A 139,622-nucleotide genomic window follows, 5' to 3' on the forward strand; every position below is an offset into this window, starting at 1 on the left:
GGGATGGCATGGGAGAGGACCATTGGGACTGAACAAAGAGAATGGGGCTGGCTGGGATGGCATCAGGAGGGATAAAACAGATGGGGAAGGATGGGACAGAACAAAACAGAAGGGAAGAGATGGAGTGAGATGGCATGGCATGGCATGGCATGGAATGAAACAGAGGGGATGGGATGGGATGGGATGGGATGGGATGGGATGGGATGGGATGGGATGGGATGGGATGGGATGGCATCGTAAGGGCTAAAACAAAGGGGATGGAATGCATGGCATAGCATGAAAGGAGACAGGACAAAAGAAGGGATAGAATGGAATGAGATAAAATGGGGAATCAGATTGGGATGGGACAGAGTAAAGCAGAAGGGAAGAGATGGGTTGAGATGGCATGGCATGAAACAGAGGGGATGGGATACCATGCAATAGGATAAAACAAGGGATGGGATGGGATGGGATGGGATGGGATGGGATGGGATGGGATGGGATGGGATGGGATGGGATAGACCACTCTCAGGATGTACAAGGTGAAGGAGACAAGAAGTCCTCCTGGGAGCCATCTCCCTGTGGCCCCTGGGGTGGCCCAGCAGTGCCTCCTGGCTCGGGGCAGAGCGCAGCCCAGCACGTGCTGGCGCAGTGTCCCCGGCCGTGCCCTCGGTGCCCCGCTGGGCACGGCGCCGCGGGCGGGAGCCACGTGCGAGGCCCGGCACAGGCGGCTCCGCTTTCCCGTGGTGAAGCGAATTGCTCCCTGGAGCGTGAGATCTGATTAGATTCGTGACACACCGCAGCGTGGCAACAACACCATGGCCAGGACCACGGTGCGTGCCCCGCGCCCGACCCGGGCACAGCAGGAGGGGCAGGAGCAGCTCGGGGAGGGGGCAGTCGGGCATGCTCCGGGATGTGTCCGGCCTGAGACACGGGACAGGGTCAGGACTGGCTGCCAGTGAGCCTGGGTCATGAGCTGGGCTCTGCTGCACATCCCCGAGGGCAGCCACCAGCCCTGGTGACTGCAGGAAGGATGGAGGGAGGGTCTGAGGTTCCCTCACCCTGGTGGATGTTACCCCATCCCTACCCGAGGACCGCAGGAGGGGTGAAGAGAGATTTGGAGGTTTCTTCACCCCAGTGGATGATTATCCCTTTCCTAACTCCTGATGGATGTGAAATGATGTTCTCCCAGTGAGGCAGCAGCAGAGCCAACCCACCAGGGCAGCAGCTCACCGAGCCTTGGAGAGCCCCAGGCAGATGGGGGTCAGGGGAGCTGCCCAGCCAGGAGAGGATGTATCTTCAAAGGCCTCTCAAGGCAACAAACAGTACCTGCTATGCAGTTTACCCTTCACATTTGCTGCCTTGAATGGCCTCTGAGCGATGCCTGCCTCTTCATTTGAGATCTTTCAACAGCTGTCTGATAGAGAAGACCTTTATCTCGCCTCTCCCGGGCTCCCATCCAACACCGGTCTCTGGAGGTGGGGAAGAAGGGAAAAAAAACCCAGAATTCACTCCTGACCGAGAGTCTCACCTAATCCACCGTGTGTGGAAAATTACTGCCACCGCACGGTGCCCAGCCTGGCCCCCTTCCCACCCACACAGCCAGGGACTGCTCCCAGGGCTTTTGTGCCTGGGTTTTTTTCTCTCCTCTTCCTGCTGGGAGAATGGGAACTTCAGCGTTTGGACAAACCCTTGAGAAAACAACTTCACACGTGCTTGGGGCACTGAGTCGGTTTTTTATTTAATTTTGTCTCATCCTGAGATGGATTTGCCTGGAATCACTGTGCAGGCTGTGAAAGCCCCCCCAGCCCCCCAGCACACTGCCCAGAGCAGGGGCCATTCGTGCCAGTAGCTTTGCTGGGAGCCTGTTAAGCTGTGCCAGCACTGCAGGCTGTGGCACCAAGCTTTGCCCCTCCCAGCGTGAATCCAGCCTGGCAGTGCCACCAAGTCCCAGTCAGCCCTGGCCACCTCATAGCCACACTTCCGCCCCAGAGGAGATGATGTGGAAAAGCTCTCCAGGACGATGTTGAGCTTCAGGAGAGGTCTCCTCACTCCTCTGCTCAATACAGGCACAATGAGGTGAGGAGTCACCTCTGCCACCCCAAGATATCTGCATGGGGACCTCTAGAAATGAAGGTTGCCCACTCTGGGTTGCTCCTGCACAGCCAGAGAGACAAAGACACTGCCAAGCTTCCCCTGAGATCTGCAACATATCCTTCAGATTCCCATCGTACCCTGGGATCCACTGAAAGGGGAGTCAGGCACTGGAACAGGCTGGCCTGGGAAATGGTGGAGTCACCATCCCTGCAAGTGTTCCAAAAATGCACAGATGCAGCAGCTGGGGACATGGTTTGGTGGTGGCCTTGACAGTGCTGGGTCAATGGCTGGACCTGATGATCCTAGAGGGCTTTTCCAACCTTAATGAATCCATGAGTTCAAGGCTTAGGCCCTTGCTGGCCCCAAGGAATGAAAGCACCAGGCTGTGTTTGTGCTCTCCAGAGGGGTTGTGCCATCAGCATCTCCTCTTGTCCCCAGCACGTGCAACTGCATGGTCCTATGACATACTCACCAGTCCTGGAATTGGGATTAAAGACACACAGGTGCAGAGTTTCTTCCCATCTGGGTGCTCTGGACAGAGCTTTGCCTGAAGGACGAGGTGCACAAAGCTTCACACCCTGCTAATTGGAAAGAAAGGATTGTTCTCCCTAGATCACAGTTGGGGAAGTTGAGTCACAGGGCAGTAAATCTCAGTGCTCAGAGAGAGGTGGTTTGGCTAATTTTGTCTTGCCTGTGAATAGCAGGCAAAGGAAACACAAATGCAAATTGTTTCCTATGGCCAAAAAAAAAACCAACCAAAAACCCCAAGAGCCACACATTTTACCTCCTGTGTTCTCTTTTCTCACCATCCAGTGGCCAGTTCAGACCAAGGCATTGCAACCCCTGTGCCATGTGCGACCCCAAACTCCTCCTCATCACTCTGGGATTGGTTGGATAAATCACAGGGAATTTGCTTTCTTCATTCCTCAGATTATTTTGGAGCTACAAAGCACTTCCAGCACAGCTGCCAAGCTCAACCTGTGTGATCTTGCCCAGGGCCAGGGAGATCTGAGCCCTGGAGGCGCTCAGTGATCTATTGGAAGCCTGGACACTCTGGTCACTCCCCTCTGGCAGAGCTGATCTCACCTCACCTGGGAGCTGGGGAGAGGGAAATGGAGAGACAAGGGTGCAAACCCATTCCCCAGCTGGCAAAGGCCATACCTGCCCCTGCACATGCTGACTGTACAAATAAAACTGCAGCACCACTGCAGTGCTGCTGGTGCCAGGAATTTATGGTCCAAGTGCACCTAAAGTCCCTGCCCAGACCCAGGAGAGGGGAGGCAGCTGCAGCCTGGCTGCCTGCGTGGAGAGGAGGGAATAAAACCCCTCCTGCTTTGGGCAAATAAAGCAGCGGGAGGCGGGGTTCACGCTCGGGTGGGTCAGCGTGGTGCTCCCCAGCAGCGTGCTTTGGGAAAACCAACCCCTTCCACAGAGTCCTGCCACCACCGCTGGCAGCCCCGGCGGGGGAACATGGCACAGGACCAGCCCACACATCACCAGGGGTCAGCTGCCATCTCTGGCTGGATGCTCAGAGGTCCGTGGAATAATCTTCTGCTAAGATGGGATGCTGGATAGCGTTGTCTGAAGTGTCTTCAGGATTTAAGGGCTCGGCTCCGCGAAGGAATGGAAATTGCAGGAATGAGGTACCTAAATAAGAGCAAGGCACTTAAAAGCCACTCTGGATCAGGCTTTTAATTTACCATTTAACCATACAGTAAGAAAGCCTCTTGAAAGATAAGGGCTGTGCTGTAGAGATGCAGGAGGCATCCATCTAATCTGGTCCCCCTTCTCCTTCGGTGCCAGGTGCCTGGGGAAGTGATTACAAATGTGGTTGGCATGTGTAACATTTGCTTGCTCCCCTGATCTCCAGACATTCATGAAGCAGAGTTTTCTGAGCTAGAGAGGTGCTGCCTTTCTCCTTAAGAGCTCTCCATGGGCTTTTTCCTTGTGTCTTTGAACTCTCACACCTCCCATACGAAGTGGGAGCACCCGCTCCCCCTGCAGCGTGGAGCTCTCCTTAAGGATGCTCCATGCAACAGACATCTCCTCGGGTTTCCTTTGAACCTGGCCCCTACCAACTGTGTTTCACCTAGATCCCAGCTGATATATGAGAAAAGGAGTGAACAACCACCCATTCTCTCCCTGCTGCTCAGAAGTCTCTGCTTCCAGGAGCCAGATCTTCCACCACCAGCAAGGATGGTCCCAATGACATGGAACAACATGGACTTCACGCTCCTTGTCGTGGATGGCTTTGGACATTGTTTTCTTTTCCATCCCTGACCAAAACAAAGAAATGCAGGAAGAAAATTCTGTTCTGCCCCATTTGCTGGCTCACGGCAGTTCACAAGTGACCTTGGAGCTCCCCACTGTGCTGAGAGTGTCTCTGAACCTCAGCGCTGCTTCCAGAAGTGGGGAAACTGAGCCACAGGGCAATTGCTTAGACTTCTTCTGGTCACCTGGTAACAAGACAGTTAAAAAAGACTCCCAAAAACCAGTCTGGCCAGCACCACTGGGGCATTTAAATTCTGCTTTTCCTTGGGTGGATTTATCCTCACCAGCACTGCTAATTCTCATTACGAGCTTTTAAAATCCAAAACAGTGAGAGCAGGTAAACTGAGGCACTGGAAGGGCTCCTGCAGCCTAAACAAAACCTCACAGAAAGGTGGTAACACAGGTGTAGATACCCCCACACTTGAACCCCTTGTCTCCTGACCTGGCAGCACACCTGGGGACACGGGCTGGCAGTGGCTGGGCAGTGGGGACAGGGCTTGAGGGTGGCTGGGCAGTGGGGACAGGCGTTGACAGTGGCTCACAGAGAGGCTGTTCCATAACCCAGGAGCCCGGCAGCCAAGGCAGGGATGCAGAAGCAGGGAATCAGAGGCAGGGATGCAGAGGCAGGGGCACCACCAGCACGGGCTCCCCAGCCCCAGCCAGGCAGCTGATTAAAATGCAGTCCGGCCACCCCGGGCCTGTCCCCACCGTCTCCCGGCTTTAAATAATAGCTTAATTATCTCATTTACATTTGGCTCCTTTCAGGGAGGCACTGCAGTTGATTAACATTTTCCCTCCCGGTGTCTTGCTCTGCGTCCCTGCTCCATCCCACCCTTCCCACGCTGCCGGTGCCCCTGCCCCAGGCGCGGCTCCCTGCTCCCACCACGGTCACCCAGCCCCGCTGCCCCCAGCCCCGCTCCTCCCGCACTGTCAGGGCTCTCCGGGGCTCTGGAAATGCTGAGACCCAGCTTGCAGATGGCCACAACAGATGCGGATGCTGGAGGATGGGAATCAGTGCCCTGGCTGGGCAGCTGTGGGATGAAGGCTCTCCTCATCTTCTCTCGGTGTCCTGCCATTGCTTTGCTGCCGGCGCTGCCCCTGATCTCTCCCCACGTTCCTGCTTCCACCCCTCACTGGGTAGCTTTTAACTTTCTTTTTTATCTTCTCTTTTTAAATCTCCTTTGAACGCTCCAGCCAAACACTGAATTCCTTTGAAGAAGAAGAAAATGTCTCTGTGGGTTGCCCTTTCTCACCGGCTGGAGCTGTGAGAGATCCCAGTGCCCAGCCTGAGAGCCCTGTGGCTCCCCCAGCCCCAGGCAAGTCCCCAAGGGTGTTCCTGGAGGAGACCAGGACTGGAGGCATCGCCAGCCCTCACCTCCCAGATCCTCCAAGCCCTGTCAGGTTGCCCGGAAAAGCTCCTTCATCACATGGGGTCTCTGGGACACGAATTATTGTCCCCTGCCTCGCTGAAGGGGAGATTTTGCAACAAAATTTATGTGTAATTATGTTCCCAGGCCCCAAGGCCATGAAGCAGAGGAGGAGCCAGAAGGATGTGTGTGGACTCTCTGCTCTCCCTACTGGTCACACCGCACCCCAAACTGGGACAAGACCTCACAGACAGGGGCAGGGAGGTGATGCCACCAGAGCCCCATCCCGCTGCTGCCGGGGGAGATGGATGTCCTCAAGGCTCTTCATTAAAGCTGCTCCCTGCTGCCTGAGCCCCTGGCCCGGCAGCCCCTTTCCCCCCTCCTCTCACCCCCCTTCCTTGGCTCCCTGCATCCCTCCCCAGGCTTGGCACAGCCAGCCGAGCCGCAGCACAGCACTGCAGACCCCGCTGCCGAATCCCAACCTCCTGCGTGACTGCCAGGCATTTCCAGCTAGTCCTATTGATCCCGAGGAGCCTCCAGTCGCCCATCCCTGCTGCTAATTTAGCTGGGACGGCCGCGCCGTCCCCTCTCCCTTTGATCCGCTCCCTCCCGCTCCCTTCCAGCAGCCCCCGCTGCCGGGAGAGTTTGTGCTCGGTGCAGAGGTGCTCTTTTTGGAACATATATTTTTAATGGGGATTTCAGACGTGACGCAGGCACGAGGGAGCAATTCTCCCGTGCCCCGGTATTTACATATTTTCCAGCGCAGGCAGGGAAAGGTTTCACGGAGGGAGCCCGGCAAACAGGAAGGAAAGGAGCTTTGTGCTTTGTATCGCCGGGGCCCAATTACAGCCTGAAAGGCGAGGAGCCCATGCGGGTATTGCCCTCTCCAGCCGGTCCGGGCTGCAATTACAGTCCTCGCCAGGCTCGGCAGGGGCTGGGGAAAAAATAGATCTCGAGAGCTTCACAAATGATCACTAGCTCGCTCTTCGGGGCGCGGGGATTTTAGGGCACCATCTGCTCGCTGTGTTCTGCCAACACAGATCCTAAAAACTACTGGGTTTCACCTGGCTCCTGGAAGAGAAGGAGAGCAAGGGAGAGCCCCAAGGCTCCCCGCTGTGCTGCGAGGGAGGGAGGGGAGGCTGGGACTGGGGAGGTGATGCTGCAGGGCTGTAGCTGGTGCTACTGCCAGCAGGGCTTAGGGTGGGATGTGAGAGGAGATCCCACAGAGAAAAGGGGGTGAGACGTGCAGAGGGAGGCTGGGATGAGGTTTTCCCCTCGCACTGGGACTGACCTTCCCACAGAAGGACGTGAGTCCCAGCCCGGGGCGTGCCGAGGCATCGCTCTGCTGCTGGTGCAAGCCGGGGCTGGCAGGAGCCCTGTGAGGGTGCCTGTGTTACCAGAGGGACAGCACCCAGCCCAGCACCCCCTGGGCAGCTCACACCACGATTCAGGGCGTTTCTGAAGCCCGCACAAGCCATTCAGGCCACCAAATGGCACCCCCAAGCTGCTGGCAGGCTCGGTTACCCTCAAGGGGGTGCCCACCACGGGGACAAGAGTGTGTGACAGCAAAGGGTGGTGGCATTGCTGCCTGAGGACCTGTGCTGGAACCAGGGAGGGCAGAGCGCTGGCTCTCCAGGGAATTTGTCACTGTGACTGGGGGCACTCCATTAAGCTCCAGGCCACGTGCCATTGACCATGGTAAAATCTGATGGCAACAGCATTTTCCACTGTTCCAGGGCAGTTTCTGGGCAATGATTGGGAAAGCTAAACTGCAGAGAGAGTAGGAAAAGGCAAAAAGAGCTATATGGAAAAATAGATGGAAATACATGAGAATCATGGTGTGATTCATGGGCTGTCCTGTGCAGGGCCAGGAGAGGGACTCAATAGTCCTTATGGGTCCCTCCCAGCTCAGGATATTCCAAGATTCTCTGATCCTGTGCATTGTGCAAAGACCAGCAAGCTCTGGTTTTGAGCCAAACCAGCAAACACTGAAGTGGTGCAAGTGAGTGAGCCAGGTTTGACCTTCAGGCTCTGCCAGGACTAAAGTAACGTGCAAGGGGAGGGTCTGTCCCACCAAACTGAACTCCTGGAGAACCACCACGCTGCTCTCAACACATAGGAATTGTGTTTTCTTTGAAGCACTTTCAATCTCCAAGTGCTGCCTGGCAATTATACACATTTTCAGGTCTGAATTTGCTGGCCTGTCTCTAGACATATGCTAGATGATATGATATGGAGCAGTTGGGCATGGATTTCCACGCAGCAGCGCCGTCTGCTTCCGAGCGCTCCCGCTGTGGCTCTCTCTGCTCCTACAGCTCTCTGAAACCTACAGATTAATATTTGTATGTCCAGGAGGCTGGCTCTGCATTTCAGCATGGGCTGGGAAGGGGTAAACCTGAATCTAGCAGAGCAGGGACAGAGTTTGGGACAGGGTGAGCAGTTCTGTCACCACAGCCGGCTGCAGGTCACCCAACTCTCCCACGCTTTTCCCCAAAATGTTGACCATAAACATCCCAGCATCAGTGAGGAGGACCATGACTGTTCCTGCAGTCAGGGAATGGGATATGGCAAGCTCTGTGGGGTGCATTAAACCCGGCCTCATGCCTTGCTTTCCAGGGTTGTCCACACAATGAACCACCAGGCTCCTGTTTCCTGCTGTCCTCCCCAGCCTAGCCTAGGATTCTGGGCATGAGAATCATTCAGAGAAATAGTGGGGCAGAGCAGAAGCTGATTCTGGTTCCCATCAGTAGGTTCCAGAGTTAAAATCAAGCTGTTATCGTGGCAAAGGTTGTCCAAGGAAAGCAACTGCAGAGAAGGCTGCACCCCCAGACACGGTGGGGTGATGCCTGCAGAGTGTGAGGGCTGGCTCTGCCAGTCTCCTGCCTTTCCCTTGGCACAGGACCTGCCTCTCTGCAGGATGCCCACCATCAGGACACATTGCAGCAAGGCTTAAGGGCAGATTTCCCTCTTTGCAGTGCACACTGAGGGTCTGACCAGGGTGAGCACCCTCGGGCACACCCCAGAAGGCTGAGCGGGCAGAATCCTGCCAGTTTGACCTACAATTCATCCTGGAAGTGGCTCCTGAGGTTCCCACTCAGCAGCCAGGCACTGAGTGTGCCTCTGGGTCCTGAGCAGGGCCACAGCATGTGCTGGCTAGAGCCCTGCAGTTCCACTGGCCAGCAGACCACCCTGTCCCATGCCATGACCAGCCCTGGGAGCTTCCAGGCCTCAGGGGGCAGTGACACCTGGCCGAGTGAGGAGGAAGAGCCTCCAGGAGGAAGATTCCAGAGCTAGAGGCACAGAGATCCCATTCTACATGGGGCCCAGTCCCTGCAGCAGGGAGGTTCTGAGGGCCAGTTTGGAGGCCAGATTGGAGATGTCCCTTCCTGCACCTTGTTTCCTCTTTGGAGAGCTCTTACTGCCCCTGGGATAAGAGGAGGGGCACACAGCGCCATGGTCCAGCCTGGGGATGATCCCAGCAGCTGCCAGTGAGCAGAGGTGGCCAAGCCTGACCCCCACCGTGTTTCAGCACAAGTTTGGCATCTGGTGAGGTGTCAGTACCCAGTGACTCCATCCCAGCTCCCAGCCAGAGCCAGCTTTACCTCCCTGTGCAGGAGGGAGACCCTGCTGAGCGTGGTGTCCAGCCTGAGCTCTCCTGCACTTTGCCAGCTGCCTTCCCTGCAGCGTGTAGGGTGGGGGGCTGAGGTTTCCTGGCGCCTTGATGTGTTCTGCTCCTCGTGGTTTGGCCCTGATGGAGCCACAAGTGGTGGTGATGGTTTGTGCATCCCTTCTGGTGAGGTCTTGCAGCCCAGGAGACCCTGCAGTCCTCAGGCTGGAGGAATCACAGAATCACAGAATTCACAGAATCACTGGGTTTGAAGAGACCTTCAAGGTCATCGAGTCCAACCCGTTCCCTAACACCTCAACTCAACCCTGGCACGCAGTGCCACATCCAGGCTGTGTTAAACACACCCAGGGATGGTGACTCCACCACCTCCCTGGGCAGCCATTCCAGAACTTTGTCACCCTTTCTGTAAAAAACTTTTTCCTAATATCCAACCTGTATTTCCCTTGGCACAGCTTGAGGCTGTGTGCTCTGCTTCTGTCAGTGCTGCCTGGAGACAGAGACCGACAACCCCTGATTTTAACTACCCTTCAGAAAGTTGTAGAGTGATGAGGTCACCCCTGAGTCTCCTTTTCTCCAGGCTGAGCACCCCCAGCTCCCTCAGTGTCCTCACAGGGTTTGTGTTCCCAGCCCCTCTCCAGCCTCGTGGTCTCCTTGGGACATGCTCAGTGTCCCCAGGTCCTTCCCAAACTGAGGGGCCAGAGCTGGACACAGCACTCAGGGTGTGCCCTCACCAGTGCCCAGGGCAGGGGAAGGATGACCTCCATGCTCCTGCTGGCCACACCATTCCTGAAACCAGGGCGTGAGACGACAGCCTTGCCTGTGCCCCTCACAGGAATGCCAGCACTGTTGTTTAAGGGCTGAAGGAGATCCCGAATCTCAGTGGGAAATGTCACAAGTCTCCACATCAGGACTTATCCAAGTCCCATCTTCCAGGGAGTTCAGCTGAGTGAATCCTGCACCAGGTCTCTGTGCCACTGAAACTCCTTCCCAGCCCCAAGCACCACGAGTGGCACCATTTCTGCTGCCTCAGCCCACCAGCCTGTGCTCGGGGCCACAGGAGGATGGAGCCCCCCTGGAGCCCACCGTGCTGCCACACCCTGGCCCCCAGCTCCCCTGCATACCGCTGCCCCTAAAAAGCCAAAGCCACATGCCTTGCTCCCAGCTGCTGGAGAACAGCCAGGAACCACTTCCAGACTGCGTCACCATATTCATGGCCTCTCTTGGGCTATATTTAGTTTTGTGACTGCAGGTTTTTCTGGACGTCGAGTTGCTAAAGAACTGGCACTCCCCACTCAAAGCAGAGCACATCCCCAAGGGGAGCTGAGCTGGGAAGGGGGGCTGAGCTGGGAGGGGAGCTGAGCTGGGAGGGGGAGCTGCACGAGCAGAAGGACTGGAGCATCCCCCAGGTGAGGTTTGCCTTGCTGACAGGAACAACCAGCGCGCAGCAATTTTAGCCCTCCCTGTCTCCTCTGCAGGGAAGTGTGTGTGGAGCTGGGCAGGCTGTGCAGAGCCCGTTTTGTTTTGCCATAGCCAGCAGATCTGGAGAGGATGTGAACCTCAGCACCAAAAGCTGCCTTGCAAAGAGGTCACAGAAAACACGGAGGGAGGGAGGGAGCGCTGCACATCAGCCACTGTGCTCTGCAGGTTTTTTACCAGTCTGAGCTCAGAGGCACTGACTCAACCAGCACAGCCTCCCTCTGGTCCCCTGGGTGCTCCAGACTGGCCTGCAGCACAGCAGGGGATGGCAGGAGGGCAGCCCTGGGCATCCTGCTGGCTCCCTTTGGCTCGGGTACAGCTGGGCAGCTCCAGGCCTTGTGATTCTCCTCCTGCTTCACTCTGATACCTGGGACCATCCTGGGATGGGACCCGAGCCAGGAGGTGCCGTGGATGGGGTATGGGCTCTATCAAACCCCAGTGCAGGACAGGGGGGGCTCTGAGCAGCCTGATCTAGTGGAGGATGTCCCTGCCCATGGCAGGGGGTGGAATGAGAAGAGCTTTAAGGTCCCTTCCAACCCAAACCATCCCAGGATTTTATGTTATGGTTCTGTGAAGCCAATGCTTCTATGCTCACCTGGCTTGAAAATGCCTACATTTCTCCTAAACATTTTTCATGATTCACCAGGAGATTAATTAGCTGCTTGGAAACCCCAGACATTAATTATTGATTATGAAGCCAGTGCATGGTGATCCATGGCCTTAGACATGGCACAGCCACCTTCTTCCAGCCTTCAGGAACCCAAAAACTGCTTTGGAGTTCATTGTGTGAGGAGGTGGAGCAGTCCTGAAATGCTGACCTCAACATAAAGTGTCAGAATTTCCCAGGTCAGAGGGGACCGCAGGAGGTCTCCAGTTCAACTCTCTGCTCCAAGCAAGGTCAGCTGCAAGATCCCATTGTCCAGCAGGGCTTGAAAACCTCAGAGGATGGGGACAGTATAGCTTTCCTGGGCAAGCTGATGACTGCTGCCTTCATGGAATAAAGTGTGTCTCTATCACCAGCCTGAGCTTCTCTTAGCTTACCTCATGCCTGTTGTCTCTCTTCCTCTCACCACACGCTGCTCTGAAGAGTCTGGCTGTCTTCTCCAGCACCTCCTCACAGGTACTGCACGGCTGCTTTAGGTCCCTCTGAATCCTTCCCTTCTCAAGGGATAGGGATAAATCTCAAGGATTTGAGATCAAGGATAAATCTCCCACTGCTGTTCTCATCATCCTGGAAAGGGGAGGAACTACATTCAGAAGGAAATTAAAAAAAAAAAAACAAACAACCCCCCCAAGAAAAAAAAAAAAAAAAAAACAACAAAAAACAAGAAAGAAAAAATATAAATAAAAAGTAAGATTACAAAAAAGAAAGAGAACTACCTCAAACTCTTGTGACCCTCTTCACTCCAATCACACTAAAAGTGACAGCAAATGAGGAGCTCCCATCCCATCATACTCTGGGCTGCTCTAAGAATCAGGAACAATAAATCAACTGACTTCAGTCCAAGATGTTCCCATCTCTTTGCTGACACCAGATAACGCAGGGCTGCGAATATTCCCAGCCTGGAACACCTCGGAAGGAAAAGAAGCTGCTGCCTGCAAGGCAGGGAAGCAGAGATACTTAATAGGTAAAACAAGGGAAAAGGAGGCTCCAGAGGTCTCAGGTAAATCCCTTAATCCCATGGTGCCTTCATTTTCCATGCTGCTCCTGAGGAACCAGGACCTGAATGCACAAAGTATCTGCACAGAGAGGCAATTGCTGCCTGATCTGCCTCTTCCCCTGGCTCAAGCTTCTGCACTGTGCTGATTTCACAGACACTCAGCACAAGCCAAACCCAAAAATCAGCGCTCCTGTGGTCAAGGTGAGCTCTCCAGGAGGTGAGCTGCATCTTTTTCCAGGTTGACAGCAAGATGAAGAGGGGCTGGAGGCACAGGAGTTAGCTCCATCCATCAGGAGCAGATCTGGTATCACCACCATCAACCCTGGTCCATCCATCAGGAGCAGATCTGGTATCACCACCATCAGCCATCATCAACCATCTTCCCCCTGCCCCCAGCAGTGTCCCTGCAATGTCTCCTCAACCAGCACTGACCAAGGCCAGCCCTGGTCACAGAGACAGCAGTTCCAGACGTGGCAGCTGTGGACAGGTAGGCTGGAGACTGGAGGTGAGCAGGGATGTAGAAGGTGTGATGGAAACAGGTGGTTAAGAGCAGTGTGGAGGGCAGGGGGAGTGGGGAGGAACAGGACACAGCCAGAGGTGACCAGCCAAGAGTGACCACGAGTTTTGGGTCTGCTGGAGAGGACCAGCTCCCATGACAGAAGGCCACTGGGAGCTGGCATAAAGGTGAGAGCAATCCAGGAAGCCTTTGGAAGCCTTTAGGAGACTCAAAGAGGGTCAGGGGATTGTAGGTCTCATCTCGAGCTACTCATTAGCCACAAGGACTCTGGCCTTTCAGCCAGGCTAATTACTGATTGCTCAAAGGATAACACTTCCCACAGCTGCTAAACTTGCTGACACTGGGCCCTGGATGTCTTCTATTCTGGGAAGGGGGAGTGGAGTCTCCTAGTGTGAACTTGTGGAGCTGGGCAAAGCCACACTGGAGCAGAGATAAAGTCAAGGACAGCTGCAGCTGCTTGGCAATCGTTCAAAATGAGCCACGAGTCACTGCCTTGGCTATTCTGGGATGAGCTGAAGAGCCAGAGCTGGGGAGAACGAATTCGTGGCCTGCTTGCACAGAAATGGACTGCAGCAAGCCTGGACCTGACCAGTGCCCAGGCACATTTGTCAGGGACCTGATGGGAAGGTGCAGAGCTCTGTCCCTAGCCACCAGCAAGGAGTTGTGGCTGCAGATCTGACTTGGGACTGATCTACCAGAGCTCACAGGTCTCCAGCAGGGGAGGACCACACAGCTCCCTGAAAGTCATAGAGAGAAATCGCTGCTTTGAAGACTTTTCAACCCTTCAGGTTGCCTGAAATTGGGTCAAAGCATTTTCCCAGGACTGCCATGCCTGAGAACAACTGCTGCTGAAGCTTCTAGAGAACCTAGCAGAGGTTTCCCAAGTCAGAATGTACTGGGGAATGGGGTGGATGCAGCCTGTGATATTCCCTGAATCTGTGACCAGTGATCAGAGTAATCCTCTCAAATCTTTGCCTAAGGCAAGGAACCTGAATTGGAACCTGAATTGTTTATGTGCTGTATTTCCCAGCTTTTGGGTGGGAGCACTGGGCTGGGAGGCTCTGATGTGGCCCAGCAATGTCTGTTCCCTGCCTCCAGTACTCCCAGCATTGCTGGGACCGACCTGACCCCTCCACACAGCCCAGTGCAGGTCACCTCCAGAGCTGCAAGACCCAGATAGACAATTAAGCTCGTTGGGAGCTCACCCAAAGGACACCAGGCCTTTCGAGGTCACTCACTGCATATGCTGGAAAGCAGATATGATCTCATTAGGCAAATATTTATGATCAATATTGTCCACACTCTGGCAATGAACAGCATCACTTGGAGCTAGAAGCTCTCCAGGGATGGATGTGGGTTAACAGAAGAGCCTGGGCTGAGCGTGAACCTCTGCTCACCTGGCTTGAAAACACCTACATTTCCCCTAAACATTTTTTTCCACGATTCACCAAGAGATTAATTAGCTGCTTGGAAGCCCCAGACGTTAATTATTGATTATGCAAAAGATTTTGTTCATCACAGTTGCTGAGCTTGTCAGTGCTGAGGACATCAGGATGGAGGGGAAGTCTGGATGGGCCCTGGATTTGCCCCCAGTTTCCCATGGTGGGGCCTCTCCACAAGGCAGAGCAGCTCCAAAACAGGAGCCAAGCATGGCAGCGAGAGCCCAGCTCAAACAGAGCTGCCCTGAGGGGCAGGGAACTGAGGCACAGGACGATGCGACTCGTTCAGGAAACAGACAGGGCACCCCCTGCGCCCTGGGGCATCTGAGCCGAGCTTGGGGCTGATCCCGGGCCGTGCGGAGGGCGGGTATCCAGCATCGCCTCCCCTCGCAGGGACACGGCGGCTCCAGCGGCCCAGCCCGGTGCCAGCAGCCCCTCCTCGCCCCGGCTCCCCGGGCAGAAGGAGCCGCAGCCGCGGCGAGCGCGGGTGGCAGTGATAAACCTCCTGCAACGCCCGGCAATTAATCTTGCGGAGCGGTGAGTCAGAGTCACCCGGAGCATCCTCCCCTCACCCAGAACCAGCCACGGCCGTCTCCAGAAGCTCTCGGCTCCAGGGACCTGCAGATGCCACCTGGCTGGGGAGAGCGATTTTTTTTATTTTTTGTTCTGTGCCATCACTGAGAGGTGCTGGATTCCCCTCCGGACCTCTCCGCCGCACTCCAGGGAAACAAGACCCACCGACACCAGCATGTGCCCGCCTGTCTCTGCAGAGGAGTGGGGTGCTTTACTCCCAGCTTCTCTGGCCATCAGGAAGGCGAGAGGGAGATGCCATCCTCATGATAAAGCCCATATAAAAAAGGTGTCAAAAGCCAGAGGGGAGGAGGAGGCAGGAAGGACTTAAATAAAACCCCCGGGAAGGAACGGGTATATTTAACTCCCACCAAGAAAATGCCCCGCACATTTTTCCCCCTGTCCCCACCCCCAAAATCTGCGGTGCTCCCCAAACTTTCCCAAGCTTTCCCGGGGAAAAGCCTCTTCCCGCCTTGCCCTAGGCATGAATGCAGTTTGCAGTTTTAACAGCAGATGTCTCTCCTATTATGATTTATAAAAATGCTTAAAATAAATAATGCAAACATATTTACAGGAATGAATTCCTGCTCCTGAGCGCGTTTGTCACTCGGAGGCTCCCGAGCAGGAGCGCCTCGCCGCCTGAGTGCCTCCCGCACAGCCTCCCGCTGCCCCCCCGCCGCCCCCTCCCGCCGGCGCTGCGGCGGCTGCCAGGAGCCCAGGGCAGGGTGGCCAAATCCCAAATCCCCCCCCAGCCCCTCCCCAAACCCCGGGTCTGGGCCCACACCAGCGTTTCGATACAAATGTTGTATAATCAACGTGTTAAATATTTAAAATGGTCGCGCAGGAGAGCTGCCCGGCGGTGCCTGATTTCACACATCCTGACAATTTCACGGACCTCTGGGCTTACGTTTCTTGGCAAATAATGAAAGGCGGCGGGAGCCCCCTTCCTCGAAGGGCACGTTGGGGAGGTTTGCCCTGGCCGCAACTCCTTCAAACGCGATGCGACTCGCGCAGCGCCTCTCCCACCTCCGCGCCCAGCCATGTCCAATGCTTTTAAGCGTGACCTTCGCGCGGGGCGGATGCAGCCGTCACGCCGCCGAGGTGACTCAAAGGCAGAGCGGGGGGCCGGGGAGGGGGGCACGGCCGGGGGCAGCTGCCGCCAGAGCCGGCGCTTCCAATGGAGCAACTTTTTATCCACGGCCGTTCCCGCAGCCGCGCTCTTTCCGGCGCGGTGCACACAAAGAGCCGCGTACCTGCGGTGATGCGAGCGGCCCAATTACCGCTCCGCACCCAGCCTGGCCGTTTCCATAGCTTCACAGCGCAGCGCTTCCCTCTCCCGAGGCCATCGGAGCAGGACCCGGCATCTTATCAGCGATCATCCTGCCACGCAGCGCTCCTCCGGGCCCTACCTGCCGACGGCCAGTCTCGCTGGCAACGCAGGATAATATCTTTTCCCACCAGAGCCGGGCGATGATTTTCTTCCCGCTGTAATTTTGTCTTGCTTCCAAAGCCTCTTGCGTAACCGGTGCCGAGGAAGCAGAGCACAAAGCAGGGCAGCTGCAGCAGCTCCCCTGAGCAGGGGATGGGGTGAGAGGCCGTCCCAACCTGGAGGACACCCCGAGAGCCTCTGGTGCTTCAGTCCTGCCGAAGGAAAGGTGAGAAGAGGCATCGAAAAGGACTAATGAGTCTCCCTAGCCAAACCCCACTGGCAAGCTGTGAGGCTGAGCCAGGAGGACAGGGAGGTGGAGGGCAGAATTTTCTCCCCAGTGAGCCAGATCCTGCCTGGGTGAGAGCGCCATGGGAGCCCAGAACCACAGCCTCTCAAAGCAGGTGCAGAATTTGGGCTGGAAAGCCTGCTCCAGGAGGAGGGGGGTGTTAGTGGCCTCCTGACGGGGGGACTTGCTCCAGTTCCTTGCCCTCTTGCAGGTTGCCTCGGCAAGGAGCAGAAGCACAGGGCGTGTAGAGGCATGAGGCATCTCTGCAGCAGCCTTTGTCATGGAGGAGAGACGCATTCCAGGTAGCACAAGCAGGAAAATCATGAACTGAATATCTTGACATCCTCCAAGTGAGGGCCTTGTGTCCTTCCCTGCCCCAGCCAGAGCCACAGCCAGCGCTGCACATCCCATCCATCCCATCCTCCACTTCCCGCTCCAGAGCTGGGTCTGTGGGCAAAACCAGGAGAGAGAGCCACCAGCCTGGTCAGAGGACCATGGCCATGCCAGCACACCAGCCATCACACCCTGCACGGCCCAGCAGGACAGTAGCAGCACGCACCATAAAGGCTGCTCAGCACTCTGCATCCTCTGGGTGTTGATGTAGGAAGGGCAGATCCCAACATGGATCCATCCACAACTTCCCAAGCAGGCTGGAATTGCTAACACTAACAGCTCATCACCAAAATCTCTGATTTCAGAGGAGCTCTAATTATTTCTCTCTGGTGACGAGCAGTAGGACCTGGGGTAATGGCTGGAGCTGTGTCAGGGGACACTTAGGTTGGATATTTGGAAAAGGTTCTTGTCCCAGAGGGTGTTCAGGCACTGAACAGGTTTCTCAAGGAAGTGGTCATGGCCACAAGGCTGACAGAGTTCAAGATGTGCTTGGTCAATGCTCTCAGACAAACGTTGGGATTGTTGGGATATTCGGTGCAGGGCCAGGAGTTGGACACAATGACTGCCATGGGTTCCTTCCAGGTCAGGATATTCCATGATTCCGTGATTTGGGAATTTGGGCTCCATCTGAAAGGACAAGGAACGTCTGTTACCTTGGGAAGAGCAGTGTTTATTTTTGATTTCTCTGGTATTAGAGGAACTTTGTGACTTTTCACTTGCCATCTAGTAAAGTCATTTATATCAGTATATTTATATCAGAGCAGTGGTGGATAAAACCAAGAGCCTCCTGCTGTTCAAAGCAACACTTTTTTGTTTCAGAGAGAGCATCTAGAGCAGTTCATTTTGGGTTGACCCAAAGTTATTTCTTTCCCTTGGGTTTTTGATTTAACAGCCCAAACAATACAACCCCACTCATGCTCCCAGCCCAAGGATAGTTTTTGCCACACATCAAGTCCCTGCTTGAAATTTTCCATGCTTTGTGGCTGACTCAGACTACATTTTTCTCTCCAAAATTTAAGCAAAAACTCATTTCTGAGAAGAGAGCTTTGCCCACCAAGCAGGACCACGAAGCTTTCCCACAGCCTTGCCTGGAATCAGGAATGAGATGGCTGTGCTGGGCCTTGCTCCATTTCCCAAGGAGCTGCACATGCGTTTGGGGGAATTACCAGCCTCTGGGAATGGCTGTTTGCAGAGTAGCTTGAAGCCTGGAAATGCCACAGAATTTGCTCAGCCTTTGGAAAACTGGGATATTCCAGGGAGCAGAGGGCAGCCAGGAGGATGGAGAGGGTGGAGCATCACTGTGCCCAGCAGCTGGTGTTCAGGGAAAGGACACAACCAGGGTCTGTAGGGATGAGATGCTCTCAGCCCTGCTGATGTGACTCAAGGATTTTGCAAGATGGAGGTGGATTATTTGTGTTTTCTTTTTTTCTTTTTTTTTTTTCCCTAATCTCTCTCTGCCCGGTTTGAAAGCTGCACCTGCAGGACAGCTCAAACTCTGGTGTGAACTCACCTGCCTCACACCTCACCCATGCTGGTACAGCCTCCTGGATCCCACCTGGGGGCAAAGAGAGCTGATGATGCTACGGCTGCTGCAGACAGAACAGCTCCCTCCAGGAGCTTACACCATCAGAAGGGTTTCATTTCCCAGCAGAGCTCCAGAGGCAGCTGGAGGAGGACGCAGAGGACACCCAGTGAAAGCAAGCAATGTCTCTGGGGCCAAGGAAATCCACAGGACCCTGAAGAAGGAGCTGACAGACTCAAGAGTGCTCGTGTCCCGCCATGGCTGTGCTTTCTGTGCCATGTTCCCAAACTGCCCCACACACCTTGGGTGGCACCTGCCCAGGAGCACCTGGGCACTGGGCACTGTGCCAGCCCTGTGCCTGCCCTTCAGGAGGGCTGCAGAAGGAAAGCCCCAGGGCAGGTCCCCAGCTTCCTGCAGCTGCTGCTGGGCTGACAACTGTCTGTGCTGGGCAGCAAAGGCAGGTCCACCCTTCCTGTGCCCACAGCATTGCCTCACCCAGATGGGACAGGCTGTGACCTGATTGTGGGAGGAACAAAAAGGCTCCCAGGCAGCAAATGCAGCAGCCCAGGTTGTGCTGGGTGTCAGCTCAGCTCTGCTTGGCACAGACATGACTCAGGACAACCAGCACACTCCTCTGAGACAGCTGCAGCAGCAGAGCCATGGCAAGTGAGGTCCATTTCCCTCTTTTCCCTGCTGTCCTGGAGCTCTGACACTGCCAAGAAAAGCAAAGATGCCCAAAACCTGTGACTAGAATATGAATGTGATGTTCAGGCTGTGGCAGTGGCTGTAACCCAGCTTGAACTCCCCAGCCATCCTGAGCTGCAGGCAGCAGGGACAAGGTCAGCCCAGCTGAAAAACCCTCCCTCCAGCCCCAGCCCTCCTGTCCCAGCCTGCCCACACCCCTTTGCTTGCCTACGGAGCTCTCCTGCCTCCACAGCCCACAGTCCTTGGCATCCCCAGGGCACAGCAGGGGTTGTGGCAGTGTCTGAGCAGATGCTAAAGGAGAGGGAGTAGCCCACATGTGGTCATGCCTGGGAAAGGTCCAGGCCACTGGGTTTGGCCATGATGGAGAGCAGAGGAAGGGATGTGGATGTGAGAAATCCAGCTCTGAGCACAGGGGGCTGCACCCCCAGGCAGTGAGGGGGGTGCCAGGGCTGGACAGCCCTGCCTGAGGGCTGTGGTCAGTGGAGCCCCACCAGCCTCCAGACCTTTGGCTCTGAAAAGGGCCAGAAACCTCAGGACACACTATATCCAGTGGAGCAGGACTGCCTGGCCCTCCCTTTCCATGGGCAGAACCTTCCACACTCAGCCAGCTCCAGCCCCACAGAGCCCAGTTGAAACCCAGTCCTGTTTTTCCACCCTCAACACACCAGAGCAGAGATTTGGGATGAGGCAGGAGGGCCACGTTGGACTGACAACATCCAGAGAGCGAGACTGAGCTCCCCAGGATGCAGCACCCATGTGTGAGCCATGCCTTGCTTGTAGGGACTGTGCCTATTCCAGTCATGGTGTGGGGGCATCTTGCCCCCCTTTGGAGATGGCTTGTCCATGGCTTGAAGGATGCTCCAAGGTCCTGTGGGCAGCAAAAGCTTTGACTGTTCCTGGGCTGAGCAGGGCTTTCCTCTCCAGCCTGGGCAAGGCAGCAGCTGGGAGGGAAGGAGGGAAGAGGAGAAAGAAAGGCTGCAGCAGATCTGCTCAACCAGGGCTGTGGCAGCACCAGGATCTGTGTTAAGAACTGGCTTCCCCAAGTTTAGGAGGCTGAGAGATGCATGGAATAAATTACTTGTGACACTGACTCCCACACTTCCAGACTCAGGCGGGATTTAGGCACCAGACTCCCGGGTAAGTCAGTGCTGGTTATTAAGGTCAGAGAAGTCGGGTGGCTAAATCCTATCTGGGGCTGAGGCTGGGCCAGCCTGGGGAGGCAGCCTGGTGCTCCGGGGGGCTGTGTCCCCGGCGAGGAGAGGAGAGGAGAGGAGAGGAGAGGAGAGGAGAGGAGAGGAGAGGAGAGGAGAGGAGAGGAGAGGAGAGGAGAGGAGAGGAGAGGAGAGGAGAGGAGAGGAGAGGAGAGGAGAGGAGAGGAGAGGAGAGGAGAGGAGAGGAGAGGAGAGGAGAGGAGAGGAGAGAGATCTTGCTCTGATCCAGGAACAGCCTGGTTTGTTTTGCTGCTGGTTTCTGAGTGGTTTCACTTATCTCTTTCTTCCTCCACTACCTGGGGTTTCAAATGCTCTGGGGAGATGTCTCCATTAACCACAGTTTTCTTTGGCAGTTATATTTCATTATAGTCTCTCTTCCCACTAATCTTTCCCAGCTTTTGTGGTTGTTATTTTTATTATGATGATTTTCACAAACCCTTTGTTTCCAGCTATACTTAACCTCGCTATGTCCCTTTAAATACCACAGCCAGGGTAGAATAGGGGATCAGTCCTTTGACAGGAGCTAAAGTCCTGTTTGATCTGGATTAGATGCTGATTTTGCTTACCAGACTAAAGACCGAGGGGGACCACGCAGTGCCTGTGTTTGCACAAACCTGCCTGGTCGCATTCCTCTTCCTGCCCGTGTCCAGCCGCGGGGTGAGCGCGGGGCTGAGCACACAGCGTGAAACCCAAGCGGATAAGCGGTCACTTTGTCTGGAGACGAAGAAAATGAAGCTGTGGGGGCAGAGGTGGCAGCTCTGCACCGTGCTAGGGGAGTGCCCTGGGATGCAGAGTGTCCTCAGGGTGGGAGCAGGCCAGCACCATCACTGGGGTGCCTGTGGGCATCCTGCAGCCCTTGGCACTGCTCACTCTGGAGGCCCAGCTCTGACTCGCTGCCCATGTTGCTATTTGGGGTTTAAATGTGGGTCCCTGGTGGCCCATCTCATGGGGGGACTGGATGTGGGAGCACCTAGACGTCTACCATGCCCCCACCCAACAGATTGTGTTTTCTCCAAGGATTCCCAACTCCGCTGTGTCCCTTTCCCACCCCCATTTCCTGCCTCTTCTCCTGCCCTTTTCTTTCGTTCCTCTGCCTAAAGGAAGAGTATTCTCTCTTTCCCTGTGCACTCCCCATCCCCTCATGTCTTGCCCTGCCCTGGCCCCTTCCCCCGGATCGGCCCCAAGCTCCCAGGAGTGGCTCTGCCTCCTCAGCTGCCCTGCAACCTCGCCCTCTGCCATGATTCTGCTTCTCCTGAAAGGCACCACAGCCAAACCCTTCCCCAGCAGAGGTGACAGGGCCACCAGCCAGCTCAGGCACTCCATGGGCTGGAGCTGGGGGGCAGGGAGCCCCCATCACACACACACGCTTGCAGCAAAGCCAATTTATACCTCCCCCTGAGGCTGTCTCAATGGAGAAATGTCAGGACTCACGGCAAGGCAGCGAATCATGCTGCTGGTGGGAGCCCTCCCAAGCCTCCAGAGAGGCAGGAGCTGGGGCTCAGTGCGAGCCCAGGGCCTGCACCCCGTCCCTCACTGTGAGCCCAGGGCCTGCACCCCGACCCTCAGTGTGAGCCCAGGGCCTGCACCCCATCCCTCACTGCGAGCCCAGGGCCTGCACCCCGTCCCTCACTGTGATTCCAGGGCCTGCACCCCATCCCTCAGTGTGAGCCCAGGGCCTGCACCCCATCCCTCACTGCGAGCCCAGGGCCTGCACCCCGTCCCTCACTGCGAGCCCAGGGCCTACACCCCATCCCTCAGTGTGAGCCCAGGCCTGCACCCTGTCCCTCACTGTGAGCCCGGGGCCTGCACCCCGACCCTCACTGTGAGCCCAGGGCCTGCACCCTGTCCCTCACTGTGAGCCCGGGGCCTGCACCCCATCCCTCACTGTGATTCCAGGCCTGCACCCTGACCCTCAGTGTGAGCCAAGGGCTGCACCCCGTCCCTCACTGTGATTCCAGGGCCTGCACCCCATCCCTCAGTGTGAGCCAAGGGCTGCACCCCGTCCCTCACTGTGAGCCCAGGGCCTGCACCCCGTCCCTCAGTGTGAGCCCAGGGCCTGCACCCTGTCCCTCACTGTGATTCCAGGGCCTGCACCCCATCCCTCAGTGTGAGCCCAGGCCTGCACCCTGTCCCTCACTGTGAGCCCAGGGCCTGCACCCCGACCCTCAGTGTGAGGCCAGGGCCTGCACCCCGTCCCTCACTGTGATTCCAGGGCCTGCACCCCGTCCCTCAGTGTGAGCCCAGGGCCTGCACCCTGTCCCTCACTGTGATTCCAGGGCCTGCACCCTGTCCCTCACTGTGAGCCCAGGGCCTGCACCCCGTCCCTCACTGTGAGCCCAGGGCCTGCACCCCGTCCCTCAGTCTGAGCCCAGGGCCTGCACCCCGTCCCTCACTGCGAGCCTGGGGCCTGCACCCCGTCCCTCACTGTGATTCCAGGGCCTGCACCCCGACCCTCAGTGTGAGCCCAGGGCCTGCACCCCGTCCCTCACTGTGAGCCCAGGGCCTGCACCCTGTCCCTCACTGTGAGCCCAGGGCCTGCACCCCGACCCTCAGTGTGAGCCCAGGGCCTGCACCCCGTCCCTCACTGTGATTCCAGGGCCTGCACCCCGACCCTCAGTGTGAGCCCAGGGCCTGCACCCCGTCCCTCAGTGTAATCCCAGGGCCTGCACCCTGTCCCTCACTGTGATTCCAGGGCTTGCACCCCATCCCTCACTGCAGGCAGTAGGGAGCACACAAGCAGGATCTGCCTCAGGCCGGTTTTGCCCCACCTGCTTCAGGTGAAAAGCACCAAAAAAGTCCTGGAGCGAGAAGAAGGGTGTCTCTTGCTCAGGGAGTCAGAGCCTTGCTGGGGCAGCATCTCCGAGCTGGCTGGTGCTCAGGTCACCTGGCAGTAGGAGACCTGTGCCCATGATGGCAAGGTGGGGGGATGCCAGTGGTAGTGATGCCACCAGCACCTGAGCACCCAGAGGGGACAGGGCACAGCTGGGAGGTGCTGAGCTGTGCCAAGTACTCCTGCTCACTGCCAGGGTCCAGCTCTGCCAGATAGAGGTGCAGGACCTGCAAGATCTTCATGGGCATCAGTGTCCTGCCTGGTGCAATCCCAGAGCTGGAAAATGAACTCTGCTGGAGGTGGGCAGTCACGACTGTACCGCTGCTTGAGGCATCGCTGCCCACAGCAGGTGGAGCTTCAGAAAGCACGGGGCAGCACGTGAGGTAAAATGCAGGAATTAATGACTGTAAAGGTCAAGCAGGATGCACTGACGGAGGCCCTTGGCTCCCAGGAGTGGGCTTGGCTGACTCTGCTGCAGTCCCAGCCTGCCAGGATGGAAAGCAGGTGGGTGCTGGCATCAGCCCCTGCCCACTGTCAAGCAACCCAAGATAAGAGAGTGACACTTCAGTGGCAAGGGTGGGCGAGGAGATGAAGAAACCCAGGGTTGCCCAGGGCTCTGCCAAGGGAAGATGTTGCTCTGATCTGGCAAATGCAGGGATGAGAGGGGAAGGTTGTCCTGCTGTTTCCCAGTCCACAGGGAATCCTTGTGGCAGGAGGTGGCCTCATGGAACACCCTGGTCACCTCTCCTCCTCAACCAGAAGTAGGAGAACAGGCAAAGCCAGAAAGCAGGTAGGACCAGATGGAGCATTTTAATGATTTGGGAGGTCTCATCCATGCTTGCCCTGTTCCTGCACCCATCCTGCGTTTAGTAGAACCTGCCCTAATCACCTGTTGGCTCATGGGTTTGCCAAGAAGACACAGACCAGCAGCTCTTCCATCCCTGACAGGCCTGCCCCAGGCTTGCTTGGGCTCATGGGAAGGGCCTGCAGGAGAAGACAGCTGCAGGAGAAGCCAGCCCAGGGGGCTCAGAGGCAAGGCAGGAGAGGGCAAGGTATCCTTCCTTCCCCACAGGCATCTCATCCTCCAGCCCTCGGTCAGAGGTGCAGGGGAAGCTGCAGGACTGCTGAGGGGACAAGGACAGGGCAGCCTGGTCCCATGTCCCCACTGCCCATCTGGACACCTCCACCAGCCTTACACCCACTCCCAGCATTTTGGTGGGGGGAGACACAATTGCCCAGACCCGTGCTTCACCAGGGCTGTCAGCACCAATGGCTGGCCAAAAGCGAGGCCGGCTGCAGGCTGCAAACCCCCAGCTCGGGCTGGTGGCACCTGTCACGTCTGCTAAGCCCCTGCTCAACCGCTGCCGTCCGCCCATCGTCACCCAAGGGCTGAAGGCTCGCGCCGCATCAGCCGCTGCCTCTCTGCCCGACAACACCGCGTCTTGCGCTGAGTAGCCTCCTCCTGCTGTCACAGGCCGACCTATTTCTCACAAATCCTGACTGCTCTGGCCTTAAAACATCCTGACGCAGTGTTGAAAGCGGCCTTGGCACCGCAGCCGGTCCTGCTTAGGCGGGAGCTGCCGTGGCTTGGCGTGGGCTTTGCAGCGAGCGGGGCTGCCCGGGAGAGCAGCAGGGATCGGCAGCACCGACATGCTCCTCAGGAATAATCAGGCATTGATCGTGATCAAAAAGAGGAATATCATTGTTCAAAACCAGACCAGACTCCAGGTACTAAAAGTGATTTCAGCATTTATTATAATAAAAGGAAAGGCCTGAAGCGTGGGGGCCCGCGGGCCGAGCAGGAGCGTTCCCGTCGAGGATGCTGCAGCGCTGGTGCTGGGGCTGCTTCAGCAGCCACGTCCCGATGTTCCAGGTGGAGTGGCACAGCTTCCCTGAGTCAGATGCCCCTTTTTATCCTGTTCTTTGTCCCTTTGCATTGGTTTCTGTTTGGATCCTTCGCTTGCATGAAGGTTTAAGGCGCCTGATTGGCCACTACAGTTCTGTCCAGGCTGGCTCGTTTCACTTGGGGGGTGATACACTTTACTACTCTTTTAACCCCTTTTACAATAATCAAACTAACAGTACATGCTTAACAATTATCAACTATTTTACAACAGTTTCTAACCTATTTTTGACACCATGGTTCAACCAGGCTAAAAGGTCCTTGCTACCTGCAGCCCAGGGCTGCTGGGTGTTGAGGTTCTCTGCTGGGGCTGAAGGAGCTGGCAATAGAAGAAGTGTCCTCCTTCCCACAAGCACAGCCAGCACACCCCGAGCAGTCACCCACACTGTGGGGTGTGGAAGGTGAACCTGAGACCCCAAACCAAGACATGGTGGCAGCACCATGGAGCTGCAGGCGGGATGCCAGGCTGGGTGGTGCTCTCGTCCCCAGGGCAGGAGGACCTCAGGCAGTGTCTGTGCAGAAAGCACCCTGTGATGGCTGCAGCGACATCCCCAGCCTCCTGCAGAGCCGCAGCAGGGCAGCCAGCCAGGGCCCTTGGCCAGCTGGAGCCACAGCTTTGCCTTGCTGGGGACACAGCTCATCCCAGGGTGGGCTGGTGGGATGCAGGAATGGGTGTCAGCTTCCACCTACGGAGTCCTCCTCAAGGATGCTGCTGGGTAAACACCCCCCTGCTCCAGCTCAGGCGTGGGGAGGTCTCAGTGTGTGGTGGTTGGTCAGGAATCCTGGAATTCCCGGAGGTGAAGTGATGCAGATGTCAAGCCTTTATCATGGATAAAGGATCTCCCATGGCTTCTCTCCCCTGAGAAAAGCCCTTTTCAGTCTTGCTCTACTGCAGAGACAACACAGCATCCCACAGACCTTGTGGGACCCTCCTCCCCTGTCCCACACCCCAGCAGGCAACGTTTGTGGGGAAGAAGCCAAGACAGAGCTCACTCCCTGTGGAGAGTGTGCAAAGAGACGAGGCATCCTTAGCCTGAATTCGAATACTCCACAACCTTTTGGAAGAACTTCAGCCAAGGCTGGAAATGGGCCTGGAAAGCTGCCATGATGTGTGTGACACAGGGAAGGTCACCTGGCCAGCTGCAGGGAGCAGAAATTGGGAGGCTCATTTCAATTAATGGTCCCAACTGAGCTGTCCCAGCAGCCCCAGGCTCCAGCCTGAGCCAAGCCAGATGTCTGACAGTGAGCATCCCCCAAGCTGCCCATGCTTGGAGACCCCCAGCACACCTGCATTAGTCCCATCCAGCTGCTGTGGGGCTGCCAAAACCCCAACCAAGCTGGTGTCAGCTCAGCCCAGGACATGCTGGGAAGCACCCAGTGATGGCCCAGCCATGTTGGACATGCTGGATGGCTCTAACACCTGGCACCAGGGCTGGCTTGTCGCCACAGCGCCCTGAGCCGTGATGTGCCCCTACCAAGGACAGCTGAGCAGATCCCACCATCCCAACCTCCCACTGGAGTGTGTGAACTGGCTCCCCTCCCAGCAACAAGGATTGGGTGCTCATGGAGGTTCCCACCCCACCACCGAGGTCCTGCTGCCTCCCCTGCCCAGCTCCGTCCCCTCGGTGTCCCGTCCCCGCGGTGTCCCCGCAATGGCAACGCGAGGTCACGCCTGGCCGGCGGCGAGCCCGCCATCCGGCTCAGCTGAAGCACATTTTGTCCGGCGCTTCCTGCATCCTGCCCCATCCCCACGCCGGGGGGGCAGGTCAGCCCGGGGTCAGCCCGCTAATTGCAGCCCGGGGGACGGCGGGACGAGGCGGCCACCAGCACCAGGCTGAGACCCGGCACGGGGGACATGGAATGGGGACAACCTGCAGCCGAGCCCGGCACCCCACAAAGTGCCGAGGTGCCCCTGTGACAGGACAGGACATGTCTCTGGCACCACAGTGAGGGTTCCAGCTCCTGTTGCAGCTCACCCCGGAATCCATTCTCTCCAAGCCAGGCCATTCCACATGGAAAACATCACTGCTGGATCGGCCCCGCACCAGGGTCTGGCCTCCCCTGGCATCACTTGCTGGCACCTTCCCACGCCACCAAGGCCAAGCGGGGATGGGGACACAGCTGTGCCCTCTGTGACAGCACGCCCTAGGGCCACAAGCAGGTTTGGTTGCCCTTCTGCTAACTCTGTTTAATGAGGATGTTAATTAAGAGAGACTCGAGGCCAGCCCTTGTGGTAGCGCCCAGGGTTGTCCCTCAGTGCCGTGCCGAGCTCGTTATCATCATCCCGGGTGCCCTGTGTCACCTGGCTGCCAGCAGGTACCCTGGGGACAGCAGCCCTGGGTGCCACTTCCCCAGCAGCAGCAGTGGGGACAGCCCAGCGCAGGGCTGTGCCTGACAGAGGGTGAGCATGGAGGGGATGGGTTCACCCTCGGGGGATGCCTGAGGTCCTGCTCGTTAGGCAAGGCTCCAGGCCAGCACAGGGCCACCCTCCCACACACTCACCTGGGAGGCAGGGATGGAGCCCAGCACGGGGGTGAGCTGCAAGTGGGGTGGCAGCCAGCACCCCACATCCCATCTCCCCACCAGCCCATCCTACTCGCAGGCGGGGTTTGAATCCCACATCTGATTCTTTTCTCCCTAACCTGTTTACCTGCATGGGGAAGCCCCTGCTCCCTTTGTCCCCTGCTAATGTCCATGTCCTCCCCGGCAGTTCCACATCTCTGCTGTCACTCTCCTGCCCTGCTAACACCCATGGTCCCTGCCAGCGCCCTGCCAGCATGGCACAGCAGGGTTTGCTGTGCCATGATGGCATTTCCCCAGGCATTGCTCCGTGCCAACAGCCCAAGCACAGCCCTGTGGTGGGTGACACAGCCAGATCAGGGTGACATTCCCAGCAGTCCCCAGCCCCAGCTGTGGGTGGGATGAAGCAGCAGCCCCCTTGCAGCTCCCCAGGGGATCAGGGCCGGGGAGGGGGCTCTGTGTGCTGCTCCCCAGGACACTCTCCCAGCATGGGGCAGGGGCTGGCTCCCTCCAGGTGCCAGGACTGTGTCTTCACACAGCCCCAACCCCTAGCCACAGTCGTAAAGAAACCAGCCAGACTCCATTTTCCCAGAACACCCCCACCACATTCCTGCTAAGTGCTTTCGGCTGTGCGAGCGGCACGGCTTGGGAACCAGCTCCCAGCAGCCCCTTGCTAGTGCCACCCTGGTCGGAGCAGAGCCATGCACCAGAGCCCTGCTGGGGCACGACCAGGGTCTGTCTGTCTGTCCCTGCAGGCCTCGAGCTGTGTCACTCACCACACTGGCCCAGCTCCATCACTGTCACCATGTGCTGCAGTGGTTCCCACACCCAGCCCAGGGTTCAGCATTGCTGTGACTGGGGTGCCTGGGCTCCCAACCACCCAGGAGCTGCAGGAGCAGTGGGGGGAATGCTGCTGGAGAGGGCATTTGGGGCAGCTTTCCCCAAGGACTTTCTGCTCCATGCCAGCAGGTCGCTGCCGGGCAGGGACGGAGCCCACGCACCGCCATCACCCCCCTCCTCCGGGTGCACATCTGGCCAGCAGATGCTGGCCCAAACGCTGGCTGGAGCTGGGGACAAAGGCTCTCGCTACCTCCTCCCGGCAAGGCAGAGCCAGCACTGCCGGCTCCAGCCGGATCTTCCGCTTGTCAGGCTGGGAGGGCCCTGGAGAACCTCCAGGGGACCGGTAGGAGGTTCCCAGCCCACCTGCCAGGTATGATTCCCAACACAGCACCCAAGTACTGGCAGCACTTGTCCATGGCTAGCATCCAACATCCCCTCCACCCCAGACATCTCCTGCTGATCCGGTACCAACATGAGGCCAGGCTGGAAAGCCACCCCAGAGCCCACTCACCTTTGGGAGCTCATTTCAGACTTGTTCCAGCAACACGAGCCTCATGATGGTTCTTCATGCACTTTAATATTATTTCACCAAAACAAATGGTGCTGGCACTGTTGGGTGAAACTCCAGGCAGGTCAAGGAAATATCCCCGGGAGGAGCCAAGGCTGGCTTAGCCCAGGCACGGCCAGGATTAACTGCGGGGATTTAGCAGCCAGGGCGACTCCAGCTCAGCTCATCACACCGTCCCACCACGCTCCGCATTGTCACTGGCGAGGTCCCCACAGCCAGCAGGACCGCAGCACATGGGCCACCACTGCTGCTGGGGGGCCTGGAGGGCTAGACAGAGGGGTGGGAGAGAAATAACCAAGCTGGAAATCATGACACAAAACATGCATTCATTTTATTCACAAAAACAGCCTGGATCGCTAAAACATTACAAACAGCATTTCAATTTAATGATGGAGAGAGAGCTGGAGAGACTGGGGGGTGAACAGAAGAGAAATATCACTTTGCATAACTGCTTCAGCACAGGTCCTGCAATATTTGTTTTATTTTGATTTTAACTTCTGTAAGTTTACAAAAATTACTTCTAGGAGTAAACCATTGCAATTAGGAGGATTTTCTGTACGCAGCGTTTCTTGTTCTATATTAATAAACTAACAACGACCTTTTTTTTGCCTTTTTTTTACTCTTTTTTTTCCTTTTTTTGAATTCCGCCAGTTGTGTAGCAATTGTTTTCTTCCACCTTTTATACCGACCCTCTTGTGGGTTAAACTTCCAGAGGTGAATGGCGAGGAGAAGGGATACTACATCGCTTTAAACATATTCTCATTTATAAACATGAAGTTGAGGCATTCTAGAAACTATCCACTCTATTGTATGATGGGAAAGAATCAAATAAAAAGTATAAATGAGGGTGCAATTAAACAACTGTGCTAAATTACAGTAGTGCTTATTAGTAACTAGATTTTAAAAGGTTACTGTAAATTTACATTCCCTACACAAGTACTGCATCTTTCACACATAAACAACATCAACACCAAAACACAGAAAGAAACTGATTGTCCATACTCTGTCTATTAAGTCTTGGTACTTTACAGATCCATTGTTTTTTTCTTTTAATTATTTTTTTGTTTTTTATTTGAAAAGCAGTTAAATGTCTGACTAGGACTCGAAGATGTTAAAACGAACGAAAAAAAAGGAAAAAAAAGAAAAAATTATAAAAACAGGAATGAGATTTGCGAGAAAATATTTTTGGTTCTAAAGAGACACAGGTGCATCCATTCATTTCAGCCAAAAATCCCTTGCCTGAGACAACACAAGCAAGCAGTGACATTGCACTTGGATGACAGAGCTTTGGGATTCCCGTTCCTACTGGAACCATCTGAACGCGGCTCCTGTAGGAAGCATCACCTTCTGGAAAGGAAGAGAGACAGGGAGGGGGATAGAAGAAGGAGGGACAAGGCGTTAGGTCGGGTCCAGCACAGGTGTGCAGCACCAGGGCTGAGCAGCCACCCCTCACCCCCACCCCGGCACCCCGGTCCCCAGCCTCGGGACGGATCCAGCCCAGGCTCAGCACCCTTTGGTGCTGCTCTACATCCCAAGATTTCCAACCCACGATGCCAGCAGTAGGGAGACTGGGGTCCCCCTGCTGCCAGACCCTCCCTGGCCAGGCACCAGTACAGCAGACTGGCCATTGTTCCCACATCCCCATGTCCCCGCGTCCCCATGTCCCCGTGCTGCAGCTGGCACAATGGCACAGCCCCTGGCTTCCCCTCTGGCCAGGCCGTGGGCAGTCACCATGGCCTGGCACAACCCTGCACAGTCCCCTCACTGCCAAACCCCACAGTCCCTGCCATGGACGGACAGACAGACACCTAGAGGACAGGAGCCCGGGCACCAGATGGGTTTAGGAGCACATTTGGATGGAAACTGGGGTAGGGAGTAGGAGCTGAATGGGCCTGGGGACACCAGAGCAGGAGCTGCTCAGGACATGGGACATGCTCAGCCTCAAGGAACAACCTTGACCCCAGCAGAGCAGCCCCAGGCACTACCAGGTACCTCAGCACCTCACAGGGGAGAGGGATGAGTCCCACCAGGCTCAACCCCACGGCCGACAAAGGGCCCAACAACACACAAGATTGCTTAGAAGCCACCTCCAGGAAAGATGGTGTGGGGCCAAGCTCCAGTAGCACTGTGGTCCTCTGGAAGGAGAACCAGGGACATTTTCCATCTGGATGACGTGGAAAGCCTGTGCAACGTTCATGAGAACGTGGGTGGAGTATGCAAGGACCACAACGTCTCTCAGTGCCAACAGCCCCAAACAAGGCTGAGCTGTGCCAGCCAGAAACACAATCACCACAGGACCACCACACAAGCACCTGAGAGGACCCTTCAGGTCCCACATCTCCAAACAAGCAAGGGACACCGATGGGAAAGAGGCCACAGGCTGCAGTGACAGGTGTGGGCCAGCAGACTGGCTGCCATGGGGCAGGCAGGGGCATAATACTGAGCCCGTGTGCAGGCTGGGACACCTCATGTAGCACCCTAAGAGTCAAACCAAGCACATTTTTGTCCCTAATTCCATGCAGGAATCCGCGAGATCCACTGGCTCCTTCTCTTTGATCAAGACACCAACCAAGCCTCAATGAAACACCTGAGCAGCATCACCCCATCCCTGCAGGTGGGTGTCCCCTCCCACAGGCACAACCCAAACACAGGGCTTGGGCAAGGGCAGGGGCATGGAGGGCCAGAACGAGCAGGAGCTGGTGGTGCCCACCAGGCTGCTGACAGATCCCACCTGCTCCTGCTCCCAGCCCACGTCAGGGAGCAAATTGAGCTGGGGCAGTCACAAGCTGCAGGCATCACCCCTTCCCCAAGGTGCCTACAACACATAATCAGACATCTGGGAAGGCACAAGTGCCTGTGCCCAGCGATGCACAGGGCTGTGGCACTCCACCCTGACCACGCTGGATCCCACTCTAGGCACTGAATGCAGAACAGGCAGGGCAGAGCAGGGTGGACTCTCCAGCAAGGGCCACCTACCCAGATCCATCATCCCAGAGGAGAGAAAAGGGGGGAGAGAGAGGGGGCTCCTCATGGATCTGGAAGGACATGTCTGATAAATACCTCTGCTCCTTTATTATTAAAGGAAGATGGACAACCAGCTCTAATGTGGATGCCCAGGAGAGATTCCCCTCATGCCCACAATCACAGATTCACAGAATGGTTTAGAGGAGACCTTAAAGACCCTCTCATTCCATCCCCTGCCAGGGGCAGGGACACCTTCCACCAGACCAGATTGCTCCAGGCCCCATCCAACCTGGCCTTGGACACTTCCAGGGCCAGGGCAGCCACAGCTTCTCTGGGCAGCTGGTGCCAGAGCCTCAAACCCTCATCATAAACATTTCTACTTCATGTCCAACCTAAATCTATCCCCTTGAGTTTAAAACGCTCACCCCTTGTCCTCCATGGCCAGAGTCTGTCTGTGAGGCTGACATGAGGGTGACACTGACCCTCACTGGCTCTATCTGGACCATCAGAGCTCTTCAGCACAGCTTCTCTGAACGGAGAACAGCTCTGATGAGTCAAATCCCAACTATTCATGGCCTTCATGTGACCTACAGCTCTGCAGACAAGCCCAGGGTGACCTGTGCAGGGCTGGCCAGCAGCCCCCACAGTATCAGCCAGGGTTGCTGGGGCTGGCAGAGCCCAGAGGAGCCTGGTCAGTGCAGGGACGTGCTGCTGCCTGCTCCCAGCACCCGACCTGGCTGGTCTCAGAGCCCCAGGCAGCCCCAGCACAGTGGGACACCAGCAGTGACCGGTTCTTCGGGCTCTGGAGATGTGCAGATAAAGCTTAACAGCCACTGAGGGATTTAGCCCGGGTTTTTTATGCCACCATAAAGGTTTAATTCTATTTTTTTTTTTACTGCTTGATTTTAGATCAATGTTTAATCACAGCTGCGGTCCCTGTCTGGGCTCTCCCAGGATGTTCCTCTGGAGGCACAGGGGTGGCAGGACAGAGTCACTGTCCTTCCTCTGGGGGGCATTGGCACTGCCCCCACAGACAGGGACAATGCTTCACAAAGCCTTGTGAACAATTCATCCCCATATGAAGGGCCACTGAACGGCCCCTTCTGTCCCAGTGTCCAGTACAGCAGTGTGGTGGCACCCCACCAGCCCCAGCAGTCCATGGAACTCTGCATGCTGGCCCTCTCCACACAGGTCTCCAGCACAGCATGGGTGCTGGTGGTTGCCCTACAGTTGGCCCAAGGCTGGTTGACAGGTTAGATTCAGCAGCCCAGCTTTGACCCAGGTGACCTGGGACATCAGCCAGGGTGATGGTGTCCCTGTCCCTGCCACAATCTTGTACAACCCTACCAAGGTCAACACACGGTACAGGTGGATGTTCTGAGGGAGAGGATGGTCTGTCATGAAAAGGGGATGGTGACGCCCTGGAGTGACCCACACCTCCCCAGGCATCCATCCCTGCACGGTGGCATCACTCTAGAGCTTCAACACACCTGGTCATGCCCAGGGGGATGGGGCTCATCTCTGGTGGGGCCCAGCTCTACCAGATGCAGAACCCTATTTCAGTGGCCTCAATTTCCCAGCCAGTCATGAGATAGAGAAACCCATCACAGGAGTGACTGTTCCATGGGTTCCTGGTGCTATTTATCACCCCAGACCCAGCGCTGGGAGAAGGGAGCGACTCCTCTGGCTGCTGTGAGCTCCGAGTCTATTGACCCGCTTTAGGACTCTTTGGAAGAAATGAACTTTTTTTTTCCCTTTCTCCCTTTTTCCAGATCACTGACTCAGCAAATTAGAACAAGAATATAATTTAGCAATACAGCGGTTTTTGAAAGACACAGTCCCCCTCTCCTCATCCCCACCGCCCAAATAGATTTTTTTTCCCCTTCAGTATTCATTCAGAGCTGATGCTAATTGAAAAACGTTGAATGTGGCTAAGGGAGCGGCGGGCTTTGGTTGCATTGGGACCACCAGAGGATGGGCAAAGCCCTTGTGCCAGGATGCACGATCCAGCTGACGTCCAGGTGACTTCTCAGCCTATCTGTCTCTCCAAGGGGATGTGCTCACCAGAAGGAGGAAGCACACCAGCATGGCTGAGAGTGGGGTCAGCTCACGGAAAAATCAAACCCGGCTTCAGCACAACACCTGGGTGGGCAGGAAGGGGGAGGCTCTGCCAGAGCAGTGTGTGCATGGGGCACCCCTGCCCTGCTGGCACCCAGCCCCCAGCCACGCCAGGCCACGCCAGCAGCAGCTGCCCACGGCCCCGAATGAGTTTCAGGCCCACACAACCCAAGTCACCAGACTTCGCCTGTCGTCCCCACGTGAATGTCACACCTCCCCAGGGGATTTGGCAAGGTGGCACCTCAACCCAATGGCTCTCCTCCAAAGCCAAGGACATCCACAAGCAGGCCATGGTGGGCAGTGACAGCCTGAGCAGCTGGCCTACACCAGGACACCTGGACGTCCCCAGCAGGAGCAGGGATGTGCCTGGCTCTGCTGGGTGCTGAAACAGGAGCACTGCCAGTGGGGACTGCAGCACTGCTGCCACAGGAAATCCAGCTGCTGCCTTATGGACTCATCCTGGCCCAGGGAGACCCGGCACAGCCACTCCACCGGGGATGCTGCCCAGTGCACACTGCAGCAGTTTGCTCCCAAAACCAGGGATCGTTGTGCTCCTGCTCAGAGTGGAGTGAGCTGAGGGGCTGGGCTTTGCCTGCACTGTGGCCACAGGTTTCATCATCACCAATTACCCCACGGTCTGCCCCAAAAAGTCATCCCCCTGCTCTGGGGTTGGATGTTGCTCCCCAGCTCAGGGAGCTGCGACCCACTGAGGACAGGTGATGCCGTCACCAAAAGCCCGCTGCTGCCTGTGCTTGCAAAGTCCAGCACGCCCAGGGAGAGACCCCAGCCCTCCTCCCCACATCAATCAACCCCAGTACACAGCAGGGGGTGGGGACTGGTGGGCAGAGCATACATCTCAGGGTGAGAGCTGTTAATGGAAAAGGGAAAAATAAAAAAAAAAAAAAAGTAAGAAGTACCAGGTGTTTTATTATCTAGGGCAAGATCCAAACCCAGGAGCGCAGCCCGAGGAGGGGTTAGGGTGCCTGAGAGGGGCCGGTTACCTCCAGTGCTGCAGAAGGCTTCTTTTTGAGTTCTTCACATTTTCGGAATTTGCAAATCTGGTGGCCAGTTTTGCGATTCCTACAACTGCTGCACTGCTCGCAGTTTATCCGTCTTCGGCAGGGCGGGCACATGCCGCATCTTTTCCGTTTCTTTTTCCCCGAATTGATGGCAGATGCCAACTCATTCTGCATGGGATACTCTGCCAAGCCAGCCATATGGAGCGCGCTCTCTGCCAGAAACACGCCGGCAGGGGTCATAATGAAAAGGCCTGGGTTGATGGGAAAAGCCCCCAGGTAAGGAAAATCAGAGGGGCCGTTCATTGTCTCTGCAGCTGAGACTGCCTCCATGTCAGAGATACCAGTCCCGTGCTCGCTTGTTAGAGGAAGATGCTCCTGTACCACTCTTTTGAGCATTTCTGTCGACTGAGCAAACTGTTGGAGGGCGGTCTGTCCTTCTGAGGAGAGCTCCGACATCCGGTCTAATTTGCTCAGCATACTAGAGATGTTTTTGTGCTTTGAGGTAGAATGACTTTTATCCACAGTCGCATCGTTGCCATTAGCTAAGGGGTTGCCTTTCTCTGAATGTTCGCTTACCGAGCTGCTGCTACCAAAGGTGGAATAGTGGGAGAGTGGACGGGACTTCTTAAGACTTTTGTTCAAAGGTTCACTTATTATTCCACTTTTGTTCCTCCTCTCGGAGTTGACAGGGGGTTGAGAGTCATCTTGGTTATTTTTTTCCGTCTCTGGCTTGTTCCCAGTGTCTTGATGGGAGCCCGAATTTGACATGGTGCCCGGAGCACAAGAACCAAACCAACCCCAAAATTTAAAAAAAAAAAAAAAAAAAAAAAAAAAAGGCGAAAAATCAAAAAAAGAAACCCAACGAAAAACCCCAAAACCCACCCTAATGCCAAAGCGAAAGACCCCCAAAGCCCTTCTGGTAGCACTGGCCCGCCAGCCACCGGGGACGCTCAGACGGGGCCGCGCATCAACGGGGTGTCTCCTCCCGCGCTAGCTGCGGAGGACTCAGGGTGCTCTCAGTGCACAGACATACTCTGCGGCTCTGGGACACACCACGCGGCTCTGGAAGGAGAAAAGAAAAGAGAGTTAGCGCTGGCAAGAGCCAAGAGGCTTTTCAAAGCGGCTCTTCCTCCCCCTGCCATGAAAATCTCAGCGCCGCGAACAAAGGAACTCCAGGGAACGGACCTCGGTGGAGATCCGTTCCGCTGCTCTCTAAAAGGGTCGCCATCCAGACACAAGTGGGGGGGTCACAGGGGAAGTCCTGGCCTGGTAGCAATGGCGCTCCGATGCTTAAAGACTCTCTGTGCCCGGCTCTCCTCCCCCAGGGACAGCAGCCCCAGGGAAGTCACGGGGCTCATCTCCCGCTCCGCTCCAGCGGCGTGCAGCCCCACACCGGATGGGGCCGCAGGCGCCAGCGGGATGCTCCCGGGCCAGGAGCTGGAGCTCATGCAAGGGGTGCCTGGTTCCCACCCTGCAGCCACCCTTGTCCCCCAGGCCAAGTGCCATGGAGACAACACCCCAGCTCCCACAATCCCAGGGATGCTGCTCACCCAGCTCAGGCTGGGCTGCACCCTTTCTCCTCCTCCTCCTCCTCTTTCTCCTCCTGGACCATTGTGTCCCTGAGCCAGCACTAGGCAAGGGAAGGTAGCCACATGGAGAGCAGCAGTGTCCACCTTCAAGTGCTTCAGGGATCCACAGCACCCTCCTCCAAACCCCACCAACAGCTGCAGTGTTCACCCCAAATCCCATAGGGAGCTGCACCATTCAATTCTGAGTCACTTCCAGCATCCACTTCCAAATCCCACAGGCAGCCATGGTGTTCACCTCCAAATTCCCATAAGAGCTGCAATGTCCACTTCCAAATCCCGTGGACAGCCATGGTATCCACCTCCTAACCCCACCAAGGGCTGCAGTGTCCATCTCCAAACCAAACAAGGAGCTGCAGCATCCACTTCCAAGCCTCATCAGGAGCTGCAGTGCCCACCTTCAACCCCATAGGGAGCCACAGCAGCCACCTCCAAGCCCCAGTGCTGACCTCCTGCCATGCCCCAGCATGCCCAGCACGCATGCCCAGCTGCTCCAGCAGCGCCACGGGCTCAGCAGTGACAGCAAGAGCCTTCCTGGAGCGGATGCTATGCTGCTGTCCCTGGGGCGACTCCGGGGCAGCTGGGTCCAGTGTGGCTGCAAACACTTGTTGTTGTGAAATTCCTCCTCCTCCTCCCTCCCGAGCACGCACGCACACAGGCACCGCCAAGTAATCAGGCTTTAGAGGAGAAAAGCTGCAGGGCTTAATGGAGCAGGAACCCACGTCCCCACCCCGGCGGCAGCTGGGGGAGGGTGGCACTGGGAGGAGGGCCCTCGCCCACCCCACCCCTCCATCCTGGCTATCCCAGCACCTTCCTCTCCAGGGCCCAGACGGGGATGTGGCCGCGGGGAGAGCTCTGCTGAGACCCTCAGTCCTGTGCAGGGGTGATGCAGCAGAGCAAGAGGCATCCCTGCACTCCCACACCCCGCTCCTGCTCATCCATCACCCTTCGGATCCCCTTCTCCAGTGCAACCCCAGGAACCCCACCACAGCCCAGGAGGACCCTTTCCCACGGACAGAGCTCGGGCAGGGCCCTTAAAACGCTGATGGGGGCGAGGTCCTTGTGCCAAGTACCGTGGTACCGACTGCGGAAGCAGCCCCGGTGTCTCACTCCGGTGCCAGAGCCGGCTCGCCCACGGAGAAACCCCCCCGCCCTGGCGCTGAAAACCGCTTGCTTCAGCTGCTGCGGGATTTAAGATGCAGCGCGGATCGATGCAGGGCTTGGGCTCCAGCCGGGAGCTCGCCAGGCCACGTGGGGAGGGAGGGCTGCGGCGGCAGGACGGGCTGCCCTTCCCCAGCATCCCGCTCCGCGCCAGGCAGGGGGATGCTGGGCAGCCGTGAGGCGGGGTGCACCCCAAAGGGATGACGGGGTGTGCTGGGAACATGGCCGAGCTGCTGCCGTGCAGCTGAACCACCCGTCCCCTCTGCCAGGGAGGTGGGGGACCTGTCCCTGGAGACCTCAGGACGGGTCACACCTTAGTGCCGACAGCAACGGGCGCTGGGGCCGGAGCGGGGAGCGCGGCAGGAAAGGCACCGGACGGGAGGATGTGAGATAAAGCGCCCGGGGGTGTTATCTCACGCCTGCCCGCGGCCGCCTTTCCTGCGGCCCTGCGCCTCTTCCGCCCGCCCCGCGCCGTGCAGGGAGCCGAGCGCCCGGCCGGAGCCGCGACCTGCCACCCTGCCCTCGCCCTGGGGCATCGCAACCGCCGTGCCGCGGGGCTGCCGGGGGAGCTACGCGCGGTTCCCCAGCCACGACTGCTGGAGATGCTCCGGCAAAGAGCTGCGTCCTGCCCGCATGGGTCTCCCCACGGCCCCACAGCGGGCTCCGGGCGCCAGAGCGGAGAGGACACCAGCTGAAGCCACAGCGTGGTGACCATTTCCACCAGTTCCCGTCTTCTTCTGCAGCCAGACGCACCGTGCAGCCTCCCTGGCTGGTCCCACCTTGCCACACGGATCGGGTGCCGGCAGCTCTGAGCCCCCGCTCGCCGCCCCCTCCCACCGGGGCGACGGCTGCACAGCCTGGCACAGCCCCCGCGCACCGCGGCCGCGGGACAGGAGGTGCCACCCCAGCCCACCCGATGAGGCTCCCCGCACCCACGGAGACACCGGGCACGGCGCCGTGGCCGCACTCAGCCCCGGCGGCGCAAGGCAGTGCCCGCCGTTGGCACGGGGTGCGGCGCCGAGCCGTGCCGAGCCGTGCCAGCGGCGCCACCGCACAATCCCGCCATTGTCCCGGCCGCCGCTTTGCCTCCGCCAGCTCCCACCATCTGCAACCACCCGGCGCTGCCCTCCAGCCCCCGCGGCCACCGCGCCAGCAGGAGCCGGACACCGCGGCCGTGCCAGCTGGGACGGGTCTGTCCCCACGCTGTCCTCACCAGGCACCGCACACCGGGGTGCTGGGGGGTACGTGGCTAGTTCACATAAAAGGGGGAGTCCCCCACCCTGACACCGCGGGACCACCCGGCGCAGCAGATATCGCTGCTCTTCGCCAGCCTCTGCCCGGCCCCGTCGTTAATTGCAGCGGGGGGAGGAATTAATGATCTTAATCCCTTCTTTATGATTGACCCGAGTAAAGACGGTGAGGTCCCCCCCCGTCCCGTCCCGTCCCGTTTCTGCCCCTTTTCCGGCCCCCATCCCTTGGGAAGGCGCCGGGCAGCGTCATCTGGGTCCCTGTCAGAAGGTGCTTAGCCCCGGCCGCGGCATTAAGGGGCACGTGATGGGCTCCCTCGCCCGGGTCTGTGCACGGGGCAGCTTAACAGCCTGGAGGGACGCCAGGGTTCAAGGGGACACCACCAAGGTCGGGAGGCCCCAACCCACGACCAGGGGTTCCCGAGCCTTTGCAGGACAGTGTTCCTCCCCTGCAACCAACCCTCTGCCGTATCCAGGGTCCAAGGCCAGGGGGTCCCAGTGTGAGGGACGACACGTGTGGAACGTGTTGTCCTGAGAAACTGTGGCTGCCCCATCCCTGGAAATGTTACAGCCAGATCGGAGGGTTGCCCAGTTAGTCCAGGGTTTGGAGTAACCTGGTCTAGTGGAACATGTCCCCGCCCACGGCAGGGGGTGGAATGAGATGATATTTAAAGACACTTCAAACCCAAACCATCCAGTGATTCTGTGATTTCCATGGGTCATCCCAAAGACATCCCTCCCACCAGCCTGGAATGCCCAGATGGGGCAAGGCAGCTGTGCTCTCCCATGACCCTGGCGGGGAAAAAATGGGACACCTCTACCCGGGTCTTCCCCCAGTTCTCAGCCCCACACCACCCCTCACCTCCTTCACTCTGCTCCAGGGCTCCCTGCACCCCAGCACACAGGGGACTGCTCTGCAATAGTCCTGACAATGCCAAAATAAATAAAGGTTGCAAAAGGATCATCTCTGGTGGTCCGGAAAAACCCCTGCCAGCCAGGGAGGCTGGCTGAGAGTCCCCCCAGTTGCAGGCACCATTCACTGTCAGAGGGGAGCAGGAGAGGAGCTTCGCTTTTGCTAAAAAATGACAAGCTGCAAATTCCAGCTGGCTCCCCTGTGCTTTCGCTGCATGGCTGGAAAGCCATCAGCTCCCGCCGACCTAAAAAGTCTCGTCTTCAAGAAAGAACTTCTGCTTTCCTTTAATTTTAAATAAATCACCCTCCTCCCAGAAAAGCCGCTGGTTGGTCAGCCGTGCACAGACACGGCGTAAAGGGAGAAGAAAGCAGCAAAGCTGAAGCCGAGCTGCTCCCGGGCTCCGGAAACAAAAGGAGAAAATCAAAATTCGCCTTTTTTCTAATCCCCGGGCGCTGGGTGGGCACTGGGGGCGGTGGCTTTGTCCGCCCGCAGCAGACGGAGGACGAGGACGGAAGGGACCCCGGCGTCTTTTCAGCCTGCAGAAAGGCTGCAATTGTCCCCTCTGCCGCGGTTTTGTCCCCACTTCCTCCCCCTCACTGCGTGGCCGCCCGCCCAGCATGGCCCCCACCTCCTCCCCACCACCATCACTCCCTGCTGATGGACGGACAGACAGACGGATGGATGGACGGACTCAGCGGTGCCATGGACCGACCAAAGTAGGGTGTGCACCACCAGCATGTGCCCCTCTCAAAGGCATCCCAGGAAAGATGTCTGTCAAGGGAGACTACAACCAGAGGCACCTTTCCCTTGCAGCTCCAAAGAGGGGCTGGAGGTGCTCCCTGTGCTCCTCAGCTGCCCTGGCCACCAGGGGACAGGAACAGGACCTTGAGATGGTCAGGAGCACGGGACCATGGGTGGTGGAAGGGATGCATGGGGAGACAAGACACCCTGGAGGCATCCTGGTGTCTGAAACACATCCTGGGATGAGACACCCAGTGCGTGGAACAGCACCACGGCCCTGTAGCCCTGCCACAAGCCAGAAGGTCCAGCAGCAACCCAGGTCAAAGGCTCAGGAGAACAAGCCCCACCAGAACAAGGTTCCTGGCAGCTCTGACCCCAGCACCACAGCAGCTGATTCAACAACGAGGTGCCCATTTCCACAGCACAGTCAAACCTGCTGTTCCCTCCACCAGGTGACACAGGTCAGCTGAAACAGGCAGAGATGTCTTATCACAGCCTCACCAGCCAGATGTCCAGCCAAAGGTGAACCAAGAGAGAATTCAATCCATGATCTCCCAAGGATGATTACCCCTACAGGACACCCATCCATGGTGCCTGATAACCAGGTGCCTGAGGCAAAGACAAGCCTGTTATTTGCAAGCCACCATCTCTGTTAACCCAACAGCCCCCAAGCTCTGCTCTTTGCATTCATCCTCCCAAAAACTGGTCCAGCCAGAAGATCCACTCCTGGACATACTGTGGAAGTTACCATCACCCACCACCTTTTCTTCAGACATCAAGAGAGGACACCCAGGCCTGGGGGAGGTTGGGGCAGTGCTGTGAATGCTCAGGCTCACCCTGGGTGGGTTAAAGAGCCAAAGGTATGACAGGTTGGGGTATGACAGATTGCCAGATGGGCAACTCACACGGACATAGCTCATCTCTTGTGCTCCAGAACATCCTTCAAAGGACCAGTCATGGCAGACACTCTGCTTGTCTCTGCTGCAGAGGTGGCGCTGAGGGATGTTAAGAAGCCAACTCCTGAATTAAAAGGCTATGGAAGATTAAATCCAGCATCTGGAGTTTGCCCTGGAAGCAGATGGCGAATCACCATGGTGCACAGAGTGGCTTTCACCCGTCTCCTTCTCACAGGCAGCCACTCGGCCCTGGTGATGTCCCCCAGGAGCAACTCTGGACATATACACAGGATGGGCCAGGATGTGTCCTGTCAGGCTCATCCTCAGGGACAAGGTGGTGAGGCCATGCCACATCCCGCTGAGCAGGCAAGAGGTGATGCCTCCTCCTCAGGTGGGCTCCCTCCCCTAGGGATCCAGCAAGGGCATATTTTTTTCCCAGTAGTGCTGGGTTTTTCCATGTAGCCCCATGGCTGCTGCAGGATCCCAATCTGCTGGCACAGCCACACCCAGATGCCTGACTCAGATGACACCCCGGAGCCTATCACCAATGTGCCCTGGACTGCCAAGGAGCTTATCATCGTGGAGAGGACAAGGAGGTGCCCAGGGGTACCACTGCCTCCGTGCACATCCATGAACCTCACCCTGGGGCCCTGGCACAGCTGGAGCCACCACTGCAGGGACCGACCTGCGCCCGGGGCTGCCCCAGCTGGGAAATGTGGCTGTGTCCTGCCTCCGCGGGGTGGTGGTTACGGATTAAGGAGTCTTAAATGTCAGACGACCAGGCGCTCCCTAGAAATCCACTTATCTCCGCTGCCACTCGGAGCGGCCAGAGCCGGGCGGTTATGGAGATAACGCGATTTGAAGCGTCCACCCGAGCATTGCAGGGCTGCGGGTGCCCTGCGGACAACGCCAGGCACCTCCGCCCCTCCTCCACTCGCCCAGCTGCTGCCCAGAGAGCCGGGTGATGGCCACACTGCTCAGCCCGCGGGCTGCACCCACCTGCGTGGTCCCCCCCTCCCCAGTTCCGGGGGATGAGGGAGGCTTGGCAGCCTCGGTGCTCATCCATCCCCCCCTGTGCCAAAGCTGCACCAATTCGCTGCCCAAATCCTAAAATGACTGTAACTAAAACCTACCAGATTGAGCCTGGGGAAGAGCCCCCCCCCGTCTCTCCCCCCTCTCCAAATGGGATTGAACAGATCTGCTCTCGCACGAGCCCAGCTCGCAGCCAAGCAGCATCTGACATTCACGCGCCGTGGCACGGCTCTGCCGCTCGCCCACTCCCCCCGGCTTGGCATCGCCCCGGAGATGCGCCAGCAATCCCAGCCCAGCAGAACACCCCCTGTCCTCTGCTCATCTCCTCCAGACCTTCCTGGAGGGACTCTTTGGCCCAACTAGTTCCCCATGTTCTGTCCACTGAGCGAGGTCCCCAAGGTGATTTCAGGGCTGGGAGGTTCATGCAGAATGACCCCAGGGCACGGGGGACAGGTGGGCAGGGGCAGGCGCTGCCCGGTGGCAGATGCCAACAACAACGGGCATCCCAGCAGGACCCCCACAGAGCCGGGGGGCTGAAGGTGGCTTTGCCCTGGAGAGACCCACACGTGCCTGCCTGGGCCAAGCTAAGGAGTGTGAATCGCTCTGTTAACAGATGGGGCGATTACAGCGTCAATTACTGGGGTCTGACCAACAACCAGGTCACAGAGACACCCCTGCCATGGGGCAAGGGAGGGTAAGAGTGAAGGGAGGGTAATTAAAAACCAGGGGAAAAATTGTAGGCACAGCCACATGGGAATACTGGGTGGCAAAGACCCCCAAAGCCAACAGTGTCACCTTCAATGGTGTTCCACCATGTGCCACCTCCAAGTGCCACCTCCAAGTGCCACCTCCAATGGCGCCCAAATCTATTAATGCCACCTCCAAGTGCCACCCCAAATTTTGCCTAAATCTGATAGTGCCACCACAAGTGCCACCTCCAGCAGTGCCCAAATCCATCAGTGCCATCTTCAAGAACAGCTGCAGTCTGGAGAGGTCCCCTTGTGCTCCCAGCTCTCTCAAAACCTCATCCCTCCACATCCCACCAGGCAGCTCCATGGCGGCAGAGCACAAACCAAGAAGCTGCTCCAGATTCCAGGAGAGCTGGCACTGGGACGGGCCGGTGCACCCACACCAGCACCTGTGTCACTGTCACCACTTGAGAGCGCCGGGCCAGCTCAGTGCGTTTGAGTTTGACCATTAATGGGTGGTGGGAACCTTATGGTGCTCAGTGATGAGATCCCAAAAGCCCACCATCCCTGCTCCTGAGGGCAACCACTTTGGAAGAGCCACTTTTCCCAGCAGGAAGGCGACGGCCCCATCGGAAAGCCGCTGGCCTTGTCGGAAAGCGGGTCCGCAGACGGCAGCTATTGACAGATGTCTGAGAGGACGGCAATAATCCCGTCTTCCTCTGGGAGGATTCGGGTCGCCCTCGCCCTCACCGGGGGTTTATCCATTGTCTGGATCTGCCGGCAGTTGTTATTTTTGGTCAGCACCGCGTTTTGCTTGGCCTCGCTGGCAGGAGGGAAATAGGAGGAAGAAGAGAAAGGGGAGGAAGGTTGCTTGGCCAGGGCTTGGCGGGGGGAAGACCAGCTCAGCTTTGGGAGGGGGCAGTGAGGCACCCCACAGCCCTCAGGGAGTCCGAGTCGGTCTCTTCCCAGCCCCACAGCCCTGCTGAGCACAGCCAAAACTCACCACAGTGACGGGGCTGGCACCATCCCATCCCCAGTGGTGCCATGGGGAGTTGCTTCCAGTAAGCCCAGTGGGCCAGAGAGGCTGGAGAGGTTTTGGGGTACAGGTTTTAGGAGGCAGGCAGCAGTCAGGGTTCTCTCTGTCACCAAAACCAAGTGCAGGGGAGTTCTCTGAGGGATAAGCAAACGCTGCCCACAGACCCACACGTGTCTCAGGTCCATGCAGACAAGCCAAAAAAAGCTGGGTAGCTTCAGGAAGACAGATCTCCAACGTGCCCTGACCCCCTCGGCTGTGGACTCCTATCCCTCACGCCTCACCCTCAGCACTGCAGCATCCCAACAGCATCCCAGCCCAGCCGGCAGGTCCCGTCCTCCCTGGTAGCTTGCAGCTCACCAACATTGCAGGGTGCAGCTCAGGCAGCCCCTGAGGTCTGCACCTGGATCACTACAGAGGCACTAGTGAGACACTGGAATGGTCACCCAGGGCAGCTGTGGCTGCCCCATCCCTGGAAATGTCCGAGGCCAGGCTGGATGAAGTTTGGAGAAAAGCGGGAAGGTGTCCCTGCTCATGGCAGGGGTTTGGAATGAGATGAGCTTTAAGGTCCCTTCCAACCCAAACCATTCCATGATTCTGTGATTCTGTCCTGCTGAGACAGGTACAAGGGGAGGCAGAGCTGGGATAAGAGCATCCAAGAGGATGTTCCTAGGGAGAACACACAGAAATGCCTCAAGACTTTGCTTCTCCCCATCATCGATGCAGGGAGTATCCCCTCAAGGCAGGGCTTGCCATCCTTCTCCACGTCTTTCCACCACCTCCCAGCTTGCCTGCAGAGCAGGAAGACAGGATAAAGATGCCTCCCTGCTCCATGGGATCTCGCTCCTACAAGAGATGGAAGGCATGAGCACAAAACTGCCTCTCCCGAGCTTTCCCCACGCTCAGCACCGCTTGTCATTCAAGCGAACCCCGTGGCCTTTAAGCTGCCAAGGTACCAGAGCTGCTCTGGAATCGGAGTTCGCTCGGCTCCTGCCCTGGAGCAAGGAATCTGAAACGCTGCCACTGGAAACGAAACAGAGCATCCGTCATTTTACTTGCCAGAAATATATCCAGCCCCCAAAAAAAGAAATACTGCCTGCAAAAGAGCCAGCAACAAAGCCCTCGATTCCACCGGTGAAGCAGAGCCCGGCGTCGGGCATTTCCACTGGAATTCTGATTCTCTTCCCAGTTCAAAATCACCCAAAATAAAATGAGCAGCAGGGCCAGGTTATGGCCAGAGGGGCCAGAAGAAGGGCACCAGGTCATAATCAGAAGCTCTCACCTAGGATGCTACAAAGAAAATCCATGGGTTTGAAAGGAAAAGAAGCAGGTGGCAGAGGCAGGGCTGGAGGGGATGAAAGCTCCAGAGGAGCACAGCAAAGCCCAGGCAGCCCCGCCGTGGGGATGTCCAGGGGAACCCACCCTGCCCACGGCATCCTGCCCGCAATGCTCCCAGGCAGGCAGGTCAGCACCCCCAGCCATTCCCAGCCGCATCCCCAGGAAAAGCAGCAGCGCGTTCCCAGCCAGCCCAGCCCCCAGCCCAGGCACGCCAACCCAAATATCTGTGAGAGGCGCTCCCCTCCCTGGGAACGGCGACTCGCCGCAGAGTTCACATGCCCCAGCAATGCCTGATTAAACTCCCAAACTCCAAGGGAATACCCCTGAGGCTGTCTGAAGATAAGCTAGGAGCTAGGCTGCTCTCAGGAAACGCAGGAACTGGGAAAGAGCAATCCCTTTTTTTTTTTTTTTCCTTTTAGATCCAGAATAACACAGAGCAAACCCTGTTGCTCTCTAGTCAGACACGAGCTGAGCTCGCTGCTGTGCACCCCGAGAGCTTCCTGCTCCCCAAGACATGGCAGGTGACTGACCCCTGCTGCAAGCCAGATCCTGCTGGAGGCATTGGGGAGGGAACCAGAGAGCCCAGGACAACTGCAGGCAGCACAGGCGAGCAGCAAGAGGACAGAGCTGGAGGTCTGGCAGAGGGGAGGGTGCTGCCCAGGACACTGGGTGCCAGAGAATGGGGACACCTGATGCCAGCACCTCCAGGACTGGCATGCTTGGCAGGCGCTCCACCATTGTGGTTCACCCTAGGGAACACCTCAGGTGCTGGTTTCACAGGTCCTCAGGTCTCCTGCACCCCTCACTGTCTTTTTCCCTTCCTTGAGCTTTTCCATGTTGGATGGTCATAGCACCAGACCCAGATCTCCCAGGCCGTCCACACACTCAAGGGCAAGAGCAGTCAAGGAAACCATGTTAATGCAGCAGCCAAACAAATGGGCAAATTGGAGCATCCTGGGATCAAGAGGAATCTGATGCTCCTCCCTTCTGCACCTGCTGGATCCCAGGGAGCAACCAGCTTCTCATCCTGCAGGAGGAGGATGAGACAGGCAGGGATTGTACCACGTCCTGGGGACCAGGGAGCCCCACGGGTGTCCTGGCTGATGATGGGGACACTGCACCAACTGTCATCAGTGGTGACCAAATGTCCTCAGACACAAGGTCAGCTTCAAACACGGCTGGGAGACCTGCACCCAGCACACAGCATGCTCTCGGGTGAGCAAACACGCCTGAGGCCAGAGGACACACGTGGACTGACCCAAGCCAAGGTCTCCTTCAGAGATTCCTCTTGGATATCTTTCTTGGTTCTTAACCAAAAACCAACCCAAATGAAACGCATCTTCCTTCCCCCTGCATAGAGGGCAGAGAAACAGCACTGCTGGGCAACCTGCTGGCCAGAGTTATTAGGAAAACAGTTCCTGGAAATCTGTTCCCAGAAAACTGTCAGGCCCATGATGGGGTGGCAGGGCAGGGAGTGTTGTACCGAGGCCCAGCTTCTGTATTTGATCAGACACCAGTGTGACTGCAGAGAGCACTGGGACTGCTATGGGACAATCAGATTGTCCCTGGGGGTCCTGCACAGCCACGAGAGCCCACGTGGCCTTTCCATGCATGAAGAGGGTGTGGAAGATGGGTGGATGGAGACTTCTCACCATGGCCTGTTGCAACAGAACAAGGCACGAGGGTTTTAAACTGACAGGGCAGGGGTAGATAAGATATCAGGGGGAAATTCCCTGCGGAGGTGGCACAGGTTACCCAGAGCAGCTGTGGCTGCCTCATCCCTGGAACTGTTCAAGGCCAGGTTGGACAGGGCTTGGAGCAACCTGGGCTAGTGGAAGGTGTCCCTGCCCATGGCAGGGAGTGAAACAAGATAGTCTCTTCTGACCCAAAGCATTTTCTGATTCTGTGGCAGTTTTTAAAAAGCACAAGTGAGGTGGGAGAAGCTGTCAGGTCCTAAAGAACCAGCCCCAGGACATTTGGAAAGCAGAGCTGGAGTCCTGGGAAGGAGGAAAGGGTCACCATCACCAGCCACAGCATGAGTCAGGATGGGAGGACCCTCAGCTGAAAGGGCTGCAGGACTCACAGTAAGAAAGAGAGAGGCTCACTCTATGGCCTGGAGGAGAGCAGCCATGGAACAGCCCATCTACAGGCTGTCACAACACAGAGGAAGATAGGGAAGGGCCACAAGACTGAGCGTGGGGAAGCTGAAGCATGAAGTAAACTCTACTTGGTGGGAGCTGGAAAGGGCTTATCACACTGGAGACGTGCTTTGAGGGGACTGACACAGGGTGTCAGCTCTGGGCTCACTGCTCCTTCCTAGCCCCAGCTCTGAGGGGCTGCACTAAACTAGAGCTAGATGTCAATGCTTCTGCCTTCCCTCACTTCCCAGGTGGCAGGCTGGAATGACAAGGAGCAGGTTGGATGTAGTTGGTGTCAGCCACGTGGTGGTCCAGCCCTTCTCCAGCAAGCCCAGGGTGGGTTCAGGACTCCCAGCCTGCTCCCAGGGTCTGCCTGCCAGACTGGTGAGCCCCCTGCAAGAGAACCATCTACCCTCACCAGGGAAGGGCTTGATCCCATCAGGGTGTTCATCCCTTCTGAAACCCAACACCCATATCCCCATCTCCAGATGGGTCTTCCCACAGCACTGCCAAGCTCCTGGCATGGGAGGGAAGCTCCAGAGCACAGGGCTCCCAACCAAACGGGTTCCCACTGCCCACTCTCAGCTTCCAGGATGAACATCCTCCTCGACTTGCTGCTTCCCCAGTCTCCTCCCTCCCGTCCTCCTCCCTCTTCCCCATGCCAGAGGGTCCTGCACCTTGCCCTCAGCAGCATGATCCATGGAGGATGAGCTCAAACAAGGCTGGGGGATGAGCAGGGGTTTTGGGATGAGCTGGGCAAGGGGGTACCCAAAGAATCCATCCCCCAAAAAGCTGGAGCACCGGCAGATACGGACTTGGTGGTGGTGGATTCAACAAAAAGAAACCCATCCTTGTGTCTGGAATGAGCCACTGGAATTTTAGGGACTGTCCACAACATCTCCCTCCATTTCTGACAAAGCTGTTTTCATCCCATGAGCTCCACGAAGACCTGTCTGAGGGGGGAGAAGGGGGTTTCCTACTAACACAGCTCCTGACACTTTTGACATAAGGCACATCTAGGTTAAGGTAAAAAAAATCCCAAGCAATTCCTGACCAGGTTTCCCTCCACCAGTGTGGCTTCCCCATCCCCATCCCAGATGGACCTACCTGCCCTCCCTGTACTTTTCTCCTGCACACTGTGATGCTGAACGACAGCACCCGGAGGGGGAACATCCTCCTCTGAGGATTTTTCAGACAAAAAAAATGTACTTTTTCACCCTGATGATGCGTTTTAACAATGCAACAAAGCCAAATCCTGGTGCCAGGGCTGCAGCCCTCACTATCCTGGGGGAAGCAGCCAGCACCCACGCTGGGATTCAGGATGGGTGTCTCCAGAGGATGGCCAAGGGCATCTCACGTCCCCACAGCTGCACCCCCGCTCCAGCTCTAGGGGTTTAAGCTGGAGCAGTGCAAGTCCCTGCTGCAGCCCCCCGAGGTGTAAGGCTCCCTGAGCTCTTAATGGGCTTACGGAGCCACTGGGACCAGAGCAGCTCCCCCAGCGCAGCTCCCGGGGGGACTCAGAGGCATCCCCGCCTGGCACCCCCACCTGGCACCCCCTCCTGGCATCCCCGCCTGGCACCCCCTCCTGGCATCCCCGCCGTGCCAGAGGTCACCCGCCAGCCCATCCCAGATGGCACCGAGTGCTCGGCCTGCTCTCTCCCCATCCCAAATCCCACAGGCCTCCTCCTGCTCTCCTTAAGGATGTGTGTCCTCCCCAGCCCTACAGCAGACCCACTCCCCCCAGGCCATGCCACCAGCCTGGCACCCACACCTCCCTGCCTGCACGCGCAACCTGTGCCCCACACTTGCACCCCGCTCTGGTTCCTGCTCCTCTCCTCAGCCCATCATGACTGTGCACCCCCACATCTCACCCCAGACCTGCACCCCACATCTCACCCCACAGCATCAGCCTGAGCCACGCTGAGCAGCAGGACTAGGGGGTGCCTGTCACTGGGGCAGGAGCAGCTGCAGATCCCCCCACTCTGGGGGGTTCAGACCCCCTCAAATTCAGGCTGAGGGTGAGAGGAGCAGCCTGGTAAGGCTGGAGGGGCCAGCACATCATCCCACGCCATGCCTGGGAAATCCTGTTCTTCCAGGCTTGGATCAAGCACAGTGGAATGGGGAAAACGGCCGGCAGGAGCAGGGCCATCCAGGGAAAATCCTACTGGGAAGCAGTAAAACCCCACTCACTACAACCCCATTCTCAACCAGCACAAGTTTTGGGGAGGCAGCCCCTGGCTGGATGCACTCTGGCAGGGAAGGCCCTGCCGTCCTCTTCGTCCTGTTTTGGGGATTTGGACTTGTGCATTTGGATTTCCCCTTTGTGCATGGGGAAATATTTTAAAAAAGCAAAAAAAAAAAACAAAAAAAAAAAACCCAAAACCTAAGAACGTTACTGAGCTCCTATGAATTCCCTATCAGCTGCCGTACACGCACACGGCACAGAAAAATCCTTAGCAAATTCCTACTGAAAAATAATAAAAAATCCGGGAAAACCCACCAAAGGCTGAGCTTGCCGGACACAGCGCGCCAGGAGGGGCTGACAGAGCTGTTACGGTCTATTGGGCCAATAATCCACAAACTAAGACAGATTTATTGTACATGGCAGATCCTAACAGCTCCAAAGAAACCATCACTGTCTCCTGGCGCTTAAAATTCACTTTCTTGCGGGGAAAAAAAGGGCCAAAATATGGCTTTATGAGATAAGATGCGTGGTTGGACCATTCTGTGACAGGCAGAAGCCTGTGCAAACACATCCACGGCTCTTTTTTTTCCTTGGTATATAAATATATAAAATATCTCCCCTTCCAAGGCAAGCGCGACTGCATTACCCGTCGGAGCGCTGTCCTTACCACCGGATTACCTGGCTTGGTTTCACCTCCCTTAGCAAGATGGATTTGCAGGGATGTTGCTTCCGCCTCAATATTACTGATCAAAACCGGGGGGAGATAAAAAATCTAGTTAATTAAGGATAAAATGAGCCCCTGCATCCATCTGGCTTGCTGGGATGGGTAAGTTTGGGTCCCTTCTCCTTGGAAGGTGTAAGGATCTGAGAAGGGAGACGCTGGAGAGCAGGCTCTTCCCACTGGCGTGACAGGGATGGCAAGCCTGGGATGGGGGGACAGTTTGATGTTGATGACGATAATAAAAATAATAATATTAAAAAGGTCAGAGCTGGTGCTTTCCCTGTTTCTGGCAGACAGGACCCCAGCCAGTGAGGAGCAGCAGGCCAAGAGCAGGATCAGCCCGATCCCATCGGTAATTGCGGCGTCTGTTCGGATCTCCGCGACGCTGGAAATCACGCTGGGCCCGCCTGGGAGCTCCCGGCGGCTGATCGTATCGGACGGGGATCAGAGAGGCTCAGCTCACGGCTTTAGCGCGGCTCGTCCCAGCCGGCGCTGCCGCCGAGGGGGGGCCGGGCTCCGCGGGGCCGCGCACCCGGGATGCTCCGGGGAAGCTCGGAGGGTGCGTGGGTGGAGCGAGCATCCCTCAGCGGGGCGATGCCCGGGGGGATCGGCCAGCCCGGAGCCCCCCCGGCAGGGCGCCTGGATGGTGGGTCAGCTGCGCCGTGAGACAGCCCCACCGACCCCCGTGTGCACCCCAAAACCATCAGCGCTATGGGGGGTGAGCATGGGGAGCTGGAGCGGGAAACCAGGAGAAAAGCTCTTGGAGACTCGGAGCGATGCCCAGGGGCAGGGATGGGTGCAAGGAGGGGGGTTTGCACGGATGCCACAGCCGCAGACCCCGGCTGCACCCCAAAACCGTGCCGGGGGTGCGAGCAGTGGGATGCTGGACCGGACAAGGGCAGCAGCTCCCAGCTGCAGCCGGAGCCGCGGAGGATGCCCGCGGGCAGGGACGGGTGCGGGGAGGGCTCTGCAGGGATGCCCCGGCTCCAGCCCTCCGGCCGGCGGCGCAGAGCGGGAAGGGATGTGCCGGGACCGGCCGGGCGGCTCCAGGGAGGGAGTCGAACGAGTAATTAGAGCAGGAGGCTGTGAGTCAGCAAACGATGCGTAACCTCGGCGAGGCTGACAATGAGGCAAAAGATGGCAGTTTCGACCGAGAGCGCCGGCTGAAAGGGCACATTTAGATATGCAAAAAGCAGCAACTCCTGACAATCCCAGGGCTGCGACCCGCACTGCTCCGGAGCCGCCGTCTGCCGCCGAGCCCTCGACGCCTTCCTCCAAAATCTTTGTGAATAGAGACATGGGTGGGCGCAGACCCAAGCCCACGGAGCGAGGTCGTGGGGATCGCTCCCAAAAAAGCAGCAGTCAGGGGAAAACAGCGGGCAGCCTCTGCTCCAGCACCCCGCGCTGCCCGGCAAGCGGGATGTAACCAGCCTCGGCAGCTGACCTTGCTCCGGGTGCCCCGGGGAGGAGCGGCCACGGCGCACTCCAGGATGGATATTAAGGTTCGGCTTGGAAGCAAACCCCAGCTCCAGCCACGGGCTCGTCCCTCCCCCCGTTTTGGGGGGTGCAGCAGGGCTGCAGGCAGGTACAGCCGCCCTCGGCGAGAAGAGTTTAATTAACCCCGGAAAGCGATCGTTAAACGGCCGGCCCGGGTAATCGATGCGGAAGGGGCAGCTCTGCCGCCGAGGGACCATCTGCTCCGGGGAGGGAGCGATGGCGGCTCCCCGTCCCCCCCCCGTCACCCCGCGCCTGCCGGGAAGCGGCCGCGGCCCCCACGGGGCAGCTGCTTTTGGGGCCCGATCCCGAGCTGAGCCCCGGCCAAGCCATCCCGGGGGGGTGGGAGCTGCCCCTCGCCTCCACCCTCGCTTCCCGTAAAGCCCCGAGCCCCAGAGGCACGTGATTTCCGACACGACACGGCCCCCCCGGCTCCCAGCCCACCGGAGGGTCCCTCCGCAGCCAGGCATCCCCCGCCCCTGCCAGGATGTGGCTGAAGCAAAGCGGGGCAGGGATGTGGCCGAGCACCCTGCTCGTCCCACTGCTATTTTCACCCTTGAGATGAGTTTGTGGCAGTCCCAGCCTTGAGGGCTCAGAGGGTTTGTGTCTTGCCCCCGGCGCACACCTATGGCCGCATTCCCGGGGGAATACTCAGAGGGATGCTCTCAGCATCCCGGCATCACCCAGGATACGTCATCCTGGCCTGGGGCACTCGGTCCCTTCCCACCCCCCAGCACCCCCAGGCCTTCCTCCAACCCTGAATTTCCAAGTTTCTCCTTATTTCCACCCAGTAAATGATGGGGGGTGCTCAGGGGCAGTAAGGCTGGGTGTGGTGCATCTGCTCCCGAGGGACCCAGGAGCTGCTCCCGCTACAGGCACTGAGGCCAGGGGATGGCACTTGGAGAGACCAGTGTCCCCAGTGGCATCCCTCTGCTATGAGGAGACCTTCTGCCATCAGCACACGCTGACCAGCTCCCAGGAGCAGCACATTCTGGGAGACCTGTGTGGCCATGGCACTGGCATGACCCTGGTGGGGTGATGCAGACCCTGGGCACGGAGCCACAGGCATCCTCCTCCCGGTCTGGATCTGTCCCCCACCCCTCAGGAGGAGAGGAGCATCTGAGGAGGGGGAGAGCTGCACCCCCAGGAAGAAAGGAGCCCAAGGGTGCTTCCAGGGGAGGTGCTGGCACAAGGAATAAACCCCGGGACACAGCACGGCTGGGAGGCCAGGAAAAAGCCCTGTCCCATCCTGTCACCCTGGCTGGGGCAGAGGGGATGCTGCAGCTGCTGCTGGCCCAGGCATGGCAGGTGTCATGTGGGTCCCCAGGCCGGGGGCCAGCAGGGTTCAAGGTGACCTACAAAGCACAGGGTGGGCTCATGCCCTCCTTGCCCCATGGATGGAGACATCCTGGGCTCCTCCTCACCTCCCCAGACCTGGAGATCCCTGGGAAGGGGACCCTGGTTCTCCCCACTGCCCTGGCAGCAGCTCAGCTGGCAGGGGACAGTGCCCCTGCACCCACCCACGCCCTTCCCCACAAACTGGTGCCAGCTTGAGGATCACCCTGCTCCAGGCAGGGAGATTCAATTCCTTTGGGAGGGCTCCCGCATAGAGCTCGCTGTGTGAGGGTTTACCAGGACACCCAGCACACCTGAGTTCCCAGGGAACACTCAGGGATTCTCCTGGTAGCCCAGCATTACCCAGGGGAGCAGCACCCATCCCCTGGCGTGGGGATGAGATGACCCTTCCCTCCCCACCTGTCTGGGCAGGGATGCCCGTGGCAGCCCAGTGGGAGAGCAGCTGGAACACTCTGGGCAGGAGGCAGCAGGGAGACCACTGAGGAGGAAGGGGGAAGCTCTGCTTCTACTGCAGGAGGGAAACTGAGGCGCGGGAGGGCTGGGATGAGCCCACACACTTGGCACAGCAAGGGGACCTAAAGCCAGCTTTTTCTGATATTCCCCATCCAGAGGGGGGATGATTGTCCCTGTCTGGGGACAGGCAGGATCCCTGTCCCCACACTGTGCTGAGGACAGGGAGCAAACGCAGAGCAGGAACAACCCCCTGCCCTGGCACTGCCACACCCCAGTATGGGACATGAGACAGGATCACACCCTCACTGGGGTGCCCCCCAGCCCTCTCAGGTAGGACCCAGCCCTTCAAACTGGGGCTCAGCCCTAGAGCAGCACTTAAACCAGCCCCCAAACCACTGCTCAACCTCTGAGCCAGTGCTCAGCCCTCTGAAATGGTGCTCAGCCACCCAAACTGGTGCTTGGTGGCCAAACCAGCTCCCAGCTTCCCAAAACAGAGAGTGCTCAACTCTCAAGCCAGGGCCCATCCCCCAAGTCAGCACTGAACCCCTGAGTGGGTGCTGAACACCCCAGACAGGTGTCTGACCCCTGAGATGGTTCTCAGCCCTCCCAAACAGTGCCTGACCCCCAAGACAGTGCTCAGCCCCTGAACCAGCCACTGAGCTGCTGCCCAGACCCCAAACTGGAGCTCAGGCCCCAAAACAGTGCTTCAGCCTCAAGCAGGTTCAGTCTCCTAAAATGCTGTTTGACTCATGCTGGTGTCAGCCTCCCAAAACACCAAACCCCCAAATCAGTGCTTGACCCCAAGGCCAGAACAATGCTTCACCACCAAACCAGTTGCCAGCTCCACAAAATGGTGCTCAGCCCCTCGACCTAGTGCTCAACACCCCAAAATGCTGCTTGACCCCCAAGCCAGTGCTCAGCCCCCAAAAAGCCTTATCCCAAAGGAAAAGTCAACCACTCCATGGTCCCCCCCAGGGACAGCCACTCCAGTTTCCTCCCAGTACACCTCCTGGTCACATTGTCCCTCAGAATGGCCAGGCAGCCCTGAGGGGTTTTCCCAAATTCCTTTGCCCCTTCATCAGCAAAAGGACGCAGGAGCACCGTGTCAGGGAAGCCATCCCTCCCCAACACCCTGGCTGTGAGAAGGGACCTGTCCCTCACTCTGTGTTCTGGAGGGGAGCCCCCTGACCCCTTTCCCACCATTTCCCAGGGGAGCACCACCAGTGGGATAGGATAGACAGGATTCCCAGAGCTCTGCTGGGAGCCTCCCCGGCCCCAGAGCCATGGAGGGTGGGGGTCCTGGCCAAAGGTAAGCAGTATCAGGCACCAGGTCCCTGGCTGTCCTGGGGGGTGGCTGCATGGTGGGATGGTTTGTGGCATGCAGACCGGGGACCTTGGGTGGGATGAGAGCACATCCAGTCTCTCATGGAGGTGGCTGCTGGCTGTGGGGATGTACTCCCCACTGCCAGGGGGCTTTCCAGCCCTGTCCATGGGGATGAGCTGCTGAAGCCACCCCCACACAGCCCAGTGCCAGCTATTCCCAGGATCAGGCTGGCACTGGTTATGGATGTGGCTGTCTCCCAGAGCACCAACCTGGAGCCTGGAGACCACCCCAGGAGTGGCCCCAGCTCCCCAATCCCCCAGCTTCCCCTTTCCCCCAGCTTTGGCACCTCCAGAGCCCCAGACACAGCCCCATGCCTGCCCCATCTCACATCCCTCCCTGCTGTCCCCCACCCCTAATCGAACCGGCTGCTGCACAGACTCATCCCAGTTTAATCTTCACGGTGCATCAGGCACGGGGAAAAAACACAACGATTTTCCTTTTTTTTTTTTTTTTTTTTGGGTCTTAATCTTTACCTGGGGTCAGATTTACCAATCCTCCCACTAATCCCCCAACGCCTTCGCAAAGCAAAGGGCCCCCTCCTCCCCCAGCCCCGCGGGAGCCAGTCCAGGGAGCACCCATAGCCCCAGGGTGCCTCGGGATTAGCGCTCCAGGTGACTCCAATTTTTCCCAACGAGGTGGCAATACATGTTTTTAAAGGCTTTTTTTTATTTAAGGAATCTGAGGACAGGGGGAGCGAGATCACACGGTGGTGGGGAGATAGGGGCAAAGCCTGGGGGCGTCTTTGCTCCACAGACAGGCTCAGATTTGGGGGAAATACTCAGGGAGAGGATGGAAAACCACTTCTTAGAGAGGATTCCATGCCATTCCCTGCCTCAGTTTACCCGTGTGTAGAGATGAAAGGTCACCCCTTCTCTCCCGGGGGCTCAGGTGGCACTAGCTGGCTCTGAACGACCTCCAGGTCACCCCCGGGGGCAGGACTGGGAACCACCCCGGACCTGCAGACGTGGGGACAAGAGTTCCTATGGATGTGGGGTTCTGGGATCCCTGTGGATGGGGGGACACGGGGCTCTGCAGAGGGAGGCAGGGAGAGCAGGGGGCTTTGTGCACGGGAGGCTCTGTGGAGAGGGGCAACCGGGATCTGCAGATGAGGGGACACGGAGCTTTGAAGATGGAGGGACAGGGTTCTCAGCAGAACAGGGGGACAGGGGTGCCTGGAGACAGGAGGGAACATGGGGCTATGAGATGGGGGCACAGGAGTCCCTAAAGGAGTGGGAACAGGGGTCCCTACTGATGAAGAGACAGGAGGCTCTGTAAAAGGGGGATGGGGGCTTTGCACATGAGGAGGGGACAACTGTGACAGGGTTCCCTGCAGAAGGAGGGGACAGGAGCCCTGGCAGATTGAGAGGGACAGAGGAGCGAGGTCCCTGTGGAAGGAGAGACCAGAGATCCTTGCAGATGGGGGGGACAAGGGTCTAGCAGACCGGAGAGGGACAGAGGGGACAGAGGTGCCTGCAGATAGGGCAGACCCAGATCCCTACAGATCTGCCCTTTCCACACCGACCTGCCGCTGTGTCCCGCTCCCCCCGGGGCTGCCCCCAGCTCTGCCGCGGCTGGCTGGGAGGCGGGGGCTGCCAGCAGCCCTGGCCAGCCCCGAGCCCCCCGCGGGTGTCGCGCCCCGCGGCGCTGGCCGAGCTAACCGGGGATGGCAGCGCGGCCCCCGCCGCGACACCGCGCACGCTCCGCCGCGGCCGGCACCTCGCCGCGCCAGCCTGGAATTTGCAAGCTGTCCTGATGCATTAAAGCGCAAACGCCTGGCGTCCAGCTCCCAGCCCTGCGCCCGGCTGTGCCAGGCCGTGGCATCCCCTCCCCGGGGACGCCGATGCGGGGCCAGCTGTCCCCAAGAGCGCCCAGAGCCACCATCATCATCTTCATCCTCCACGGGTATTTTTTCCCCCCAGCCCCAGCTTTAAATAGCGCAATGGGGAGACGGCGCCAGGCTCGTGCTGTCACCGTGGTGAGGCAGGGGACACTAGGGACATCGAGAGTGGAGGGTCCCCAGCAGTGCTGGCAGGAGCCTAGCAGCACGGGTGACAGTGGAGCCCCTTCCAGCAGGCAGCGCCTTGTGCCAGCCCAGGGCATGGGACCCCGAGGTGAGTGCCATGGCACTCCTGCAAGGATCACGCTGGAGAGCCAGACACAGATGGCTGCAGTCCCCTTGGACAGCACCCATGCCATGGGGATACCAGGTTCCCCCTTCCCCTTCACCCATACTCCCACTGCACCCCTCCAGGCTCACTCCCTACACTGGGTACTTCCCATGGGTGCAGGAGGGAAAGGTGGGGAGGGACAGCCCAGCCTGGCACTCACAGTTCAGTGCCCAGCCAGTACCTCCCATCCCACATCCCCCACCGTGATGCCTTTCAGATTCCCTGAGACTCCCCACGACCACTGTCACTGTGCCGTGGGGTCCCCTCCAGGTCCTGGAGGAGACCGAGTCCACTGTGGCAGGATTGGTCACCCACCAAGGGCGGGGGCAGAGGGGACACCCCAATCCCCGGCACATGCTCACCCCGTGCCCGCGAACCCAGTGATGCTCCCAAATTGTTTAAGAGCCCCACGCCCACCCCCTGGCCAGCAGGACACACTCGCTGCCCAGCCAGGCAGGATGGGCTCAGCCGGCCGTGCCGATCCCAGCCGGAACGGGCAAACAGCAGCGGGATGCCGTGGGAGGAGGGAGGGAGCCGGCTGCAATAGGAGTGTGAAGAAACGGCTCTTGCGTGCTCTGTCCGGAGCCAGCTAACGAGGCCATATTTGAAATGCTTCGCATACCTCCGGTCATCAGATTAGTGAGACGCAGAAGGTAAAGCAGAGGGCAAGAGGAGCGCTCCCGGCTCCCGGCAGCGATCCCGGCCGGCCGCGGAACTGGGGCAAAGTCCCCGGCTGGCAGCGGGACACGGGCAGAGAGTGCCACGGGCACCCCGGCAGGGACAGGGGTGGGAGCTGCCTCCCTGCTGGGATCCCGGCAGATGCAGAAGGGAAAGGTGGGGAAGGGTAACCTAACGTGCTGCCATGTCCTGGCCACCAGCCACTGCCACCTCCCCATGGCCCAGGTGAGGCCTGAACTTGCTGGAAAACCTTTCAGCATTTCACAGGGGCTTACAGGAAAGTCAGAGAGAGACTTTTCACCAGGGTCTGTCATGATAGGACAAGGGGTGAGGGTTTTAAACTGAAAGAGTAAAGTTTGGGATTGGATATTAGGAAGAATTCTTCCCTGGGAGGGTGGGGAGGCCCTGGCACAGGGTGCCCAGAGAAGCCGTTGCTGCCCCATCCCTGGAAGTGCTCAAGGCCAGGGAGGATGGGGCTTGGAGCACCCTGGGCTAGTGGAAGGTGTCCGTGCCATGGCAGGGGTTGTAACTAGATGACCTTTAAGGTCCCTTCCTGCCCGAACTGTTCTAGGAGTCTATAGAAGGAGCAAGATCCCACAAAGCCTCCAAGCATCATCTGCGGGCACAGCTCACCCGCCCTCCCCAAGGCACCAAATCTGCTTGGGCAGGAATGGTCCTCCCTGGCCCTGCTCCAGGTCCAGGAGTGGCAGGAGAGCAGGAAGCTGCCTCTGAGCAGCAAGTGGGTGCAGAGGAACAAGAGCTCTTACAGGCTAAGAGCGCCTGGATCTGAGAACACTTGGGACCCCTCAGGGCTGGGATGGTCAATTGAGAACGTCTCAGCTTTCAGGATGTTCAAATGAGACACTGTGCTTGGATGTGGACCCCAAAATCCCATCTCTGAGGAAGAGAAAGAGGCACAAAGACCACAAGGGCAAGTGCTAGCAAAGAGAAGTGAGAACCAATGACACCAAGACCCTTGGGGACACCAAGAGAGAAGCCGGAGGCTGAGTGGATGGAGCTGCATCGCTTGGTTGGGCACGGACAACTCCACACAGAAGACTGTGGGAGACAGATATTGCCCAGCTATCCCTACAGAAAGCTGGAGCACTGGCTTGGACTCAAGGCAAATTTGCAGAGGCAAAACCAAAACATCTGCCAAACAAAGGCTGCTTCCGACCACAGTCAGCCACCCACAGACCAGGAGGTGACCAGGGACAGCAGCACCGGAGCAGGCCAGAGGCGAACGTGCCCAATCTCATCACACTTGAGCACAAACCCAGTCCCCATTCCAGCAGGCACCATACCCAGGAGCTCAGCACGTGCTCAGCAAACGTATGCCAGGGGCAGCCGAGGGTACCATGGGTGGCAGCTGCCACCAGAACCCACTGGAGTCACTCACGAGGCCAGGACAGCACCGCTTCCAGCCCTGCCACCACCAGGTGACAATCAGACCCTGGGGATGAAGCCCATCTCAGAAGTGACCCAGAAATGATAGGGCAATCTCACCCCGTGGGCAGGTCCCACCCATCACCCAGTGTCCCCAATGAAACACCACAGGGCTGTCACACAGCCCGGTAACCCGAGCCCTTTCCAGCTCCCACCTCTCAGGGCTGGGAGGGTGGAGATGGAAAAGCACATCCTGCTTGGAAAATCAGAAAACAGCTTTTCTTTTTTCATTCTTTGCCACCGCTTCCAGGGTCACAGCTGACACAGATCCTCCCATGCCCAGGCCAACACACTGTCATTGTCACTGTGGGGAGGGGATGCATCCTCATCCTCATCTTCCCAGCACAAAGGATGTCCCAGCTCAGGCGATGGAGGATGCTCTGGTACAAGTGGCACTGTTCCAGGACACTGTTGCAGGACAAGGACATCGAGGCAGACCCACACATCCCAAGGCAAGCCCACAGCCCGGGAGCCATTAGCCCAGTCCCATCCATGCCATAACCATGGATGGTGGGAAGCAGGGACACCAAGGCAGCCACTGGAAAACCTTCTGACCTCAAAAATCCTTTTATCCACATAATCACAGGCTGTCACCCACGTGCAGCACAGGCTGTCATCTCGGACCATCAACACACTCCACCTGCTTGCAAGCCTTGGGAAAAGACAAGGAGGGATGAAATCACTCTGAAGATATCAGGGACCAGCACTCCAGCACCCCAAAAGGAGAGACTGTGGGGTGGGCACATCACCAGCACTGAGATGTTGACAGACCCCAAAGCTTTTTGAGTGTGGATGTCAGGTGCCTGAGAGCCCGAGGCCAGGGTAAACATGCCCTTAGGACTTTCCCAAAGGCAAAGGGACCCACAGGTCACCCTCAGCCACTCCCTGGGGTCACACCGTTCTGCTGCCTGCTGTCCCTGGAGTTCTCCTGGGGCTCCAGCCGCATGGGTGTCCCAAGGCATACAGGACATGGGTAGGGATGCAGGCTGCTCCTCACCCACATGTCCTGACGCTCCCCAGTGGGCTCCCCAGGATGACAAGTGCAGCCTCCCCACCAGGACGTGTCCCTCTGCTGAAGGCAAAGGCAGCTGCAGAGCTGATCCCCACGGCAGAGCCACTGCTGAGCAGCAGCAAACTCACATTGCCTCCTGGGATTTCCCACTGGCCACCTTTGGGGGTGGTTCCTCCTCTGCCCACATGCTTCTTCCCTCCTGCCCCTCCCACACCACTGCTCCCTGCACCAAATCCCAGAATGGCTTAGGTTGGAAGTGACCTTAAAGCTCCTCTCTTTTCACCCCCCTGCCATGGCAGGGACACCTTCCACTGTCCCACGTTGTTGCGAGCCCTGTCCATCCTGGCTTCGAACACTTCCAGGGATGGGGCAGCCACAGCTTCTCTGGGCACCCGTGCCAGGGCCTGCCCACCCTCAGTGTAAAACATTTCTTCCCCATGTACAAGTTAACCCCAACCTGTTACAGTTTAAAACTCTCACCCCTTGTCTGCTACTCCAGGCCCTTGTCCAAAGTCCCTCTCCAGCTCTCTTGAAACTCATCTGAGCACTGGAAGGAGCTTTAAGATCTCCCTGTAGCTTTCTCTACTCCAGGCTGAACATCCCCAGGCTGTCTCCAGAGCAGAGGGGCTCCAGCCCTTGGACCATCTCCGTGGCCTCCTCTGGATTTGCTCCAAAGGCCCCACATCTGTTGTGTGCTGGGGACACCACAGCTGGATGTGGTGCCCCAGGGCAGTCCCACACAGAACAGAGGAGAGGGAGCACCCCCTGCTCACCGTGCTGCCTGTGGTGCAGCCCAGGACACGCTCGCCTTTCTGGGCTGCCAGTGCACGGTGCTGGCTCGTGTCCCGTGTGTCACCCACCAGCACCCCCAGCCGTTTTCTGCAGGGCTGCTCCCAGCCCATCCATTCCCCCAGCTGTGCTGGGGCTGGGGCTGTCCCCACACAGGTGCAAGATCTTGCACTGGGCATGGCTGAACCTCCCACCTTCCTCTTTCCCCATCACCTGCCTGGCAGGAAAACAGCCAATGCCACACACCATCCCCTGCCAGCGTCTCCATCCTTTCCCAAGCCACCACAGCCCATGCGTTCTCCTGTCCCAAACTGCAGGGAGGGCCAGCCTCTACCTGGGGCAGTGGCTCGCATCCTGCTCCCCAACCTGGAGGAGTTTCAAGAGCACCAATCACCTTGGGGACACCCATGCTCCATGCCTGGGCTCTGTGCAGGGAGGTGGCTGCAAGGAGCAGCAGTGACAACTGGGAGTCCCACAAGACCCCCCATGCTCCCAGGAGTCAAAGCTGAGTCAGGGGAAAAGGAAGGGGGAAGGAGAAGAAAAAAAAAGAAACAAGCCTTTTGAGTGCAATATTTTAGTTGAGCACCAGAGCATGAGTAAAGGAGGGAGCTTTTCGTGGTCTGGTGAGTTTAAGCTATGAGCTGAAAGTTTAACTATTAATACACTTAATCAAGAGGTTGTTCCTACAGCCAGGATTTGGGAAAACAAAACAGGGAGGCAGGAGAACGGTGGCATCGCTGTGGCCACCCAGGGGAATGTCCCTGCTGGGGGAGGTGGAGGGTCCAGGACCAGCTGGGGCTGGATCCAACCTCGGCCAAGCCTTGCATGGGCCCACCAGGAGGTGCCAGGGGCTGGCTGCCAGGGCCAAGCACCCTGGATCTGGCCATGGCCCCAGTGCCCCACACAGGAGATTGCTCAGAGGGGGCAGTTTTGGGGAGAGGATGTCACCCCCAAACCCTGCAGCATCCCAGAGCACAGACAAGCAGCACCTGTACTGCTGCCACCTGCCTGGAAAGGTGCTGGTGACACCAGAGGATGCCGGTGGATGAGGGACCCCCAGGGTCGGGGATCCCCAAAACACCCCCCACACTTCCACAGCACCTCCTATGGCACAGACCTCTGCCGCAGAGGAGGAAGAGGAGGGGCAGGCTGAATTCTGGGGTGTAGCACGCAGAGCTGCTCGCTGTGTCAGGGGCAGGAGCAGAGGCAGGAGCGCGGGAGGTGCGGGCAGTGCCTGGCAGCGCGGCGCCGGCTGCCCGCATCCCCGCCACAAAATCCATGTCAAGGACGCCCCGGCCGGCTCCTGCCTCTTCCCACCGAGGCGGGGGGAGGACACGGGGACATTCGTGGCGCCCGGCACAACCCCCCCACCCCCTGCCTGCACATCCCGCCAGGCACGCAGCCCCCCCACCCTGCCCCCGGGGCCACCGAGCCCCGAACGGCGCCGGGACCAACTTCTGAGCGGCACCGGCGGGTCCTTTGTTACTTTGCTTTTGTTGTCACACGCCGGCGCGTCCCCGTCCCCATCGTCCCGTCACCGTGTCACCCCCCCACATCCCTCCCACAGCCCCCCCCAGGCGGCGTCCCCGAGGTCAGGGCGCGACATCTGCCAGCGCGACGGGGCGACGCCGGTACCGGCACCGGGGAGGGGGGCGCAGCGCCGGCGGCATCTCCGGGGGCATCTCCGGGGTACCCCGCGCGGGGACACTTGGGGTGACACCGCCACCGACGGTGATGCGCCGCGGCGGCCCCGCGGGGGCCGCTGGAGGAGCCGTTTCCCCAAAGCGAAGGACGGACGGACAGACGGAGGGACGGAGCGAGGTTTCCATGCCTACCAGCGCTCCCGCTGAGCGGGACCTCGGGGAGAGTCACCCCCCCCCCCCCCCCTTCCCGTCCGACCCCCCTCGCCCCGGCCCCGCCGGAGGATGCAGCGCAGCCCGCGGGCAGCAGCGGGGGCCGGGGACGCCGGGGGCCGGGAGGCCGGAGGGGTCCCCGTCCCCCCGCAGCCCCAGGTGCGGCCCCGCCGCCGGGCTGGGGGCCGGGGGGCGCGGACAAAGCGGCACAAAGGGGCCGCTGACACAGCAGGGCCCGTTTCCAGAGAAACAAAACTTCCGCCGGCCCCGGCTCCGCGCCCCAGGTAGCCGGGATGGGCATCCCCCCAGGCCCCCCCAAGCCGGCCTCACCCGCCCTCCCACAGCACGGCATCCCTCATCGTTCCCCGGCCCCCCCGGCACGGAGCGGCGGGGGGTGAAGGTTGCCCGGCCGGGTCAGCGCACACGCGGGGCCGTTACCGCAGGATGTGTGCGCAGCTTTGTTTGTGCGTGGGATGTCCCCCCCCCGTGCCCATCCCACCCCCTAACCCCCCATGCCACCCCCCCATCCTCCTCTCCCCAATCAATCATCCCGGCAAAGAATAACCCGACCCGAAGCAGCCCCGGCCCCGCAGGAAGGACGCTGCCGGCTGCGGGATGCGGAGGAAAAAAAAATAGGAATAATAAAATTAAAATAAAAGGAAAAAACCCACCACCAGCAACAAACCGCCCCACACCTCCGTGGGGCGCATGGGGCCGCGGTTCGGCGGAGTTTGAGGCCGTAATTCCCGAATTCGGGTACAATCCACAGCCTCCACGGCGGTTTTGGGGCCGGTGGCACCCACGGCGGAGCGAACGAGGGACGTTCCACGGCGCGATCGCGGCGGCTCGATGGTGTCGGGGCGCGTGGGGCACCCTCCCCGCCGCGCTGGGGGGAGCGGGGGGCTTGGGAATCCCGTCTGACGGCGGAGCGGGGCGGGGGGGGCTCGCTGGGAACGGGGGGATGATAAAGTTGGGCGAGTTGTCGCACATGGCTGGGCGATGGCGAGCGGCGCCGCTCCCGCGGCCACCCGCGCCCGGGCACCGGTGGCGGAGCCGAAGTGCCGCGGGAGCCCGGCGCACCCCGGCGAGGCGGCAGCGACCCACGCGCGGACACCGGCGCAGGGTGGGGGTTCCCCCGCGCCCCCCACGCGAGCCCCGCCGCGGGTGGCACCGCCGGCCCCGCTGCCCACCGCCTCCCCCCGGCGCCGCCGCCCCCGCCGCCCCCCGGCCCCGCCGCCACCATTGTCACCCGGGAAACCACCGGGCGCTGCCGCGGCGGTCCGGGGCGGCGGGGGGAGACGCGGGGGGCTCGCTCCATCCCTCCCCACGGCTCCCGGCGCATCCCCGCCGGGCTGCGGGTACCGGCGGCGGGGTTCGCTCGCACCGAGAAAAACTTTGCTCGTTACCCCGACGTTGCCCCCCTCCCCTCCCATCCCCGGGAAGCGGCGGGGCCGCTCGGGCGCCGCGCAGGCAGCACCGGCCGGGCCCGACGCGGGCAGGCGGGCAGGCGGCCAGCTCCGGCCCCGCCGCCGCCGCGGGCAGCCCGGGCACGGCGCCGGGCAGCGGGGCGAGCCGCGGATTCCCCCGCCAAACTTTTTCTTCTCCGCCAGCTCCCCTTTCTCCGACAGCCCCCCGACACCCCCCACCCCAACTCCACCGCCGGAGCGCCCCGGGGGCCGGCACCGACCGGCGGTCCGGGAGCCGCCGCGCTGCGGGCAGCGCTGCCGGGAGCGGCGGGGGCTGCCCGGGCGCCGGGAAGGGGGGCGGGAGGGGAAGGGAGCGGGGTAGGGAGGGGAGGTCAGCACCTGCCCGGGGCCGGGGCCGGGGCCGGGGCCGGGGCCGGGTAGCCGAGGCGGGCTCGGTGCCTCGCCGCCGCCGCACACCCACCTCCACATCGCCGCTCGCTCTGGGAGTGCGCAGCCCCCGCTCCGCGCTGCACGGCGCTGCCGCCGCCGCCGCCGCTGCCCGCGGCTGCCGGCAAAACCCGGACCGGACCGGGCCGAGCGCCCCGCGCCGCCGGACACCGCGACGCGCCGCGACACGCCGCGACACGCCGCGCGCGCCCCCCGCCGCCCCGCGCGCGCGCCGCCCGCACGGCCACCCCCCCCCCGCCCCGGCTCGCCCGACCCCCAGCGCCGGGCGGCGACACCCATCCCCGGGCCTGCCGCCCCCACGGGTGTCGTCCCGCCGAGACGTGCGACAGCCGGCCCCGCGCGTGGGGACGGAGTGTGACCCTCGCGTCCCGCCCACCCCCCACGGGGTTTATCCCGCCGTGACCCCCACGTCTCATCTACCCCCCCGTCACGGGTGTAGCCGCGGTGTGCCCGCCCGCGCCCGTGTCCCCGCTGCCCCCATGGGTGTCGCCACGGCGTGTCCCCTCGTGTCCCGGATGCCCTCACGGGTGTCACTGTGCCGTGCCGTCCGTGGGCTGTACATCCCACACGGGTGTCACTGTGGTGTGTCACCCACCGTGTCCCAGCTGCCTCCCCCCGCCTCCCCCCGAGTGTCACCGTGGTGTCCCAAGCCCTCGTGTCACACACGGATGGGATTGGAGCGTGTCCCCCGTGTCCCATCCACCTCCACGGATGCCATCCTGTTCGTACCCCCTCCGTGTCCCACCTGTCCCCCACAGGTTTCACCCCACTGTGCACCCCGTGTCCCCCAAACACCCCATGGGTGCCAGCATCATGTTCCCCTCACCCGCGTCCCCTCCACCTCAGTGTGCCCCCCCTAATCCCCAGCGGTCCCCAGTGGGATGTCACCATCCTGTCTCTGGGGTGTCACCCGACTGTGCCTCCTCCCTGCCCGCTGTTCCCCGAGGGGTGACACCCCCGTGTGCATCCACACCCCCAGAACGTTCCTCATCCGTCTGTCCTCTGTGGGGTGCACATCTCTCGGTCCATTCACTCCCTGCATGCGCTCCACCCCTTGTCCCCAGCGTGGGGTGTCCCCTGCAGGTCCCCCATCCCTCTGCATCCCCTCTGGGGCGCCAGTCCCTCTGTTCTCCCTTCCGTGGGGTGCCCACAGAGCGTTCCCATCTCTCTGTCCCCGGTGGGGTGCAGGGGCAGAAGGTCCCAGAAGAAAGCCGGGGTGCGGCGGAGGGGGCTGAGGGGGGCAGAGCTCCCCCATCCCACCGCGCCCCCGGCGCACAGCGAGCATCGCTCGGCGGAGCAGCCCCAGCCCCAGAGCCCGGAGCCACCGGGAGGGACCTCACGGTCTCACAGCGGGACGTCGCTGAAATCCCCCTGAATAAACAGCAAATAATCGATGGTCCGATAAGTCAGCTGGAGGGAGGGGACAAATCCAGAGGTTTGGCCCCGCGGCGGGGTGGGGGGATAACACTCTTGGCCCAGAAGTTTCCTGCTCAACTTTTTGCCAGATTTTTTTGCTGCTGAGGGGGAGAGTTGTTGTTGGGTTTGGGGTTTTTTTTTTCTCTCCCCTTGGAGTTGTGGGCACTGAAATATTGGAAGTCAAAAAAAAAAAAAAAAAATCCTTAAATCCCCGCTCCTCAGCCGAGAGCAGCTTTCCAGGGACAAACAGCCCAAAAAAAAACCCCACCACCCCCAATTCCTGCAGCCTTTTCAGTTGCCAGCAAAATACCCAAACCCTCTCAAAAGCAGAAACCCTGACAAAAATGAAACTGGGTTTGTGTTGCCGTTGATTTTTTTTTTTTTTTCACAGGAATGCGAAATCTCTTCCCACCCCGCTCCCGCCTCGAAATGAAACAAAAAAATCTGCGATGGGGCGGGGGGTGGGGGGCGAGCGGCGCGGATGCGCTGTTTGTATTTGATCCACGTCTCGTTAATTATGCGCCTCTCGCAGATTTAGCCACCGGGATTTGCAACCGCGGGTGCTGTGACGATGCTCCAGCTTCCCAAAAAATCTCCCTCCCGGGCGGCAGCGATGGGGGAGCGCGGTCCCATCCTCCTGGACACCCTTTCAGCTCCTCTGCTGGCCCTCTCCATGTGCTCCCAACCTGCCTCCCTCCACGATTCAGCCTCTCAGCCCCCCCAAGAAAGGAGCAGGGGAGTCTCGTGCCTGGCACACGGGATGAGGGCGGCACTGGTGACACAGAAGGGACAGCATCCCACCAGCACCACTCCAGGTGACACTGCCCAGCGTACAGCACCATCTCACCCACGTGGGCTTCACCAAGGGCATCTTCTTTGCCCCTTTTTGACTGTTTTTAAGGACCTGACACCACCCCTGATGCCAGCATGAAGGACATGATGCCCCCTTTGCGGAGGCAGGGCCTGTGGCAGTGACCTGGAGTTTGCCACCCACTGAAGGTCCCCAAATGTAGCAGCATTTCACTTCTCAGAGTGTTTGGGAAACTTATTTGTGGGCAATTCACCTTTACTGAGGTGTGGGATCCTCAAAGAGAAGGGAAACTGAGGCACAAAGACAAGCTGGGACTTGGTGACAGCAACGGCAGCAAAGCTGTGGCTTCAGCCCAGTGTCCCCCAGCCATCCTCCAGGCTCCCCAGCATTCCCACTGCCCAGTCCCCAGCCCTCCAGCCACAGGGAGCCCCCAAAGGCAGAGGAGGGTCCCCAGCGCTCCCAGACAGGCAGATCCCCACAGCACAGGGACAAGGGACACAGTCCCTGAGCCTCCGCTCTGCTACTGGAGCCCTTTCCAATGGTGTGCTGGGGGCTGGGGGGAACAGGAGGATGAGGATGGAGGGCAGAGGGGACAGAGTGAGTGGCCCAGAGATGCAGGACGATGAGGATGAGGATGAAGAGCAAACAGGACAGGAAGGGAGGGTGACAGGACAGGACGGAGAATGATCAGGCCAGGGTTGGGAGGCAAGTGGGACAAGGTGGAAGGGCGAGCAGAATAGGGGCAGGGATGAAGGGCAAATGGGACAGGGGTGAAGGGACAGAGAGACAGGAGAATGACGGTGCCAGGGATGGAGGACACAGGGAAAGATAGGACAGGGGAGGGGGACAGATGGCAAGGGGACAGGGCAGAAACCCATCACCAAACAGCAGCACTGCCCCTGCTCGCTGCCTGCAGAGCCAGGGCCAAAATCTCCCCGGCTAGTGCTGGGCTCCAGGCTCTGGCAGGGGGGGCTGCACTGCCCCTCCCCAGTGGGGGAACAAATCCAGGAGCTCAGCCCAGCCCCAGGAGAAGAGCCAGGAATAACTGGGGTGGGACATGGAGGTGTTACAGAGCAGCCTGACCCTGCGGCAGCGAGGGGGGGGTCATGCAGGTCCGTGTCCCCCTCCCCAGGGTGGCAGTGGGACACCATGAGACAGTGGCTGGCGGGCTGCCAAAGCTGTGTGACTGGAGATGCGTCCCAACAGTCTCCAGAGCACAAACACACCTCCAAAATTCCCAACCCCAAATTCCTCCAGCCCAGCCGCTGCCATCCAAGTGGGTTACAGAGCTGGCACTGCCTTGTCACCTCCTCCATGCAGGGTGCTGGGTGGCTCCTGGTGGAGGGGACCCAAATTCAGCCAGATGCCGTGTCAGGAGCCCCAGACCTTGGTGACATCCCTGATTTTGGGGAGGGGGCTGGATGGGGGACCCCAGCTGCTCCCAGTGCTATGCTGGGAGCATAGCCCCACTCTGGCAAGCTGGGGGCAGACTGGCACAAACCCCTTGGCCCTGCTGGTGCTGGCAAGCAGAGCTGGAGCAGCCGGTGGCTTTTGGGCGAGCCCTCCCGGAGCGTGGGTCGGGGCGACCCACCACCATGCTCAGCTGGCTGCTGCAGTGACACAGGGCTCTGTCTGTGTCCAGCCCAGCCCAGGGGACACCGCAGCCCCTCGTTCCCGGCTGGAGGGCACGGGAGTCCCCGCCTTGCTGGTTCCACCCGCCCTGAGTGCCGGGGCTGCCGGGGTCCCGCGGGCAGCCCGCACCCTCCGCGGGCCCCGCTGCCCCGTAGCCGAGGGCCGCGGTGTTAATTTTTAACCCCAGCTGTCTCCCGCATGGCGGAGGCTGGGCGCGCTGGCCCCGCTCGCCGGGGACACGCCACAGCCACGGGGGACCGGCCACCCCTTCCCGGAACGGGCTGGGCCGGGGGGGTGACACGAGGGGTCACCGGGTGGTTCCTGTCCCCCGCGGGAGCCCGGCGTGGCTCCCTGGGCTGCTCCAGGAGGGGGACGCGCTGCGGGGCAGGCGGGAGGCACCGGCCTTTGTGCCCGGGGGGGTCCGGGGCGTCCCCCCGGCTCCCGTGCAAACGGCAGCGGCTGCTGCCCGGGAATGTCCTGGCAGGAGGGACCCGGGCCTCAAAGCAAACAGACGCCGCGCCGGCGGCTGCGAGAAGGGCAGGAAGCCGCCTGCGCTCTGCCCTGTCCCGGCCCGGCACGGCGCAGCGAGGGGGAGCGCGCCCCGGGGCTGGCAAGCATCCCCCAGCCTGCGGGAAGGAAGCACGGCCAGACCCCCACCCAACCCGGCCCTTCTGGGGCTGGCGAGCCGCTCACATCGTGCCAAGGGACACCGGGGCCGTCGGGGTGTGCCGGCCTCTGCCAGGGGGAGGGAGAGCGGGCACAGGGGGTCTGCGCCGCAGGGGCGGGTGGGCTGGAGCCAGAGTCCCGCCTACGTGCCAGGCAGCAGGAGAACCACGAGGACACTCGAGCTGCAGCGTTTCCACCTCCGGGGACCCTGGCAGGCGTTGGGAATTTTTTTTTTTTTTTTTTTTTTGAGCCGGGGATTCGCCTGGAATTCAGACGCCCACGTGGTCCAAAATAGCCTGGCTCCAACATCCGGAGCGCCCTGCAAAAGCCATCTGCCTGCGCAGGCAGGGCGGGCAGCCGCGGGGCTGGGGCACGCCGGCACACTCCCATCCCATCCCATCCCATCCCATCCCATCCCATCCCATCCCATCCCATCCCATCCCATCCCATCCCATCCCATCCCATCCCATCCCATCCCATCCCATCCCTTCCCTTCCCGTGGCTGCTGGGGGTCACAGAAGCCTGGCCCAAGCCCTACCGAGGACAGACGGACAGGCAAGCACTGTGGTGCGTGGCCACGCAGGGGACACTGGTCCTGGTCACATTAACACCGGGGTTTTCCCAGTGCCGGCAGATTTTTGGCTCTGAAAACAGCCATTCTCAGACCAGAGAATGTTGCCCTTCAGATGGGAGCTGAAATGCAGAGCAAGCCAGGCTCCAGGGGGGAATTATTCCTGCTCCACCCATGTTCTCCCACATTTCGTCCCCTGGCCAGCCCTGTGGTGTCATCTCAAATCCATGCCCAGCCCCTGGTGGGACAGGATCCTTCAGCCTCAGCACCTGGGATGGGCACACCTGCCCAATGGTCCCTCCTCACCAGCCCTCACCACCAGGAGAGCAGAGCCAGATGGGGCTTTCCAAACCTCTCCTGCCTGTCCACACAAACAAGGAGACAGAAAGGTCAGAGCAACCCTGATTTTAAAAACAGACGTGCCAGTTACATGATTTCCACTGGAAATATCAAAGTTACTTATGGGAAGAGCTAATTTGGGCACACTTGAGTCAGGAGCCCTGGGGAAATGACGGTGACCGTGCTGGCCTCCTCCTGGCCACTGTGGCAGCCAGGTCATTGCCTCCTGCCCAGCACTCCACCCCCGTGCTCCTGCCCCCAGGTGTTGCACGCTCAGCCTCAGCAGGCAGCAGGGATTTGGGATCCTGAGGAGGATGCTGAGGGCCGCCTGAGCACGGCTGTGTTTTATGGAGGGCGTGGAGAAGCCTGCGATGTGTAGGGTAAAGTCTGGCTCATGGCTGTACGTGGGCCAGCAGCCAGCAATGCTGAGGGCACAGGAGGAGGAGGTGATGCCCTGTGACCTCCCATGGTCGTGAGGCCTCTGAGGACAAGCACGTGGCTGGTCCCTCCCCTGGGGGATCCCACCTGGACGCATTTCCCTCCGTTCCACATGCCCTCTTCCCATCATCGCCGCTGCAGCTGAGCCTTGACCAAGACATTGTGGAGGTGAACCATGCTCACCCTGTCTTGCAGAAAGGACTTGGGCCCTGGAACAGGCTGCCCAGGGAAGCGGTGGAGCGCCATCCCTGGAAGTGTTAAATGACCGGTGGGTGTGGCACTTGGGGACATGGTAAACACAGTGGTGTGGGGGTAATGGTAGGACTTGGTGTCCTTAGAGGGCTTTTCCAGCCTGCAGGATTCTGTGATCCTGTGACTCTCACAGGCTGCCTTCTCTGTTCTCCTGGTCTCCTTTGCCCAGCTCCAGCACCCTGAGAAGAAATCACCCCCTGACTTTGCCAGGCTGGAGCAGTGCCCAGAACCCACAGAACGCAGCCCTTCCCCTCTGCCCTTAACAGACAGCAGCAGCAACACGAGGTGGATGCTGTGGAAGGGGCTGACAGACCTGACTCTGGGGGTGGAAGAAGCTGTCCCCCCTTGGTCACCTGAACGCCACCCGCCGTGTCAGCCCTGCACTGATCTGCAGCCTCGGATGGATTGTGACATGACAAAAGGACCAGCTCTGTCCAGGCCACTCTTCCTCCTGATAGGAAGCTTTGGAGCTGAGCAAAACCAGGATGTGTCTCACATCACATCCGTAACCACCTAAAACCTCCAAGACCTCTCTCCTCACTTTATCTTCAAGGGACTCTTCAACAGCAGGGTTCAGCTGCAAGGGCAGCCCCCAGCTCTTGGGTGAGCTGAGGTGTGAGGGTCCCATCGAGGTCTTTGGGGAGCCAGCCTGTGCAGCCAGCTGAAGAGCAGGAGCACGGGGCTGCACTCACCCTCTGCTCCTGCCGCCAGAGAAGCCACCTCTTCCCCAGGAAACCCTCTGGCACCTGGCTGGGGACGGGCCAGCAGCCCTTCCCCCTGCCCTGTCCCACCTGCTTGCTCTCCTTGGCCGGAAGCTTCCCTGCACTCTCCACGCTCTGGGGACACTTCCACAGCCCCCCAGGGACGTCTGGCAGCGACACAACTGCTGTGTGGAGGAGAGTCAGGCCCGAAGCTCTGACGTGTAGCTCCATTTCTTCCGGGGCAAACGCAACCGAAGAAATCACGGCAAAGAGCCAGCCTGGAGTTGGATGGGAACAGACCACCATCTCCTTACCTAGGAAGACCAACTGGACTTGTCAAGAGGAAAGAAATTCATCTACATCTCACACATATGGTCTCATCCTAATGGATATGTATGAGCAGAAGGGAAGAAGAATAACCTTCTGGTTAGGCTAAGGGCTTGGCAGTTGAGATTTCGCGATGCTATTCTCAGCGCTGTCCACACCTTGCTCCGAAGCCTTAGAAAACTCTTTATCCATCCTCAGGCCTCACGTTCCCATCTGGAAACGGGGCCCATACCTATTTTGTGCTCGTTGCAAAGGAGAGAGGAGGGACGCTTGGGATGCATCTCCCTCCTCAAGCGGCTCTTGTTTTGAGTTAAGGAGAGCAGGGAAGAATGAAGAGCCACGAGGCATCTCTGGGAAAGCTCCAGCGCTGCTGAAGGCTGCCTGGAAAACTCAAACTTCAGCCGAAAGAGGGAAAATGGTCTTCTCCCAGCACTCTGGGGCAGCACAGCTCATCACCTCGGGTAACCCGGAGCAAACGGGAGCTATCAGAGCATGCTTTCATCCTCGTGACCCAGCCCAGACGCTTCCTGGGCCCCACGTCTTCCAGGAGGGATACATGGATGGGCAGTGCCCGAGCTGAGGGGAGTGCCCAGAGGCCCCTGCCAGGCTGCCAGCCAGGCAGGAGTCAGTGGCCTGTGCTGGGCAGGTGTCACCTGTCAGCAAACCTGCTCGAGGAGGACGGCGCTCAGTGCTGGGACTGGCAGTGGCCATGGCCGTGCCTGAGGGACTCCAGGGGATGAGGTGCTCCATGGAAGAAGGTGTCCTAGGAGCCTTGAGGTGCTCCAGGAGAAGAGGTGCCCTAGGTGACCCCAAGGGATGAGGTGCTCCAGGTGCCCAGGGATGCTCCACAGGACAAGGTTCCCCAGAGGCTGAGACGTTCAGAGGCTCACAGCGTTTGGCCAGGCTGGAACTGGGAGATGTCACTGCCTTTCCAGAGGTGGACAAGGTGTCTCCCCACCAATTCCCCAATGCTGGAAATCTCAGAGTTTAGCTGTGCCCATGCTGGACAGAATCACCCACCTCCAGCCCAGCATGGGGGGTCACCCCATTGTCCCTGCCCCAACTTTCCCAGTCCTGGGATTGCCACAGACCCGTGGGTGAACCGAGGATGTCCTGTTCATCCTGCCTCCTCCAGCTCCCCGATCCAGCACTGGCTGGGACCCTGTTCCCTGAACAGATGCCAGCACGGGTTCCCTCCTCCATCTCCTCCTCCTCCCTCAGGGCATTTCTGCAGGAGCCCCAGCCCTGCAAGGAGAACACAGAGCAGCCAGAGCAGCTGTAAATCCTTCCCTGCAGCCCAGGGCTCTGCCAAGCTCTCCCTTCCACCCAAATTTATGGAAAAGCAGGTCCCTGCCAGCGAGGCACAGCACAATTGTGAGGTGGAACAGGCAGTGCTCGCCAGCTGCAGCAAGGGCTCCTGCAGGCTTTTCTTCCTCTTCCTCAGGCTGTCACCCTCGGCAGCCTGGGGACAGGCACATCCCTGCACAGACAGAGCAGCCCCAGCACAGCTTTTCCCCCCTCAACCTGTCACACTCCCCAGCCTGAGCCCCCTGGGAGCGCCCCATACCTCGGGCAGGAGCGTGAGACCCTCTATGGACAGGCACAGCCGGGCTCAAACTCCCCCTGGTGCCACCCCTTCCCCTGGTGCCCCCAGTGCTGGCAGGAGCGTCAGCCCAGCTGTAGAAGGGAGAGGATGAAGGGCTCAGGGAGGGAGACAAGAGCCAGAAGCTGAGCATCACTGGAGATTTTTTCCAGGTAGCAAAGGTCAGCCATGTGCCAGCCCCTTCCTCCGCTGTCGCGGCAGAGGTAGCGCTGACAGTAGAGCCCAGTATTTGCATTTCCTGATGGCTGCGTGCTGAAATTTGCAGTTTTAATGGTGCATTAATGCTGGCTCCTGCATTTCATTACTTCTGAGAGCGAGAAAAGGCACAGAGTGAAAATAGAAATTCAATTCAGCCAGGCCAACCTGGCCACTGAGTGCTGGCTCCCACCAGGCACCCTTGCACACAGCTGTGAGCTGAGCCCAGCCGTGACACACAGCCACAGAAACCCCGGCAAAAAACTTATCCATGGGATGCCCCTTCCCAGGTACAGAGGTGATCAGAAATCAGAACCCACTGAGCCAGCAGCCCAGGTGGGCTGCCCAGGATCCCCCCACAAACACAGGGATGCTTTGGACAGGTGACTTCCTGGCCACTTTCCTGTTTCTTGTCCTGTCCGCACAGTTTGCTTTTTGCCCAAATCAGACTCAGCTGCTGCTTCTTTACTGCATCCTGGACACAAATTTTTGGGCCTGAGCTTAAGCATAAAGCACTTGGAAACGTGGCCTGGAAGCACGGGGAAGAGGGGAGGCAGGACTTGCACAGGGGAGCCAGAGGGAGCACACACGGTGTGAGCACGAGTGCTGGGGGTGTCTGAAAGGAGGGATCAGGCAGGAAGAACCTCTGAGATGCTCATCATGGGTGAAAGCAGAGCTTGCTGCTGGCCACACTCCATGCAATGGGCTTTTTGAGATGAGTTTTGGGGGGTCCAGCACACCAATGACCAGCACCCTCCACATCCCTCTTGTTCAGTTCTGATTCAGGGCCACTCATGACAAGAAAGACACTGAGGGGCTGGAGTGAATCCAGAGAAGGAAAGGAGCTGGGGAAAGGTCTGGAGCACAAGATGAGGAGCAGCTGAAGAACGGGGAGGCTCAGCCTGGAGAAAAGGAGGCTCAGGGGGACCTTCTCCCTCTCCACAAGTCCCTGATAGGAGGGTGCAGCCAGGCGGGAGTCAGGCTCTGCTCCCTGGCAGCTGGCAACGGGACAAGAGGAAATGGCCTCAAGTTGTGTTGGGGGCACTTTAGATTGGATATTAAGGAAAAATTCTTCACAGAAGAGGGGGTCAGGCATTGGAACAGGCTGCCTAGGGAAGTGGTGGAATCCCTGTCCCTGGAAATGTTCAAAAGCCATGTGGCTGTGGCATTTGGGGACACAGGTTAGTGGTGGCCTCAGCAGTGCTGGGCCACTCAGTGGTGGACTCAGTGATCCTAGAGGGCTTTTCCAGCCTTAGCAATTCCATGATTCCCTGTGTCCAAGCCTGATCCAAGGGCACATGGATGAAGTCAAATACCCCAGGGCGCATGGAACACCCAGGCAGCATCATGGCATCTCCTGTGGCCTTCAGACCTGCAAACCTGTGTGTCCCTTCCCCTGTGCCCCTGAGGACCTCCATCAGCAGGGTGAGGTGCCTCTCCATCTCTCCCGTGTTTGACACCTGCAGAGGTCCCAGCCATCAGCTGGGCAAGAATGGGGGCTTAGGCTGAGTGAATGTGACCCCCTGACCCCAAAACCCCATCCCTTCCACAGACTCTCCAGAGCCTCCATACCCCAATGTGAAAGTGACCCCACCAACTCTGTCCCCCAGGCCAGGGAAGGCTTTCACCATCCCCATGGCTTTGGGGGTGGATCCATGGGGGTCCCTTCCCTCATCCATCTGCACCATCGGGTGACTTTGCTGGTGTCCAGCCTGGAATCCCTGCTGGCGGTTCCAGACCTGGTTTCCATCTGCAGGGCCATCCAGCAGCTGGGTTTCGGCAGCGCCCCACTGCCCAGCCCTGCCTTTCCTGGCCATAAAACCAACAGGGCAGTGGAAATAGTTCGGAAACACCTTTTACAGTTCTCTCAGCAGGGCTGCAGTTAACCCCTAAAGGGGCTGGCTGCCATCAGGAAAAACAATTTCATTCCAGCCAAATTATTTCACAGGAAAAAGCTGATTTTGGTGCCATTTTTACCGCTGATGACTTCAGCATCGTCCCCTCGCACTCTGCCACCTTTTCCTGTTCTCGTGTTCTGCAGTGACCTGGAGCTCTGGCATTCTCGGGATCAAACGTTTTCCCTCGCCCCGCACTGAGCAGATTCAGTTCCTGGGGTGTCTCTGCTGAGCTGCCCTGGTTTGTGGGGCTGTGGTGCTGCTCCACCCCGGGTCAGGTTCGGGATGGCTGCTGAAACCCGGCCCCTGCAGCCGCCCTCCGGCTATTTTCAAAGGCACCTACAGAGCATTAGGTCACAGAGACTGAAATAGCAGATTCCGGTCCAAATCAGGGTGATGAGCACATTTTGTCCAGCCTCTGCCCAGGTCCCCAAGCATCCCAGCTTCTCCCAGCCTGGGGCCCTGTCACAGCTCCAGTGGGAGCACCCCGTGGGTGCCCGTGCCATACCACCGTGGGGCAGCTCATGGAGCCTCTCACTTTCAAGAGCACTTCCACCCCACTTCAGACCCCCCTGAAGAGTGCAGTACCTGCTGGGACCTCCCCTGCTGTCCAGGCACAGTGGGGCAGGAGGACACAATCCTCCAAAAGGGGGTTTGGGGTCCAGACAACCCTGGGATCCTTCTGCTCTGCACAAACCACGCAGATGACATCTGAGGGGGTGAAGTTGGTGAGCTCAGCCCATCCGAGCTCCTCGTGCTGACCTCCAGCATGTCCCAGCCCCTCGGCCGCTCCTGGAGACGGCAGCGCCAGGACGTGACATTCCCTCTGTTTTATCTTCACACATGGGCAGCTCTCAGCAAGCAGCAAAGGCCAAACTCTTTCACCACCTGGCACATAAGCTGGGGTAGCGAGAAAGGCAGGCTGAGAGTGCATGGGTCCCACAAGCATCCAGGAGAAGGCACACCTGGTCCCCAGGAACCAGCTGGAGCCCACCAGCAAGGTCCCAGGGAGGGACAGTCACTGAGCAGAGGTGGAAGCCAGGTTCCTTCAAGCAAAGCCTGGGCTGTGAGTTTGATTTGTGGCTCCCAGGGCAGCCAGGCCCTCATCCCCGGAGCGGCGCTTTGGTGCTGCCTTGGCCACTGCACTCTCCTGGGCCAGCCTGGGCAGGGACACAGAGACTGGCAGATGCTCCACAGAGATCTCACTGGAGACACTCACTCCACTCATGGATCATCCCAAATATCCATCTCCAGTGTAGTCCTGAGGAGGACATCATTGAACTACAGAATGCTTTGGGTAGGAAGAGAATTTAAAAGTCATCCAGTTCCACAGGTAAGGAACCTTCCACTAGAACAAGTGTGTGCTGGTTTTGCTCCCACCCAGCCTGGCCTTGGCTACTTCCAGGATGGGGCAGCCACAGCTTCTCTGGGCAACCTATGCCAGGGCCTCCCCACCCTCACAGGGAGGAATTTCTGCCCAATATTCATTCTAAAGCTCTCAGCTTGTAGTTTAAAACTGCCCCCCCTTGTCCTTTCATCGCCTCTGTCCCCTGCTCCCCCAGGCTGGACCATCTCCCCACACTCCAGTTGGTGCCCTGGGATCCTCTCCACTAATGGCCCCCTCCTTCCTGAGGGCTCAGCATCCTCAACGGGTGCTTCAGAGGCAATCAAAAATTGCTATTTTTTGCCTCTGGGAGAATTCAGCAGCAATTCAGAGAAGAGCCTGGGATTTGGGCCATCTGCATCCTGTCACACATGGCTTCACTGAGTCCCTAAATCATCCCGTGCCTCAGTTTCCCACCTTTATATAGCAGAGAGGCCATTCCTTGGGTTGTCCCACTCTGTATCCTCCCTCTGGAAACCCTCTGGGTCAGAGGCTGCCTCTTGGTGTGGGGACTGACTGCATCCTGGCTGCAGAAATGAAATTTTTGGGCATCCTGCTGCAGCTGAGGGATCTGTCTGCAGTTGGGATGCTCCTACCTTCACACAGACTGAGGGCCGGGCTCCCCTCGTTCAATTTCTTGGCACAGCAGTTTGCTTTCCCCTTTTAAAAGTGCAGCCTGTGCGTTTCCAGTAGCTGAGGGCTTGCCTGAATGCCCTGATTTTGGAAGGGGCTCAGTGAGGCCAGGGATGAACCAAGGGCCCTCTGGAGCTCAGAGGGAAGGAGGAGAGAAGGTACCACCAGGCAGGCTGGGGGGCAGGAGTGGCAGGAGTCTGGAGGTGTCACAGCAGAAGTCACAGTTGGGATGGCCACGATACACAGGGTGTTTCCATACAATATCAAAAAATCTCTAACCCCCACAGAGTAACATCAGGCCACTTCAGAAGGCTTCAAGCATCTGCCCATCTTGTTCTTCAGCCCAGCCTTTTATCCCCTCGTGTTGATGCAGTGCCCCTGTGTGCCCTCTGCTCCCTTTGGTGGTTTCAGTGCCCCTGGGCACTCCATGGCTCATTGCTGTCAGCGCTGTCACCTGCTTCTCACAGCTGTGCCCACTGGGGATGGGGCTGGGCCAGTCCCACTCCCAATCACACAAACTGTGTGCCTACAGGAGGGACTGGTGGCCTTTGGAGAGGTGGGGTTATTCCCCAGCATCCCAGACACTCCTGGGACCAGGAGAGCTTTACAGGCACCGAGTCACTCCAGCCCTTAAAACCCCAACGGTGCCAGGATCAATGGCAGGGCCAGAGGATGTGAGGAGCCTCCTCAGCCCTCACAAGTGCTGCTTCCAGTCACATTTCCCTCCCTTTCCTCTCCAGTCTCACTGAAAATCTTCTCCGCCTCCTTCTTGGCCCCTTCCAGAGCCCACATGGAGAGCAGGTCTCCAGGGTCTCCAGGAGAGCCCTGCAGCAGGGGCAGAGCAGGGATGGGTGCTCAGGGTTCCTGGGCCAGGGCTGCCTCTGCTCAGCTTCCCGAGGGACACCAGGCAGGCGGTGCCCAAGAAAGCAGCTCCATCCCTCCCCTGCACGTGCCCAAGGAGAGATGCTGGGCTCAGGGTGGCAGCAGGCAGCCCCCGTGCAGGGGAGGATGCGCAGTGAGCAGCGTGCAGGTTGCCCTCCATGGCCAGGCTCACTGCTGGCTGCAGGCCCAGGAGCCCTGGTTCCACTGGACCTCCTTTCACCTCCCCCAAAATTCCCCCCTCCCCACCTTGGAAAGGGCAAAGGTCTGGAGTGCAGATGAGGCACAGGAAGGTTCTGTGTCCTGATGGGATGTGGCAGGGAAGATGGAAAACCACCTGCCTTCTCTGAAACTGGCAGCAAAGTGGGGAACCACCTCCGAAATTTGGTGAGTCCCAGATCTCACTGCCCATGGCTGGTGGTCAGTCTGAAGCCTGGAGCCCCACGGGGAGGGACGAGCAGGCTCCAGCAAAGCTGTCCTTCCCAGAGCCCATCTCCCAGGGCTCCAGTGGCCTGTCCCCACCATGGGGACACCCCAGCTGTGCGGGGGCAGGCAGAGGCAAAGCGCCCTGTCCCCTGTGGAACAGGGATGGAGGAGCTGCAGAGTTGCCATGGAGATTTCCTCCCTAGCAGATGCTCTGGGCAGGTGCAAGAAGAGGCTCTGCCCCCCTCGCTGTGCGGCACAATGCCAGCCAGATCCTGCAGAAACAGGAAGCCTCTGCAACCGCCCGCTGCCAGCCCAACGGCCACCCCTGTCACCCCTGCCCAACGGCCACCCCTGCCACCCCTATCACCCCTGCCACCACTGCCCAACGGCCACCCCTGCCACCCCTGCTACCCCTGCCAGCCCAACAGCCACCCCTGTCACCCCTGCCCAACGGCCACCCCTGCCACCCCTGTCACCCCTGCCACCACTGCCCAACGGCCACCACTGCCACCCCTGCCACCCCTGCCACCACTGCCCAACGGCCACCCCTGCCACCACTGCCACCCCTGCCAGCCCTGCCACCACTGCCACCCCTGCCACCCCTGCCAGCCCAACGGCCACCCCTGCCACCCCTGCCACCCCTGCCATCCCTGCCAGCCCAACGGCCACCCCTGCCACCCCTGCCCAACGGCCAGCACTGCCACCACTGCCACTGGCCTCCCTGCCTCTGCCCATGTGGGGAAACTGAGTCACCTCCCGAGGCATCCCAAGCTCTTGGCCTCACCTCCCCCAGCACGTGTGACAATGGCATTTCTGGGGTGTTTCTACCTGCCCTTGGGACCTTCCAGCCCCTGTCACTGCCTGCTCGGGCTGCCACCCATTGCCTCCTCATTGAGCAGAGGTCACACACAGCGTTACCCAAAATGTCGCCCACAGGCCCCCCATGCTGCCCGGGCACAGGCACGGTCCACACGGACAGTGAGCATCTGCCAGCCTCCCCAGCCTGTCCCAGGACTGGAGGGGCACTGTTGGCCCCGGGGAGTGGCACAGGGCATCCATGAGACGAGTGATGCCATCCCAGGGTTGTGCTGCTGGGGACAGACACTCCACAGCTCTGAACCCATCCCGGAACACCCAGCCCTTCACCTTTCCTGCTGCTCCCAACAGTTCTTCTCTGCCCCCTGGTCCTTCCAGCTGCTCACAGAATCATAGAATACGCAGAGTTGGAAGGAACCCACAAGGATCATCAAGTGCAGCCCCCAGCCCTGCACAGGACACTGCAGCAATCCCACCGTGTTCTGAGAGCGTTACCTCCCTTCTCTTTAAAACCACCCTCTGAAGTCCCCAACGCCACAGCATTAGACACCTAAAAATCCCCTTTCCCTGGGTTTTCCCCAAATGCCTCAAAAGCCACACGATGCCAGCAGTTAACAGCCGGCCAGAGCGCGGCTCGGCAGCAGCTCGGTCCCGGCCCGGAGCCGGCTTCCCGCGGGCTCTGCCCGGCCGTGTTTTCCCCGGGCTGCGCTGCCGGTTGCGAGGCGGTTGAGGCGGCAGTGGGAGGGTTCCGGGAGCGACACCCACACAATCAAAAGCTGCTCTATCCAGCCGGGCCGAGCGTTTCCGTGGTAAGAGGAGCCGCTGGGTTGTGTACCTAGCGCAGGGGCTGCGTTTCCAAACACGCCGGGGTCACTGTGCCGCTCGCGCAGAGAGCCCGGAGCGGATAATGGAGGCAGTGTTTGCGCACATTTCGGCGCTATCGCGGAAATAACGCGAGCCTCACTCCTCCTGCAGCTGCACGGCCACCGGGGCACCCTCCCACGGGCACCTGGGGGGACCGCAGGCCTGGCCGTGCTGGGATAAAGCCAAAAGAAGCCCCCAGCTCCATGGGTCGGTCCTCTTCCCAAAAATCCAAAGGCATTGCGGGATTCTGCTGGGGCTCCTGGCAGCCCAGGGCTGGCAGACCTCTTGCTGCTGCACTTGGTTAGCCATGGCAGCGAGTGGCACAAGGTCTCGGGTGGCAGTGCTGGGTGGGTGTCCCTCCGGGGTCCCAAAGGGGCTGCAGCGTCCTGAAGGACACTCCCAGGGAGCAAAGGGCAGCAGGGATACCTGGTGTCACGCTGGGCGGTGTTGGGGGTGCTGGGGTGGCAGCAGTGGCGTGGGGTGCAGGGCAGTGCTGTGGCACAGGACAGCCTGGCACAGTCCCCAGAGCAGCACCCAGTGCCCCACATGGCACTGCCCAGTTTGGTGCTGGTGTGGTGCCGAGTGACCCTGTGCCTCTTCAGCACCTCGTTCAGAGCCTGGTGTGGCAATACCCAGCTGGCTGCAGCCACGGTGCTGCCCAGAATGGCACCCAGGATGGTTTTGTGCCCGCTTAAGTGTCTGGTTCAGTGTCATCACAGCTCTGCCTGCCGCAGTGCCTGGTTCTTCGCCCAGTTCATGTCCAGTTTGGTGCCTGGTGCAGCACCCAGTGCAGCAGCTCCCAGTCAGTGCCCACTGCAGCACGGCCCAGCCTGGTGCCCAGTTCTTTGCCTGGTTTGGTACCCAGTTCCGTGCTCACTGCAGCAGTGCTTGGCGCTGTGGCACAGTTCTGTGCTGGTTCCATGCCCACTTGTTTGCCCAGTCCAGTGCCCAGTCTGGTCCCTGGCTCAGTGCCTGGTTCTGAGCTTGGTTCCGTATCTGCTCCAGTGTCTGGTTGCTTGCCCAGCCTGGTACCTGGTTCAGTGCCAGTTCAGTGCACGATTGTTTGCCTTGCCTGGTACCTGGTTGTTTGCCCCAGTGCTTTCCCAGCCCATTGCTTGGCTGTTTGCCTGGTCTGCTTCCAAATCCAGTGCCCAGTCTGGTGCCCAGCTGTTTGCCCGGTCCAGTTCTCAGTCTGGTGCCCTGCTCAGTGCCCGGCTGTTCGCCTGCTCCGGTGCCCTGCTCAGTGCCCGGCTGTTTGCCTGCTCCAGTGCCCTGCTCAGTGCCCGGCTGTTCGCCTGCTCCGGTGCCCTGCTCAGTGCCCGGCTGTTCGCCTGCTCCGGTGCCCTGCTCAGTGCCCGGCTGTTTGCCTGCTCCAGTGCCCTGCTCAGTGCCCGGCTGTTTTCCCAGGGCAGTGCTCGGCTATTTTTCCTGCTCAGTGCCCTGCTCACTGCCCGTTCCAGTGCCCAGCTGTTTGCCCTGCTCAGTGCCCTGCTCAGTGCCCGCTCCGGTGCCCAGCTGTTTTCCCTGGGCAGTGCCCTGCTCAGTGCCCGCTCCGGTGCCCGGCTGTTTGCCCTGGCAGTGCCCTCTCCGGTGCTCTGCTCAGTGCCGGGCTGTTTTCCCTGGGCAGTGCTCGGCTGTTTGCCCTGCTCGGTGCCCGCTCCGGTGCCCGGCCGGCCGCGCCCTCCCGCCGCCGCCCCCGGCCGAGCGGCTCCGCGGCCGTGCTGGTCCAGGCCGGCTCTTCGGGGCAGCGCGGCGCGGGCGGCGCCAGGCGGGTGCGCGGTGCCACCGGCGGGTCCCCGGGCCGCCGCCGCCCGACATTGGCTGGAAACTGGAGCAGCGCGGCGGGGACGGTCGATGCCGATCGATCGCGGCGCGGGCGGCACCGCACGGCACGGCCCCTGCGCGGCCCCGCACGGCAGCGGCACCCCGGGGTCCCCGCTCCGCGCCGCCCCGCAGCCCCCCGGGGATGCGCAGCCCCCCGAGAGCGGGGCCGGGCAGGGGGTGAGGCGGGAGCCCGTCCCCGGGGTGCTCTGCCCGCACCGGCGGGACCCGCCTGGGGGCCGCGCGGGACTCCGGGAGTTTTCCCGGGTGGTGCCGCCCGGTGCCCGCGTCCTTGCGAGCCGGTGGGACGGGGACGGGCGGCGTCAGCCCGTACCCCAACCCCAGGGCCACCCCTTCGCCCTCCCCGGCCCTTCCTCCCGCTGAAGGGAGCAGCTGGGACACCGCACTCGCGGTCTCTCGCCGCAAGTTCTGGAGCTGGACCTGTCCTTCCCAGCGGCCCCGCTCCACGGCCGGCTCCGTGCAGTCGTCCCCAGCACCGGGTACACAGAGCTCCACGAGCGGCCAGCGGCGCTGGGACGCGGCCGAGGGGCCGTGCCCGCCCAGACCCGCACGCTCCCCGCACCCCCGGCAGCCCCGAGCATCCGCCGTTCCCGGAGCTGGCGAGGGCTTTGCTCCGGCTGCTGCCGCCGGGCTGCTGCCGCACAGGGGACGGTGCCCAAAGTTTCCTTCCTCGCAGCAGAAAAAGCTTTTTTAATCGAGGAGAGCAGAGCGGCGGCCTCGCAGTGCTCATGCGTGGGGGCAGCGCAGCCCGCTCCCCGCTTCCAGCCGCCCGCAGCGATGGCCGTGTCCGCGTCCCTGCCCTTTATCTCTCCCAGCCAGAGCCGGGTTTCCAGGGCCGGGGACGCGGTGCCGGCTGTATCCCGGCGGCGCGGACACGGCAGCAACATCTCTCCTGCCCGGCCTGGGGGATCCGCCGGGATCCTGCGGTGCGGATGCCCGGCCCCCGACGCCGGAGCAGGGAGAGCTACTTTTCCCGAGACTGCCGGTAATTAATGGCAGAAGGAGCTGAGCGGGCGGCGCTCGGGAAGGGGTTTAGCCCTGGAGCCGGCAGTTCTGCACGGAGACCCCTGCCCAGAGCAGGCAGCCCCGGCCGCTGCCGCATCTGAAGTCGCTGGGTGAGGGCGGCACCAAAGTTTCGCCGGGTTCTGCTCTTGTTTGACAGTGATTTCAATAATAATGCTGGAGGGTCCTGTGGCAGCAGGAACCCCGGGGGGCTGAGCGTCCCCTGGGGAGGGGCGGAGTGGGGGGCGGCATTTAAATCCAGGAGATTGTGAAGACTTGGTAAGAAAAAAACCAACCAACCCCCCCCCCAAAAAAAAAAAAAAAAACAAAAAAACAAAAAAAACAAAAAAAACAAACCCAAAAAATCCCCCACGGCTGAATAAAATGCGAAATCGTGCTCCTGGATTTGCTCTCCGCGGCTTTTTGCCCCCGTGGAATTAGCAGGCGTCTGGGGAGGAGGTCACGGCGCTGTGCATCAGGGCAGGCGCGGGCCCATCCTTCCCTAATTTATTTTTTCTTAAAAGAAAAGAAAAAATCCTTTATTTGGCAACTCCTGCATGATTCGAGTTAGCATTTCACAGCTATTTAACACCTGGTTACAGCGTCTGCGGCAGAAGCGCTGATGCTCCAGCTCGGCACCCGCTCCGCATGGCGGGATCTGCCCCTTCCCGCAGGCGGGGACCAGCCGGATTTATTTTCCCTCCATTCCAGGCAGGGATTTAAGGCAGGAGATGCTCTGCGTGACTTTGTCGGGGGTTTCTCCCGGCCCTGCCCGGCGGAGTGAGCCCCCAGCTCTCCCCTCAGCTGTCCCCCAGCGCCGCCCCTCGCCCCGTCCAGCTGCCATTACGGTCGGGTGGGAATCGACTCAAGTCCTTAAACCCCAAGAGTTAATCAAAGTGCTTTGAATATGTAAATGCTGAGTATTGTTTATCATTGCCTAGAGCTGATACAGCAGTTTTCCTGCTCAAAGCCCCGTTCAGATGGGAGCTCATGAAAATTCACAACAGCCTCGCAAATAGGTGATGGGGATTATTACCCCCGTCTTCCAAACGAGAAGGGGAGGAAGAGCAGCGGAGGGATGCTCCCCGTGGCAGCGGGGATGGGCGATGGAGGTCAGTGCTGGTCCATCCCAATAGGTGTAAAGCAGCTCTTGCTTCATTTCCTCCGGCCAGGCGTTTGCCCTGGGCTGCCTGGGCTGCAGACGGTGCTGGCGATGCAGCCCTCGATGGCCGGGTGTGACACTCGCTTAAATATACACCGTGCTGGCACCAGGCAGGGAATTCCAGGCAGGCAACACACAATTTTCCATGAGGTTCTTCGGCAAGACCTCCAGCAATGAGTTCTCTGTCAATTAATACAACAATGAGCTTGGTGGGGATCTGTGGGAGTGCAGGGGGGCCAGGGCAAGGGAGAGGAGTCTGTGCCCCACGGGAAGAGGCAAATCGGTCTGTGGGTCTCAGCAGGACTCCCTGGGCACAGACGTCCCTGGCTGTGCAGGCAGGGGGATGCCAGGATGGGGAGAAGGCTCTCCCATCACTCAGCTCCTCTGCGTAAGGGCTCTCTAGGGGGGACCATGGGGCTGGAGACCCCCGTCTGACTCCAAACACATCCCCAAGAGCTCATCCCACGGTGCTTCCCACCCGCATTCCTGTGGGTCAACCTGTTGACACCAATGCCTGCAAGACCTTTTGCCCTCAGCCCGAGCAGAGTGCCTCTGCATCCAAGGAGATGCCCCAGTTTTGGGTTCCTCTTGTGCAGAGCAGCTGACCTGGAGGTCCAGGGCAGCCTCCTGCCTCGTGTGCCGTGCCTGCAGCAGAGCTGCCAACCTCAGGGGAGGCTGGGGGACAGCTGGGAGCAGGACGTGTCTCAGCCAGCCAAATTTAATCCTCCTACGTTAGCAAGGCTTAAAATAGGCTCCCTGCAGCATCCATGAGGGTGGTGGAGTTGGCCTACTCCAGCCCTCCCAAGTATTTTGGGGAAGCAGGGATGGCTGTTTTGCAGACAAGCACAGCTGGGAGGAACTGAGCTGTGCTGTCAGGGTGTCCTTTGCTGAAGCCGTTCCAGGAATTAAACACACCTTGTGGTACCCTCACCCCTCTAACCTCCCACTGCCACCTCTCAGAGTGCCACCTTCTCCCTTGCCATTCCTTCACAGCCCTTTCCTGCTCTCTCCCATGGTCAGAGGATTCATTTTTCCCTGCACCTCATGGAAATGATCCCTTTTGGTTAAGCCCAGCTTATGGTCTGGTCCTGATCCCCCCTCCAGCAGCTGCCCAGAGGAGATGCCATCCTGAGAAGTGGCTGGCCAGGACATGACCTGGGCAGAAAGCCACGGAGGAGCCCTTGGAGCAAGGCAGGTGAGGTGACACGCTCGAGGAGCCGTGTTGGGAGCTCTGGGGACACAAAGGTATCGTGCAGTGCTCATCTTGTGGAGAGACTCGCTCCATGTCCCAGGGATGCTGGCTGTCTCCTCAGTGCTGGCTGCATGGTGGGGGCCCCCAGGCGTCACTGCCTTGGGCAGGTCCCAGCAGCTCCCTGGGCAGGGCAGGACGGTGGCTCCAGGAGAACAGGTTCCTCTGCACCTCACCCCCAGGACCCACTCAGGCGGGGGGATGCAGGGGCTTGGTCTGTGTGTTGGTGCCTCCTGGGGACCAAACTCTGCTGGGGTTTGGGGGCTCCTGGGAGAAGGCTGCTCCTGGTCCAGCAGTGCCTTTGGCAGTGCCCGTGGTCACTGGTGCAGCTCAGTCACTGCTGCTTCATCCACCCCACAGGCTCTGCCTTCCTCCTGCTGGCTCCCTGCCACAGCACCGGCTCTCCATCCCTTCCTGTCCACAGGCAGGGGCTCCCCTCGAGCTCTGCCCTCCCTGCCTCACCCCGTGCCTGCCTTCCCATGGCACCTGGGGGTTTAAAGAAGCCATTTTCCCTTTTCTCCTTTCTGTGTGCAGCCTCTCCATGGGCCCACGCACCAGCTGGGCCCCCCACCATGCTACTCCCACCAGCCCTGCTGTGCTGCCTGATGCCTTCCTGCCTTCACCTGGTGGGGCCAAGCCCTGCATGGGCAGGCAGTGAGCACAGAAGAGGTGGGAGAAGCCTCATCTCCCTTTGTCATCCCTCCAGAGCTGCTCTCCACCTACCTGGTGGAGCCCTGAGTGAGCTGCCTGTCTTCCCCATGAACCACTCTGTGAGCATCCCCCCGGGGAATCCTCTGGAATGAACTCCCCTTGGCAGGAGCAAAACTTCCTCAGGAAAGAGTGCAGAGACAAATTCCTGTGTTCTCCTGGGCTCTGCCAAGCTCCCTGAGCTGGGAGCATCACAGGGTTGCACCGAGGCAGCAGACACCCCAGTGTGCCACTTTGCTTTTTCCTCCATGTCCCCAAAGGATCCCCAAAGTACCCTTTAGGACCCCTCTAGGCCATTAGAATCCTTATTCACGTGCAGTCCAACCTCCCATCTGCATCCATCCCTGCCAGCACAGCAGTCCTGTGGGCGCTGCTCTGTCTGCCCAGGGTCCCCATGTCACAGCTGGGGCTCTAAAGGAAAACAAAACCCCAGAACAGCCCCTGGTTGTGCGCCTCTGTGAGGAGGAAGGGTTTTGTCCTGGAGAAGTGGTGGCACATCCGTTGGTTGGGGTGGCAGGGCTGGCCACCCTCAGTGGTGACCATTCCTCCGTCCTGGCTCCAGCGCCTGGCCCAGCCCCGAGGGGCTCACACAGCTGCACTCATGGACCACTGTCCTGCTTCTCGTGGGGCTCACACAGCTGCACTCATGCACCGCTGTCCTGCTTCTCGTGGGGCCGGCAGCTCTTGAGACACGGTGAGGGGGGAAAGGAGTCTGCAGGGGATGGAAGGAGCTGGTGAGGGAATCTAAAGGATATAGGAACTCCCTGAAACATGGAGGAAAAGGAAAATGGTTTCTCCATAGCAATGGCAAAGAATTGGTGAGGAGAGGCATTGAAGAATGGGGGATACTCCATTTGTGCTCAGAAACCCACTGGGACACAACAGCTGTTGAGCAGCTGTCCCAGGACAGTCCCAAAACATCAGCTGTCCCATCATCTGGACACGGGTACCAGCGGCAGCCATCAGCTGGAGGCACACATGGAGCACTCGGGATGCTTGGGGGCACCTGGGAATCCACAGCACACCAGTGGCACGGGAAAAGAGGAGCTGGCATTTTCAAGGACGCTGTGGGACATCCTTGCTCGTGACCTGGATAAATACAAAACGGGAAGGAGAACGGGGGACCCTGACTGACCAAGAGGGGCAGAAAGCAGCGTGTTTTTTGCCAGACCAAAACCATGAGTTAGGTCTTGTCCAGTCCCGAGGAAATCCCGTGCTGCCGGAGCTGGGGCTGGTAGCAGGAAGGCGGCTGCCAGGACCGGCTTCCGCAAGACTTCCTCTCCCATGGCCCTTCGTTAGGGAATTAGGACGTAACGAGACGAAGGCAGCAGAGAGGAAGCGAGCGCCCGGGGAGCCGCCGCTGGGGGAGCTTCGGGGCTCTGCCCTGGCCCTGCTTGCTCTCATTAGGCAGGGGGGAGGAAGAGCAGGCAGGCGCTGGCAGGCGAGCCGTGGCTCGGGGGAAGCGTGGCCACACGGATGCCTGGAGCCGCCCGGAGGGTGCCCAGCCACGGGGCAACCAGGATACCCCAGGAGCCAGGCCAGCAGGGAGTGAGCATGGAGCTGGGGAGCAGTGGGAGCAGCGGGAGCAGTGGGATCATGGGGAGCAGTGAGAGCAGTGGGATCATGGGGAGCAGTGGGATCAGCAGGAGCAGCAGGAGCAGTGAGAGCAGTGGGATCATGGGGAGCAGTGGGATCAGCAGGAGCAGCAGGAGCAGTGAGAGCAGTGGGATCATGGGGAGCAGTGGGATGAGTGGGAGCAGCAGGAGCAGTGAGAGTAGTGGGATCATGGGGAACACTGGGATCAACGGGAGCAGTGGGATCAGCGGGAGCAGCAGCACGTGGGTGTGCAGGCTCCATGCCATGGACAGAGGGTTGGGCACAGAGCTGATCAGCCTGGCACGGGGCATCAGGCACATGCCACCAGCTAAACCCGCATGGGGCCCTCTCTAGGCTCAGTGTGGGCAGGGGTCCAGCACCCATCCCAGCCACGGGCACCCTCAGGAGTGAGGGGCTGAGCCCCAAAGGGGGTGGGATGGAGAGCATGTATCCACAGAGCTGGAGCTCGTGAGGGTGGATGTCTTGGATCCCATGTGAGTGGGCGGGGTGGATGGAGTCTGTGGGGATGGGTGTGTTGGATCCTGGGGGAGTGGATGAGCTGGAGCTCATGTGGGATACTCGGAGCCCCTCATCTGCCCCCGGAATCCCCCTCGCACCCCCGCTGTAGGATGTTGTTCCATCCACACCTCCCTGGGACAGCCTGGTCTTCGCCCTTCCAGGCTCCAGTCTGGATGTGGCCCCAGCTCTATACCAGCTCCAGCTCCAGCTCCAGCTGCAGCACCCACAACCAGCAGGTGACAACGATGGAATAGCCCCAGCTGCTCTCCTGGGGGGGCTCTGAGCCCACTGCCCCCTCTCTCCTGGGATCAGGGAGGCTGAATCCCCCCCATGACATCCTTCCAGCTCCATCTCTGGGAGCTGCTGGCCTTTCCAAGCTGAGCAGAGGGAAACACCTGCCCTCCCAACCTGGCTCCCCGTGTCCTCCCCACGCAGGGGCAGGACGGGCAGCAGGGACGGCGCTTTCAGTCGCTCGCTATTTTTAATTGCTCTTTCCCAGAAAGGCTGGTGCAGGCTCCTAAAGCTGCTTCCAGCTGGGAGTTTGGAAAGCTGGTTCCAGTTAGGCGCCCGGCGCTCGCTGCGCTCGGAGCTGTTATTTTTAGAAGGGCTGAAGGCAACAGCCCCGCTCCCCAGGCTGCTGCTCGGCTCTGGCCACGTCCCCTGGTCGGCAGGACCCCTCCGGACCCTCGGCTGGGGACATCTTGGCGGCGTGATTTTATGACTGCCCTTTTTCCTGGTGCTTTTTTGGCAGGGAGGGACTTTCATCTCCCCGTGTCAAGCTGTGCGGCCAGGAAGACCAAAGGCAGAGGATGTGAGCAGTGGTCATCCCTGAAGGGCCGGGGCGCAGAGCAGCATCTTCTGGTTTCAATTAAAAACCATCCGCTGGCAAAGTTTGATGGCGTGAGCGGTGCCTGGGCCAGGACAAGAGCAGCAGGGAGCGTCGCCAGGGCAGCGACCGGCACCGGGGCCGGGGCTGCCCACGGCACTGACAGGGCTCCTGGCCGCGCCCGAGCTCCGCCCCACGCCCGGGCTCCGTCCTCGCCTCTCTTCCCCTGCTCCTCCTGCCTCCTCCCCTCTCCCCAGGGACCCCAGCGCCGCGCTCTGCCATCTCTTGCTCACCCCATCGATGGCCATGACCCCTTAGAGCCTTTCCCATGCTCAGCCTCACTGAGGTTCCCCATGGCTGCCCAGTTTGGGAGGGAGTGGGGCAGAGGGCTGGGGGTCCCCCAGAGCAGATTATCCCAGGGGATAACATCCCATCCATTCCCGGGCCCTGCCATAGACCCCGGACATTTGCCACGGGGACCGTCCCCTCTCTGTGAGCCCCGTCTCTCTGCCACGGGGCTCACCCCGTCACTGCGACCCCCCAGCCCAGTTCCAGGGGCTCACCCTCTGCACCACCCTCCCTCCTCTTCCATGGCACTCACCCTCTCCCATGACTCCATCCTCATCCCATCCCCAGCCCTCCTCTGCAGGGTCACCCCTCTGCTGTGACCCCATCCCCGCGCTGAGGGGCTCCCCAGCCCCCCGAGCCGCGCTGCCTCCCCCCGGCAGCGATCCTCTCGGCACATCAAACCCGCCCAGCCCGAGCCCGGCGCGGCCGCTAATCAGCTGGATTATCTGCGCCCCCATTCTTCACCGCTCGCCGCTGTCGGTGCTGCCCCGCCCGGGCGCGGGGGCTCATCCCACCGCCCTCCTCCTCCTCCTCCTCCTCCCCGGCAGCCACCTCCATCCTTCCTTCCCACCCTGCGGCCCCGCCGCCCCCCCGGCCGGAGCGCGGCCAGCTGGCTTTGCCTGCATTTCGGCTTCAACCTCCCCCAAGGATTCCTAAATCTGATAAGGGAGGGGGGTGCTGCTTTCAAAGGAGCGGGGTTGACCTTTGCCGCTGCAACGAGAGCCGCATGGAGGAAAAAAATTGGCTGCGGCGAGCGGGGGGGAGCGAGCGAGCGAGCTGCTGTGGTTTTACAATCCCTAAATAACGCCGGGAGCTGAGCTGTAAACACATGGCGGTATTGCCTGAGCGTGTCCGCACCCCCTCGATGGAAACCCAGCCTGGAAAATACTCCGACCTTAAAGGAGGGGGAAAAAAAAGGCAAAGAAAACAGCTTTGTCGGAAAAAAAAAAAAAAGAAAAAGAAAAAAGAAAAAAAGAGAGAGAGAGAGAAAAAAAGGAAGAAATCTCCTGAATTATTTAGCGAACGGTTCCAATCCGACGGCTAATTCTGCCGGCAGACGCCGGCGGCCGGAGCCTGGGTTGGCAGATGATGGCTATCGGCGGGCGCTGGCGGCGGGAGCGGGGTGGTCCCAGCCCGGGGGGGCCAGCGGCGCCGCAGGGGTGCAGGGCAGAGCAGGGAGCCCCGGCGGGTGTCACCCTGCCTGCTGGTGTCCCTCATTCCCTGGTGACGGGGCACTGAGCACCCCAGCAGCAGAAGGGAGGTGCTCCCACACAGCCCCTCGCCCCCGCGCATCCCACGGAGACACGCAGAGAGGAAACTGCATCGCCTGGAATGGGCCCCGGCCCCAGCGCCCCCTCCTCCGGCACCCCCAGCCCATGGGCACCCCAAAAGCTCCCCTGTGCCCGGCCAGCTCCCCGCAGCGCCCCAGCAGCCGGGGAGAGCTGCCACCCCGTCCCTTCTCACCTGCTTCTTCCCATTTTTTTTTTTCCCTCGGAAGCAACTAACACTTTTCTTTGAAGAGCAACAGATGAGCGAGACCCTCCCAGCGCCTTTTATGATGTTAAATTTATTGCCTGGCTCCACAATTGCCATTTTAATGACGAACGCTCCCACGGCTTTAACGCGGCTGAGTGCTGGCATTGAAAACAGAAGCCGGGGGGGACACGCTGTCTCCGGTCTCCTGGAGGAGAACGGATTCCAGCCCTTTTCCTGATCCTTGCACAAAGTTTTGCCAAATAGATAATGTGTTTTATAATTTCCAGACGGTGCTGTGCTGGTAAGGGAGGCCCTCTGCTGGCACCGGGCTGATGGGGAGAGCCCCGGAAAGCAGCTGGGAGCCACCAGCGAGGCATCGAGCCTGGGAGACACCTCTGGCAAGGTGTGCCTGGAGACCCGAGCCTGGGGATCCATGTCGAGCAAGCCAGGCCCAAGGAACCTCCGTTCTGGAGGTGCTGGAGAGCTCACAGAGGTGAGCACAGGGAACTGAGCCCCGGAAAGGAGCCTTGGGAAATCAAGCTGGGGAAACCAAGCTCAGCAAGTGGAACCAAAAAGGTGAGCCCAGAGCCAGGAGCAGAGACCTGGACCTGGAGAAAGGTGCATGGCCAGACCAGCCCTGAGGGCCACACCTGGGCTGAGCCCATCCTGCCCTGCTGCATCCAAAGTGAGCCCCAATCCCTGCAGCCCTGCTGGTCCTCAGAGAGGTGGCTGTGCACACCCAGAGGGAGCACAGACCTTCCCTTGGCTGGGGAAAACCCTGGTACATCTGCCCCGTGGGTGGGACCGTGTGGGAATGTCTGGGATGCTGGGAGGGAAGGGGGGAGTGATGGCAGCTTTGCCATGGGGTGGGATGGAGCTGCCACAGCCCCAGTGTGTCCCAGATGGGGCTGGTGAACGTTCCCCCTACAAGGCACAGAGCCATGGGGTGACAGTCCCCACACTGGGAGTCCCCAGTTCTCTCCAGGAGGGCATCAGGGCTCTGCCAGGGGACAAGGATAAGTGGAGAGCTGGCTATGGACAGCTCAGTGTGGGGCCAGCCATGCTGACCCACACCGGGGATTTCAACTGACGGCATCGACTTCTACCAGGAGATGCTTTATTTTTTTAGCAGTGCCTGAAACTCGGCCTGGGTTATCAGGGAGATATTAAATTGCTGTTGGAAGCGACACCAGTGGGGCGGAAAAACCATGCTGTGCTCTTACCTCTTCCCACAAGGTCGAGGCAGGCAGCCCCGGGGGACGACGCATTCGCCGCGTCCTTCCTGTAGCGAGGATCACATGTCAGAGCAACGAAGCCTTGAGAAAATTAAACCCGTGAGCTCACCGCCTTCCTGAGCGCAGGCGCCAGCCCTCCCCGAGGCCCCCGAGCCTGGATTGCCAGCTGGGGTGACCTGGCAGCAGTGCCAGTGCCAGGAGGATGCCGCCTCCCCGGGGCACAGCAGCAGTCCCCCCGGCGTGCCTGCAGCTGGGCTGCGCGGTGAAGGAGCTTTGAACCCTGTGGTGCATCGCTGGCCGATGGGGAAGGACCTTCCCAGGGGAAGAAGCTGTCAGCCTCGGCAGAACACAGCTGCAAAAGTCTCCTGAAGGCCTTCAGCCAGATTTCCTCTGGGGATCCAAGTTCCTGCTTGGGCAAAGGGACGGACAGATGGGTTCAGCTCTGGTGGGGCTGGCCTGTCTTGCCGTGGCCAGGGCCGGGCCCACGCTGGGAGGTGGCCAGGCATGGGGCTGGGTTTTCTCCAGGACAAGTCCTGTTGCCTCAGTGCTCTGTGGCACAGTGGATGGAGAGAATCAAAGAGAAAGGCAACACAGTCCTCAGGAGAGCCTCTGTGTGCATGGGGGGTCACCTGGAGACCCCCAAGAGCCCCGCACAGGGACCCCAAGCTGCCCACGCCTCAGTCAGCTGGCACCAGCACTGGAGAAGGGACATCATGAGTAACACTGCCTGGGAGGGACAAGAGGAGCCAAGACTATGAGTCTGGGACCTGGGGACAGTGAGGGATTGCCCAAGATGGCAACAGGAGCAAGGGGAGGATGAAGGAGAGGTCCGAGGGAAGACCTAGAGACAATTGTCCATGGGGCTGTTAAAGCCCCAGGGCTGAGCCTGACCTCTTCCCAGGGCACCCTGTGCTCTCAGCAGCTCTGCTGACATTCTTCAGCTCAGACGGGGAGCATAAATGCAGCTCAGCTCCCATTTCCCCCTCCAGGTACTTTCTCCTTCATCACCCTCTTCCTCCTCCAAGCAGCCCAGCTCTGCACCTTGGCTCTGCCCCTTCCCAGCCAGCCAGGAGGCACCGGGGCTGGCTTTTCATGTTCCCACTGGGCATCCCCCACAAGGAGCAGGGTTTCAGTGGATCCGTGGCACAGCCCTCGGGGGTCTCCAGTCTCACTGGTGGCACAGGCAGGCAGTGCACACACACACACACACACACAAACCCTCTCTCCCTGCCACCACAGCGGCCCAGGCTCAGCAGCCGCCTCCGAGCCCTCCCCAGGACCACCAGGGACACAGGCAGCCGCAGCCCTTGGCACAGCCCGGCCCGGGCAGGGCTGCAGCCCCGAGCAGGCGGCGGAGGGACGGCAGCAGGCAGGCAGGAGCCGTGTGGGGATGCTCCAGCAGCTGCCGCCAGCACGGCTGGCGGATGCCCTTTGGCCAGGAGCAGCCAGGGTTTTTTTCCAACCCTTCCCAGAAAAAAAAAAACAACCCAAGCCCCATAACAAGCTGTAACGAAGCAGCGAGGAGGCGGCAGATAAGAGGCTGGAGCCGCGCGGAGGCCTCACGGAGATGAAAGGCGATTGCGAACGAGCCTCCCCATCCCCTGCGGACAAAGGAGCTCCTAAAATATTAACGAGGCCCCGTGCCGCCAGGTCCCCCGGCCCCCAGCGCCGGCAGGAGCAGGCGGTACCCGCTGCCGGCCGCGGGCTCCTGGGGGATGGAGGCACCGCGGGGAGAGCGCAGGATGCTCATTAATTACCTCCCGCGCTCCTGCTGGCAAACGTGCCCCCCGCTTCCCTCGCCACCCCAGGGAGCCACCGCCACCTTCCCACCGGATCGGCGCTTAAAGAGCCCGGAGCGGCGGCTGTGTGGGCACGGTGTCCCTCGCTGCCACCTCGGCGCCCGCGGGTGCAGCCCCAGCCCCCCAGCACCGCCCAGGTGAATTTGGGGAGAAGCTGGGGCAGCTCACGGGGGCATTCGCACACCAGCAGGAGGGTGGGGAACGGGGAGCAGGGCAGAGCGCTCGCTCCTGCCTGGTTTGTGTCTGCGGGTGGCTCACCGGGCCGCGGGCTGGGCACGGGTCCCTGGGGTGGCTCCTGTGGGAGCAGCCCGGCCCGCAGGGGATGCGCGGGCTGTGCCCGGGACGCGGGCGCTGCTCCCGCCGCATTCCCGCGCCATCGGTGTCCCATGCCCGAGGGGCTCCGTCCCCACCGCTGCCATCCTCGGAGCCCCCCTGTGACAGCACAGCCAGCCCGTGTGCCGCAGCCCCGGGCCTGGTTTCGGATCTCGGCGAGGACGGGGGTACCGTGACAGCGGCAGCCACCGAGCACCCTGGGGACGGGAACCTCGTGGAACGAGCGTCGATCCCCCAGAGCTGCCCCGTTCCCTCCCCACGCCGCGGCCCAGCTCGGCAGAGCACAGGGCTGGTGGCGAGGGAGGCAAGAGAAGCGGGGGAATGTTTGAGCTCCTCCGAATGCGGCGCCGGCGGGAGCAGCGGGATAACAACAGCTCCGGCTGCGGCTCCGGGAGCGGGCCCGCACGCAGCCCTCAGAGCGGGGCGTTTGCAGAGCACACATGGCAGCCCAGCAGTTTCAAAGCAGCCCCCGTGCCGCGGCAGCTGAAGGGCTCGGTGGCCCCCGCAGCTGCCGGAGGGAAGCTGAGCTGCCCCGGCCTCCAGGGCACACCGGGCACGGCACGGCACGGGCACACCGGGCACGGCACGGCACAGCACGGCACGGCACGGCACGGCACGGCACGGCACGGCACGGGCACACCGGGCACGGCACAGCACGGCACGGGCACACCGGGCCCGGCACGGCACGGGCAGCACCGCAGCCCAGCCACGGGGCAGCGATGGAGGGGGACGTGCGGGCTCGGGCCCTGCCGGAAAGGAGCCGCGAGGAAGGGCTGGAGGGCATGACATGTGAGAGAGGACGGGAGCTAAATTTACACGGCGGCGGAGCGAGCTGCCTCCAAGGAGACGTGAGCACGGGCTATAAATACCTGCAAGGAAACAACGGGGACAGGGACGGTGAATTATTCACAGGCGCAAGATGGCAGGGCACGGAGCGAGCCAGGCCAGGAGGAGGGAGCTGGGGCCGGGGGCAGCCCGAGATCGGCCCGGCTGTGGGCATCGGGACAGCCAGGGCCGGGACGCCCCCTGTGCCCGGAGCTCCTCGCTGGAGGTGTGAGGGTCCCAGGGCGTGAACCCCAGCCTGGCACCGTGCACCCCCGAGGTGCCTCCTCCAGGTGGGTGGCTGGCACCAGGGACGGCTGCCGGAGGGAGGGGGTGGCCAGGTTGTGGGTGCCTCTGCCAGACAGGGGCGATGGGCAGGTCCAGCATCTCCTATCCTGGTCCTGAGTCCCCAAGAGGGGACAGCAATAAGGTGATGTCCCGTGTTCCCTGCGCTGGAGGCACCCCCAGCCTGCCCTGTCCCGCTCCGCGGGTTTCCCAGAGGATGCTGAGCAGACACAGCAGCAGGGCACCCTTTGTGTCTGTAGGAGACACTTGGAGGAGGATTTGGGGGCTGGAGCACCGTGGAGCACATCTGCTCTACTCGGCGTTCACGGGCTTTCAACGATAATAATAAAAACTAGAAATAACAACCAGTTGTATTGCTGCTAACGAGAGCAGGTTCCGACACGCGGCGCTGGCGGTGCCGTGCCCCCGGCAGCGCGGGGTGCGAGGGGAACCGGGGATCCCCGGCCCGGCCCCGCCGCTTCCCGGCCTCTGCTGCCCTCGCCCGGCCGCGGGGAGCGGAGCGGGAGCAGGGACCCCTCCGGCGGCGGCTGTTTCCTAATTCGGGCCCTTCTGGGGGGATATTTCCTCTTTTCAGCTGTATTTTTTCAGCCTCACCGAATGATGGAAGAGAGAAGACCCCGCTGTCCCTCAGCCTCCTTCCGCTTGTCCTCACCTTCCCCCTGCTCCCGGCTGCGGATTCTCCTTGTGCCCAGCTCCACTCCCAGCTGGAAAGCCCAAAGCCGTCCTTACAAACCACACCTGAATGATAAATGCTCCCCCATGGAGGTCCAGCTGCCTCTCTCCCGGCCAGCCCAGCCCACCCCTTCCATGAAGAGCTTTAAGGTTCCTTCCAGCTCAAACCGGTCTGTGACTACAATTGCCACATCCTTGCCATAGCTACAGGGGGAACTTCTGCCCTGTGACCCTACCCACAGCACTCCTGGTGCAGCCTCCCCACAGCCCGTGGGGAAGGCACAGCTGTGCCCAGGGTGCCGCATCCCTGCTTGGAGCAGCATCCCTGCCCTGCCCTGCCTGTAATCAGATCCCCCAGCATCCCTCCTCCTCTGGAAAAAGCCACAGGCAACCAGGACACAACACTCCTGCCTGGCAGGGGGCTGAGGGAGCTGAAGGGGGCTGAGCTCCAGGGCCAGCACAGGGCCGTGGCTGGTGGGATCCCAGCTCTCCCAGCAAAGACCTCAGCAGCTCTGCCTCAGACCCTGGCCTTGCCATGGCTCCATCCTTCCTGCTTCCTGAAGAAGTCCTGGAGCTTCCAGCAGTCCCCAAAGGCAGGAGGGATGGATTCCCTTTGAAAAGAGTTTCTGGATTTGGTGGTTTCACTTCAGCAGCAGGCTTGGCTTGGGCTCGAGGAGAGGATCAGCTGATCCCTTGTTTACACTGAGAGATTTGGGGACTTTGGGTCTCAGCACCAGCTCCAGTTCCTCTTCCACAAAGAAAAAAACTCTGCAACCAAAGGGAATGGCACAGGCTGGTAGGCAGAGCTAGGAAAAAAAAACAACAAATCTATAAAAACCGAGTGGTTTACAGTGTCTACACAGCCAAGGGCTTAACCAAGAGGATTCAGTGCTCAAATGCTGCTAATGCAGCTCAGGCAAGGGCTGGGACAGACATGGCCTGGCAGAGAGACAGCTTTGCCAGGAGAGAAAGGGAGAAGACAACAGGAAAGCAGAAGAATGGGCTGAACAGTAGGAATTTTCATTGAGCTCATGGAGATGCAAGTCACCCCCCCAGGGCACAGGATGCATGAGAGGACTCAAAGCGGGGGAGGTTCAATCCCACTGCAAAGCCCCTTTAGTTTTGCACCAAAAGGGCCTCACTAAACCCTCTCCTGAGGCTCATCCCGTGTCATTCCCACATCCCCACACAGGACAGTTCCCTCAGCACTGGCTCCAGGCACTGCCACAGGAGGTGCTCCCAGTTCAGCCTCATCTGCTCCTCCCTGGGGCTGGGCTGGGGCTGTGTCGTCCCCCCTTTCCAAAAGCCTCTGGCCAAGGACCGGGGCTTTCCTGGTGGGTGCCTTACAGAGGCCAACATGGCATTTGGGAGTGGAGTTACTTGCCCAAGGCAGGATTTGACATAAGGCAAGATTTTAGCATTTAAATACCGAGGGTCTGTGCTCACCTGTCCTGTGTCAGCTCACACTGCAGCGCTTGCACTCGATCAATCCTGAGGTCTTTCCCAACCTACACGATTCTCTGATTTCAACAGTTAACCCACAACAGGCCCAGTAAAACCTACCTGACAAAACCCCATCCTCCCATGACGTGTCCAGTGTGGATCTGGAGAGGTTCCCACAGCTTTTCCAAGAAAGCCTCGCAAGCTGGAGCTTTATGTTGGTACTCAGGGTTACAGCAGGAGAAAACTCCCACGGAGCTTTATGGAAGTGGTAAATCCAGCAGGGTCAATCCCATCTCTGACTCAATAGGATCAACATGCAGCTCACCTGGCCCAAGGTGCCACAGCTGGGCTTTATCTCACACACACCTTTATCTCTGCAGGTGGGTCCCCACATGCACCCGCTTGGACACAAGAACATCCAGCGACTGCTGTCACCTCACTGTCCCACATCACCCTGCTCACACATCCTCACCCACTGCTCCATTCTGCTTGTTTTCCTGAAAATCAGAGCTCTTCTCACACACAGTGTCAAGCAACAGGGTAAAAAAGAGGGGACAAATCAGAGAAGCCGTGCACAGGGTGAATCAGGGGATCAGGAATGCTGGGACAGCCTTCCTGCAGCTGTGCAGGTGACAGCCAAGGGCGAGTTCCAAGTACAATGTCACCTGGAGCTCTGGTGACACCAAGTTACTCCTCTGCTCTCTGCAAGTCCTGGCAGGAGGTTTGAACCGTGTGGGGTCAGCCTCTTCTCCCAGGGAACAGGACAAGAGGAAACAGCCTCAAGTTGTGTCAGGGGAGGTTCAGCTTGGATGTTAAAGATCTTCACTGAAAGGTGGTCGGGCATTGGCACACAGTGCCCAGGGCTGTGGTGGAGTCACCATCCCTGGAGGTGTTAAAATCTGTGGATGTGGCACTTTGGGACATGGCTTAGTGGTGGCCTTGGCAGTGCTGGGGGAACTTTGGACTCGTTCTTACAGGGTTTTCCAACCCAAACGACTCTGTCTGCCTGATGCCCTGCAGAATTCCTGCTCCCCACGCTGAGCTGGCCATTCACAGACCTCCCGGAGAGCCCCAGAGAGCAGCACTGCAGCCACTCACGGGGCTCCAGGGCGGGGGTAGAAAACAGTCACCATCCCAAGCTGTAGGGGAGGTTGTTTCAATAAAACTTGTTAAACCCTGACCCAAGAATAGCCACAAGGCAGGGGGGAATCAAAGCTCCCAAACAGCACAACTGCCTCGGGCACCTCAGGGGAGCACAGAGAGGGTTTGGACACAAAACACCAGTTTTGGTGAAGGCAGCCAGAAAGCTCTGCAGCAGCCACTCCAGGGCTACCTTTGCTCCATCAGAACAAGGAATGAATGCTCCCCCCTTCAGAACGCAGCCACTGGCTCCTGCTCCCAGCTGTGGTGGCCCAAGGCCAGCTCAGATGGCTGCTCCAGTGCCAGCAGCAGGGCAGGATGCGCCTCCCCAGCCACCTCCAGCAGCTGCGGCTGGGCGAGGGCAGGACCACACAGCTTCAGCGGGACACAGGGACCACAGACACTGGGGAGAGGAAAGTTTGGGGTATGGGGCTTGTGGCTTCAGGACACCCATTCACTTCTTATTCAAAATGCCATTTTAATCTATACCCCAACTCTTTCAACCCAAAGAAATGTTTAGCGTAGAGCAACAAACAGATTTGCTCAGGAAAGGAGGAGAATGGTAAATACACCCAACCCCCACTCGCCCCGAGGTGCTTTCACCTGAGTAGACAACAATCAAAACTAAATCTTCTCACCCAGGGAAAGAGGGGGCAGACACAGAGAGGCAGGAACACAATAAAATAGGACCTGCTGGTGCCAAATCCAGGTTAGAGAAAGCCATGAGCTGTGGGAACCAACAGCTCCAGCTTTCCCAGCACCTCATGTGCCTTGTCCTCTGGCTCCAGAGCTGATCCCAGATTTTCTCAAGTGACCCCACTGGATCAGGGACTGGATCAAGCTCATGATGAAATCAGAGCACCAACAAACTTCCTGTCAAACCACAGCTTCCAAAAAGGAAGGGGACAGTGTTGGGCTTGGTGAGAGCATAGGGATTTCTGCATGAAGATGGACAAACCATCCCCAAGGCCACTCTAGCTCACCCAGAAAGCACTGCCTGTCAGAGCAAGCCAGGCTTTGCAGGAAGCTTAAAAAACAAGATGAAGGTGACTGGAGATAGTTGAGGGAGGGACAGTGCAAGACTGGAGCCTCAGGGAGAAGGGACAGAGCAGCCACAAGAGGAAATGAAGCAACGTGAGCCAAAATAAACAGGCAAAAGACACAGGTAAAGCAAAAAAAACCAACCAAACAAACAACACAACACCACCAAAACAAAACAAAACAAAAAAACCCACCAAAACAACACCAAAAAAGCAATCAAGCCAGAGAGTTTAAGGGAATTATTTAATGGTCAAATTGCAACACAATACAGTTGAGTACAGACAGTGTTAGCAGGGATCTAGTCACACACACTTCCAGGTGAGGGAGGGCCAGCAAGGACAGGCTGCAGGGATCCCTCCCAGAGCACTCACACACACAGGGGTTGGTCTCCACACCTCCTCCCCAGAGCTGCACAGCAGGATTTGTTCTGCTTTTAACCTTTCAGACACCCTCACTGCTCTTGTCCCTGTGCATTCCCTGTAAGAAACCACATTTGCCACACCCCAGCAACTGAGATCTGCAGCTTTTGCTCCGAGCCTACCCAAAGAGCCATGGAATGGAAGGAAGTAGGAATTGTGGGGATGAAACTCCATTCCAGTTGTAGGAGAGGGAGGGAGGGAGGCTTCCCTGATGCTGCAAGGATGAGAAGACTTCTCTGAGGTTCTGTATTTAATGGGCACAGGCTTCCTGCCACTCAGATACACCTCCAGGCTTCTATTCTCTCAGGAGGTCACTTCCAAACTCTGCCTGGATGCACTGGCATGCCCGGAGCCTTAGCCAAGGGCTCCTCCACCTGGAATGGGAGTGCTGAGCACATTCAGAGGTGGTTTGTTGTCCTGGTTCTTCAGAGCAAGGTGACACAGTCACTACAGTGAGCAGTTTCTCCACCTCCCACACCCCCGGGGCTCCTGCCTTGCTCCTCCCAGAAAGACCTGCTCAGGCACCAAGAAATCCCAGTCACTTCTTCCCTCGGGATCCTCATCCGCTCCTGTACATCAGAACTGGGAACAAGAACAGCTCTAGAGATGTTTTGCTGCTGAAGATGACCACGACTGTAAAAACCAGAGCCAGGCATTGCTGGCTGCAGGCACAGCGGCCGAACAGCAGCGAAGACCAGGCCTTCAGAGGGACAGGGAACAGTCTGCTACACCCACTAAGGGCACAAGATCCTATCCAACTGAGCCCTGCTGCTTTTCCCACATCATTTGATGGATGCAGACTGAACAGAAGAGTCTGAGGACACCTTGGGATGCAGCTTAGTTGTTGGAAGCATTAGGATAACATGGTAATAACAAAATTAAAAAATCCCTCTTGCCTTGCCCAAAAGCTGTGACAGAAATGCAGCAGCACATCTCACCACAGGACAAGCAGGGTGTTTGAAGCACAGTAATCAGCTCTCCAGCTCTTCCCAGGATCAGCTCCATCCCACTCTACAGGTCCTTGGAGGCTGGGCTTTGAGCCACGGGAATGTTTAAGCCAGCTCCTGCACACTGACAAGCGGCTGCTCAGTGCTGAGCCAGGAGAGGTTCCAAAACACAGGGATCACATTCCTCCTCTGGGTCACTCTGAGCAGTGGACAGGCACTGATGAGCACAAGGAATGCATCCAGGCACAGTGTTCCAGCTTTGCTGCCAGAGCTGGGGGGTTCTAAGCAGCCCAGCACTATCTTTAAATAAAACACACTTAGCACATGACAGGGAAAAAGGGAATTGCATGAACAATCTACAAATACAGAAGGCCCAGCACAAAGAAAGCTAAGCAAAGGGAACCGGGCAACTTAAAATTACTAAATCAAGGTAAAAAACTGCACAGGGGTGGAAAAGGTTGATGACATGACAAGCTGAGGATTCCTAGAAAGGTAGTGACCAGAGCCCCTGGCCTTATGTGCTGGTTGACATCACAACATACTCAATGCACAGCTTCAAAGGAGCAAGATTCTCGTCCCAAAAATAGCTAAGCTGGGTCAGGTTTTCAGTTAAATGCTAAAGGCTCCTCCACCTAGTTCACAGTAAAATCCTCAACAACACATGGTCAACCCACAGGAGCTATACAGAGCACATCCTCCCATCTCAAACATGACCAGACCTGCTTTTAGTGCGCCACAACTATGGTCATGCCATCAGCAAAAAGGTCAGAACTGTTTAAACACCTCACTGCAAATGAGCTCACCCCAACGTCAGCAGATGTGTTAATGCATCCTCCAAGCTGAAGCTGTTACAGGTTCAGGACTGTTTCAGGGCGTGTGTGCTTGTTCATGTCCTGTCACCTCATGCTCATGGCTCCTGGCCCACCAGAGAGAGAAACCATTGTCCTCAGTTCCCTCAGCTGTCACTGCTGCCTCCTCTCCTTGTCTCCCCTCCCATTCGGTTTCTGATCTCTTCCAGTGACTGCCAGTTTCCAAAGGCAGCCAGATCTGCCACAGAAATCATTCCTGGGTGGCTGTTGCAAAGCAGTTAGAGAGAATTCCCCAAACTGTTCACAATCAGCGAGGCCCCTTCCCTGTAGTTCTCAGTGAGCCCAAGGAAAATCACGGGAGGGAAACTCCACCATGGCCAAGGTGTATTGGAGAGGCCAGCAGGAGCACAACGGGTCAGGCAAGGCAAGGCCATGGATGCAGGCTGGCACAAACCCCAGCCACACCGGCAGCCACCAGCTTACACTCCAGCTTTGATACCACAGGTGTTATCCAGGGCCACAGGCTGCTTCCCAGACACCAACACCCTGTGGATAACACGAGTTCCAGGTGACCCAACCCGAGTTTGCAGCCCTGCACACCAATCTCTCCCCTTCCCCTGTGACCCTGCAGTGTCCCTCAGGCAGGACACGTGGCCACGTGCTCCCTTCCTTCTCCAGAGAAGCCCTGCTGTGCCCTGGAGCTGCACTGTCCCCAGGGCAGCAGAGCAGAGCAGCAGAGGGACACAGCTCCCTGCAGGAGGGCTCGCACCTGCCCAGCACCATCGAGAGATGAGACAAGAGGAACAGATTTAGACCAAAAGCAGTGGACATTTATTCCTCGTTTGTGCAAGAGTGTCAAGATGCATTTGGGAATGGCTGGGACAGACCCTGTGGCTGGAGAGCCAGCGGCTCCAGCCTCTCCTGCCCGATGGCTTGGGTTACAATTCTACTAAGAGGAGATAAACTTGCAGACTCACCTACTGTCACACCAACGATGCTGGCAAATACACTTGTATACAAAGAAAAGTTTCAAACTACATTTTTTCACTAGATTCAAGTGAAGACTTTGTTCCAAAAAAAAAAAAAAAAAAAGAAAAAAAAAAAGACACATACAAGTACAATTTAAAACTGTATGAACATTTGCAAATGTTTAGTGCAAAGTAATTATGTAAAAGCTACATTTTATGAAAGTTTGTGCTGATGTGTTTGGTAGGTTTTTTCTTTTTTTTACCCTTTTACATCCATTTTTTTAGTTACATAAGGTTTCACTTACCTACAGTACATATGCATTGTGTTAGGTCCCATGCAAGTGGGAGTAATACCATCAGGCTTTGTAAAATGTCACTCTGATTCGCATTTAGTAAACTGCTTATTTGGTTTAACAGTCAAGTTCCTGGCACACTACACATCCTGATTTCATCTAAGTGCTCCAGCTCCTGTTTGCCTCTTCAGGTGCCTTGTGTGATGCAAACCAAACTGCTTCACGACTTCAGCCCAAAAAGTTTTTTGAGAGAAATCCACCGTTAGTTTAAGCCTGTAACAAACTGCTCTGAAAATTAAAAGCCTATTCACACAAAGTTATATGTAATGACTGTAGTAATCAGTTTATTACACAGATTAATTCATTCTTGAACGTACAAGCTCCAGGGGAGCAGTTGGGTCTTTAAATACACACAAGTTTTCTGTCATATGGATTTTTTTTTTTTTTACCCTTACATCCAGAAAGACCTAAGCAGTTAAAAAACTTAAGAAAAATAAGAGCTATTAGCTAGGTATTAACTGAGAAACCACATACAAACCAAAAAAAGTATGAAGGGAGGGAGAGAGTTGAAACAAATCAACATCACTTGATGCACTAATAGCTCCAATCCATTTAAATGGTGACCGGTTAAACTTAGACCTTAAACACAGGATGTGGGTACAGTTTCTCATTGGTCATAACATTTACCTAAGGTGTAGGTCCTTCAGAATAAAATGAATACAGAAACAGCTTCAAGTTCTTCACCTTGCTTTTCATAACTGTTATGAGTTTAAAAGGATTCCACTTAAAATCCTTCATGGATCAGCAACACTGTCCCTAGAAAATCTGAAACCCACCAGAACTCTCCCCATTCCCATTTGATTTCCCAATTTAACTCAGCAAGGAATGCTTTTAGGCTCACAAAGTTATGACTGAAGAACCAGCTTTTCACACACACACTTCTCTGCTAGGAGTCAATGTTGGTACGGGGAAATACAGTATTTCTAGTTTGTTGTTCCAAGTATGTACAACACGCAGCACTGCTGTATCAGGTAAACATGTGCACAGGGGAAGATGAGGCGTGGGCTCATAGAAAGCAGTCAAATGGAAATCAAAAGGACTTTCTCTTTCAGAGTTCCCCTATCTTTATTTGTAGAGGTTATCCAATAATTTCTTTAATTACATCGCATACTTCTGAGTCCATTCCCGAGCTATTCTGTTGTACCTGTATGTATAAAAAGAGGATTTATTTAACATGGCATCTGCACAGTACTTCAGCTCCAGCACTCTGTCTACACATGGCATGAAATCACAGTACTGTCATCAGTTTGTAAAATTTAAGAGCAAAATTAAACATTAAGCAAACAGGGGAAACAAGAAGACCCACAGTGCTTCATGGAAAAAAAGTACCTGGTGGTATTTACAACAAGAATATGAGATTAATTTTGTGATTGGAGACACATGGAGCCACAATAGGGCTGAGGGGAAAGGATTTTCAGGAAGGCTTTATCTGTGCCTCCCCCAGCCCCATCTGCTGTGTCCCTGGGGAAACTCTTACTGTGGGGTTTCCCTTGGTCATTCTGGCAAACAGATTAACATGTTCCCCCATCTCCTGCTTCCCTGCAAAGTTAAGCCCAGTACCTGCCATCAACTCATCTGCTAAACCCCAACAACCTGATTTCTTCCTACACATTTGGCTATTTTGATGGCTGTCAGGAGACAATGATTTGTCCATCAGAATCTTTTTATTCTAAAGACACAATATAATTCAATTCCCAAGAAATCTGTAGCTTTTGCACCCAAACACCCTTTACAGCCAGAGGAAGCTCAGGATACTTGTGTAAACAAAGCAGTTGTGTGATTAACTGCACTGCTGAAAGCTTCTCTCTGACAAGAGAAGGCAAGTTGTTCATGTTCAACAGAATTTGCAGAGTAAGACAGCCTGAAGTTCCCTATAGTTATGTACACCAAGTTGGTTTGGTGTTGGAATTTAGTCTGTAGACAATGTTCTTTAGCTTAAACAATCTGACAACCCACTCCTAACTAACTCTCTCCTTCATATCACTGCTCAGAGACCACCCAAGGAACAAGTCCTTCTGTTTAAACCCCAAATTTATTTCCCTATTTTCAGAAAAAAATAGGAAGGATTTCTGCACACATGAAAGTGCAGATAATCACTGTGGATTTTGTCTCCAAATATGTGCTTCTGGCCTTGCAGCTCTCAAAACCAGAAGCATAAACTGCTCCTCAAGTATGCAGTAGAGGAAGCAAATCTGTGGACTATTTTCTCTTCCCTGATCAAGTCTGGAAGGGAACAGTGAGGCAGAAGTGTTTACAACACTAAACTGTTAAAGTGTTTATTAGCACTGAAATTTCTCTATGCTTGCTGGAGAGTCCTCCTGCCCCACTTCTACACCACTGGTTCTTCCCTTCTGTTGCAGAGTGAAAGTAAAACAGGGAGTTTGTTATTTCTTTGTATGACTCCAGATCCAGAGCTGCCATGGAACAGTCTCCCGTTGGAGTAGCTTGCTCTCCCTCTGGTGGTTACATGGGATTAAAGCAGCTCAGACAGTGGCACTGGAAAGATCCCAGAGGAAAAAAAAAATCTCTAAGAAGACCACAGAGCTGTGATTTGCCTTTTTTCACTCTCACTCTTTTCCAAGAAGCAGTTCCTCTCAGTTCCCCTTCACCGTGTAAGCGTGGATTCTGCCCTGTCAAATTCCATGGGTTTTGGTTCCATACTCACTTTTCTCTATCTGTTTTGTAGATCCGTGCAATCTCAGGCACTAAAGGATCATCTGGATTGGGATCACACAACAGAGAACAGATGGACAAAAGTACTAAGGAGAGAAAAGAGACACTGAATTAGTTCCAGGACAGCTGAGGACGCCTGCAGCAGTCAGCCCATGCACTTCCTTCCCCTCCAGCCAGTAGCATCAGCAGCATTTATTTAAGTTTGCCAGGAGCACCAATCCCATATAATTCAGCTGAGGATTTTGAACAAACTCCTTTGACCCGTGAACTACACAGCTTTTCACAACCACAGTATCACAGTGAGTAACCTCCTGGATAGGTCTATCCAGCAGCAGCCTTAAATCACAAGGCAGAAGTGTTCTGCCTGAGATGGGTACCTGAGAGTGCTCTGGGAAAATATCCTTGCTTTTGCACCTGAAACTCAACTGTTCCCTAAAGAGCCACCTCACTGTTGGCTGACTTGGAGAAGCATGAATCCAAAGTCAAACAGCAGACTAGTCCAGCTGAAATGAAGGAAACAAGGGCTGTTCACAGCCACTTAAGAATCACAGAATGGTCTGGGATGGGAGGGACCTTGAAGCTCATCTTGTTCAAATCCCTGCCGTGGGCAGGGGCACCTTCTAGCAGCACAGGCTGCTCCAAGCCCCATCCAACCTGGCCCTGAAGATCTGTTTAAAAATAAGATGGTCTTGCAGTGAATTGAGAGGCCGAATTATTTTCCAAGCATAAAGAAAACTGAGAAGGATTTAGTGTAGAACACCAAAATGACCTAAGAATCCCCAGCTCCTTGCACTTGTACGGATGACAGAGCCCCAGAATTGGAGTGTTTCACTATAACTACAGAGTGGATGTATCCCAGAAGGCACATCCCCCTCGGCAGAGTGACAGCCCTCATCCATACAAGGAGCCAGGACGCTGCTGCAAAGCCACAAATAGCACACGGACATTCCTACACTCGCTGCACAGGAGAAGGGAGGAGAAGGCAGCAAGTTATAAGCAAACATATTGGGACAACACTACACCAGGCATGGCAGGGACATCTTGCCCCACTCCCGAAAATGCCAAACATTCCCTTCTCTCAGCCTGTTTGGATCAAACAGTGCCACTCCATATGTCCCTTCACCAATTGCAGCAAAGCAGTTGTCACAGTGCAGCCTCCAAGCAAGGTGCAGATGACAAGAGTGAAGAGTTTGAAGACACTAAACACGAATCTGCTCCAATTCCCAGCACTTGCAGGAGGCAGAGCTATCTATGAAAAAATGAAAGGAAACAGCATGCAGCCATAAAAACAACAAAGGTGTTAAAAGAGGTTAAAAGAGGGCCACCAAACAGATCACAGAGTGGCTTGGAATGGAAGGTCCTTTAAAGTCCATCTCATTCCACCCCCCTGCCATGGGCAGGGACACCTTCCACTAGCCCAGGTTGCTCCAAGCTCTGTCCAATCCGGCCTTGGACACTTCCAGGGATGGGGCAGCCACAGCTGCTCTGAACAACCTGTGCCAGGGCTTCACCACACTCCAGAGAGAAGATGGAAACAGCTGATACTCAGCTTTTTTTCAAATGGGGTGAAAGTGAAAGCTTTCCTTAGGTCTGAACTGCACAAATTGCTCAGTGTTGTGAGCACCAAGAACCCACAAAGTTCAGTTTTCCCACCTGTTTCTGTAGACCCTTCACTAAGGAATTACCAATTCCCAGTTCAAAGCTTCTAAAACACTCTTGGTTTGGGAGAACATATTTCTGCTTCTAGAAAAAGGAGCAAACCTCTTCTCCTTTTCCCCAGTTTTTTGCAGTGCTCTTGTGAGAGTTAAGAGCCTAATGATTCTCCACCATCAACTGACACAAGGCCCATTTACTGAGCTCCCTCTCAGTAAGAGTGTGCAGGTCTGCAGAAGCCACTGCTGCTGCACTGCTGTCCCTCAGCAAGGCAGCACACTTAGCACCTCTAGCATCAGCTGTTTTCCTCCTATAAATCAAGTGAGGCCCATGTTAGTTTTCAATGGGAACATCTCTGCCACCTCACACTGCTCAGTCAGTGCACTTTGAAAACAGCTGTTTCTCCAGCATTTTTCCTGTAGCTCATTTCTTGGTCAGACTCCACTGCTCTGGTCACTGAAGTTTCCTCAGCTGTAGGATGAGCAAGGCAGCTCTAATCTGTCCCCTGCCCTCACCAGAAGATGCAGGAAATCAAATCAAAAGTTTTCTGGTCAACTGTTGTAACTACTCCCTCAAGTTTTATCTTATCACAATCCTTTAAAAACCCAAGGACTTTCTTGGACACAGCCTTCATCAGCAGAACCACACTGCAGGTCTGTGCACTGCTCTCTGCCCACCCTCACACCCCTTCTCCTAACACCAGGAGTTCACTTTTCAGTATCACTCCAAAAACACTGAATAAAAATGGACACTATCATTTGGCTTCAAGATGCACTGCCACATTCAGCTGCTTTGATTTATTTTTCTAAGTCTTCATTATTCCAAATTATTCTCATCACACTCTTGCTGGTGACTTCACATCATTCCCCTTTTATCTGTACAGCCTTAGCAAAAAAGCATTTTTCACTACACTGGTTTAATTTTAATATCCCACTGAACCCAGCTATTTGTCCAAAATCAATTCTGCGAGTTTCTCCCAAGGCTGTCCACTAGAACACTGCACATGCACAAGTTTTAGACCAACATACAGAAAAATCCCTTGGAAAAGGCACCACCTCAAAGTTTCAAGTGCAAGGGGAAAGGGGAAGCAACCCTGACAGATGTCAGCTGTGTATCAGAGTTCTTTGATGCATCAGATAATGAGTTAAACCAACACCATGCAATAAGAGACTCACCAGGCCCCCTCCCTCTGCAATCAAGTATTAGTGCAGTGAATTCCACAGCAAAGCCTTGACATTTTCTAGTCAAATGACTACAACATTACTATCAGCCAATAAAAAGAGAATTCCCCAAAAATTTTGGAACCACAGAATTCAGCTGAATAATTACACAAGGCAGGTAAGTGACACTTCACACCTGAACAGCCTGCATGGCCATGGGCAAAGCATTATCAGCTTGGCAGAATCCCTTCAAGTCCCTCACTGACAGGGATGTGCACCTCAAGTGTGCACTCTTTGAATTCAAGTCTGAATTCTTCTCAGTAATAGCAAAATAAATTTTACTTGCCATTGACTCAAGGGATTCATCCCTTGAAATAACTCTGTACAGAATTATTTCTCATAATTCTTAGGTGTCAGAGCTGTCCAGCCACTAAGCAACTTAAACCACTGTCACTTTTGAGCTCCTTTTCACTCGAAAATTGCTTTTGTTTTGTTTTATTTCACCAACCAGGCAGCCTACTGACCTCCAACCCTTCAACTACACTCCCCATCCATCTCTGCAGACAACAGACACAATTTACCCTTCTGTGTGCTTCCTGCTGCCATGGACTAGCACAGACTCCTCAACACCAAGGAGCTGGGAGAACCAAACTCATCAAGCAAAGGGCTGCTAACAAAGTGCTTCTAGAAAATGGGCTCAGCTTCCCCACAGAGCAATGACAGAAATGCATTCTCATCAGGCACAATGATCACTGAACACTTAAGACTGCTTGAGTAACAGGCAAAATAAGGGCCACCAGTGTAACACTGCACAACTGAGATCCAGGTTCCCACTGCAAGAGTTTCCTTTACAAAGCACCTAACACTGAAATTCATGGGCAGTCTTTCTCCAGGCAGCTCCTCTGTGCAGAAAATCATGCCACTGCCAGCGTGCCAAGACCAGCTCCAGTTCCAAATGCCCAGTCCACCTCAGCAGCTGCCCTGCTGTGCTCTCACACCACCAAGCTCAGCCCACCAGCCTCGATGGGCAACTGCACCTTCCCGGTTCTGCCCCACCTCCCACTGAGCAGATGTGGATGCAAATTCCATAGGTGAATTTCACGGCTGGGTTTCCTCTGCTATGAACAGCTCAGCCTTTAGTCAGGACAATCCACGGTGTCAGCTCTCCACAGGTCCTTCCAGCACTAGCCAAATGAGCGGTGCAGAACACAATTTAAAGCCCATCTGGCTACTGGAACACCCAAATTTGGATGTTAAAGCTGTGTTAAAGCTCCTGGAACTCAGAAGTGAAGACACTCTTAAAAGCAGCTGATCCTCATCTTCCAAAACACAAACCCAAAATCACTCACTTTGTCTGCAAAGCCCGACTGGTTTAATATCCACACTCCAGCCTCTCCCTTGAGACAGGGCACCAACCACTACAGGTCCTGCTGCTTATGTCTAGCTGGAATTCCAAACAAACTTGCTCCAGTAAAGCACTCATCCATGGGGTACTGCAGAGTGAGGAAAAGCAGCTGAGGAGTCATGGAATCTCCAGCTGAATTCACAGAAGGGAGACAAATGGCACTTCTTTTTCCAAGGTAATGAGCTCCCCAGAAGAACCAGCGGGTGTGTCCTGATCCAACTGCTGTTTGCTGCAGTTACTGCCCTCCAAAAGGAGCCAGTTTAGAATCCATCTAGGAGTAAAGGTCCATCTCTAAGCAGGCACAGAGACTGCACCAACAAAGTGTTTGTTCCAGTACCAAGAAGGTGCTGAGAAGGCTGCTCTGCATGCCAGGCTGTCAGGACAGGTGACACTCCACCCTGGCTGCAGTTACACTGGAGTGTCAGGACCACATGGAGCAGCTTGGGCAGTGACACACAGCAGCTGGATGAAATGGAAGCATCAATCCCTGGCCATCATGAGTTCACAGCAAAGGCAGCAGTCCACCCCACCTGCTCTGTCCTGGGTGAGTGACAAACACTGTGCCAGGGCTTTCCAAAGAAAGGGATTTGTCACCTCCTGGAGACCAGGCCACAGGCGCTGGCAGACAGGGCTGTGCTTCTGGCCCAGCCCAGTTTCTGAGTGAAAAAGTAACCATTTGTCAGTTCAGGTTTGACTGAGCCTGGTAGGCTGGGAGACACCTCTGCCAGCAGAAATGGGAGCTTTGGAGATGCCAGGCTGCTGAGGAATTGTTACTTCCATTCTGAAGGGTTTATCCAGCTGTCCTGCTTCTCTCACCAGCAAGGGCTATTTTGTTCCTCATCAGCCTGGCAGCCTCCACATCAAGGTTCACTGCTCCTTCCAGGAGTCAGGTTTTTTCCTGATTTTGAAGAATATTCTCCTACACAATCACTGTTTTTGAGTTTCAGGCCCCAAACCTTTGAAACTTGAGACGTGTAGTTGTCAAAGCTTTGTCAGTACTAACAGATGTTAAGCTTGCAACATTCAGCACTGGAAACACCACTGAGCAACAGGTTCAAATGCCTGGCTCCTCTCTGTGAACAGGCAAGATGCATCCAAATAAATGAAAGGAACTCTGGCCTCTGCCTGAGTTAAATCCTATTTCTTAACCACAACCCCATTTCCAACTCCTCCAGCCATCTTCCCCAGCCTTACAGGAAGTGTACCTTTAAATCTGAGCAGTTTTAACTTCTGGCTTCAAAGCAACTTGCATTCCTGCTAAGTCAGTTCAACAATTTCTGGTGACAAAAGAAGAAAAGTTAAGCGTTGCCCAGTGTATCCCAGACTGGTTGAGGCTGGAAGGGACCTCTAGAGATTATCTTCCCTCAAGCAGAGCCACCTAAGACAGGCTGTCCATGACAATGTCCAGGGGCTTTGGAGTATCTCTGAGGTGGGACAGCCCACAGCCTCCCAAGGCAGCCTGTGCTGGTGCTCAGCATCCTCACAGTAAAACTACAACATCAAGCGTTTCCTGCTGTTCAGAGACCCTCCTGTGCTTCAGCTTGTGCCCACTGTCTCTCGTCCTGTCACTGGGCACCACTGAGCAGAGTCTGGCTCTGTCATCTCCACATCCTCCCTTCTATAGACACTGATAAGATCCCCCTGAAGCTCCTCTTCTCCAGGCTGAACAGTCCCAGCTCTCAGCCTGTCCTGCTAAGGGGAGATGTTCCAGTCCCTCCATGGCATTCCTGACCCTCACTGGGCTCTCTCCAGTACATCCACACTTTCCTTGGCTGGGCAGCCCACACTGGACAATGCTCCAGGCACAGCTTCATCAGCACCCGACAGAGGGAAAGGATCACAGCCCTGCTGGCACCACTCCTCCTAGCACAGCCTTCCCTGGAGCAAGGACAGCTCCTGGGAAGCTGCTCCAGTGGCTCCATTACAGTTGTGAGAGTTGAAATATAAAATGGGTATTTCCCTCAGAACCCCAACTCAGCTCAGCTGGAGACACTGACCCATGCTCTGTGACAAAGCCACCCTCAGTTATGTGGTAAAGCTGCAATGGGCAAGCTGAAAACCAAGATGATCAGAATCCAACTTCCTGATTTGGAAAATGGCACTGTAAATGTCCAGTTCAATCTCTCAGAACTATTACTTCTAGCAAGTCTTAGTGAAGTGATTCATGAAGAGAAACATCACAGAAATCCTCACTGCAGCAGGGATGGGAGTCTGGGCAGTGGGAGCTGAAGCCCTGCATGAATGAGGCTGAGGTTACCACTGCCCTCCCAGGGCCCTCCAGCACACTCACACAGGCTCCATGATTTATTCCTTACAAAACATGGGGAGAAGTGGGACAAGACAGCAGATTAGTCCAACCTTTACTGCAGAAGTGCTTTAGTTCAGGATTAACTCTTGCACAGCCACTTGCCAAATTCAAGAGAAAGAGCATCTCCCCCCCCCCAAAATGGCTGAGAAAAGCTGTAATGATGTTAAAACACTTCATATTCTCCTGCTTCAGGCAACAGGGATTCTTATTTATGCAGACTTGAAGATAATGTTTTTAATTTAAGCCTACACATTCTGCTTAAGCCTTGGAGTTCAAATTACCCACCACGGTGTGGTTAAGACTGTATTTTGAGGTTATTTATTCTCCAGTATGTATTCTTGAGGGAACACTGAGTTCAGAATTACTAATATAAGCAAATCAGCTGTTGTACTGAGACAGTCACTGCTATTCTCCCAAGTTTTAACAATTGTAGGAGGGATAGAAAAAAACCCCAAAATGCCAATCACCTTTATCATAACCACAATTTTTATTCAATTGCTTACAGAGGGCTGGCTCCAGAGAGTGAGGAGCCAAGACCCCTACCTTAACCACTGAACTGGAATGATTAAATAGCACCGATATAATTTTTCAGTCTTTCCACCAGAAAGTGGCACTTTGAACCCACAGGAAGTCAGTGCACACCCCTTCCCCTCTCTCCTTGCAGGTTAAGGTGAAAAACATCTTCATGTACCACACATTAACTGTGAGCATAACAGTGAGCTGCTGATAGTGCTGCCTGCCAGCTGCCTCAGGAGGAAGCTGTGCATGATAAGCTCTTTCCTACAAGGGCTGTTTCTACTCTTCCCAGATTTCTCAATCAGTAGGAAGTACATTTTTTCATAGCTGTGCTCTAAGTTATCTGCTTACAGATTTTAAATTCAAACTGCTTGCTCCCAGTTTTAAATTCAAACTGCTTGCTCCAACTTAAAGCGTGGCCCAATTTAGGAAATACGCTCAGAAAGCTACATTACAAACAATAAACTGATGCTTTGAAAGCGGTGTGAGCTTATTGCTGAATGTTTTAAGTCTTACTGTTCACCCCAAATTACCTAAATCCAACAATTTTTCCTGCTAACAACGCATTCAGTCTTTGATAAGGCTGATCAGTTACTAGAAAGCTGAAATATCCCTGAGATCTGTCACAACACACTGTAATCTGAACACAAGATTTCAACCCCAAAAGATCCAAGCTGCATTTGTGGACTTTATTTCCATTTGTTCAAGATGGGTACTTCCCCTAAGTATCAGTTCTCTGCTTCTGAAGTCTGCCTTTTGACAGGGCATCCCTGTGATTCTGAGGCAAGTATTCCTAAAAAGCCACCCCTAGGAATTGGCTTTGTTGTTTTAATTCCTTCAGTAAATGCAGCCCAAGGGAGCTGGGACAAGATTTTCTCCCAGGTTAGAAGAGTGTGGATGTTGTGCTGTGTGCAGCAGAGTGTGGGCATTCAGCAGTGAGAACTGATCAGCACTACAGAGCCCCTGAAGCCAGGAGGGAGAGGGGCACTGGAAGGGGCAGGTGGCACAGAACAGCCACCCTGATCCCACGGCTTATTCCAGCTGAGTCACAAGGATATAGTTTGAAAAGGATAAGAAAAAAAAGAGTTCAAAGCAGAACACAGAGGGAGACTGAGATGTTAAAGCATACTGCAAATGTATTTGGGCAGTAAAATTAACACTAGGATGTACTTTCTGAGTGATTAAAGCTGACAGCCTGGACCAGCCTCTTAAATTCTTGCCCCATCTTCTCCCAATTGTCCTAATTCCAATCTATCTTCCAGTATTTTCAATCATGCTGTCTATCACCCCACCACCCATCTGGTCACTTCAGATTCCCTAAAACAATGCAGCATTTTCTCCAGTTAAGCAGCAATTAAATCAAACCAGACCAGACATCAGTGCTTGGGGCTAATTTGGTGCTTCTAAGAGCTGCCAGTACTGACTGAGAGTACTTGTAAGGAAACTGCAGCAACCTGACAATCATTTTTTCTTCATTGACACAATTTTTTTCAGATTTTTCAAGACTTTGAGCCTTCTGCCCAAGAAGATTCACTTCTGACAAGAGACAAGAAGATACTGGTTTGCCTTTCCATCTGCTTCTGCAAATGCCTTTAGCTGGACAGAGAAGGTGGGAACTTCTGTGGGTTCAGGGAAAGGCAGGCAGTGATGATGTCCAAGGGATGTACCAGGATCACCTGTCTGAACAGGAAGTGCCTGGGAACATCACATGTAGTTGGAGAGAAGGACAGGCAACAGGAGAGCCTCAGAGCAGGGGCACTGTGAAGGACAATGTAATCAATGTGACAATTGCAGCATTTGATTACAAGGACAGCGTGAAGCTACAGAACACAAGGGTCAAGACATGATCATGCACAGGGTAGATTCCAAATATTCCTAAACAGCCAGGGCTAGACCTAAGCTTAATCCACACTTTGTAAATCTACAGTTTCAATAGCAAAAATAAAAAAATGCAGCCTGTGTCTTCTTTCAAGATGTTTAAAGACTCCTATTTATATTAAATATGAATACTGCTTTACCAGACAAAGGCTAAATTCCAGTACCTCACAAGCTAAGACAGTTCACAGGGACCAAGATGCTATTAGCTAATTATTTTAGATTGTTCAAGCTAGGCAAGTTTTAAACCATGTTTCAGTAGTCCACATCACTGGAAGCTCTGTTAAAAAATTACCAACATGGAGTTCTGATGCTCCCTTGAAAGAGAAATTCTTTTTAATAAGACAAAGAATTAGCAACTTCATTGTTTTTTAAAAGCCACAGCTGCTCCCTTACGTATTTACTCTGGGCATATCTTGAACATTAAGGTCTTCCATTGTCATACACTAGGTTTTATTTTATATATATTTATATCTAATTTTAGCTGAAGTGTTCTGAGGTGAGGTGGCAGGAGTATGTACTCAGTGTAGTAAGACTTATCTGATCCACTGGCAAAGCTGAGGAGTCTCCCTGGATATCCTGAGCATGCCATGCTCAGGACTTGGCTGCAAGCTCCACGTAGAGTCACAGGACAGGTGGATTCCAGCAGGAATGCAGCAGTTTTTACATCCCAAATCAGTACTTCATTTCAGCAGAGTAAAATGAAATTAGCATTGGAGGTACCTTTTGAAATAGTTAGTGCTGGGGACCACTGTGATCGTAGAATATCAAGACAAATGCTGCCATTACTGTTAATATTTGGATGATAGATTCTTGTTGTAAATGCAACCTGCAGAAGAAGGAAAATTTCAGTGCAGGCTCAGAAATATACATCACATCGCATGGTAAAGGATAGATTTATGGCAGAAGCCACTCACCTTAGGTGGTTTGAAGGGATAATCTGTCGGGAAGTGAATTGTCAAGAAAAATACTCCACCTTGATAGGGACTGTCGTTCTGTTAATGAAAAAGAATCATTGCAGCTTGAGGAGTTACTACAAGACCACCAGTCAAAAAAGCCATCAACATCAATTCTCTCATACTTACTGGTCCCATTATTGTAGCTTGCCAATGGAACACTGAAAAAGAGAGAGATTTACTTCAGTTTGGAGAAGCTCAAGTAATGATCTACTTTCTTCCAGACAAAGCAGCACAGAAAAGAAAAGTCTATTTTAAAAACAAAGCCTTGTGAAAGGCTGCAGGGAAGTGAGCCAAGGAATTAAAGAGAGACAGAGCAAAGCATTCCATACTCTGCAGTCCTCACTCCAGGACTGCTGTGGTACCACACACGTCCTGCAAAAAATCACATTACAATAAAAACCCACATAGTTCTAGGCAACTTTTTGGGCTCAAAATTGTGAGCTTAAACTTTGTCATTTCTAATGAATCAGCACCCACGACTGCCCTCTTCAAGCCAGCTACAGCAAAGCTCCGGGATGAACTCACACCTGCTCTCCTCCTCAGACCTGTGACACACAGGGGAAGCCCAGGCTCTGTGTGAACCAAACCAGTGGTGTCCTCACAACATTCAAGCATCATCTCCACAGAGGCCTCAAGAGTTCACTAAAGCAGCAGAAAGAGCTGTCCTAAGAGAATGCAGGAATGATAGTCTGCCCCACACTTGGAGCAGGATGTGCCGGGACACACTCCAGGTTAAATGGACAGAAGTTATTCCTCACTTGTATGCATCTGCCCGAGAGAACTTTCACCTGGTAACACAGAGGATCTGTGAAGAATGTTGCTGTGATGGGAAGGAAAACAGTCAAAGCTGATAAGTCTATAAGAGGCACAATGGGGAGCTCTCAAGGTTCCTGTGTCTCCACAGGCTTCAGTGCCTGTGCAAAGAGCACCAGCCTAGGAAATTATTGGTGAATTAAGACTGTGGAAGCTTTCCTTAGCATGGATGTCACCTACATAGCACCTTCAGAACTGGGGAGCTGTAGATGATGGCAGGAAAGAAGGAAGTCCTCAAGACAGGAGATGAAGCCACGTGGAAGTGTCTGTGCCTCGCTGGCACCTGGTGCCCACAGCTGCCAGGGCTACCTGGGCCAAAAGCAGGAGTGGTACTACCTGTTCTCATCTAGCACGAGCAGTTTTTAATTACTCATGGTACAGGCACTACAGCTCAGAATGATCTCATACAAGGAAGGAGGAAAAAAGAGTGGGAGTAGTTCTGCAAGGCCAGGGGAGAAGAGCGTTGGGTTGGAACAGGTTTGTTTTAATCTACTCCTACATTTCTACAGGAATGTGTAACTTTCTATACACTTCAGCACTGCTGAGTAGCTCAGAAATGATTCAGAAAGATCTTAGCAGCTCATTTTTTCCTTTTAAAAAGGATACCTGAGCTTAGAGTTCTCAGCTTTAACAGAGAGAGAGGATTTCAGTACTTAAATATTCACTCTCTCAGGAGCCTGGCTTTGAGAAACTCTGCATCCAATGAAGAATTAGGAACCAAGACAGCAGCTCACATGTAGCATTCACCCATCTTCAAGGGGTTCAGACAGTTCCCCAAGAGCTCCCTGTCACCTGCAGCAGGACAGGGAGAACCATGGAGGAGAGGACAAAGAGGCAGCAGAAATCCTACAGGAGATTGCAGCAAATCCCAACAAAACCAGTAAACATTTCACAGATCCTGATGAGATTCACTGTGGTTGCTCTGCAGAGTCACCACTGAAAAGAGAACCTCAAATAACCAACGATTCCCTTAAACCCAACAAAACCCAGAAATAAAAACATATCCATAGGCAATCTCAACTTTTTGAAAGCTACAAGGGAGGTTTGTGTTTCCTCCCACTCAATGCCCACCCCAGACTTGGCTGCTTGTTTAACCGAAGCTTTAAATCCTGGTAACATCCAGGACAAGTCTGGTGAATGCAGAGATGGATTTGTCATGCAGAGCTCATTCCAGATGATTCTTTCCTTCGGAATCAGCCAAACAGGTATTTACAAAGGCAGGGGGCTGTTGGCTTTCGGTAGGTAAGCACAGGTACATGTTGGAAAAGGCTAAGCCACTGGAAGCACACCAACATCATCCAGTCCCCAGCACATTTCCAAAACACAGGCCAGAGGTGGGTGGAAGAAAGCTAAAACTACATTGCCAGGAAAATCCCATTCCTACAGTTCACAAGGCAGGAACAGCCCTTTACTTTCTGAGGTTCATGAACCCCAGGGATGAGAAGCTCATAGCTGGGGACAGTTTGTATCAGCTGGAACAGCCACAGGACAGCACTTTGCAAGCACAGCATGTCCTGAACTCTGGGAAATGTCGCTCTGACAAGGCAGCTGCAGCAGACCTGGAGCACAGGGACCTGGGAGAAGGCACCTTTCTGTTGCTGCCACTGCTATCCACTTACACACATCCACATTGTGGCTCTCAAGAACAAAAGGCTTTCATTAGAGGTCTTTCAGAAAGGTGGCACCAGGAGAACTGAATAGTACTTTAAAGCTTTCTGTATCAGTAGTAACTTTCCATTCTCAGCCTTCACCAACTTCTGTTACCACCTCCTCTGCCAGACAATCGTCATCACCTTTGATAAGGCTTTGGAAAACACAAAGTAGTTTATCATGGCACAAATCACACTTGCTAATTTAAGGGAATAGAAGCCTCTGACTGGCTCTCCATCTTAGTCATTTCTTGTCTATGAAACTACAAACCTCTTTGAAATATTATTTGGAAAGCAGAAATAGGCTGTGAAGTAACTACTGCTAAACACCCTCAAAACCAAGCTGGGCTTCCACTCATTTGGAAGAGCTGCTGAACAGGAACGTTCCCACCAATTTCAGTATTTTTACCTTCAGGTTTCAAGTGCTTTTTTTAAATGTAGCCCTACATTTATACAGGAATGTGTAACTTTCTGTAAACTTCAGCACTGCTGAGTAGCTCAGAAATGATTCAGAAAGATCTTGGCAGCATTTTTTCACTTTAGAAAGGAGACCTGAGCTTAGAGCTCCCAGCACAGAGAAGGAGGGTTTCCCTGCTTCCCTCTCCCCTCTCTCAGGAGCACGGATGCTTTGCTGACATCACTTGTCAGACCACACTGCACAGCAAATTCAGTGTGTGCTGCTTAGGGGGCACTGCAGTCACAGCTGCCAAGGGTTCTCAAGGAGCCTTTTCCACTGCCAGAGCTGCTACAGAAAGAATGTGAGCACACAACAGAGCAATAACTCCCAGTCACTCCCCAGGTGAACAGACTTGAACAGGACAGCCAAGAAGATCGTCTGAGGCTGTCCCTTACACAGGACCTGGCAGGACATGCTGATTTGAGCACAGTTTGCAGACACCATGCATAGTTTAGATATCTGAGTTCAGAAGGCTGTGGGCAGCTGCTTGCTGGTTTGACCACAGAGCTGAGGTTTTCCAACACCACCCCCCAGGAGAATTCCAGAACAGTTAATTTAAAAGGCATAATTTAAGATGTGCATTGAGTTGTTCAATCGATAGAGTGGGAATAACACCACTGGCACACAAGAAAGGTGTAAGAGACACAGAACAGCAGCAAAATCAAGATCAGGAGGTGGAGTATTATCTAGTATTTTAAAAGAAACAGAAGGCTTCTCCTTGCTGAGGAACTGGACATCCCATTTCAGAAGGAAAAGGAAAAACATGGGAGAGGGCAGGTGCTTGCTGAGAGCAGATACTTACTGTCATCCCCGACAGGCCCTGCTGAACACTGTGCTGGAGGATCACGTGCCAGGTCGTTCAACTCCTAAAAAACAGGAAGAGTTTGTTTCACTTGATTTCAAAAACAACCATGTCATTGCTCAAAGGCTGCTAGGGGCACTCTGGCAGCACCACAGAACTAATAAGCAGGACTCTGGAAAGTCAAGTTGCATCTAAAAGCCAGGAGACACACGTGGCACAGGCCTCAGTGACCTGTCCAGGCTCTAGAGCCCTGAGTCACAGCAATCCTCATGTCACAGGGTTGCCAGGTCTGCCTGCACTGGTCCCAAGTATTACCACGGTACTGGATCTTCCACCAGCCCTGGGTCACAGAGAGATAAGATGGCCTCAATCCAACAACTCAGTATCAGCCTTATTTTATTCCCTCAGTTGTAAGAGTTCCAGTGCTGCTCCAGCTACAGTGATCCAGTTTATCACCTCCACAGCCAGCCTGCAGCACACACAGCTCCCATAACCTGGGGCTGTCTCACCTCCACATCAGTGACCATGGCTGGAATGGAATAGAACACAAGACCTTCCGTACCCACCCACCTCACTGAAATCCCCCACTTTTCCAGGGCTGTGTCAGTCAAATTCTCCTCTGAAGAAATCCTATGATGAGTCTGAACAGGCCGAGTAACTCACAGTACACCTGAACTACACTATTTTGCTTCAGTTTGAAGCAGAATTTCAGCACAGCTCAGAGTTACTGTTACCAGTAATTCACATCAGCCATTTGCTCAGGAAGTGGATGTTTGGTGGAAAGTGCAAACAGAGTAAAACTTTGAAGTCAAACTTTACCTGCTCCATTTCTGGCTCAGTCACTGACCTGCTTTGCATGATAGGCCTGACCATATCACCATTTTTCTCTGTGAACTCAGTCTAGAAAGCTGAACACACATCAGATAAGGATTACAACTATTATCTAGTGCTCAGGAAACACTCCCATGCTGTCCCTCGGCCATTGTATGTTCAGCTTTTCACCTCCCAGAACAGTCCAAGCTGGAGTCTCCATACCAGGCTTTTGGCAGACAAAACATGTAAGTACAATGATTAAGTCAAGCTGATTGCAGGAATGGAAGAAAATTTGCTATTTAATGGCCTTTTGTTATTCACAGGCAGTGATTAAGCTTTTGCACAGATGATCTCTGGGAGTTCCAGCTTCTACTTCCCAGGAACTGGGAGGCCACCACTAACCAAACCCACAAGACACAAATGCTGCCTCACATCAAACACCTAAATCTGTGGATTTCCCCTTCCAGATGCAGCGCCCCAGAAAACTTCACAGGCCCTGACACACACACACATTTGGGTTTTGCCCTCAGCAGCTTCCAGCTTCTAGAGAGCCCTGCTGGAAACCTCCTTGACTTGACACCAGACTATGGAAGCTTTTCTAGTGCTCCTGCTGGGCTTTTTCCACTTGATGTTCAGCATGGACAGGAACACACACTGAGCATGCAGCATCCCTCCTGGAGGGGGAGAGAGCATCCCCAAGTGTCCTCCAAAGGCACAAAGCCCTTTGGAGTGGCTTCAGCACCCTGAACCACCAGGGCAGCACAGGAACGTGCAGAAACCCACACACACCTTCCTCAGGGACGGTCTAGTCATGGCCACAAAGAATGAACTGAGTCTACACACAACAGGCATGAAAACTTTAAAAGAGCAATGTATCTGCTCTTTCTAAAGGTGTATGGAATACAGTCCACTTCCAGATATTGGACTCATTTTCTGGAAAAAAACTATTTAATGATATTGTATTCAAAACCCCAAACACACAATTGAAAAAAAATACTCCTTACCACTTTTCATCCCATTGTATGCATCAATACTATACATCCACATGACCCAGAAGGCACAACTGTAAGAATCCATGTTTTCCATGCGTGACCACAACCTACCATGGATGATATTTTTGAACACACACAGCATGCACCTTCCCTGCTATAAAAGGGAAATAGTTACAAACATGAGCTTGGGCACACATTCTATCAGCCAGCAGAATACACAGCTCCCCCTACAGCTGCTGCCCAAATGCACCAACCACTTCAAACTGCACATAAGAGGGACCACAAGGTAAGTAAGTCTCCAGGAGACACAGAGGCAGCAGTTAAGTTCAGGTAGTAGCAGTTTCTCCTCAAAATACTATTTCATTCTCTACACATTCACTTCCAGGGAGATTTCTGAGTTTTCTGAAGCCCTGGGTATTATCTCAGTACAAAGTGATGACTTACAACAACCACTTGTACCACTTGTCTCAGTGACAATGTGGCATTTCAGGTTCTGCTCCATAAATTCACAGAGTGATACATCACAGATAAAAAGGTCTATGTAAAAAAAAAAACAGCGTGTAAGTTCCTTGGGCTTAAAGTATTGCACCAACTCTCAATTCAAGCCCCTGCAGCACAAAACTTCCCAAATTTTGTAGAACAGCTTGGAGAACAAGTTCAGCTCCCCCCCTTCACCCCTCAAGACTCCTCTGGAGTGCAGGCACCAGCTGCTTCTGCCTACAGGAGAGGCAAACACAGCCCTGGATTTCCTGGAAGAGCACAGATAAGCCCTTCAACATTCCGTGCCATTCCCTTCCAGCTGCTCTAAGACTCTCACCACACCTGCAAAGCCAAGCTCAGGAACAGGAAAGGAGCAGCTCACGGCTGCATCTGCCCAGGCAGCACAGAGAGGAGCACTCACAGCTGCTGCACAGAGTCAGGCTCCTGTCCCAGAGGCTGCTCTGCCTTTTGCAGGCTCCTGGGCAGTTCCTGAGGTATCATGAGCATGACACCAGACCCACTGAGGTCCTGGCTTCCAGCTGTTGCTGAGGGACTCTGAGAACCAGCTGGTTTCTGTACTCAGAACAAACGACTCTGCAGTTCCCATAAAACTGGAACTCATAACACAGGGAGGATTCAGTTACAGTTTGGTATCATCTACAACCTGAATGTAATGGATCCCAAGTTGCCAAGCCCACTGTTTTCCCCTGTGATCCCAGAAGTCTTGCTGGTCCATGATCAAGACTGACCTTGACCACACTGATATTAAACCAAAACCTGAAGAAAGCCATAGCACTTTCCACTCCAGACAGTTTTGGATCCTTAAGCACATGCAGGTTTTGCTTCAGGAATTCACAAGCAGCCTTTAGATCAAGTTCCAGTTCGAGTTACTCAGCTCCCAGGGCTGCCTCACCCTGAGCTGGCCTTCCAGCTGAAGGCATCTTACAGAATTTGAAGTTTCTGCCATCTCCCCTAAGCAAAATTCCCCAGGGCTGGGCCCACTGCTGTGGATCCTACCATTAACCTGACCCATCCCACAACTCTTAATGAGTCCCTTAGCAAAAATGAGGAAGTGGAAGAACGCCACAAAGCAAGGTTCAAGGTGTCCTGCCTAAAGGCCAAGATGAACAAAACTACTACCATTAAATCCACACAGGGGATAACCTAAAAGCTACAAAATTCTCACAAGAAACTGACATTTAGGTGCAAAATCCAATTTAATCATGATCTTAAGTTCCCAACAAATCAATCCCTACTCAGGGGTCCCAGGAAAGCATTTTAAGGAAGGTGGAATGTGCTTACACCACAGATCCCCCAAGCTTTCCAAGTCATGGCAGGCATCAGCTGCCAGCGAGGCCTCGAGGCTCACAGGTAAACCAGTGCCACCAGCCTTGCTCAGCCCCACACCACCTCATCCCTACCCTCCTCCTGTTCTGTTTCCAGGGGCTGGTACAGTGCCTTTAAAGCATACCTCAATGCAGGCATCCAAACTGCACGAGAAGCTTTCAAAAAACTCAAACACAAATGGTTTAAGTCTTATAAGTTTAATCCTGCACATGTTTCAAGTTATAATTATCAACTCCAAAGACATTTGTTAGTGAAGTTCCAATTTGCTCCTCTAGACAAATCCCTCCCCAGCCTAGCACACTCCTGGTAAAACCTGCTCTGGCCAAAAGATAAGACTAGTTTTAAGGATTAAGCTAATGCTAATACAGCCTTCAGTAAGAATAACCAACATAACTGGCAACATCAAGAAGCCAATCAGGCAAGTAAAAAGCCAGCATGCCTTTTCTTTTTTTTTTTTTTTTTTTACAAGCCAGCTCCAGCAATTTTAGTAAGCCTTGGTATACAGCAGAGCTCCTCAAATCCACTCCAACACACTATCTGTATTCCTCTGGATTATCCACAGTCCTCTTAGCTTGAACACCGTGGGCTTTCCACTCTGCTCCAGCCTGAGCTGCTTTCACACTGTACATTACTGAGAGACCACATGAGCTTGATTATAAACCTAATTTCTGCCTCAGGTTGCTGCTGTAAGTGAAATAAGCTTTTCATTTGCCTCTAGCAAGTTCATTTGCCTGAAGCCCCTGAACCCTTCAGCAACAGGCAGTGTAGGGAGATGTTACAAAATCTTGACTTATGTAACCAAAAAGGAACTCATAGCCACTTTAGCCATGAATTGTTCCCAGCTCCCAACAGAGTAAAGCAAGCAATGGGGAATGAGGGCCAAAGTCGATTGATCACACCCTGCCTCACCTCAGGACCACGGCACAGAGCAGCTGCCAGCTCCCTGCGCAGGGCCAGCAGGGCAGGAGGGTGGGAAAAGCCTGTGCCCCTTCCCTGGGCCAGCAGCATCTCCCTGCCAAGTGCCAGGGCTGTATCCAGAGGCATTTCCCTGTGCTCTGCTCTCCACCTGCCCGGCAGCACTGGGCAGGAGGCAGTGTCACCCACGGGCACCAAGGTCAGACCAACAATTCCCTACCATGTCCATAGGTGCTCTCCCACCCACAGGACTGTCATTCCAGAGCATCTGCCACTACAATTAACAGAAGCATTTTAATCCTTTCGATAAAAACTGCTTTTGCAATGCTGGAAGGTGCTCAGATCCCCCAACTCCGACTCCTCACAAGACTCTGCGGAAGTCAGAAGGCAAGTGAGCAGCATGAGAAGTCATGAAACACAGCTACAGCCAAAGTACATGTTATAAACAAGCTCTGATGTAACTGTCACCTTTCTTTTTTATTTTTTTTTCCAAAGCCTGAACAGGAAGAAGACCAAAGCAATGTGTAACTTCCTCCTGGTGTAGAATCTGAGTATCAAAACACCTCTCTAGCTAACAGAAGCTGCAGCAGCGTTCTCTGTACACAAGCTCTCCAACACAGATGGGCTGTGCTGGCAGCTCCACGCACGCAGCGAGAGGCCCAGCGGAAGAACCCAGTTGCTCCCACTGGCTGCTGTACAGAACCGGCAGCACAGAAATAACACCAGGTCTGCTCAGCACAGGTAGCACAAAGACAACTCTGACCACCAAGGCTGCTCTGCACCCTCGTCCTCACACATCCCACCCACAGGCACTGCTCCTTGGGGCAGAAGTGATGCCTAAGCCTCTCTGGACTGCAGGACTACAGCAAGTACTACCCCCGTGTTCCACAGCTACACTGGAACAGCACTATGGAATTCAGTTTAGCTGCCTGGTTTTTGGCCCTACACATTATAAGCAGTAGTAATTCCAATTCCTCTGCTACAGAAAGTGTTTTACTTGAGCAGGGCTCAAGCACAGCTGCTGCTTTCCCTTCCCCCTCACCCGCAGATCACACAGGGGAACCCGTGCAAGACAATGAGCCAACCTTTTCCTTGCTTTCCCATTCAAAGAACTCCAAACGGTGCCCTAGTTATCCACTTAGAGCTACTGCATTCTCTAAAGATAAGCAACACAGGTGGGGATGTGGCTGAATCCAAAGGGTTTTGGCTTAAACCTTAAAATGGAAGGCCCTCCTGCACATCCCTCCCAGGCTACCCTTGGATTGCTTCACACTGCTTTTCTTATGAAATACATCTAGAATAAAACAGACCATTTTTACATATATATAAGAATACCAATTCAATGACTATACTTCAGTGCTACTGACTGGAAGGACTCTGCCTGGCAGCATTGCTTATACCCCAAACACTTCTCACAAGAAAAGACTTCAAGTTTCAGACCCATGATCCAATAAAAGCACCTGAACAAGAATTTGGAGCCACACTGCCCAAAATACTGCGGTGAGTAACACAGGCAGCAATCTGAGAGCAGGTCTCACCCAGCCTGAGCTCTTTTGGAGCATCTGCTTAGAGAACAGCTGCTGCTGTGTGCACACATGTTACCCCAGCTCGAGCCTCTGCACAATCCCAAGAGCAACTGTGCCACCAGTGACAGACTGGGACAGGCCCTGCAGGTCCCTGCGCTTCCTCACACGCCAGCAACAACACGGGCTCACTGCTTGCTCTGCCCCCTCCCAGCCCCGCCGAGTTCAACACACCAGAGGCCATTTCAGGTAACACTGTATCAAACCTTCACTCTTGGGATTTTCTCCTTTCCAAGTTCTCAGCCCCGTGTTATCCGAGGACACAAAACATTTGACAAAAATCTCATACAAAGCCTTTGTGGTTCAGTAAAAACCCCAACTGCCAAGAGCAAGAGCCAGTGGCCAGACTGAGCCGTGCACACTGATATACCATGACTGATAACACCCTTAAAAAAAAGCCAAAGCAGCAGTTTTCTCTGCCATCGTGTCTGTGCTCGACTCCACTGGGATTATTCCTACTCAATCCACATTCTGCAGGCTGCTGCTCCTGCCACAAGCTGCAGCAGCAAAGGTCAGAAACTGGCTGTCCCCTCGTTATCCTGACAGGGACGGCCACTGCACACTCCCAGAGACCACAACAAGCCTGAGATGATGATAGGAGCGCTCTGCAGGGGGTTTAAAATAGCCCGAGCGTAAACAGCCAGCCATGATTACTGAAGCAGCTACACTGAGACACCCACAGCAACTCCGAGTGCTCCTTCCAGCCCGTAGCTTCACGCCCATCCGACTTTCAAAGCATCTGGGCCGCTACAACAGGCAGATTTATTTCCCTCCCCATACACTGTTTTGTGGAAATGCTGCCTCCAGCCCCGTCATCTCCCTCTCCTCCACAGCCACCACACTCACTCCACTGAAACTTTCTTTGCAGAGCTCACACAAAACTGCTTTGGTGACGCTCTTGCTACTTTCCAAGGCTTTGAAGAGTCTCATAGCCCTACACAGTCCCCATTATCTCTCGGGATTCTTTACTCTTGAAAAGCAGCATGAAGAGTCAGTCCACAAGCACCCAACGTTAACAAAGACTCCACACATCCAGCTTTTCTCCTGTCACAAACCAGCCTGGAAATGCAAGTGCTCTCAGAGTCTTGACTCCTGACCCTCAGCATGCACTGAACTACAACCAAGCAGCCTTCCTGACTTACCTCACCCAAGATTCACCCTCCCCACAATAGCCCTGCGCTGCCTATACATGCCTAGCCCCCCACAGCCACATTTACCCTATTCAGCACCCACTGCTGAGGAGTAAGAGCTCCTCCAAAGCACCTGTGGGCCCACAAACACTGTGGAAGAGTCTTCACAATGCCCTGAGGATCACTAAAGTAAGGGACAGAACACTGCAGAGAAACAAGACTCAGCTGGAACGCAACTTCCTTATGTAACTCACTACCACATCCACAGCTGGAAAATCCAACAGTCTAAAATCACACTCCAGACACGTCTCTTCCCAGGGCTGCCTATTTCACAAGCATATGTAAGGCTTCAAGCTCTCTTCCATTTTCTTCTCCACCTGTGCTTTAACCTGATCAGTAGGACACATGAAGCTTCACAAAGCCTCCAAGGTAACCTACAACCAAAGCAGAGATGTTAACACAGACCCAACACCACACACGAAACCAAACAGGGCTACCGAGTGAGCTGTGAGGTAGTGGGTTTACAGCTGGTTCTAGGTAAAAAATAATTTACATAGTGATCAGGAGGAGAAACACTATGGAAGGGCTGTTTGCTACACCTGAACCTTGTACAGACTCCAAACTGACAGCTAGACATTTTGCAGGGAAAAGGATACAAACACTCTGCCTGAGTCACCAAGGTAATACAAGTGGACCGCAATTACCATCGAGGATTTTCTTCCTGGTAAAAGACACTGATGATCAAGCAAACATTGTCCTAGGACGGCCATGGACTGGGCAGCAGTGTTTGTTCAAAAAGCCAGGACATGGAGCACAGCGCAGCTCCCGCTCCAGGAGAAGGCAAGCTCGCAGCTTTCCCTACGAGCCTGCGGGATGACTCAGGCTGTAGAACAGCGCTGGCTCCATTAAAAGAGCAAACCACAGTACTGTGTGACAGGTTTGCTGCGCTCAGCCGCCCGACACCGCGATCCTTGTCGCTGCTGGAGGAGGCAGAGGAGCCCTTGGACACGGGGCTCCGGACGAGCCACGCCGGAACTTCCAGCGCGGGCCACGCCGCGCTCCTGGGGGCGCCTTCCTCCGGCCGGGCCGGGCCCCCGCGGAGCCGCAGCAGCTGCCGGGGCCGCCGCCGCCTCCGGCCCGGCCCCGCCGCCGGCGCCCCCTCGCGGCCCCGGCCCGGGGGCCACGTTGCTCCGGAGGGGCCCGGCCGCGGTGCAGCCCCGCGGGCGGGCCCGGCCTGGCCCCCCTCGAACAAAGCGGCCGCGGCCCCCGGGAGCGGCCCCTGCGCTGCCGCCCGGCCCGAGCCCCGCGGGGGGGAACCCGGCGGGCCCGGCCCGGCCCGGCCCGGCCTGCCCGCCCCCCCCACCGCAGGCCCGGGGCCGTGCCGGGTTACATAAGGCGAACGGGCCGGGGGGAGCGGGCCCGTGCGGGGCCGGGCCGGTTCGGCCCTTACCTTGTGGATTCTCTTCAGCGCCATTGTGTGCGCGAGGCGGCGGCAGGAGGGGCGCGGGCGGAGGGAGGGGGCGGCCCGCGGGACTATTTGCGAGGGGAGGGGGGGAGGAGGAGGAGCGCGGAGGTGGCGGCTGCGCGGGGAGGGGACGGGGAGGGACGAAGCGAGCGGAGGGGCGGGAGGGGACCGGGGCCCCCCGGGGCGGCGGGGCCGGGGCCTGGCCGGTGTCGGGCGGTGGCGGCCGCGGGCTCAGCGCTACCGCAGCTCCTCCGTTCCCTCCGCCGCCGCCGCTTTATGCGCTGCCTCCGCGCCGTCCGCGGCGGATCACTCCGCCACGCCACCGCCGCCGCTGCCCCCGGGCACCGCTCCGGTTCCCGGGGCGGAGACACCGCCGTGGCGGGGAGGGGAAGGAAGGGAGAGGCCGGGACGGGAGCGGCGGGAGGAGGAGGAGGAACAGGAGGGGGCGGAGAGGGCGGGGAGCCGCGGGGACTATTTGTCGTGCCGGCTGCCGTGCAGAACTCTCCAGAAGGGGGAGGGGGAGCGCGCGGAAGGATACGGCGGCGGCGTGAGAGCGCGCGCGCGCGCGAGGCGGCCGCCGCGGCGCGTGACGCCACAGCGCGTTCTCTCGCGAGAAGACGGGACGGGAAGAAGTCCCGGCCGAGCCGGGCCCGAGGCTGAGGGGACCGGACCGGCCTGAGGGGACAGGACCGGCCTGACGGGGACAGGACCGGCCTGACGGGGACAGGACCGGCCTGAGGGGACCGGACCGGACCCAGGGGACAGGACCGGCCTGAGACCCCGGACCGGCCTGAGGGGACAGGACCGGCCTGAGACCCCGGACCGGCCTGAGGGGACAGGACCGGCCTGAGGGGACCGGACCGGCCTGAGACCCAGGACCGGCCTGAGGGGACAGGACCGGCCTGAGGGGACAGGACCGGCCTGATGGGACAGGACCGGCCTGAGACCCCGGACCGGCCTGAGACCCCGGACCGGCCCTAGGGGACAGGACCGGCCTGAGGGGACCGGACCGGCCCGGGGGGCCAGGACCGGCCTGAGGGGACCGGACCGGCCTGAGACGCGGCAGCCCTGGCCCCGGCGGGAGTTCTCCACCCCCGGCCCCAGCGCGGGGGCCCAGAGATGCTGTCCCGGGCAGGCCGGGAGCGCACTTGGGCCAGGCAGAGCCCTCCTGGAGCACTTGAGTGGCCGCAGGGGTGACTGGCTTGTCCTGATCGAGCCTGTGGGCCTTCGGTGGCCCTGGGAAGCACAACTCACGTTAAATGGCACTGAAAGCGCCGCTGGTGACACAGTGTCCCTGCTCTTTCCTCTGCCCGGCTGGGGTTGGGGGTCCCTGGTGTGCCTCTGGGCCATGGTGGGCTGTTCTCATGCTCACTTTGCTTTGGACACTTTGCCAGCCTTCTGCGAGACTTCAGCATTTCTGGAGGCTGTAGCACAGGGTGTATTTTGAATTAATTTCTTCTCCCTCCACATTTGTTACAGAGAAAATAAAAAAAAAATAAAAATGGCTCTCTGGGTGGGTTTGTTGTTTTGTTTTTTTGTTTGCTGGGGGTTTTGTTTGTTGTTTGTTTGTTTGTTGGTTTTTCTTTGGTTCATTTTGTGGCCTCCTGCTTTTTTCTTTCTCCTTTCTTTCCTTTTCATTTTGGGCGCCCCTTGATTGCCAAATTCCAGAGGAGCCAGCACAGCTCGTTGATCCGATGAGAAGGCAACACACCCTTCATCCTGGCCACAGCTCTGGGAGGGCTCACACTCTAATCCCAAGCAGTCCTGGCTCCTAAAGCCAATGCTGGCTTGGGGTAAAACTGCTTTTCTTCCAGCATTTTCTGCTTCCCTTTTGCATGGCCCAGCCAATGCCTGATCCCAGTCAGGCAACCTGGAAGTTGACATCCCGGATTCCTGTTCTGGGAGAGGCTCCTGTGGCCCCTGAGGGCAGCTCAGGCCCTGGCTCAAACCCGGCTGGGCAAACATCGTGGCTGGGGCTATGTTCCAGGGCACAACAGGCTTCCCACCCCCTGGGAATATCTCTGGAACCCGTCCCTGTTCCTGGAACAGTTTTCCGAGTACCCTCAAGTCACAGCTCTAAGGACTTGAGTCAGCCAAGATGAAACCTTTTCCCAGCATTCCCAGGAGAAGTGTGGGATCCTGTCCCCAGGAGCAGATAGAAGAGGGGTTCGGCTGTGATTCCTGTTCCAGGGATAATGAAGAGCTGCTGTTTGCTCCAGCTGCATGCAAACTGCTCCACCAGATGAGAAATGGAAGCAGGAAAGTCATTCTCATCATGGTTTTCCACAAGGTAAGAGCCGAGACATCCAGGAAGGACATTGCACAGAGTCTCAGAGTCACAGACTGGCTTGGCTTGATGCGATCTCAAAGATCATCCCAGCCCCAGCCCTACCCGGGGCAGGGACACCTTCCACTGTCCCCGGCTGCTCCAAGCCCTGCCCAGCCTGGCTGGGGACACTGCCAGGGATGGGGCAGCCACAGCTGTCACAGCGCCTGAGGAGATGCCACCTGCAGCTTCCTCCCTTCTGTCTCCTGCAGCCCCCGTGGGTGTGGCTGTCCCCATCCTGGGGACCCTGCTGTGTCCTGAGCTCCTAAGGGAGCTACTGAGGGATCTGCTGTCTGCACCTGCCAGCACCATCCCATGCCAACATCTCCTGCTCCCAAACATCCCAGCGTCCCTGCAGGAGTTCTCTGAGCCCTGCCTTGTCCTCAGGTGGCTGCTGTCTCCATGTGCCTTTCCGTCACCATCTCCCTCTGATGGGCTCTGCAGGGTCAAGTTGCAGTGCTGCATTAGGGGAAAAAAACTCTTGAAGGGCTTAGGGAAAGGCACAAGGATTTAAAGGAATAGAAACTTCCCAGCCAAGCTGGTTAAATCTAGTTATTCCAGGCTCTGATAGCTTATGAGGCCTTGGTTAGAGGGTGCAAAAAAGTCACTCTAAAGGAGGAAAGACACTACTGGAAAAGGAGAAACTTCCAATGTTGGGCAGGATTCAAAGAAAAGTGAAAACTCCCAGCAAAAAAGGACCAGGAGTAGCCTCTGTCCCAAAGGTGCTCTGCCCAGCAGTACCACCCCAGGCATGGAATCATGGAATCATGGAATGGTTTGGGTTGGAAGGGACTGGAAGCTCATCATGTTCCTATATCAGCCTGTGACAGCTCCAAAATGAGTGAAAATGGTTTTTCCACCCAACATGTAAGCGGGGAATCAGTGCCACAGGACCCTGCAGGTGCTGAGACTCAGAAATCACAGATTGATCCACTGACACCTATTACATTCAAGCTCTCTTTCTCCTGGGAAGGTTCTGCTGTTCCAAAAGAAGGCAGAACCTCAGTGCGTGAGGGGTGTGCAGCACTCAGAGCAGCCCCATGACCCAGGATGGAGGGAGGCTCCATTCTGCCACCAGGATTTTAAACTCATCATTCCTGAGGGCTCCAGGCTGGGGTCAGGGTGAGGCAAAGCATCTCCCAAGCTGGGCACATCCCTGGAAAGGCAGCACATCCCTCTGTGGGCTTTGTGAGCCGTGGTCAGGGCCCTGCAGAATCTGGAGGCCAAGGGGGAGATTCCCAAATCCTTGGGCCAGGACACCTCCCTGGCCACCTTGGCTGCCACCTCCTTTGTCCCACAGCTGGATGCCTGGACAAGAAGGTTGTCCAAGGAGCATTTGGACAATTCTCTCAGGCACCGGGTGGGATTCCTGGGGCTGTCAGGAGCTGGACTTGACCATCTATGTGGGTCCCTTCCAACTCAGGACATTCCATGATTCTGTGGTCTGTGAAAGTGTTTGCCTCAGCAAGCAAGAGACGATGTGTGCTTAGGAGCTCCAGGAAGCTTCAGAAGCTTCTGCTGCTGCCACCAGATCTCCCACAGCACACGGTGGCTCCTCACTGCACCAGAGTCTGGCCTGGTTCACACAGCCCAAGGCCACACAGAATATTGCAGAGCACTTTATTTTTGCTAGTTTGTGTCAGTAAAGCAGCCCTGTCACACGGGACCTCTGAGGGACACTGCTGGTGCAACTGCAGCACTAAAAACACCGACTGCAGCACTTTTAGTCGAGGGACCAAAGCCACTTTTGACACCAGGCTGGCACTGGAACCCCATCCCTGCAGGTATCCCCAGCGAAAGCTGTCACTGGGCAGCCTGCCCTCAGCATGAAGCCAGCAGCTCTACCTGCTTTCCCAGGGCAATGGAAAACGAGGAAATTAAAGGAAGGAAGTGCTGCTGCCGTGCCCATCCTGCAGCAGAGCCAGCTCTGACAGACACGCTGCTGCTGCTGCAGGCTCATAGCCCTTCACCCAAGGGATGCCAGGGAAAACACCCTGCTCCTGGCATGGCTTTGGGCTGGGGACATGCCACATATATCCAGTCTCTATGTGGGGGCAGGTCTGGGCACCACAATATGAGAAACAGCATCCAAAGGAGGGACACGAGCATTGTGAAGGGCCCGCAGCAGCTGAGGGCACTTGGCCTGTCCAGCTGGAGCACAGCAGACTGAGCTCAGACCTCCCCAGGAGCTGCAACTCCAATCTCTGCTCCCTGGGACCAGGGACAGCACTCTTGGGAATGGCTGGAGCTGTGTCAGGGGCATTTAGTGTGGGTATCAGGAAAAGGTTCTTCCCCAGAGGGTGGTGGGACACTGACCAGGCTCCCCAGGGAATGGTCCCGGCCCCAAGGCTGCCAGAGCTCCAGGAGCATTTGGACAGCGCTCTCAGGGATGGAATGGGATTGCTGGGCTGTCTGTGCAGGGCCAGGAGTCGGACTGGATGATCCTTGTGGGTCCCCTCAACCCCAGGATATTCCAGGACTCTGTGGTTCTCCTGATCTCAGCAAGGCCTGCAGTGTGGGTTGGTTGCTGTGGACAGAGTTGATTTCTGTGCCCCACTCAGCCTCACACAGGTGTCAGCACCAGCCTGGCTGGAGGTGCCATGGTGCTGGTCCACAGAGGTGCCTTGTGGGGTTTTATGTGCATCTAAAATCTTCCAGCATCATGTGTGATTTCTTGTTCCCTCTGCTTGAGAGAATAACAGCAAACAGGGACCGAGAGAATGTCAATCGAGAGAGATCTGGAAAAGCAAATTGTTGGCCAGAGGAAGGCCAGGGAGGACAATGGGGGCAGTTTCAATCCTGCCACTTCTTGTTGGCTGTGCAGAGGCACTGGGTGGCACGGGGCAGCACTGGGCTCTCTGTTCCCAGGCAAGCTCAAATGTTCCAGGTGTCCACAGGAGGCCACAGAGATGCTTTGAGGGCTGGAGCCCCTCTGCTCTGGAGCCAGGCTGGGAGAGCTGGGGGTGCTCACCTGGAGAAGGGAGGGCTCCAGGGAGACCTCAGAGCCCCTCAGAGCCTAAAGGGGCTCCAAGAGGAGACTTTGGACAATGGCCTGGAGTGAAAAGACAAGGGGAAATGACTTCCTACTGCCAGAGATCAGTGTTAGATGGGATATTGGGAAGAAATTCTTCCCTGTGAAGCTGGTGAGGCCCTGGCACAGGCTGCCCAGAGAAGCTGTGGCTGCCCCATCCCTGGAAGTGTTCAGGGCCAGGCTGGATGGGGCTTGGAGCAGCCTGATCTATGGAAAGTTGTCCCTGCCCATGGCAGATATTGGGAATGAGATGAACTTTAAGGCCCCTTTCCACCCCAACCATTCCATGGTTCCAAAATCCTATGAAAGCTCATTCCTGGAGTTTAGACTCACCTCTTGGACTGGTACCACAGCTCTGCTCGGAACAGAAGTGAGACAGAAATACTGCAGGTGTTGGTGTGCTGAGGGTAGAACTGAAAGCCAGGCCAGGCTTTGAGGGCAGGAGAGCCACCAACTGCTTGGGGACCTGCAAGAAGATGTCTGGGAAGCCAGGCAGCCCATCCACACGCTGAAGAGCCAAGCAGAGCAGGGCAGTGAAGCCTGGCTGGAATGGGACTCCAAGCTTTATCCCAGCACTGGAGAAGGAAGAGATTCACTTGATGTTTCAGCCAGCCTTTGTGTTGACAGATCAAACACCATGTCGGCTGTACCCACAGGCCCTCCCAGGGCTGGAACACTGGCCAAATGGTTTGCTGGGGTTTCTGAGGTACCACCCAAACAAGCAGCTCCCTGCCAGCCCTTCCTCCCACTCTCTGGGGTTGAGGGTGCTGGAGCTGTGTCCACCAAAGGGCAGCAGAGCACAGGTCTGATGAGGAGCAGCTGAGGGAGCTCGGGGGGCTCAGCCTGGAGAAAAGGAGACTCAGGGGGGACCTTCTCTCTCCACAGCTCCCTGACAGGAAGGTGCAGCCAGGTGGGGGTGGGCTCTGCTCCCAGGGAACAAAGGATGGGACAAAGAGAAATAGCCTCAAGCCAGCACTACTAGAGGAACCTTATGCTGGATATTAGGGAAAGTTTCTTCAGCCAAAGGGCTGTCAAGCACTGGCCCAGGCTGCCCAGGGCAGTGGTGGAGTCTCCATCCTTGGAGGGATTTAAAAGACATGTGTGTGCACTTGGGGACATGGGTTAGTGGTGGACTTGGTGATTCTGGGGAAATAGTTGGACTTGATGGTCTCAAGGGTCTCTTCCAACCTAAATAATTCTTTAATTCTATGATTTTAATTGAATGTGAACCATGGGCATGTCTGAATCGAGGTCCTTGTGCAGTGAGCCTGTGACAACCTCCAGAGACCCTGGCAATGTGGGTCTGTAAGGACTGTCAGAGTCCCCTGGATCCCAGGGGCATTCCTGGACAGAAAGCAATGGGACCCTGAGTGTGTTCTGGACAGTCACTCCCTTTCCCAGCCTGTATCTACCCAGTTTGGCTCCACGGAGGCCATGGGTGACCATGCTGAGAGCTTTGCTGAAGTGAAGGGTCTCCTCTCATCCCTACAGCCAGTTTTCTTGCCATTCCAGGTAGCTGGGTCCATCAGATGTGAAATCAGGGTGTGAAATCCCTGATGGCTGTTCCTGTCCCATCCTTCAGGTGTTTGGCAGGGACTGCTGGGATGACTTGCTCCATCGCTTTCCCAGGGTCAGAGGTGACATTGAGCAGGCTGTAGTTCACCTCCTCAAGGCTGGCTGTGAGATTTCCTTGTCCCACTCACCAGGAACCTCCTGATTGCTACAACATTCCAAAGACATCAGAGAGGAACCTTGCCAGGGCATCATCCATCTCCCTCAGCATCCCTGAGTGCATCCCACCTGCTCCTATAGGCTTGTGTATGTGTCCCCTAATCTGTGTTCTTCCAGGATGGAAATGCCTCTCCACTGCTTGGAACAAGGAACTAGAAGTCTTCAGGGCCTCACTGGCCACCAAGAGCCTGGCTGCAGGAAGCCCCTGCTGCGTTGCCAGCACTCAAGGGCACTGCTTCCCAACATGGCACCTCCTGGAAATGTGTGCGGTGGGAGCATCCAGGGCACTGTGAGTCACCTTCTGCTAGGGAACTTGAGTCTGTTTTGCCCCTGGCAACCTGCTGAGCTGAATCAATGCACTCTTTGAAATCTGCTGCCCTTGACAGCTGAGATCTCAATAAATTCTGGTTTCCTTCCTCATTCCAGTTCCCCTCAGACCATGTCCTGGCAGCCTTGGGGCTTTCCAGGATGTGCAAGCTCATGGATATCGAAACCTGCTACAGCCGCCAGTGCCTGGATTTCCTGCGGGTTCAGGAAAGATCTCATGGATGCCCTGTGTGGGAGAGCTCTGGCACTCTACAGGCTGCCCGCCGCTGCCAGAGCTTCTTTCATTTTCACTTTTCTGCGCGCTTTTCTGTGCAGCTCCACCCGAGCTCCAGAAGCCCGTCCGTCGCGGAGGCTCCGGGTGTGTGTCCGCAGCAGCCTCGGGAAGGAGCCCAGCTGCCCGGGCGGGAGCGCAGAGCTCGGGAACCCCAGCGCAGGAACCCGGGGCTGGCGGCTGGAAACTGCTCCGGTGAGTGCGGCCCGAGCAGTGGCTGCGGAGCAGGGCGGGCTGGCATCCCTTTGGGAGCGAGGTGCCCAGCCAGGCTGCGTCTCGCCGAGCCCATCTGGGCACAGGGGACAGCCCTAAGGCGGGAAGCGCAGGGGAGCCTCCACAAAGAGTTGCGCGCTTTGGGATGCTCGGCGAGCGCCGGGCGCACGCATCCCTCGATCTGCTCTTATCCGCTCCCACAGTGCTGCCGCGAGTGCTGAGGACGAGCTGCTGCTCTGGGCGCCGGGGACGAGCTGCTGCTGCCCCCCTGTCCGCCGCAGATGTCCCGGGAGCCGTGGCGGCAGCGCTGCGCCCCGCGGATCCCGCGGGCCCGGGGCGGGCGGGCGCAGCGCGCCGTGTACCTGCTGCTGGGGCTCTGCGCCGCGGCTCTGCTCCTCGCCGGGCAGCCCCTGGTGCCCACCGCCCGCAGCCTCGCCTTCCACTTCGCCGCCCTGCAGATCGGGGAGCTGCTCAAGGGCGTCTGCTACCTGGCCGAGGAGATCTTCCACCTCGACTCCAGGTGAGCCAGCGGGGCCGGCTGGCTGCCTGCGGCGCTCCTGGGGACGAGGGCGTGTCACCCTCGGCATGCGGTGGGGTTTGCTCCTGGTGTCTGTGCCCACACGTGCCCTCTGTGACAGTGATGTGCTGTGCCCGGCAGCACATGCTGCCCTCTGTCACCCTCCTGTCCCTCTCATCTCTTGCTCCCTCTCCCACGCTCTCCCCCTCTCCCACCTGCCCAGCTCCCCCAGATGTCCGTGGATGTCTCCTCTCCTTGTGCCCTTTCCCTGGGAACAGATCTTGGCCCCCAGCCTTTCCCCACCCCCCAGTGCTGGAGGGCAGAGGGCTGTTGTCTCCCCCCTTTGCTGTCCAGGGTGACATTCCATCTGTCTGCTCCCTCTGAGTCCCACGGGTGCTGCAAGACACCCAAGCTCTCTCCTGGCTGGGGGCACTGGGGTGTGCTGGGCAGGGTCCCACACAACTCTGTGGTGCTCTGGAAGGTTGGTGGCACCCAGGAGATGGGAGCAGCGCTGGCCATGGCTGCTGAGGTAGGTGGGGTAGGTGGCCACAAGCCTGACTCCTGTTTCCCTCTCCCACTCAGGCACCACAGCAGCTTCTGGAAGGCCCTGAGGACCTGCTTCCCCCCACACTGGCACGGGCCCATGCTGCTCGTCTGTGGCTCAGCCTATGTGGCTCTCCTCGGTGATGGGCAGCAACTTGGCCTCCACCTCATCCTGGCCAGTCTGTGCCAGCTCCTCATCCTTGCCCTGGGGCTCCGGGTAAGGTTCCCACATCCCCAGCCTGGCTGCTTTCTGGGGAACCCTTCAGCCCCGGGCAGCCATGGGGGCACGCAGCCAGCTCTACATGGCCTCTGCATGTCCAGCCCACCCAGAGTCAGCCTGGCGGGAGGAGCACTCTCAGCTCAGCCCTGCAGAGCTGATCTCCCTGGCCCCGTGCTGCCAGGAGTGTTGGCAGGAGGGCCAGGCTGCCCCTAATGAGCACAACCACTCCAGGGGATGGCATGGGACCCCCGACATGAAAAACAGGGGTATTTTAAATCTGCCAGTCAAGATGACGTTTGAGGGGAAAGCAGAGCCTGTGTGTTCTCAATTCTCAGTGTGGTGTGGGGGCAGAGCCAAGCCCCAGGTGCCTCTGCAGCAGTGGGAGGGCTCTGCTGTGCCCCAGCAGTGCTGGAGGGGTCACACAGGCTGCAGAAGGTGTTTCTGTCAGGTGCCTGTGGGATAGGACACCCATCTCCACCTAAATGCACACACAGAGCTGGCAGAGGCCACTGGGAATCCCACCATCAGGCACTGGGGTGTCTCCTCTCCCATGCTCGAAGCACAGGGCAGATGCACAAATTGCCCTGGGACACAAGATCCCAGTGGAAGGTGCAGCCAGGGCAAAGCCTGGCTCACTCCAGCCCCAGTTCCCTCCTCTGTAGGGGCTCTCAGGGGCTCTGCCCTGCTCGGTGGGGGAAGGGGCTGGTGGGGTTGTTCACTCTCCAGCTCTCTTTGGAGTTCTCCAGTCCCTGTGGAGAACTGACTGTTGCAGAAAGGCCCAGGTGGCAGCTGTCATCACCTGGTCTGTCTGTCCTTCCCTCCACAGAAGCCCTCAGCAGTGGAGATGTCTGAGATGTCCGAGAGGTCCAAGCAGAACGTTGCTCATGGGCTTGCCTGGTCCTTTTATGTTGGGTACCTAAAAATAGTCCTGCCACGTACGTAGCTGTTTCTCTGCATTCCCATGCCTACAGATAGAAATAGCTCCTAATAACAATCCTCCCACTTTTACAGTGTTAGCAGGGAAATGGGGAGCAAGGCAGAATGCAGCTGTACTCACACCAGGCACCTCTGCCTGATGCTCTCTC

The 139,622-nt window shown here is 57.0% G+C and overlaps 4 protein-coding genes across 7 annotated transcripts in view; 2 read left to right on the forward strand and 2 right to left on the reverse strand.

Annotated features, from left to right (window-relative positions):
• Positions 1-29,518: 29,518 nt before the first annotated feature.
• Positions 29,519-65,625, reverse strand: CXXC5 (CXXC finger protein 5). Of its 3 annotated transcripts, none has more exons than XM_038150256.1 (3): positions 65,514-65,625; positions 35,296-36,375; positions 29,519-30,559 (listed from the first exon to the last, which is right to left on the reverse strand). In XM_038150256.1, exons 2-3 carry the CDS (start codon positions 36,079-36,081, stop codon positions 30,515-30,517), a joined length of 831 nt encoding a protein of 276 aa, XP_038006184.1. In that variant the 5' UTR covers positions 36,082-36,375; positions 65,514-65,625; the 3' UTR covers positions 29,519-30,514. The 3 variants fall into 3 exon arrangements, with proteins under 3 accessions (XP_038006184.1, XP_038006187.1, XP_038006185.1); XM_038150259.1 differs by lacking the exon at positions 65,514-65,625 and adding an exon at positions 64,298-64,429; XM_038150257.1 differs by lacking the exon at positions 65,514-65,625 and adding an exon at positions 37,349-37,543.
• Positions 65,626-83,202: 17,577 nt separating this feature from the next.
• LOC119706663 lies at positions 83,203-95,983 on the forward strand. The gene is made up of 5 exons (XM_038150579.1): positions 83,203-83,499; positions 88,619-88,859; positions 89,588-89,662; positions 90,178-92,652; positions 93,313-95,983. Exons 1-4 carry the CDS (start codon positions 83,203-83,205, stop codon positions 90,918-90,920), a joined length of 1,356 nt encoding a protein of 451 aa, XP_038006507.1. The 3' UTR covers positions 90,921-92,652; positions 93,313-95,983.
• A 7,867-nt stretch (positions 95,984-103,850) lies between these two features.
• Positions 103,851-129,500, reverse strand: UBE2D2 (ubiquitin conjugating enzyme E2 D2). Of its 2 annotated transcripts, none has more exons than XM_038150027.1 (7): positions 129,344-129,500; positions 120,634-120,697; positions 117,039-117,070; positions 116,871-116,948; positions 116,677-116,782; positions 107,029-107,122; positions 103,851-105,507 (listed from the first exon to the last, which is right to left on the reverse strand). In XM_038150027.1, exons 1-7 carry the CDS (start codon positions 129,365-129,367, stop codon positions 105,462-105,464), a joined length of 444 nt encoding a protein of 147 aa, XP_038005955.1. In that variant the 5' UTR covers positions 129,368-129,500; the 3' UTR covers positions 103,851-105,461. The 2 variants fall into 2 exon arrangements, with proteins under 2 accessions (XP_038005955.1, XP_038005954.1); XM_038150026.1 differs by lacking the exon at positions 129,344-129,500 and adding an exon at positions 128,598-128,832.
• Positions 129,501-136,050: 6,550 nt separating this feature from the next.
• Positions 136,051-139,622, forward strand: part of STING1 (stimulator of interferon response cGAMP interactor 1) — a 7,605-nt gene continuing 4,033 nt past the window's right edge. The window contains 6 exon segments of the mRNA XM_038150654.1: positions 136,051-137,206; positions 137,208-137,239; positions 137,461-137,522; positions 137,524-137,777; positions 138,357-138,534; positions 139,364-139,472. Coding sequence (XP_038006582.1) covers positions 136,995-137,206; positions 137,208-137,239; positions 137,461-137,522; positions 137,524-137,777; positions 138,357-138,534; positions 139,364-139,472 — 847 coding nt within the window. The 5' untranslated portion in view covers positions 136,051-136,994.

Source organism: Motacilla alba, chromosome 13, assembly GCF_015832195.1.
Source record: "Motacilla alba alba isolate MOTALB_02 chromosome 13, Motacilla_alba_V1.0_pri, whole genome shotgun sequence".
Taxonomy (NCBI): domain Eukaryota; kingdom Metazoa; phylum Chordata; class Aves; order Passeriformes; family Motacillidae; genus Motacilla; species Motacilla alba.

Coding starts and splice junctions, on each gene's coding strand:
- CXXC5 (XM_038150256.1), bottom strand. CDS start 36,081: ATGTCAAATTCGGGCTCCCATCAAGACACTGGGAACAAGCCAGAGACG. Junction 30,560..35,295: donor AGCCTTCTGCAGCACTGGAG/GTAACCGGCCCC, acceptor CTTCCTTTCCAG/AAGGTGATGCTTCCTACAGG.
- LOC119706663 (XM_038150579.1), top strand. CDS start 83,203: ATGCCGATCGATCGCGGCGCGGGCGGCACCGCACGGCACGGCCCCTGC. Junction 83,500..88,618: donor GGGACGGGCGGCGTCAGCCC/GTACCCCAACCC, acceptor TTAGGGAATTAG/GACGTAACGAGACGAAGGCA. Junction 89,663..90,177: donor GCAGCACCCACAACCAGCAG/GTGACAACGATG, acceptor CTTTTTTGGCAG/GGAGGGACTTTCATCTCCCC.
- UBE2D2 (XM_038150026.1), bottom strand. CDS start 128,663: ATGGCCGTCCTAGGACAATGTTTGCTTGATCATCAGTGTCTTTTACCA. Junction 107,123..116,676: donor AGCACTAACTATTTCAAAAG/GTACCTCCAATG, acceptor TTCTCTCCTTAG/TACTTTTGTCCATCTGTTCT. Junction 105,508..107,028: donor TACAAAACAGATAGAGAAAA/GTGAGTATGGAA, acceptor TTATACATACAG/GTACAACAGAATAGCTCGGG.